The sequence below is a fragment of the Gossypium hirsutum genome, chromosome A12, assembly GCF_007990345.1.
Source record: "Gossypium hirsutum isolate 1008001.06 chromosome A12, Gossypium_hirsutum_v2.1, whole genome shotgun sequence".
NCBI classification, from domain to species: Eukaryota; Viridiplantae; Streptophyta; class Magnoliopsida; order Malvales; family Malvaceae; genus Gossypium; species Gossypium hirsutum.
Genome location: NC_053435.1, coordinates 8123760 through 8267938, shown reverse-complemented (window position 1 = coordinate 8267938; position 144179 = coordinate 8123760). Strand labels below are relative to the sequence as shown.

The 144179-nt window shown below is 34.6% G+C and overlaps 6 protein-coding genes, 1 long non-coding RNA gene and 2 other non-coding genes across 15 annotated transcripts; 4 read left to right on the top strand and 5 right to left on the bottom strand.

The window, feature by feature from the left end:
* Positions 1–25189: 25189 nt before the first annotated feature.
* On the bottom strand, positions 25190–25295 carry LOC121211791 (small nucleolar RNA R71). The gene has a single exon (XR_005907009.1). It is a non-coding gene; the product is annotated as a small nucleolar RNA R71 (small nucleolar RNA).
* Positions 25296–37689: 12394 nt separating this feature from the next.
* LOC121211591 (small nucleolar RNA R71) lies at positions 37690–37796 on the top strand. Its single transcript, XR_005906811.1, has one exon. It is a non-coding gene; the product is annotated as a small nucleolar RNA R71 (small nucleolar RNA).
* Positions 37797–41458: 3662 nt separating this feature from the next.
* Positions 41459–48986, top strand: LOC107928272 (uncharacterized). 6 transcript variants are annotated; one of them, XM_041082616.1, is made up of 14 exons: positions 41459–41739; positions 41967–42569; positions 42726–42803; positions 43193–43436; positions 44066–44395; positions 44959–45195; positions 45496–45630; positions 45950–46132; positions 46491–46876; positions 46960–47163; positions 47274–47366; positions 47462–47569; positions 47688–48044; positions 48816–48986. In XM_041082616.1, the coding sequence occupies exons 2-14, from the start codon at positions 42063–42065 to the stop codon at positions 48843–48845; spliced, it is 2892 nt and encodes a 963-aa protein (XP_040938550.1). In that variant the 5' UTR covers positions 41459–41739; positions 41967–42062; the 3' UTR covers positions 48846–48986. The 6 variants fall into 6 exon arrangements, with proteins under 6 accessions (XP_040938550.1, XP_016714968.1, XP_016714961.1 ...); XM_016859479.2 differs by having other exon boundaries at positions 46467–46876; XM_016859472.2 differs by having other exon boundaries at positions 45923–46132.
* Positions 48987–49205: 219 nt separating this feature from the next.
* LOC107928262 (leucine-rich repeat receptor-like serine/threonine-protein kinase BAM3) lies at positions 49206–53514 on the bottom strand. The gene is made up of 2 exons (XM_016859453.2): positions 49967–53514; positions 49206–49750 (listed from the first exon to the last, which is right to left on the bottom strand). The coding sequence occupies exons 1-2, from the start codon at positions 52530–52532 to the stop codon at positions 49365–49367; spliced, it is 2952 nt and encodes a 983-aa protein (XP_016714942.2). The 5' UTR covers positions 52533–53514; the 3' UTR covers positions 49206–49364.
* A 6953-nt stretch (positions 53515–60467) lies between these two features.
* Positions 60468–65793, bottom strand: LOC107928254 (MACPF domain-containing protein At4g24290). 2 transcript variants are annotated; one of them, XM_016859442.2, is made up of 8 exons: positions 65383–65793; positions 64619–64905; positions 64096–64334; positions 63541–63742; positions 62829–62897; positions 62546–62732; positions 61912–62078; positions 60468–61471 (listed from the first exon to the last, which is right to left on the bottom strand). In XM_016859442.2, the coding sequence occupies exons 2-8, from the start codon at positions 64877–64879 to the stop codon at positions 60785–60787; spliced, it is 1812 nt and encodes a 603-aa protein (XP_016714931.1). In that variant the 5' UTR covers positions 64880–64905; positions 65383–65793; the 3' UTR covers positions 60468–60784. The 2 variants fall into 2 exon arrangements, with proteins under 2 accessions (XP_016714931.1, XP_040938549.1); XM_041082615.1 differs by having other exon boundaries at positions 64619–65105; positions 65383–65737.
* Positions 65794–67323: 1530 nt separating this feature from the next.
* Positions 67324–71359, bottom strand: LOC107928244 (phosphoribosylamine--glycine ligase). The gene is made up of 4 exons (XM_016859431.2): positions 70523–71359; positions 69869–70239; positions 69068–69598; positions 67324–67904 (listed from the first exon to the last, which is right to left on the bottom strand). Exons 1-4 carry the CDS (start codon positions 70791–70793, stop codon positions 67488–67490), a joined length of 1590 nt encoding a protein of 529 aa, XP_016714920.2. The 5' UTR covers positions 70794–71359; the 3' UTR covers positions 67324–67487.
* A 923-nt stretch (positions 71360–72282) lies between these two features.
* On the bottom strand, positions 72283–73854 carry LOC107939212 (uncharacterized). The gene is made up of 3 exons (XR_001695085.2): positions 73630–73854; positions 73414–73519; positions 72283–72588 (listed from the first exon to the last, which is right to left on the bottom strand). It is a non-coding gene; the product is annotated as an uncharacterized lncRNA (long non-coding RNA).
* A 9102-nt stretch (positions 73855–82956) lies between these two features.
* LOC107920759 (B3 domain-containing protein At3g25182) lies at positions 82957–84210 on the top strand. Its single transcript, XM_016850609.1, has 2 exons — positions 82957–83649; positions 84151–84210. The coding sequence occupies exons 1-2, from the start codon at positions 82957–82959 to the stop codon at positions 84208–84210; spliced, it is 753 nt and encodes a 250-aa protein (XP_016706098.1).
* Positions 84211–93823: 9613 nt separating this feature from the next.
* LOC107920750 (B3 domain-containing protein At3g25182) lies at positions 93824–95076 on the top strand. Its single transcript, XM_016850597.2, has 2 exons — positions 93824–94516; positions 95017–95076. Exons 1-2 carry the CDS (start codon positions 93824–93826, stop codon positions 95074–95076), a joined length of 753 nt encoding a protein of 250 aa, XP_016706086.2.
* Positions 95077–144179: the final 49103 nt, after the last annotated feature.

Sequence of the window (144179 nt, the reverse complement as noted above, 5' to 3'; positions counted from 1 at the left end):
ATAAAATTTTCAGAATTTTTGGTTTATCCAATAAGTACAATTTATTCTTTAAATTTTCCCCTGATCTGCTGTCTAACAGTTCTGACCCTCCTTCACTAAAAACTAATTATATCCTCTTACAGAACTCAAATGATATTCTCGTTTATTTATATTGAAAATAGACTCATTCAGGATTCTAAACATATAAACTTAAGCCCCTAATTATTTTTATCCAATTTTTTATGATTTTCCAAAGTCAGAACAGGGGAACCCAAAATCATTCTGACCTTGTCTCACAAAAGTTCTTGTATCTCATGATTTATAATTCCATTGCTTACATAATTTCTTTTATAAGAAACTAGACTCAATAAGATTTAATTTCATATTTTATTCATCCTCTAATTCAATTTCTAAAATTTTTGGTGATTTTTCAAAGTTAATTTACTGCTGCTGCCCAAAACAGTTTTAGTGCAAAATGTTGATTTCCATTTTACCCCAAATTTCTCAATTCATACAATTCAGTCCTTGCTCAATTAACCCCTAAATTAAGATAATTTTCTCAATTATTACTTTTTCTAGACATTATAAGTTATTTCATAACTATTTAAATTCAGAATTTCAACATGAAACTCTAACTTCAAACTCTTTTACAATTAGGTCCCAAACATTCACTTTCTATTCAATTCTTTCAATAAAATCAGCATATAAACAATTTAAAGCTCTAATTCCATTCTAAATCATCATATGCTTCCAGAACATATTCATAGCAACTTTCAATTTCATTCATAGAATCAAAAACTAATGAATTCAACAAGTGGATCTAGTTGTAAAAGTCACAAAAACACAAAAATTTCAAGGAGAAAGCAAGAATTAAACTTACATGAAGCTAGAGTATGAAAACTAGCTTGATCCCTCCTCCATGGCTATTTTTTAGCTGATGAATATGAAGAGAAATGAAGAGAATTCTAGACATTCCAATTTAGTCCAATTTTTATTTAGCCAATTTTGGCAATTTTCCAATTTTGCCCTTATTTCACCCATTTCCTGATTTTTCTCAGCTATTGCCGCCCAAAATATCTCTTTTGGGCTTATTTTCACTTTAGGTCCTTCCTCATTTGACAATTGAGCTATTTAATCCTTTTAACAACTTTTACACCCTTTTCAATTTAGTCCTTTTTATTTAATTAACTACCCAAACGTCAAAATTTTCTGACTAAATTTTATTACTATCTCACCAACACTCCATAAATATTTCTAAAAATATTTATGGCTCGATTTATGAAGTCGAGGTCTGATACCACATCCTCGACCCAATTTACCTAATTAATTCTTTTAAATTACCAAATTCACTAATTCAAAAATGCTTTTATATTCACATTCGATTCATAGGTATTAATTTATTAAATTATTAACTCACCCGTCAGATTTGGTGATCTCAAATCTCTATTCCCGATACCACTGAAAATTAGGCTGTTATAGTATATGATTTTGGTATGGCATGGCTTTACTAGCAACAATGGAATTCATAGCTTGATTAAGGAGATAACGATATCCTCTCATTGACATTGTGTAGATTGATAAATATGGAACGTGGTCACGGTTTGCTTATTCTCGAACGAGAAACTTATCACCGTCATTTGTTGATAGTGATAATATTAATCATTAAGAAGACACAATGGTGATAATGAGATAAAATATGATTGTATTAAGTGAATGAATTTAACTCAAAGGAATCAAGGATATCCTATGATGGTAACACACATATGACGAAGTCATTGGACAAAGTAGTTGGATGAATTGCTTTCGTAAAGAGTACACAATAAGGATTTTTCAATCATGGTACTTCTAGTAGATTGACTCTATGATTATATAAATTACAAATTATCGGAACGATGCTTTTGGACATAATTCCAACTACTAAAGCCTAATTGTATATGTCTAATTACTCTCTCTACTAGCTCAACAAAAACTCGATCAAACTGCATTTGAATCAGAAGGAAATTCTACGACTTCGAAAATAATTTCATTGAGTTAATTTATTCGATGAGGAACTAAATTAGGCAGTCGTAAGAATTATTTAACTAGAGAACTTGATTAAAAATTTTTCTTGAAAAATTAATTTGGAAAATCTTAGTGATTTTTGAGAAAATTAATTTTGATCATGTAAAATTAAATTAATCAAATTGAAATTAATATAATATCTTTGGAAATTAATTTTCAAATTAGACAATTGGCCCAATGGGCAATTGAATATAAAAATTGGACTTGCGAGCAAAAATTGAAACTGAAAACCTAAAATCGAGACTAAGACTGAAAAATTGGTCGAATCAAGCCTGGTAAGTTAAACCAGGCTGACAGTCCAATTGGTGGCAGGATCGGACTAGTCAGGCCATCACTGGCCTAGATCGAACCGGTAACAGTTGAAGTAGCTCGAGGTGTCGTGAGGGTGTCGCACCTGCGATGGCATCACTGGACACGATGGTGTTGACGACGGCGATGGCGACATTCTAGTGGCCGGTAGGTGGTCCTCTGATGGTTGAGTGGAGGAATCACACTCTTATTAGGACTCTACTAGATAATTTGATTTCAAATTAATTATTCCAAAAATAATATTATTTTAATAAATTTAATTTAATACTTATTTTGATAGTATTTTATTAATTTGATATTAAAGTTATTATCTTAATATTAAAATTATTTTAATATTTATCTTGTAGATAAATATTATATTAATTTAATAAGACTTAATATTAAATTTAATCTAATATTTATCTTGATAAGTATTATATCAATTTAATATTATAGTGATTAAGTTTAATTATAGTTGAACTTTCTAAACTCTCCCTATATAAAGTGAGTTATGAGTTATTATTTTTCACACACTTAATTAAAGAAAAAGTTGTGGAGAGAAAATTATCTAAAGAAATTATTTTAGAAAATTTCTAGAGATATTGTTTTATTTACAACTTGACCCCAAAGTTTTGAAAAATTGTGAAATTACCCTACTGGTAATTTTGTGAAAATTTTTCTGATTCGAAACAAGCCCACACTTAGCAAACGTGAGCTTGAGGATAGCGGAGAAGACTACTCGTTTGAAGCATTCATCCTAGATGAATCAATAAGGTACAATTTTGATTAAGTGTTTATTACTTTAGATATCATAACCAAGTTCTTATTTTTGGAAAAAAAATAACTCTATTTTTTCCTTAAATCTATTTTTTCGTTATGTATTCCAAACTCGTTTTGCCAACAATTGGTATCATAAGCCAGGTTGTGCTCTATCTATAAGTATAAACAAACAATCAAAATAGATTTCTCTTCTTCTTGAATGATTTGATTACATAGAAATTGGCATTCTTTAGATCTTATGCATGTTTTGAATTGTATATGGGAATGGATGCGTTATTATATATTTGTTATATAATTGTTATTTTTTGTCAATATTGTGGTTCTTAAAAAATAGATCATACTCCACATAGGACTCTTTTTTTTAATACATAGAATTCTTGTAAGCCAAAAATAGACATAGGACTTAGAAGTAATTTTTCCAAAATGAGCCCATGACGAGGAGAAGATGAAGCGATGACAGTTGAAGACCTAAGGAATATCTTGTGGTGAAAAACTGTGTAATTTTTGTTTTTCATTTATTTTCTAGAAATAAAACCTTGAAAACCTTTGCTGACAATTTTATTTTAATTACTCATCTCCTTATATATCTATTTTATAATTGTTTATAACATTTATTTTATGTAATGTTATAATTGTGATATATATGTATGAGATGATTCACAGTTGATCGATAAAAGATAAGAAATGTGGTAATATGAAAATACATGTGTTGTATTGTTCTATTAACTTCTTTAAGTTATTTGATTGTTGTGAGTGGTAATGGGAAGGTGTATGTCTAGGATTGGCTCTGGTAAGGAAAGACTTGATTTTTAAGCAGTCAAATAAGACTCACCTCCCTTTCCTAGGACCCTACCTGGTGCACGGTTCATATTCACTTCTTTGATCAAATAAGAATCAAAATTGTTTGTTTTTATGATTGATTGATTCTTATGAATGAATGAATGAATGTGAATATTATTAAATTGTCATCACATCTCATGCATATATTGGAAGCATGTCATATAGATTAGGTAAGAATGTCACTAGGACTATTGTATGATCATTCTTGAAAACTAGTATAAAAACCTTGCATGTTTTTAAAATATTAAGTGGGATAAGGTCCCTAAACAAGACCTATGGCCTTTATTGATGGTCTCTAAACGATAGTATGATAAAGTTTAAAGTTGGTTCCTACCTTGGTCGCACCCCAAGGTAAACTTTATCATGTGGGTCATTGGATGAGATTTTCTTTTAAGGACAACTAGCCATGTATGACTGTTAGTGAGATTGTCCCAAGAGATGACTCACAATGAAAGCATGTTCATGATAGGCATTGAGTCAATGGTTACACACTTAAGATTTTTTCTTATTAAATAGTTTCCCAAGAAATAATATTTAAGCTAGAGATGATGGCCAAACATTAAATGGCCATTGGTTCGTGTGGAGTCTTGAGAATTAAGATTACAAATTGATTGGATATAATTCATGTTCTTGTTAGTTAATCATGGGACCCTAAGTCGACATGATTGATGGGTGCGAGAATGATTATAGCAGTGAAAAAATGTTTTTCAAGGTTTTAATACAAGACACATGCATCATACTGCATTCTTGATATATTGCTGAAATGGAAATATTTGCTTAATAAAAAGATGGTAATTAGTGAATCTTTATTAGTTTTTAGTTCAAATATGTCTCATACTCTTCTTACTAGCATTCTTACTGAGAACAAATTGAATGGGGATAACTTTCAAGAATGGAAACAAAACTTGCTGATTGTTCTCAGCTATGAGAAACACAAATTCTTCTTTCAAACTCAACCTAAAACGAGAAATTGCTGGAGAAATTTTGACTCGATTGCTCTCTGTTATATGTTAGCGAGCATGAGTAGTGTGCTACAAAAGCAACACGAGAATTTTCGTACTGCCAAAGATATCATGACAAATTTGGAGGATTTACTCGGAGGCCAAGTCACATTGGCTCAACAATCTATTATTTAAAATTTGATGAATTCTCAGCAAAAACCTGGCACTCTGGTCAAAAAACATATGTTTAAAATTATGGGATTGTTTGTAGAAGCGAAGGACAATGGGGTTGAACTAGACATGAACATTCAGACCGAAATAGTGTTCAAATTCTTGATCAAATAGTTCACTGGCTTTAGGGCCGCTTACAACTTGGGGAACAAAACACTTACCTTAACTTAAATCATGAAGGAATTACAGCCCTATGAGTTGATGTTGAATGGTGGTAAGTAGGTTTAGGAGAAAATTGAGGTAAACTTAGTTATGGGCCTTTCATCCTCTAAGGGGAAACAAAAGGCTAAGGGAAAGAAGAAACCTACTAAGTCTTTGGTTCCACCTTGTGGGGATAGGAAGAAGATTAAGAAGTCAAAAGTCTTTAATAGATCAAATGTTTCTTCTGTAACAGGAAAGGACACTTTAGATCAAACTGTGAGAAGTATTTGGATTACCTAATCAAAAAAGGCAAATGTATAGAACTCTTTTTGGTTGAAGCTTGCTTAGTGGAAGAATCAATTTAAAATTGGGTTATTGATTCTGGAGCCACTAACCATGTGTTTGTTTCCTTACAGGGGTTTAGTGAAATAAGAAGTCTGTGTGACAAGAGCCTCTCGTTGTATACTAGAGATAGGATCTATGTTTCAGCCAAAGCAGTGAAAGAAGTTATTTTACATTTTGATAATTTTAAGAAGATTGTTTTAAATGACATGTTTTATGTACCTTATTTTAAGAGGAACTTAATTTCTGTAACATGTTTATTTGATGACGGTTACTATGTGACATTCAATAAAGGGATTGTTATTCACAGAAATGATTCTTTAATTTGTAATAGATGGATGGAAAAGAATCTTTAATTTATCAAACCAAATAACTACTCAATGCTTCAAACTGAAATGGTGAATAAGAAGCTTAAAAATTCTCACTCTAATGATAGGTACCTCTGGCACTTAAGACTTGGTCATATTAATCAAGAAAGAATCACTAGATTTGTGAAAGATGGTCCCTTAAGTATGCTTAAGGAAGTTAGTCTTTCATAATGTGAATCTTACTTGGAAGGTCAAATGATTAAAAGAGGTCTTTTAATGCGAAAGGTACAAGGGCCAACCAACCTTTAAAACTTGTGCACACTAATGTTTATGGTCCCATGAGCATCAATGCCCAAGGAGGTTACTATTATTATGTGACTTTCATCGACGACTATTCTCAATATAGATATCAATATCTAATGCACCTCAAAAGCGAAACCTTCAATAAATTTCAAGTGTTTTGTGCAGAAGTGGAAAAGCAATTAGGTTTATCTATAAAGAGTCTTCAGTCTAATCGAGGTGGAGAATACCTGTTCGACGAGTTCTTAAGATACCTCATAGAGAATGAGATTTTATCCTAGTTGACTACGCTGAGCAGTTCATAGTAGAATGACACAACTGAAAGAAGGAATAGAACCTTGCTTGACATGGTTCATTCAATGTTAAGCTATTCACAACTCCCTAATTCCTTTTGGGATATGCGATACAAATGGCTTGTTGTATTCTGAATGATGTGTCAACCAAGTCTGCTTGTAAGACACCATATGAATTGTGGTATGGAAAGAAACCCACTCTAAATCATTTTAGAATATAGGGTTGCCCAACATACATTCTGGATAACGATGCAAAGAAGTTAGATGCATGGATAGAATTATGCATGTTTATAGGATATTCGAAAGGAACAAAGGATGGATTATTCTACAATTCAAAACATAATACAATTAATGTAACACCCCTAACCCGTATCCGTCGCTAGAACAGGGTTACGGAGCATTATAGAAATAAATAGATTGAATACAAACATTTCATAATATTTAATATTCATGTAAGATATTATTCATAAAGTCCCTTATATAAGCCATTGAGGCACAAAACATACATTAGAAACAAGTCGGGACTAAATCAAAAAATTAGAGAATTTTTTGCAAAATTTCAAAATTTTTCCAAGGTGCAACGAACACACGCAGGTGTGGTCAGGCCATGTGGCTCACATGGCCAAGTGACACGCTCATGTCCCAGGCCGTGTGTGCATTAAAAATAGGGCCAATGGCCATGTCCCAGCCCGTGTCCAAATTAGGGTGGTTACTAACTTGGGTGACACGGCCAAGCCACACGCCCGTGTGTGTGCTAGGCCGTGTGAACATTTTAATTTACATTAATTAGGAGCAGGGGCTACATGGCCAAGTCACACGCCCGTATGCCAGATCGTATGCCTCACACGGCTGAGACACACGCTCGTGTCTCTGCCCGTGTGAAAATACTTGAGCATTCTATTTTGCAATTTTAAAGATGCAGGGGGCATACGCTTGATCCACACGCCCATGTGCATGGCCGTGCGTCACACACAGTTGAGACACACGCCTGTGTCTCTACCTTGTGTGGACAAAATAAGGTCATTTCCAAGCCTTATTTCTCACTCAAAATTGTCTTCCACCTACTTTAACACTTAAACACAATCCCAAGCCAATATAAATCATTCAATTCAATCCAAAATTAAGTTTTATGCAAGACATATCAACACATATGTTCAAGTATCTATACTTACCAAAATACCGTATGTACAAATAGGCATATTCTATCAATTTTACCATCATAAACCAATATGCCTATATGATTTTCATCAATTATCCTTTTCAATCATACATCAAGCATATTAAAACCATTTTACATATCAAAACATACCATTTACAAGCCATATCAATGGCTAATTCTGACCAAACACATACATACCATCCATGATCACTTTAGCCTATACATGTCATTATAACCAAAATTTATTTACTATATATACCAAAATAAGCTGATGGATAGTGTGATGATATCTTCACCAAGCCTCCAACCCAACGAGCTTTTGAATTACTATAAAACAGAGGAAATAGAACAGAGTAAGCATTTAATGCTTAGTAAGTTCGTATAACACAAATTAACTTACCATTTAATTTAAGGTAAATATACATAATATATTCAAAGCAAGTTGGCCAATAGCTTATATACATATCCTCCTAAAAATGTTAGTTATTTATTTCACTTGAATATCAATAAATAAGTATGAACTTATCATTAATCAAATTTCCTTATTCATGTACTTTCCATATCATGTATTCAAACTTCATATACAAGTCATGTTCATGTAGTCAAATATATGTCAACAATCTTTCATCACAAACTCATATTGTCATTTATCATAACTTTACCCGTTCAACCACTTATAATATCGATGGATACCTGGTTAGAACACACAAAGTGTACATACTATATTCCATCAATTCATATTCCGGAATGCTCATTGAGCATTTAAACATGAAGTTCTTCCAAGCCAAATAACGGGAAAGCTTATTCGGGCTTAATAACAAAAAGATCATAAGAGCTTAAATCAGAAAGCTCATGCAAGCTTAACGGGTAACTCTGAAGAGTTATTATCAGGAAGCTCATGAAAGAGCTTTTAATCAGGAAGTTCCAGATAGCCATATATCGGGACACTCATAAGAGTTGCGGTGTGTCTGCAACACATGCAGGATCACTACCAATCAGAATGCTGATAGGAGCATATAAACAGGAAGCTTGGAAGAACCATATATCAGAAAGCTCAAGAGAGCTTATATCGAGATGCTCATGTGAGCTATATCAGGACGCTCTTGCGAGCTATGGTGTGTTCGCAACATATGTAGAACCACAACCACTTCGGAAACCCTATATCCATCTAATTTCATTTGTTCAAACGAGATTTATTGCTTGTCAGATATGTGATTTATTTTCATAATTAACCATTTTACAAATCACATACATATAAATCAAGCATATCACATAAATATACAATTTAGTTACACGAACTTACCTCGATAATTGTTCGTGTACGCAAAATCTACTAATCCGACACTTTTTCTTTTCCATGATCTAACTCTATTTTTGATCTATCCAGATCTATACGAATGAATTTAACATCAATTCAGTTCCTTTTCACATATTAGGTAAAATTACCATTTTGCCCCTATAATTTTAATTAATGACGATTTCATCCCTAAGCTTTGAAAATGAAATTCATGCAATTTAACCCTTATTCCAAGCCTAACAAATTTTTACATATAACATTTGCAGCCCATGTAATTCATAAAATTTAGAATTTTTCCATGAATTTACATCTTTACAATTTAGTCCCTAAATCACAATTTCATGAAAATTCACTTTACAAAAATTGTTTATCTATCAACAACCTTTCATTTTCTACCATAAATTTCATAATTCAAGCATATTCATCAAAACCCTAATACTTTATTAGCTTTGCAAATTAATCCCCGAGATAGCTAAATTAAGCTATTACGATCTTGAAAAAATAAAATTACTAAAAACGAGACTTGAATATTCACTTAATTTGGCCAAATAAGTTTTCTCTTTCTTTAATTCTCCATGGCTAGGGTTTCTATATTTTATTTGGGAAAGATGATAATAAATTATGATATTTTTATTATTTAATCCATTTATCATCTTGTCATATTTTCTTTCCAATTTAGTCTTTTTCTTTATTTAATTTTCCATGAATGAATCATCAAACTTATCTACTAACTCCTCTTAATGGTCTATTTTCCATATAAGAACCTCTAATTTTGAATTTCATAGCTATTTGATCCTTTTAGCTACTAAAATTCAACTTTTGCATTTATACAATTTGGTCCTTTTCTCAATTAATCATGAATCGCTAAAATTTTCTTAACAAAATTTTTATACGATATTCCCATCATAATGGAGACGTAAAATAATATTAAAATAAATTTTCTTTCGGATTCAGATTTGTGGTTCCGAAACCACTGTTCTGATTTCACTGAAAACGGGCTGTTACAATTAAAGTTTCTACTCATGCTACTTTCCTTGAGGAAATCTACATGGATAACTTTAAGCCTCGAAGTAAAGTTGCAATACCGCGAAAATTACTACAGTAAGAAAGTAAGATATTATCATTGATAAAGTAAGGAAATAAAGTGACAAAAAGGGAAATTTTGAGTTATGTCAACATTGGGAAGTATATTATGATATATTAATTCAAGAAAAGACTAAATTGCAAAGTTAAGAAAAGTTTTGTGGCCCAAGAGTAAATACTCAAAAGTTGAGGGGTTAAAGTGTAAATATAAAAAAGTTAAAGGACCAATAATACAAATATTTTGAGGGTGGAATAATATAGAAACTAAGGAAAATGGATAAATTAGGACCAAATTGAATAGGTGAAGAATTATTAGGGACTAAATTATAATTTTACCAAATTAAGTGATGACTCAAGGATGGAATTTGAAAAGATCATAAAGGGCAAAATGGTTAGTTAGAAAGAGAGAGAACTCTAGAAGGCAATGATGATATTAGAGATATTTTGATGATATTTTATAATTATTTAATTAGATAAATATTATTTTATTAATATTTTAATGAGATATTTTATTATTTATTATTATTATTTTATTTAGTATATAAGGAAAGAAAGATGAATAATTCTCGTCATCTTTCCATGCACCCACGTGACAAGAGAAGAGAAGAAAGAAATTTTCTTTTCTTTACAATTTGGTCCTTTTATCAAAAATTCACCATTTTCACTTAAAAATGAAAAGAATTTCCATAGCTACCAAGAGAGTAAAATCAAGTTAGATTCAAGGAAATAGAAGCTGGAGAAGAGAAAAAATCAAGTTAAAGATTGAAATCAATAGAACAAGGTAAGAACAACAAGATTTTAATATATTTTTAAGTTTGATATTATTGAAAAAACATGAAAATGATGTTAAAGTAGAGTTTTCTTATATAAGTTTCTATGTTCTTGATGTGTTAGTGAAGGGAAATATTGTAGAGAAAGGAAAGGAGGGTGTTATAAACTTGGTTATCAACATTTTGCATTAAAACAGTTTTGGACAACAACAGTAATCTGACTTTGAAAATTCACCAAAAATTTTAGAAATTGAATTAGAGGTTAATTAAAGTATTAAATTAAATTCTATTTAGTCTAGTTTTACATATAAGAAACGATGTAAGCAAAAGAGTTTCATATTGTGAGATACATGAATTTTAGTGAGACAAGGTCAGATTGATTTTGGATTCCCCTGTTTACTTTGGAAAATCATCATAAATTGTAAAAAAAATAATTAGGGGTTTAAATTTATATTTTTAAATTATTAATGAGCCTATTTTCAAGAGAAACAAATGGATACATCATCCAAACTCCGTACTAAGAGATAATTAATTTTTAGTAAAGAAAGGTCGAAGTTGTCAAACAACATAATAGGGATAAATTTGTAGATTTTACTATACTTATTGGCTAAATTAAAAATTCTAAAATTTTTATTGTAGAAATATATTTGAGTCTAGTTTCAAAAAAATCAAGCGGAGCTTAATTTAGAATTTTGTAGCTCAAGATATAAATAATTTAGTGACTATGACTCAAAGTAATAATGGAATTATAGATAATGTTACATATAAGTATGTTATATACATTAGGGATGTGGAATGGAGAGAAGGAGGAGGAATATATATATATTAATATTCATCTAGCATGGGTTTACATTAAAAATAGCTAATTTGCATGTATTAAGCTTAGGGCTAAATTGAATAAAAGTAAAATTTTAAGGGAAATTTTGTAAAAATGTCAAAATGACCAAATTGCATGAAATGAATTGTTTTATTGTCTCAATTAATATACTGAAAGAAATTAATCAAGTGGGTTTAGAGCTTTAATTTTGTTGTATGATGATATTATAAAGTGATTTTGTTAAATATTGATGTTAGGATCAAATTGTGAACATGGTTAAAATATTATGGTTTGGTATTAAATTTCTATTTTATTAAGGGTTTTGTATTAAATTTCTATTTTATTAGGGGTTTTATGATATCCTAGAATATTTGGATAAATTATTAATTGAGAAAAATTAGTTGATTTGATAGATTAATTAGTTAAGGGACTAAATTGTAAAAGTTGTAAAAGCTGGGGTAAGTGTGTAAATTCAAAAAATTGAAGGGTATAAATTGTGAAATGAATTGGAACTGAAATATATGCTAATTAATGAGTAATTTTATATTTAAGATCAAGATTTTGTAGATACTCGTGGAAAAAGGAAAAATAGCGGAATACTCCTTGAACTCCTGCAATTATTACAATTCAATCAATGTAAGTTCGTATGGTTAAACTATAATGTTTATTTATTAAATTAATGAATGATATTATGTATTTATTCATATCTATTTCTGAAAATAAAATTATTGTTAAATTATGAAATTGAACTAAATGTTCAAAATGAGTGGAACATGGGATTAAGTACAATTGTTCTGTGGCAAAGGATGAATTGACAGATAAGACCATAATTGAGTTATGGCACTATGAATGTAAGGCCATGGTTGGACCATGGCAGCATTTATATGTCAAACCATATCTGGGCTATGGCATTTTGATGATAAGACCATAACTGGGTTATGGCACTACGAATGTAAATGATGAATTGACTGAAAATGTAAAGGATGAATTGATGGCAAATTACACAAGTAAACCGAGATTCAACATTTGTTGCGAACTTTCGTGTTTACTTTCTATTTAGTTCTCATGAGCTTCTATTAACTCATATGAGTTTCTGTTCAACCCTTATGGGTTTCCTTTCAACCCTTATGGGTTTCCGTTTAGCTCTCATGAGCTTTTATTCAGCCTTGAGGCTTCTAAAAATGATTTACTCATATCCGTAAGTCGTTCCTCGAATGGTTAGTTATCGGGAGTTGTCTTGGATGATATATGAAGAAACAGTAAAAGATTATATGTATTATGAAATGTATATAAATTAATATATTAATATGTGATACATGAAAATTATGTAAGTTGAGACGAGTATAAATTCAAGTGTGACATGTTGAGATTATAAGGTTATTGATGTTGAAATTATATGAAATATGTTCAAGTACGCGAACAAGTATTGTTGTTTGATGCCTAGGCAAATGCCAAATTATTGGTTGAATGGTAATATGTTTAATTATAAGGTGCATTAAAATGGTAAGTGCTCAAATAGAAATATCCTTGTGCTCATGAAAGAGTGGTAAGGTTTAAGTTATGCAATTCTTATAAAATGAGTTATCATGTGATTAATTCAAAAAAAGGGTCTATGTTTAAATGCATTAGCTTGTAGCTATGGTTGAATGATATGCTTCTAACTAGTGTGTTATGCATATGGAATGAGTGTGGAAGGTAAAGAAACGCAAATGAAAATAAAGAAATTTTGGAAGAGTTAAAGTTGTTTGGAATTCCTACTATGCTAGGAATAATATATATAGTGATAGTGTAGATTTATTCACTTAGTAAGCTATTAAATATAACTTCATGAGTATTGTGGTATCAATATTGGATTATTCTTGATATGTTTAAATTTCATATTTGAAAAGAAGTATTATGATTAAAGTTATACGAGCTTACTAATCATTCATTGCTTATGAATGTGTTTTCCTTTACTTTTCAGATTATTGGAAGCTCGATTGGGTTGGAAGCTTGTCGGAGTTGTATCACACTATCCATCAGTTCTATCAGTACTTTCAAATGTTTTGATTTTGGTTATAATGGCGTGCATAGATTAACATAGAATTAAGTGAGAAATATGGCTTGTAAAATGGTCAATTTTTGTCCACATGGGCAGAGACACGGACATGTGTCTCAACCGTGTGTGACACACGGTCAGATGACACGGCTGTGCATCCCCTGTATCTTAAATTTGCACAAAAAATGCTCACACGACCTAGCACACGGGCGTGTGACTTGGCCGTGTGACCAAAGTCAGCAAAACTCACACGGGCACGGACACAGGCTACGACACAGCCGTGTGACCCCTGCAGTGTTGAAAATTTTAAATATTTTTTGAAAAATTTTTTGAGTCTTTGATTTAGTCCCTATTTGTTTCTAATATGTAATTTGGGCCTTGAGGGCTCACTTAAGGGACAATATGTATGATTTTGATTGGTTTCTAATATGAATACTAGATGAAATAAAATGTCTGATAATTAATTTGTAAACTCTGGTAATGCTTCGTAATCCTGTTTCAGCGACGGATTTGGGTTAGGGGTGTTACAAAAGTGGTACTTGAGGAACTTTTTGGAGTTGTAAAACAATGACCAAGTTCAATTCTCGATAAAGTTGCACAAATACTTACAAACAATCAACAGTATAGGGGAATCCATCTTACTGGGAGAGTTTCTAAGAAACCAGACTTCTTCATCTATAACGGTAGTATTTATAATATAAAATCCAATCATGAGGATGATGATCCACTCACTTACGATGAGGCTATGTAGGACATTTATTCTAAGCTTTAAAAACATGCCATGGATGCTGAGATGGATTCTATGAAATCCATTACGGTGTAGGAACTTATAGACTTACCGGTTGGGATTAAACCTATATGGTGTAAGTAGATCTACAAGAAGAAAAGAAATGTGGAAAGGAAAGTGGAAACACATAAAGCTATACTTGTAGGGAAAGGCTACACACAAAAAGAAGGCATCGATTACGATGAGCCTTTCTCTCCGATTGCCATGCTCAAGTCTATCTGCATACTCTTATCCATTGTCATTGCACTCAATTATGAGATCTGGCAAATGGATGTCAAGACAACTTTCTTGAATGACTATCTTGATGAGACCATTAACATGGCTCAACCTATAAACGAATACAACATGAACAGCCTCGCGTACAAACATCTCACGATCAATCCAATTACGGTGCATCTAGACTCTGCATAAAGACATGTGGCAGATAGCACATGCAGATATACATATTTTGAAGAGTCTCACAAATAGACTTATAACAATTTAACTTGGCAGAATCATACATACACAATGTTGTTGGAAAAACGAGTTTAGAAAACGTAATGAAAAATAAGTTTAGGGAAAACCTAGAGTTTTAAACTTTTTTTTCCAAAAACAAGTACTTGGTTATGATATCTAAAGTAATAAACACTTAATCAAAATTGTACATTTTTTATTTGTTTAGGATGAATGCTTCGACCGAGTATTCTTTTTCACTATCCTCAAGCTCATGTTTGTCAAGTGTGGGCTCGCTTCAAATCAAAAAAATTTCCACAAAATTACCAATAGGGAAATTTTGCAATTTCTCTAAAATTTTAGGGTCAAGTTGTAAATAAGAAAAATATCTCTAGAAATATTCTGAAACAATTTCTTTAGAGAATCTTCTCTCTAAACTTTCTTTTGAATTCAGGTCTGTGTAAAATAATGACCTAAGGCTCTCTTTATATAAGGAGAGTATAAAGAGTTCAACTAAGATCGAACTTAATCATTTTAATATTAAATTAATATAATATTTATCAAGATAAGTATTACATTTAATTTGATATTAAATCTATTAAATTAATAAAATATTTATCTACAAAGTAAATATTAAATTAAATTTAATATTAAGATAATCACTTTAATATTAAATTTAAAAAATTACTATCAAGATAAGTATTAAATTAAATTAAATATTAATTTATTAAAATAATATTATTTTTGGAATATTTAATCTAAAAACAAATTATTTGGTAGAGTCTTAGTAGGAGTGGAATTCTCAACTACCGAAAAACCACCACCGCCAACCATCCATCGACCACCGAAATGCTGTCGTCACAGTTGCCAACACCGCAATGCCCAGTGGTACAGGCGCGACACTCTCATGACACCCTGAGCCGGTTCATCTACTACCAATTCGGTTTGATCCGGCCACCGATAGGACTGTCGACCTGGTTTCACATACTGGACCCGGTTTGACCAGTTTGGTTTTGGTTCCAATTTTCGATCTCAAGTCCAGTTTTCAAGTTCACTTACCCATTGGGCGAATTGTCTTACTTGAAAATTAATTTCCAAAAATATCATAATTATTCTAATTAATTTGATTAGTTTAATATTGCTTGATCAAAATTAATTTTTCCAAAAATCACTAAGATTTTTCAAAAAAAATTTTCAAGAAAATTCTTTAATCAAATTTTCTAGTTGAACGATTCTTACGACCACCCAGTTTAATTCCACATTGAATAAATCGGCTCAATTAAATTATTTCCAAAATCGTAGAATTTTCTTCTGATTCAAATACAGTCCGGTCGAGATTTTGTTAAGCCAGCGGAGGGACCGATCAAACATATACAATTAGGCTCCAGTAATTGCAATTATGTCCAGAAGCATGGTTCCGATAATTCAAAATTTACTTAATCATTGAGTCAGTCCACAAGAAATACCATGATTGAAAACTCATTATTGTATACTCTTTATGAAACCAATTCATCTCACTGTTTTGTCCAATGACGTTGTCATGTGTGTGTTACCCTTATATGATATCCTTGATTTTTTTGAGTTAAATTTTTTCACTCAATACAATCCTAGTTTATCTCATTGTCATTATTGTGTCTTCTTAATGATTAATATGATCACTATCAACAAATGACTGTGATAAATTGCTTGTTCGAGAATGAGCAACCTATGGTCACGTTCTATAATTATCAATCCACACAATGCCAATGAGAGCATATCCTTAACTCTTTAACTAAAGTATGAATTCCATTGTTGTTAGTAAAGTCATGTCATACACAAATCGTGTACCCAACATACTGGCTATGGACTTGATCATCATTAAAGCATAAGCCTTTACTTATATCAAAACACATGAGTCACATACACATGGTTTGTGACTAACTTAGGATTTAGGTAAATCACACCATGAATTTCACAAGTGAATTAATTCACAAATAGATTTAAAATTAATTCAACTTGGGTCCAATCCAATGTATCATTTTTTTAATGAGTACATCTATATCTCTACCCATGGAGTCAACTACTCTGCTAGCTAAGACTAGCCATCTCCACAATTGGAATTGTAGACAACATAACAATCATTCTAAGTATTTGAATCAAATGCTCATTTTGATTCTGTTAAGGGATTATGAACTCGTTTAGATTATCTATTGAAGTAAGTTCTTTTTCTCACAATGTAAACGTTTTTATAGTGCCACTTATCATTAGTTTGAACTTAGACAATTAATGAGCTAATATTTGCTTGTCAAAATTTGGTTATGTATGCAAAACATGAAAAACATAAATACAAAATATATAACAGTGAAATGTGAAATTAACTTTATTTATTCATCATTCAAATACATAGAAAACAATTACATGTTTACTATAATATGGGTACATTTCCCAACAAAAGCATCTGCGATCTATTTCAAGAACTGTAAGTGGCAACCAGTCACACGAACATATAAATGGTGAACTATCACGCGAATAACAACCCGTTGCTTATCACACTAATAGTCCGATAACGGACAATTTATTTATAAATTCAAACCTAGTACATCCAGATGGTTAACAAACATATCAAAATCTACAGCACGTAAAAACATATATGCACAAGATCAAACAATCCATTCGTCTTCAATCATGCCATAACATTAATTGGTTATACATTTACCATATCGGTACCAGTTTAATATGTCATATTTTATCTATTGAAGCAAGCTCAAATACCCAAGGTGTGTATGCATATACATGATTCAGCTAACTAAAACACAACAAAACTATTAACCATTACACCTATTTATATGCCACTTATAATCGACCAAAATGGTCAAAAGATAACTAAAATGATGGGTGGATAGTGTGAGCTCTGCAGATGATACGATGGACTTGTTCTGCAAAATGTCAACTATAGAAATAGAAATTGAAACAAAGTAAGCATTAAATAAGTTTAGTGGGTTTATATGAAATTTACTTAACCTACCTTGATATTCAAATAATCTTAGCAATTAAAACATATTGAAATTAAGCATGAAAATCCTTTGGCATCCTATTACTTTTATAGGTACATCATTAGTACGTTCTTATCATGAACTTATATCATATTCATACAGAACATAACAGTCTATCATATAGCATATACCAATTCAATCTTGCTTCAATTGTAACATGAATAATTCCATTCATATCAATCTTTCAATCATTTACTACTACATAATGTTATTTTTGTTTCTATCTTTCACCCGAAGGCTACAATAATTTAAACTTAATTACACGAAACGGATTTACTTACATATAGAGATGTATTTGAGTTGCTAACACTAGCTTCAGATCAGGATTGCTAACACTAGCTTAGTTCAATGCTGCTAATACTAGCTTCAAAGAATCCGCAACAAATGCAAGACCTCAAGCCATCGAATTAATTCCTGATCACAACACCCATTTATTCATACAGACTGATATACTCAGGCCGCTAACACTAGATTCAGATCAAGGTTACTAACACTAGCTTAGTTCGATGCTGCTAACACTAGCTTCAGAGAATCCATAACATATTTTGGATCTAAAGCCATCAAATTACCCTTGATAACGACGCTCGTTCTCCCTTTTGGGAGTTTAATAGCAAGACATTTACATCTCAATTGTTTACTAAATTCACACAACTTGATATCAAATTTGTATCTTTTTTTTTTCTATAACTGTATACACTTTTCATAATTCAAATAGCAATTCATATACCCATTAAACATTATAACATCATCCTATACATATCATTTATTCATATCATAATTCCCAATTCATTCCATACTGCATATCTATTTGTATTTATAAAAAATATCAAAATTTCCATTTTAACTTTTTAGATGCCATAAATCATTAAAATTTTACATGTATGTAATTTAACAAATATAATCATACAATTCAAACATAATATAAAATAACATAGTAAGTTTTATATAAACTTACTTGGAAATACGATAATAAACTAGGCGTTAGGGATTACTCCAAAATTTCTCTTTTTTCTTGATTATCTACCAATTGATTCAAATATCAATCTATAATGATTCATTAAAATTTATCAATTTAACACTAAAAGCTTTAATATTCAACAATGGCAACATCTCAAATCTTTAACAGTTTTGAAAATCAACGTACGGGTTACCTAAATTAAGTTACAACGATTTGAAAAATATAAAATTTATGAAAAATAGGTTAATTTAAACTTACCATGCTTACCATGCATGAATGGAAAGCTTGGTCGAATTCCTTCCCTTCAACAATTGGTATGAACTCACCTCGGTGATGATTCGAGCCGTTTATATTGCCCGATCGTTAAAATGGAGAAGTATCGTTCTTGAACAGAGTATTGGTTGAATTCAGTTAAGTAAGGCTTTAAACAAAGGGGTATGTAATAGTTTGAGATAATTAAGGAATATGGTTTGGTTTAACAAAGGAACTTGGGTGGTTTGAAAAATGGTAATATAGATGGTTCAAATGGCTTTAAGGTCAAGAAAGAAGTAGTACTAAAATAGAGTACTAACCCAAATCTTATAGGACACTTAAAGGTCGATAGAAAGATAGATAAATTGTGACTCACTATCTATATGGAGATAGGAACCAGTCGGTATAAGGGTGAACGCCACACTCTATTTAAGAGTGATAAGTTCAGAAAGAATAGGATGATGCCACTAGCAAACTAGATAAGTCATGTTGAGTCTAAAACAAAATAGGAGAGTTGAAAAACTCACAAAATGTTATAAACATTAATCAAAGGATCAAAAGTCCCCTAAACAAGGTGATTACAAAATATTTATAGTGCTACATGAGACCTAGCTGAAAAGTCACTTGAATTCAACTTTAATGTATGGTTATGAGCTAAAATAAAACTCTTGAAATCTCTAAGCCTAAGTAACAGCAACTATTAACATGATTTAATGTTCCAATTCAGCTGAATAAATGAGCTAAAAACTTAAGCTGGAAGAGTTCAACGTTTTGAGTAGCCAAATGACTTCAATTCTTTCATTAAATCAGCCTTAGGCAGCTGAATAGACACCAACAACATGTATAATGCTCTCCTTTAATTGTTGTCTATTGCTATTCTTGAACAACTCCTTGGAGAAGAGGAATAGGTTCCTGAAATTTAATGGTGCATAATGCTCTTCTTTAAATGTTGTAACAGCCCCTTGAATGTAACCGATTCCAACTGAATAGTCACATTTAACACTTTGTAGCAGCTCCCTTAGACTTAACTTATTCCAGCGGAAAAGTCACCTATAAGCATTAACAAACACATTAAAAACACATTTAAACACACTATACTTGATAAACACTTTTAACTCTTAACTTAATTTAATAAACTATAAATAAATATATTTAAAACATGTAATAGGCTGGACATATTAAAATTATGTATGACCTAACACTTAATTAAAATGGCCAGAATTTAGACATATTTATTTAGACTAAACTATATTAACTAACTTAATTAAATAGCTAGCAGCTTTAGAACGCATGAACTAATTGAGCTAAACCAAATTAACTAATTTGGCTAAGCAAGTAATTATTCCAGCAACTAAAACAAAATAAATTTAAAATAAATTCAAAACAAGCAAACAAGCTTATTGAGCTGGAAATGAGCTGAATTGAGCTCAACGAGCTGTGATTAAGCTTCATTTTGCACTTGGGCCCCTCGAGCTTAGGCCACTCTCGATGACGTCGAGTTGTGTCGAAACATGATGCAACCAGGTTCGCATCAACAATGGTGATTTCGGTGAAAAGAAAAGAAATATCAAGAAGATGACCACTTTTGGTCATGAATTAATGTTTTAATATTTTAATTCTAAAGCTTAACTTAATACCAAATGAAATTTCCATTTAAAAACATGCACAAACTGTCTACTATTAAAATAAATAGCCTAATGGTCATTTTAGGCCTTAACTAAATTTTATTTAACCCTAATAAAACCAATAGAAATCAATTTTTACAGTTTTTATGATTTAGTCCTTATGCACTAATTATCCATCCAATCACTAAAAATTTTAGACCAAAAATCAATATAATACTATTTACTAACTCGTCCATTGGAATACCGAGTTTCAAAATCATCGTTTTCAGTACTACTAAAAACGGGCTGTTACAAACTCAACATCCAATCTGTAGCCCTCAACTAAAAAATGTTTGTATAGTCCCCTTTTAATTTTGATATATGGCGTGTACCCAAGTTTTGGAATCAGACTTATATCAATATGGTTATATTGAATTTAGGATTGGCAACGTAGCTTAATTTTAGTGTATATCTTCTTAAATACATATATATATATGAAATTGAAATAAGTGGATGGAAATGGTTTAAATGATTTGGTACGTGGAATGTCACATGTGTTAAAGTTGCGATAATGAATTATTTGTTAAAGTTGGGATAATGAAATTTTGTAATGTATATGTATCTATGATGCTAAAGGCTAGAATTAAGTATATGGGAATGGTATTCTTTAATGAAATGGTACAATGTGGCATTGGTTGTTCGTATAGGTAATGCAATTTGGTACCATTTGGACTATTTGGAGACAGACGGTCACGTCATGATGTTGAGCCCTTTAACTTCCTGACAAGATTAAGTCAGTGACCTCCAAACTCGTGACTGATACATGACATTCATGACAGGTTTTAAATATTTATATTGAATCGTTCTTGAAATTAACTATTATCACAATGAAGGCAAGTGTACCTATCGAACAGTAGTATAGCTTTAGCAAGACAGGATTATCGAACCCAAAGGAACTAAAAGTACTAGTAATGACTGTCTTTTTTATTATCTAGCCTAAGAATAATAGGGTTTGTTTTAACTAAATAATTAACTAAACTAAGAATTTACAGAAAATAGAATTGGGGAATTACTTTTGGAAAAATGATGCAATTAAGACAATACCTAAAGAAAAATCCACCTAGACTTCACTTGTTATTTGACTCTGAATCGGACAATTTATTCATTTGACTTGATCCGTAAAAATCCCTAAGTTATATTATTATCTCTCTCGAGACTAACAACTTCTAACCCTAAGTTGAATAATTGAAATCTCTTTCTAATTAACTCCTAGGGTTGCATTAACTCGATCTATGGATCCCCTTATTAGGTTTCACCCTAATCCGGCAAAATCTTGTCACCCTATCTCTAGGCGCGCAATCAACTTCGCTTAATTATGACAAATTTACTATTAGACAGAGTCTATTCCTCCTCTGAATAAGAGCTTAACTTGAATCATTATCCTGGAATATCAAAACAAGAATTAAGAACACATAATTAAGAACAAGTCAAATATTTATCATACAATTCAGATAATAATAACAAGATCCATCTTAGGTTTCATTCCCCTTAGGTATTTAGGGGTTTTAGTTCATACTAATGAAAGAACATATCTCAAAAGAATAAAAATAACAAAACATAAGAAACCTAAAACTTCTAAGGGAATTTGAAGGGAGATCTTCAATCTTGATGGTGAATCTGGCTTTTGAGATGGATCAATCGGCTTTCCTTGAGCAATTCTTTGCTTCCTCCTGTGCGTCCCCCCTTTTCCTCCTCCTTTAGGTTGTATTTATAGGCTTTGGAATGCCTAAGAACCCTCAAAAGTGGCCTTTTCCGAATAGGACCCTGCTTAGGCTTGCCAGGGACACACCCGTGTGACACGCACGTGTGCGATTACTTCAGGCCGTGGTCAAGCCTATTAAATAGGCATGGGCGTGTGGTCTACCCGTGTGAGTCATGCTTCGATTCTGCCAAATTGACACGGCCGTGTGGTCTGCCCATATGAGGAAATCCAGGCCGTGTTGATTTCGTACGTTGGCCCATTTTCTCCGTTTTTGGCCCATTTCTCGTTCCTTTCACTCTCCTATGCTCACCTAAGTATAAAACATGAAATTAAGGCATTAGGAGCATCGAATTCACCAAATCTAAGGAAAAATCATCCATAAAATGTGCTAAGCATGGGATAGAAATATGTATAAATTACGGTTTAACAAATACCCCCACACTTAAGTATTTGCTTGTCCTCAAGCAAAATCCTCAACTCATAATCAAAATAAATTCTTCTTAACTTATAATTTCTATCGATAATATCTCAAAATAATCCATAGGTAATCATACATTGAAAATTCAACTGAAAGAACATTGATAAACCGTAAATTATACATATTTTTACCCCATGTTTAATGCATTTTATAGATGATTTCTCATTAGAATTGGTGAATTCGATGCTCCTAATGCTTTAATTTCATGTTTTGTACTCAGGAGAGCACAAAGAGTCAAAAGGAGCCAAAAACGAGCCAAAAAGGGACAAAATAGACCAAATCGAGAAGATGACACGGCCTAAGCCTTGCCACACGGGCAACTCACACGCCCGTGTCTTTCGAGGGTCTCGACCAAGGCTTTCACGATTCACACGGCCTGGCTATTGACCCACACGGCCGTGTGCAATTCAACGGATCGAACACAGCCTGGCAATCACGTCACACGGCCGTGTCACACGGGCGTGTCCCTGCTAAGCCCAAGTTAAGTCCAATTTAGAAAAAAACCACTTTGGAGGGTTTCTAGGCATTCCAAAGCCTATAAATACACACTAGAGGAGGAGAAAAGGGGAGAGAGAGAAGAAGGGTAAGGAATTACACCAAGGAAGCCGATTGATCCATCTCAGAAGCCAGATTCATCACCAAGACTGAAGATCTCTCCTTAATTTCCCTTCAGGAGTTTTAGGTTTTCTTTATTTTTTGTATTCTTTATTCTTCTGAGATGTTTTCTTATTTAGTTATGAACTAAATTCCCTAAATACCTAAGGGGGATGAAACCTAAGATGAATCTTGTTATTATTTTCTGAATTGTATGATAAATATTTAACTTGTTCTTAATTATATGTTCTTAATTCTTGTTTTGATATCCCAGGATATTATTCAAGACATGCTCTTATTCAGAGGAGGAATAGACCCTGTCTAAGAGTACATTTTCCATAATTAAGCGGAGTTGATTGCGCGCCTAGAAATAGGGTGACAAGATTTTGTCAGATTAGGGTGAAACCTAATAAGGGGATCCATAGATCGAGTTAATGCAACCTTAGAGCGTTAATTAGAGAAAAGTCTCGGTTATTCAATCTAGGGATTAGACGTTATTATTCTTGAATAGGGATAATAACATAACTTAGGGATCTTTACGGAACAAGTTAAATGAATAAATCGTCCGATTTGGAGCCAGAATAACAAGTAAAGTCTAGGTGGATTTTTCCTTAGGTATTGTCTCAAGTCAATCGATTTTCCCAAAAGCAATTCCCCAATTCTTTTCTCTGTGCGTTTTTAGTTTAAATAATTAGTTAATTAAAAGAAACCATTTTATTCTTAGGCTAGATAATAAAAAGATAGTTATTACTAGTACTTTTGGTTTCCTTGGGTACGATATTCCGATCTTGTCATTACTATACTATTGTTCGATAGGTGCGCTTGCCTTTTCATTGTGATAATAGTTAGTCTAGGTTTGATCTTCATTATAAATATTTATTACTTGTTATGAATCACTGCGATCAAGTTTTTGGCGCCGTTGCTGGGGAACTGAAATATTAGGACACTAAATTTTTATTACTTTAGCCATTTATTTTTCTTGCAATTTTGTTTTATTTTATTATTTATTAATTTACTTTTTTCTCTCTCTTGGCAAGTTTTTATAGTTTATGACTAGAAGAAACCCGTCCGGACTATTACTCTTTGACGAAAAAATCGATCGTACAATTCACATAAATCAAAGAGAAATAAGGCGTAGTTTACACTACACGGAGAACAAGCAAGAAGACTATACTCAAACCCCAACTGACGAGATGGCTGAAAACCCAGGCGATCAGCTGCCTCCTGCAATTGCAGCTAATCAAAATCCTACTCCACGTACTATGTATGATTATACTAAACCTTCTTTAACAGGAACTGAGTCTAGTATAGTTAGACCTGCTATTGCTTCGAATAATTTCGAACTAAAACCGAACACAATCTAGATGATACAGCAGTTTGTTCACTTTAATGGTTTGCAGGATGAGGACCCAATACGCACTTGGGAAATTTTCTTGAATTTTGCGATACATTCAAAATCAATGGCGTTTCTGATGATGCCATTCGCCTTCGGTTATTTCCCTTTTCACTGAGAAACAAAGCTAAACAGTGTTTGAACTCCTTACCACGAGGGTCTATCACTACTTGGGAACAAATGACCGAGAAATTTTTACTAAAATATTTTTCGCTGGCTAAAATGGCTAAATTGCATAATGATATTTCTTCTTTTGTGCAGATGGATTTAGAAACACTTTACGATGCATGGGAGAGATATAAGGACTTACTGAGAAGGTGCCCTCACCATGGGTTACCGCTTTGCTGCAAGTACAAATATTCCACAATGGTCTGAATCCCTCGACTCGGCAAATGGTTGACGCAGCTGCTGGCGGAACCATCAACAATAAAACACAGAAGATGCCTATGAATTTATAGAGGAGATGTCACTGAATAACTATCAGTGGCAAGTTATGAGGACAAGGCCAATGAAAACAGCCGGCGTCTAGAACATCGATTCAGTCACCATGCTCTCAAATCAGGTAGAACTTCTCAATAAAAAGATTGATGGTTTACTTGGTTCTACGCAAGTACATCCAGTAATGAGGTGTGACTCAAGCGGAGGAGGTGCGCATACAGAATATCAATCCTTCAATCCCACAACCGAAGAGGAACAAGTCAACTATATGGGCAATAATAACTTTAGATCTCAAAATAACCCATACAGTAATACTTATAATGCAGGTTGGAGGAACCACCCAAATTTCTCCTGGAGTGGTCAAGGAAATCAAAAGCCACAAAATCCTCAGGGTTTTCAATAGCCACCTTATCAAAAAGAGAAGAAACCGAACCTCGAGGAGATGCTCTCAAAGTTTATATCAATGTCAGAAACTTGTTTCCAAAATACCGAGACAGCACTTAAGAATCAACAAGCATCGATCCAAGGACTCAAAACTCAGATAGGACAGCTATCCAAACTAATCTCCGAACGACCACAAGGTATCCTACCAAGTAATATTGAACCTAATCCGAGGGAACACCTCAATGCAATTAGCACTCAAGATACGGAAGGATTCATTACACCTGAGCCAGAAATATAGCAAGGCAACGCGATGAACAAAGGACGAGAATAATGATCCCAAATAGGTAAGTACAAATCAAGAACCTCGTGTGCCATATCCTAAAGCGATGACGAAAGACAGAACAGAAGAACAATTCGGTAAGTTTGCCAAACTCTTAAAGAAATTACATATTAACTTACCCTTTATTAAAGTTCTTTCGCAGATGCCCAACTCAGCAAAATTCTTAAAGGAACTTCTGAGCAATAAAAGGAAATTAGACGCTACATCACATGTGGAAATCAATGCAGTCTGCTCAGCTATTCTAAAGAATGAGCTACCTAACAAATTGAAAGATTCAGGGAGTTTTACAATTCCTTGCTTAATTGGTAGTCTATCTGTGAATAATGCTTCAGCTGATCTAGAGGCAAGTATAAATGTTATGCTATATAAAATGTTTAAACGACTAGGTCTCGGTAAACTCAAACAGACTAGGATGAGCATACAATTGGCTGACAAAACAGTTAGACTTCCTAAGGGTATTATTGAAGACGTTCTCCTTAAAATTGATAAATTTATTTACCCAATATACTTCGTTGTCTTAGATATGGATGAGGATAATGAGGTACCTTTAATTTTAGGACGACCATTTTTAGCAACTGCCAGAACTATTATTAATGTAGGCACAGGAGAGCTAACACTTCGTATAGGTGACGACGCAGTAACACTCCAAGCACACGACTCAGTCAAAACCTTTAAGACTCAAGATAATGCTATAAAACCAGTCGATAATAAAACTAATATCCAATCATCCTCGTAGGAACTTCCTCGAACCAAGACAACAGAGACTGTGCGCTACTATCATGAAGAGAACAAAGACATCCATGAAGAACGAAGACTACGGATAGAGGAGCTAGACAAATGGCGAGAACACAAACCGAGAACACATGATAAACCGAAACTACGCAAAAACAAGCCCGATACCTGTCCTAATCAACTTAAGGTTGGCGATACAGTCTTACTAGATGCTGTTGACCCTCACATTGTCACTACCACACCGAATGAGGAAATCCCTCTTACGGTACTTAGTATTTTTCCATTCCGTACAGTGGAGGTGAGTCATCCCAAGTTCGGCACTTTTAAGGTAAACAACACCCGTTTAAAACCTTATTTTACAATTGACAGCAGAAACAAGGAGTATGAACTCCTCGAACCACCATGATCATTCAACGGAGAGGTAAGTCGAGCTTAGACTATAAATAAGCGCTTCTCGGGAGGCAACCCAAGCACTAACATATTTTGATTTCTTTATTTTTATTTTCTAACACTTTGGATCCTTAACTTAATCTTTGAATTGCAAAGTTTTTCAGCACACACGGCCAGGCACACAGGCGTGCCTAAAGCCGTGGCCAAACAAGGGAAGAGACACGGCCGTGCGAAACGGTCGTGTTGAAGCAGGACATGATTTCCCCAAAACACAGGGTGCGATAAATCCCCACGGCCATGCAACATGGCTGTGGGTGCACTCGATAGGAAAAACACAAGCGTGGGGATGGAAACCCACAGGCGTGCCAGGGACAAGGCTCAATTTCGTTTCTTCGACACGGGCGGGCGGCACGCCCATGCCTTTCAGCCGTGTACAACAATCCACGGGCGTGCTACCATAACACACGGGCATAAGAGAAGTGAATAAATCTAGGCACGGTCGTGCGATATGGCCGTGTACCACACACGCCCAAGATACACGGGCGTGGGAGAATAGCCAATCACAACCTAAAATTGCAAAATTCGAAACACACGGGCTCACCCTTATAAGTACACGGGCGTAGCCCTAGGCCATGTGGCCCTCCCCTATATAAGCAAATCACTGTTCATTTTCTTCTTCCCTTCTCCACTCCCTGATCCCTATTCTCAGCCACCACTACCCTCTCGTCCAGTTCATGTGGCAGCTTCATATGCTAACATCTCTGAGCACCTCACCCGATTCGAGCTTCAGTATTTTCAAACAATTTGACAACATTGATGCTACTCTACGGTAGAGTTGTCAGTACCTTTCCATCTCATCGCCAGTCCCGCCTCGCGAACCATCCAGCGATGAATATGTTTAGAGATATTTATTTATTACTTTCTGTTTTTACTTATTATTGAAACTATTTCTATTATTTTTATTAAATTTTAGAATTTTTTTATTCTTTATTTCAGTTATTTCTTTCCGAATCCTTATACTTCCTAATATCTCCTAAAAAGTTCCTGATTTTATCACTGTTATATAAAACTCCTAAACTCCTCATTACATAGGAACTACAACTCCACCGGGGAAGGTTCTCCACGACTGCCATGTCTTGCTCGACCACGACCATAGCTACCACTAGATATAATATTCCTTTGGCATAGGACTTATGGCCTAATGAACCTCTACGACTACCGGAGTATCCTCCTCCACTCTCAAACCGATCACTTTCCAAAACTCTAAGTTCGAGGAATTCATCATATAGGAAGTTTCACTTCTCTTCCTATCTTATTTTTATTCTCTAATATCTATCTTTGTACATTGAGGGCAAAGTACATCTTAAGTGTGGGGGGTATTTATTAATGATTGCCTTGTTCTCTTGAAAAACTCTCATATCATATTTAGAATAAATTTTAATTGATTTATGATTTTAATTGATATATCTTGAATTAAAACATAGGGATTTATGCATTGGTTATTTAAACTTTAAGAAATTAAAGAATCAAGTATGATAAGTTGATTTTTAAGAAATTAAAATTATAGGCTGTTTCCCCAAGTCTATGTATTACTTTGAATTAGAATTCACGAGTCTAAACATCAAAAAGCCATAATTTTTGTGAGATTTTTTAGCCTTTTGAGCATCTATTCATCCTTTCATGCTCACTTTTATTATTGCTTTGAGTGCGTCAGTATTGAACTGTAATTCTAGAACTTGCTTGATTATGCATGTCGAGACCACACCATTTGATTTGATATATCAAAATGATTAAGGCACTTACGATTAACCCGCTCATGCCATGAAAAGCCTACCTCCACGATTAACCCCTAGTAAACCCCCTTGAGCCCAACAAACCAATTCCTGTATTACCCTTAATATTAACCTTTAACCTATTATTGTTGAAATCCCCTAAATTAATCCCTATTTTTGTCTAGATTTGAGTTGAATGGATTGTCTAGCTATGTTTTGTTCTTGATATTTAGTCTATATTATTTAACTTGTTCTTAAAAAAAAACTATGTATACATAATAGTAATTCCATATTCTGAGAAGAAGCTCTGTTGTATGCAAGTGAAGGTTAACTCTTTTTCTAGTTAGGCAACTTTTCAATTCAATCTCGATTCTAACCCTTTCTTTCAGCTTGTGACCATACCCCCTAATCAAGCCTCATTACAACCCTCTAAAGACCTTTTGATTGATGTATCATCTTAAAATTAAAGTGGTGGAGATTTGATTTTCATGCAAGCCTATGGTAATAACTTTCCATTATTGACTATTTAGTGCTTCCTTTATTGTCTTTAAAACACCTCGAGTGATTTGAGTGAAAACACCTCGAGTGATTTGAGTGAATCTTTAGTGAGGATGTAAAACTCTGTGATATTCTTAATTAAAGGTAATTACTTAGATGAGGGAAGACACTTATATTTTCAGGATAAAATACTCATCTTGGAATGATTGAAACTTTTATGTTCTTTTAGTTAAATTCTCAATGTATGATCACCTATGGATTAATTTGAGATATCATTGATAGAAATTATAAGTTGAAAACGATTTATTCTGATTATAAGTTGAGAATTCTGCTTGAGGACAAGCAAATGCTTAAGTGTGGGGGTATTTGATAAACCGTAAATTATACATATTTTTACCCCATGTTTAATGCATTTTATAAATGATTTCTCATTAGAATTGGTGAATTCCATGCTCCTAGCTTTAATTTCATGTTTTGTACTCAGGAGAGCACCAAAAGTCAAAAGGAGCCAAAAACGAGCCAAAAAGGGACAAAACAGACCAAATCGAGAAGATGAGACGACCTAAGCCTTGCCACATGGGCAGCTCACACGCCCGTGTCTTTCGAGGGTGTCGACCAAGGCTTTCACGATTCACACGGCCTGGCCATTGACCCACACGGCCGTGTACAATTTAACGGATCGAACACAGCCTGGCAATCACGTCACATGGCCGTGTCACGCGGGCGTGTCCCTGCTAAGCCCAAGTTAAGTCTAATTCGGAAAAGGCCACTTTGGAGGGTTTCTAGGTATTCCAAAGCCTATAAATATGCACTAGAGGAGGAGAAAAGGGGAGACAGAGAAAAAGGGTAAGGAATTACCCCAAGGAAGCCGATTGATCCATCTCAGAAGCCGGATTCATCATCAAGACTAAGGATCTCTCTTTAATTTCCTTTCAGGAGTTTTGGGTTTTCTTCATGTTTTTGTATTCTTTATTCTTCTAAAATGTTTTCTTATCTTATTTAGTTATGAGCAAAATCCCCTAAGTACCTAAGGGGGATGAAACCTAAGACGAATCTTGTTATTATTTTCTGAATCGTATGATAAATATTTAACTTGTTCTTAATTATGTGTTCTTAATTCTTGTTTTGATATCCCAGGATATTGATTCAAGACATGCTCTTATTCAGAGGAGGAATAGACCTTGTCTAAGAGTACATTTGCCATAATTAAGCGGAGTTGATTGCGCGCCTAGAAATAGGGTGACAAGATTTTGCCGGATTAGGGTGAAACCTAATAAGGGGATCCATAGATCGAGTTAATGCAACCCTAGAGCGTTAATTAGAGAATAGTCTTGGTTATTCAATCTAGGGATTAGACGTTATTAGTCTTGAATAGGAATAATAATATAACTTAGGGATCTCTACGGAACAAGTTAAATGAATAAATCGTCCGATTTGGAGCCAGAATAACAAGTAAAAAGTCTAGGTGGATTTTTCCTTAGGTATTGTCTCAAGTCAATCGATTTTCCCAAAAGCAATTCCCCAATTCTTTTTCTCTGTGCGTTTTTAGTTTAAATAATTAGTTAATTAAAAGAAACCCTTTTATTCTTAGGCTAGATAATAAAAAGATAGTTATTACTAGTACTTTTGGTTCTCTTGGGTACGATATCCCGGTCTTGCCATTAGTATACTATTGTTTGATAGGTACGCTTGCATTTTCGTCGTGATAATAGTTAGTCTAGGTTTGATCTTCATTATAAATATTTATTACTTGTTACGAATCACTGCGATCAAACATCAAAGTTTTCAAACATTCCAAGTTGAGCATTTTATCATGAAAACATAGGCGTCTCCCCTCATCTAAGTAATTACTTTGATTCAAAATATCACAGAGTTTCACATCCTTACTAAAGATTCACTCAAATCACTTGATGTGTTTAAGGACAATAAATGAAGCACTCAATAGTCAATAATGAAAAGTCATTACCATAGACTTGCATGAAAATCAAATCTCCACCACTATAAATTGAGATGAAACATCAATAAAAAGGTCTTTAGAGGGTTGTAACGTGGCTTTGGTTAGAGGGTGTGGTTACAAGCTGAAAGAAAGGGTTAGAATCAAGATTGAATTAAAAAATTGTCTATGTAATAACCCGAATTTTACGATTATCGGAAAAGTATATTTTCCAGTCTCCGTTACTAAAAAATGGATCCCTAAATATTTATCAAAAATATTTAAAAAGTTAATTGAGTGGTTAATTAGAGTTTAATTAAGTGAATTTAGCTTAATTAAGGATAATTGGATAAAAGGATTAAATTGAATAAAGTGTGAAAGTTTAATTATAGATTAAAAGAAAATAAAAAGGACCAAAATGGCAATTATGCCATTTAGCATAAGTGAGGCGGCATAAAAGTAAAAATCTAAGATTTTTACTTAAATTTTAATTATAATATATATATTTACTAGTAATAAATGATATTAAATTAATTTATTATAATTATATTATAAGATATTTATATGATAAATAAATTAGTACAAAGACAAATGTATAGTAAATAAAATATACAAATGTATGGATAAAAATACATACATTTGTAATACATGTATTAGATATTAAATAAATATTTATTATTTTATAAAAGATATTTATTAATTAAATAATTATATTATAAGATTTTATATGATAAATATATTAAATAATGACAAATGTATGGTTATAAATGAATACAAATGTACTAATAATATACACATAAATAAATAAATAATACTTATTATTTAAGTATAAATACATATGTGTATATATATATAAAAAAGAAATAAAGAAAGAAAAAAAGATAGAAATGAAGAAACAAAGCAAATGAAACAGAGAGTAGGGGAAGAAAAGAAAGGAAAAGAGAAAAGAAAGAAGAAAAGGGAAAATTAAAGGTGTGAAGCTTGAAAGTTTAATAGGTAAGTCAATTTAGCCCTTTTTTACTTAATTTTGATGTTTTAGAAGCTTTGGAATAAGATTTTGATGAAATTAAGTTGATATTTTGAAAGTTATTAGATTTCTAGATAATGTTCATGTTGAGTAAAATGATGAAATAAGGGTTAAATTGATAGAAATTCAAGTTAGAAATGAAATAAGGATTGAATTGTAAAGTAAATCATAAGTTTTATGTTGAAGGGCTAATTTGAGGAAATTTCGAAACTAGTTAAATAAGCTGAAAATTTAGTAGTTAAATTTGAGTTGGGATGGAACTTGAATAGAAATAGAGTATGAATTAAGTTAGTAAAGTGAATGAATTAGTTAGGACCTAATTGAAAAAGGCGTAGAAGTTGCTAAAAGGATTAAATAGCTCAATTGTCAAATGAGGAAGGACCTAAAGTGCAAATAAGTCCAAAGGAGATATTCGGAGTGGCAATACCTGAGAAAAATCAGGAAAAGGGTGAAATAAGGGCAAAATTGGAAAATTGCCAAAATTAGCTAAATAAAAATGGGACTAAATTGGAATATCTAGAATTCTCTTCATTTTTCTTTATTTTCAATAGTTGAAAAACAGCCATGGAAGAGGGTTCAAGCTGGTTTTCATTCTCTAGCTACATGTAAGTTTAATTCTTGCTTTCTCCTTGAAATTTCTATGTTTTTGGACTTTTACAATTGGGTCCAACTTACTTTTTCATTAGTTTTTGACTTCATGGCTAATTTTTAAAGTTATTATGGATGAGTGCTGGAAGCATATGATGAATAAACATAGAATTGAAGCTTTAATTTTGATATATGATAATTTTATCAAGTAAAATTAATGGAAATTGATTTTAGGACCTAATTGTGAAAATGTTTGGAATTAAAGTCTAGTGCTGGAATTATGACTTCCAAAAGTTGTAAAGTAGCTTAAAGTGATAGAATAAAGTGTTAATTGAGAAAAATCAGCTAGGGACGAAATTGTTATTTATTAAAGCTTAAGGGGAAAATGGTAATAAACAGCTTGCACTAAAACAATATTGGACAGCAGCAGTAGACTAACTTTGAAAAATCACCATAAATTATAGGAATCTAATTAGGAGATGAAAAAAATATAAATTAAATTTTATTGAGTCTAGTTTCTTATAGAAGAAACGGTGTAAGCAATGGATTTGTAAATCATGAGATATAATGAATTTTGTGAGACAAGGTCAGAATGAATTCGGGTTCCCCTATTCTGACTTTGGAAAATCATAAAAAATTGGATAAAAATAATTAGGGACTTAAATTTATATTCTTAGAATCCTGAATGAATCTATTTTCAATATAAATAAACAATAATATCATTCAAATTCTATACGAGGAGATAATTAATTTTTAGTGAAAAAGGGTCAGAGCTATCAGACAGCAGAACAGGGGTAACTTTAAAGAATAAACTGTACTTATTGGCTAAACCAAAAATTCTGAAAATTTTATGTTAAGAATATATATGAGTCTAATTTTAGGAAAAATTATCAGATCTTAATTTGGAGTTTTATATCTCCACATATAAATAATTTATTGACTATGACATAGATGGACAGCTTGAATATTCATAAAAGTAAATAATAAAAATTATAGATGATGTTACTTACAAGTGTGTTATATACATTAAGAATATGGAATGGAGAGGAGGAGGAAAATATATATGAATATCCAACTAGCATGGCTAATTTGCATGTTTTAGGCTTAAGGACTAAATTGAATAAAAGTAAAACTTTAGGGGACAATTTTGTAAAAATGTCAAAAATGACCAAATTGAAGCGAATGAATTGTTTTATTATCTAAATTAGTAAATTGAATGAAATTTTCAATTTAAGATCGAGTGAAAATCAGGAAAATGGTAAATTACCAAAATGCCCCTAAATCTTGATATTTCTGCAATTTCGCTAGGTAAGTTCGTGTAACTTGAATTATATTATTAAATGCTTGAAATGTATGTTTATGATATGAATATGATTTGAATGATCATTATATGAAAATTGATAAAACATTGATATATTTGATAAAAAAAGGAAGAAATCCCGATTGAATGAAAGGAAAATGGATCTCTGAAAAGGAATTGACGATAAAAAGGATCTAGCCCGGATGGGTGATCCTATCCTGATATAGCCCTTCCGAAGAATATGTGGAAAATGGATTTAGCCCGGACGGGTAATCCGAATTAGGGTCTGAATTTAGCCTGGACTGTAATTCAAATCCAAGCTCATTAGAGTAATTGTCGTTGCAGGGGATTTAGCCTGGACTGGTAATCCCACTGTAAGGATGAGGCTCGTGGGAGTGTGCTCTCTGAAATGAAATGTGTAAGACCATGGTTGAAAGATACCATGGCAACCTGATATGAAATGTGTAAGACCATGGTTGAAAGATATCATGGTAACCTGATATGAAATGTGTAAGACCATGGTTGAAAGATACCATGGAAACATGATATGAAATGTGTAAGACCATGGTTGAAAGAAACCATGGCAACGTGACATGAAATGAATAAAACCATGGTTGAAAGATACATTGCAACATGACGGGAAAATGAATAAGACCATGGTTGAAAGATACCATGGCAACATGATAGAAAACGAGTAAAACCATAGGTGAAAGATACTATGGCATCATGTCGAAGATAAATAAGATCGTGGAAGAGAGACGCCAAGATATCTGTTGAACAACTAATATTCAGGTAATATGTACCAGATGACAAATGGTTATATGAATTGGTTATACAAAATGGTTGTGTGAAATGTTTACAGGAATTGGTCATACGGAAATATATGTACAAAATAGTTGTATGAAATAATTAAGAAGATAGATAAATGAAATAAGTATAGGTACATGGAATTTAATTTATGTTAAGTTTAATACGAACTATTGCCGAAATAAATATACATAAGATATAAGGAAATGATGGTGCATGAAATATTGATATAATGAAATGAATGATATATGCTTATGAAGAAACAGTAAGAGAATAGTATATTTTGTGACATGTACATATATAAATATCTTTGATATGTTGATACAAGGAAATTATGTAAGTTGAGACTATTATTAAACTCAAGTGTGATATGTTGAGAAAATAGGTATATCAATGTTGAATTTATATGAAATATGTGCAAGTATACTAACAATGTTATTGTTTGACACTTAGACAAGTGCCAAGCTATTGATCGAATGGTAACATGTTTAATTATAAGGAGCATTGAAATGGTAAGTACTTAGATGAAAATTATAATTTGAGATTTTGCGAAAATTTTTCTATGATCCCGATTTTATTCCAGTTGGTTTCTAATGTATGTTTTGGGCTTCGAGGGCCCAATAGAGAGACGTTATGATTATTTTCAAAATATGAATAATAAATGACTCAGAATTATCTAAAAATTTTCAGTAAACTCCAGTAATGTCTCGTACCCTATTCCGGCAATGGATACAGGTAGGGGGTTTCGAGCATCTAATGAAACTTTATCTCCAACCTTAAGTTGATTTGGTGAGGTTTCGAGCATGTCATGGTGTGGTTTCGGTTTATCGTGTTTTCTAGGTTTAAATGTCAGCCATTCATCTAAGTCCTCGATTTGTAGCCTTCGTTCTTCATAGATAGATCCTTTGTTGTGGATTGAACATGGCTCATGTGTGTCATTCGAACTTTTTTCTTGTAAAATAGGTTGCACTGTATGATCAGTCTGAGTAGAACAATTTGTACAATCACCTTTAATTTTTAATGTGTTGTTCGGGTTGCGAGCTTGAAGGGTGATTCTTTCGTCTCCTACACGAAGTGTGAGTTCACCTGTGCCAACATCAATAATTGTTCTAGAAGTTGCTAAAAAGGGCCTTCCCAAAATTAAAGAAACATTACTATCCTCTTCTATGTCTAAAACAACAAAATCAACTGGGACTATATATTTGTTAATTTTAACAAGTACGTCTTCAATAATACCCCTAGGAAATCTGACAGTTTTATCTGCTAATTGAATGTTCATCCTAGTTTGTTTGGGTTTCCCTAGACCTAGTTGCTTAAACAATTTGTAAGGCATAACATTGATACTAGCCCCTAAATCAGCCAACGCATTATTAACATCTAAGCTACCAATTAAACAAGGAATTGTAAAACTCCCTGGATCTGTTAGTTTGTTGGGTAGCTTATTTTGAAGAATGGCTGAGCAAACCGCGTTCAGCTTCACATGCGACATTTCATCTAACTTTCGTTTATTTCCTAAAAGCTCCTTTAAAAATTTGACTGCGTTCGGCATCTGCGAAAGTGCTTCAATAAATGGTAAGTTAATATGTAATTTCTTTAAAAGTTTAAGGAATTTATCAAATTGTTCGTCTGAGTGGTCTTTCCTTATCGCATTGGGGTATGGCACATGAGATTTATATTCTGGATTTACCAATTTTGTTCGTTTTGGCCTACCTCATTCTTACTTTCGCTTACCACCAGTTCTAGCCTTGGTTTTGCCACTAACCCTTCCTCATCTTGAATGGCAATGGCGTTGGGTTGCTCCCTTGGGTTAGATTTAGTGTTGCTTGGCAGGCTACCTTGTGGTCGTTCGGAAATTAACTTAGCGAGTTGTCCAATCTGAGTTTCGAGCCCCTGGATTGATGCTTGTTGATTTTTGAGTGCCGTTTCGGTATTCTGAAAATGAGTCTCTAACACCGAGATGAATTTGGTTAGCATCTCCTCAAGGTTTGGCTTTTTCTCTTACTAGTATGGTGGTTGCTGAAAGCCTGGAGAGGGTGGTGGTTTCTGATTTCCTTGGCCTCCCCATGAAAAATTTGGGTGGTTCCTCCAACCTGCATTGTAAGTTTTGCTATAAGGATTGTTTTGAGATCGAGGATTATTACCCATGTAATTTAACTGCTCGTTCTCCATGTTGTAGCCATAAGGTGGGTATTTTGAACTGTTCGATCCACCTCCACTTACTTCGCACTGCATTACTAGGTTAACCTATGAAAAACTAAGAAAACCATCAATTTTCTTATTCAAGAGTTCTACCTGATTAGAGAGCATGGTTACCTAATTGACGTTATAAACACCAGCTATTTTCGTTGGCTTTGTACTCATAACTTGTCACTGATAGTTATTCAGTGACATCTCTCTATAAATTCATAGGCATCTTCAGGTGTTTTATTATAGATGGTTCTGCCAGCAGCTGCGTTAGCCATTTGTCGAGTTGAAAGATTCAGGCCATTATGAAAGGTTTGAACCTGTAGCCAGAGTGGTAACCCATGGTGAGGGCATCTTCGCAACAGGTCTTTGTATCTCTCCCATGCATCGTAGAGTGGTTCTAAATCCAACTGCACAAAAGAAGAGATATCATTACGTAATTTAGCCGTTTTAGCCGACGGAAAATATTTTAATAGAAACTTTTCGGTCATTTGTTCCCAAGTAGTAATTGACCCTCGTGGTAACGAGTTCAACCACTGTTTAGCTTTGTTTCTCAAAGAAAAAGAGAATAACCGAAGGCGAATGGCGTCATCAGAAACACCATTAATTTTAAATGTATCGCATAATTCCAAAAAGTTTGCTAAGTGAGCATTGGGATCTTTGTCATGCAAACCATCAAACTGAACAAATTGTTGCATCATTTGAATTGTGTTAGGTTTCAATTCAAAAGTATTTGCAGCTACAGCAGGTCTAACTATGCTTGATTCAGTTCCTGTTAAAAAAGGTTTAGCATAATCATACATAGTGCGCGGAGTAGGATTTTGATTAACAGCAATCGCAGGAGGTAGTGGATTTTCTTGGTTTTCAGCCATCTCCTTGGTGGTGGTTGAAGTATCTTCCTCTTGCTCTTCTGTGTAACATAAGCTTCGCCTTATTTCTCTTCAGTTTCTGCAAACTATGCGATCGATCTCAGTATCAAACAGTAATGGTCAACTAGAAAAACCTGTCAGAAGAAAATAATTGAAGAGTTAGAAAAGAAAATAAAAATTTAAATTGCAATAAAAGTAAAATGGCTAAAGTAATAAAAATCGAGTGTTCTTAATATCTTATTTCCCCTACAACGGTGCCAAAAACTTGATACGTGATATTCGTGGCAGGTTTTAAATATTTATATTGAATCGTTCTTGAAACTAACTATTATCACGATGAAGGCAAGTGCACCTATCGAACAGTAGTATAGCTTTAGCAAGACCTGATTATCGAACCCAAAGGAACTAAAAGTACTAGTAAGGACTGTCTTTTTATTATCTAGCCTAAGAATAATGGGGTTTGTTTTAACTAACTAATTAACTAAACTAAGAATTCACAGAAAATAGAATTGGGGAATTACTTTTGGAAAAACGATTCAATTAAGACAATACCTAAGGAAAAATCCACTTAGACTTCACTTGTTATTTGACTATGAATCGGACGATTTTTTCATTTGACTTGATCCATAGAAATCTCTAAGTTATATTATTATCTCTCTCGAGACTAACATTAAATAATTGAAATCTCTTTCTAATTAACTCCTAGGGCTACATTAACTCGATCTATGGATCCTCTTATTAGGTTTCACCCTAATCCAGCAAAATCTTGTCACCCTATCTCTAGGCGCGTAATCAACTCCGCTTAATTATGACAAATGTACTATTAGACAGGGTCTATTCCTCCTCTGAATAAGAGCTTAACTTGAATCAATATCCTGGAATATCAAAACAAGAATTAAGAACACATAATTAATAACAAGTTAAATACTTATCATACAATTCAAATAATAATAACAAGATCCGTCTTAGGTTTCATTCCCCTTAGGTAATTAGGGGTTTTAGTTCATACTAATGAAAGAAAACATCTCAAAAGAATAAAAGTAACAAAACATAAGAAAACCCAAAACTCCTGAGGGAATTTGAAGGGAGATCTTCAGTATTGATGGTGAATCCGGCTTCTAAGATAGATCAATCGGCTTTCCTCGAGCAATTCCTTGCTTCCTCCTGTGCGTCTGCCCTTTTCCTTCTCCTTTAGGGTGTATTTATAGGCATCGGAATGCCTAAGAGCCCTCAAAAGTGGCCTTTTCCGAATAGGACTTTGCTTGGGCTTGACAGGGACACGCCCGTATGACACGCCCGTGTGCGATTACTTCAGGCCGTGGTCAAGCCTGTTAAATAGGCACGGGCATGTGGTCTACCCGTGTGAGTCGTGCTTCGATTCTGCCAAATTGACACGACCGTCTGCTCTGTCCATGTGAGGAAGTCCAGGTCGTGTTAATTTCGTATGTTGGCCCATTTTCTTCATTTTTGGCCCGTTTCTCGTTCCTTTCACTCTCCTATGCTCACCTAAGTATAAAACATAAAATTAAGGCATTAGGAACATCGAAATCACCAAATCTAAGGAAAAATCATCCATAAAATGTGCTAAGCATAGGATAGAAATATGTATAAACTACGGTTTATCAGTGACAAGGATCCTCCAAAGTCGTGAAATCAACTCGATATTTTGAAATTTTTACAGTTTGGTCCTTATTTGACCCCGAGTCACTTTAAAAAATTTCGTAAGCTCGTAAAGGACCCAAAAAATAAAGGTATAACATATTGTGAATGAGTATTATGATTAATAGCATGTTTATAAGGTTAAATTGAATCGTAACCATGAATGTGACATCTCATAGCTCGAACTCAGCGCCCGAGTCGGGTATGGGGTGTTACATGTACTTGGCAACTCATTCTGTTGTATGCATATATGTTAGTTTCATGTTACTATGGCCTTGATATTGGATGTTATGTTATTGATGTTTTTGTGGTATGCGTATGCTTAGTTTTTAATCTATCGTTGGTCATTGTTTGCTTTGATGTATGAATGTGTTTTACTGTGAGTTGCCATGATGTTTGGTTAGGAAAATTTGATGCTATGACGTGTTTTGAGCATGATTTTTGCATGGTTTTATAAGAACTTTTGAGTATGTTATATATTTACTTGAGAAATAAGTGTTTTGGAATGATTCTGCAATGTTTTAAACTTGAATTTTTCGTCCTTTACTTCAAAGTTTCAATATATTCCTTTTTGGTATCGAAATATTGAACTCAATTTTAGCTATATAGGTTCCAAATATTGGTACATGGCTTGGATATAGTTGAACATCCAAGTCAATGGCTCAAAATCTTTAGTACCTCCCAAATGTATTGAAATCTCTACTCTAGATTTGGGCCAAGGCACCGTTTTGATCCCTTTCGACTTTGATTAAAGCCATCTAATCGTCTTAAACTTGATTTATTGAATTTTTGTAATTATTTTAATGAATGATATTTTGAGAGTTTTAAGTTTTGAGTGTTGTTCTTTTGTTGTGGTAACATTTTCTATCCGTACCAATCATCAATGTGGGTAGGAGAAGTTACACTGGCGGTTCAATCGTCGATTTGGTTTATGAAAATCTTTAAAAAAATACCATATAACACCATTATACATTTAAATACTACATACACAAATAAACTATATACAATATGGAAATAAATAATTTATTTATTAAAATATTACAAATAAATTAAAAAGTAAAGTCTCATGTGCATATTTGACAATCAAAATTTTAAGTTCATAATTGCACAAAATCAAAATTTACAAATCAAATTATTGGATCAAATTTGAAATTTCCCCTAATGTCACTATTTTTTTCCCACTTCACCCTTTCTCCAATTCGTGGGTAGACTTGATCATGGGTCGAGCCAGGTTGGGTACAGGTTAGGCCAATGCAGAATTTTAGGCCCGAGCTCTATCTAAAAAATAGGCCTAAAATTTTATCTAAGCTCAACCTATATTAAAAATATTAAAACCGGACCTAACTCAACTCGACTATAATATCTTTTTTAAATTAATTTTTATATAAAAAATTTAAAATATATAATATACAAGTGACACGAATCAAGCCAAGCTTAAGCTAAAAAATTATACTCAAAGCCTACTCTGTTTAAAAGACGAATCTTACTTTTTACCCAAATATATTTTTTACTCTATATTTCTACTCAAATCCCATTTTTTTCTTTTTTTAGACAGTACTTCAAGCCTAAAATACTCGCTTGAGTCACGATGAATTCCACTTTGGGTATAGAAGTTGTCACTAAAAGCCGTAGGTTTTTTGTCTATTGGTATAGAAATAATAGCTCTGAAAGTGTCGCTAAAGGCTTATGCAGATTTATTGGTTTCTTCCACTTTTAGCGGCGCCGTTAATCGATGATCGTCACGGTTATAAGCTGAACTCTACTCTCGCTTACCCTAAAAGTTTGGGGCAGACGATTTCTCCCAAAATATTAGCCCATTCCTCCCACCTCAGTTCGACTTGAATTTCATAAGACGAAGGTAACTACTCTCTCAATTCAATCTAAACCTAAATAATCACTGTGATCGCTCGGTTATTTAGTTTAAGGACAATATTAGCGAGAAACTAGAGCTATCGAAAGATTTGGGTTTCTGTTTGTGTTTTTTTTTACAGTTTTAATATTTTAGAATAATTTAATTTTTAATCAAATTTTGCTCTAGTTTAATATTTTCCTATTATCTTGTTGATTGTATTGTTGGTTTTCTAGTTTACAACCATGAGCTGGAATTTGAAGTAATCTGCTTTCTGTAACGATCTTTTGCGTAAAAGAGAGTTTCTGAAGCTTTTAATTTGTTGAAAGAGAATGAGGACCAAGCGAAAACGAGCATGCAAGAAATCCCCAGCCAGAAAATCAGCTGCAGTGGCCAGAAATGGAAAAGCAACGAACCAAAGTGAAAAGGCAGTGAACCAAAACAAGGAAGCATTTTTAACTTCTATTAACAAAATTAACAAAGAAGACTCTGTGTCTGCAGACTCTAACGATTTGGAAGTAATTGATAAGTGTGATTCTGACCCTGATGATGCCAAGAGAAATTCATCATCATCGTCCACTTCTAGTGACAGCGATGAGTCATTTAGTGCTGAAGATAGTAGCTCTGGTGACTCTCAATCAATTGATAGGAGATCTAGGAAATCAACTAAAGGACATGGTAATGGAAAGCAGAAAGCAAGTAAATTGCCAAAGAAAGGGAGGAAAGATGATGTTAAGTCATCTAAGTTATTGCGGTCTTCTGGTAAAAGGCAAGACGAATTTAAGATGCCTCAGCAGGATCCTCGCTACAATAAGAAAGAACTGGAAGCTGCATTGGAGGTATGCTGACAATCCTTATCAGTACCAAACTTCAGGCATTTGAGAAGGAAATAAAATGTAGTTACAAATTGCTAATGGAACAATGCCTGTTGTTACTGATCTGCTTTTGAGGTTTTATGCATTTTGTACTTACTGTCATTTTTCTCAACTTATTAGGTGATAAAGAAAATTATGAAGATGGATGAGGCTCAACCATTCAATGTTCCTGTAGATCCTGTTGCTTCAGGGAAACCTGTAAGTATATGATACCTTGAAAGTTGTGAATGTAATGCCAAATTATCTTTAATAACCCCATGCTATGTGTTGAATGATTCTCCTAGGGTCAGCAATTGAATCTAGCCTAAGTTGAAGGCCTGCTTGCTTGTCTTGTCTCTTTATATTTTTTGTTTGATATTCCCTTAGCTAGCATTAAAAATGATATACAAGTTACTGACTCACATTATTCACTCATGTTGCCTTAAGTATAAAATAAAAGATTCACTTGTATGGTTATCATTTTTGTTGGCACAGTGCACCTTTGAATGCATGTCCACTCTGATCAATGATATTGATTAATCTCACTAACTTCCTTTCTCTCCTCCCTCCTCCCTCCTCCCTTTTCGGTTTTTGTTTACTGGAAACAGGATTACTATGCTGTAATAGATACTCCAATGGATTTTGGTATGATATGTAGTAATTTAGAAAGTAGCATAAAGTACTTGAACTCAGAAGACGTGTTTAATGATGTACAATACATTTGGGAGAACTGCTGCAAGTGCAACAAGAAAGGAGAGTATATAGTATATCTAATGAAACGAGTGAAGAAAAAGTTCATGAAGTATTGGACAGCTGCTGGCTTGAGCATCAAACAATCAAGACAGATTAATGGTATGGGTCCTTTATTATTAATTGTTTCTTACATTCGGATGGTTTTCTCTAAAATTTATCAAGCCCTTTATGCTAGAGATGCAAAACTATTACACAAGCTTCAGATGCTTCATGAAAAGAGATTTCCTGTTATATCGGCTACTTCATTTTTTTTGATATTTTACCTTTCTTGATCAACTAACTAGTTCAGTCAGTGTCCAAATAAGTAGCAATCCCGATATACATATTGAGTTAATTTCATGGCTTACTGACATCGAGAAAGTTCCAAAAAATGTGTACATATATATAATTAGGGGAGCTCAAGTAGATACCATCTAGAAAGTTCCAAAAAATATATTCATCTATTACAATAAGACATTAAACTTCTCATTAGTGAATTATGAAATGATAGCAGACTAGCAATAAAATGTAATGCAAATTGCAAGGTGCTTATTCAATTGGTAGGTTAATGTTGAGAAATGAAGGTTTATTTATATGCACAATGTTGAGACATCTAATTCAAATGCCATGCTGTATGAATAGAGTAATAAATCTGAGATTTGTCTTGGATTCTCAAATCCAATTACAAATGCATTTTGACGATTTTGTTTTGGCATTTATGGATTCGTATTTCAATTTTATTTATTCAGTGGGAACTTCGTACAAACCATCTACCACAGACTATGCTACAAGGCATAGTGGGCTTGAGCCCTTCTATCAGGTAAGCAGTGCAGTAGGAGGTGCCAGTCAGATGCAGCAGGATCAATTGGGTTTTAGTCAGCCATATGGATACATGCCTCCATTCAGCTATAGCCAACCTCATCAATTACCACAAACTACACCAAGCACTTCATGGCCACAGTTCTCCCATTTGCCCCCAGTGAGTTATCATCAACATTGTCAGTCACAGCATCCACAGCCTAGCACCAACCAGTCCCAATTCTCCCAATTACAAGCTTGCACAGGCTGTAACAATGCAGGTAATATATTCATCATTTCTGTCAATCTTTTCTTGGATAAGTGTTTTAACTTTTTATTGTCTATCTTCCCTCTCGGCCTGCTCAATACTAATCTTTTTTCAATTTCTAACCATGCCCCTTCAAAAAGTGCTAAGTTTGAATTGCTTACCTTTTATTTAAAAAATCATTAAGGCAAAAATTGGAAACTGAACAGTTCTTCATGTAGTCCAATAAATGCTTTCTTTCAATCTTTGTATGTAGCGAAAAAAGATAATAAAATTGTGAAGAAGCGATTATGTTATTGTGTTTTGAGTTCGCAGAAATGGTTAGCATAATATATAATGAAACCATTTATCATGCCTCAAATCTGCTAATGGTTTTCTGTTTTGATGTTATACTTGTAATTGACTTGGTTTATTTTTTTTAAGTATACCAATCTTGCATGTGGAACACACTAACTCATGTTAATATTTTTGAAAGAATCTAAATTGTACTCTTTTTATCTTAATTGATCAGCCGTCAGTATCTGACAACTACCATCTAGCTATTTTCATTTCTCTTTGACACCAATAATGAATTTGTAGGATATTCGCATTTGCAACCACATAAAGAAATTGCCCCAAAACACAAAAAGCATGAACCTTTATCAAAACACAAAAAGAATGCAGCTATGGCTCCTGCTGCTTCAATATGTGGTGGTGCACCCAGTGATTCTCATGCACAACAGCCGCAGTTAAGCAACAAGCAACCGTATTTTCTGCGGCAGCGGCAGAGCATCAGCCCACTACAACCCTCTCAAGTGCATGGTGCTGCAGATGGTGGTAAGCAAGCACAGCAGTTCAATAATCTTTGTACCGCTTTTTAACTTATAGTCAGTACATGCTCAAATGGTTATTTATTTTGTTCTGTGAGAATCCATTATTACAGCAGGTTCTGAGTTAGGAAGCATGCATTGTTTTTGCATTACCCTGACATTTAGTCCTCTTTGTTCATTTGTTTATATACTTTATTTCCATTTATTTAGTTTTCATTTGTGACAAATACTGTATAGTTTTTTCCATTTCTATTTATCTCCTTTGCCATTTTCACTGTACTATGTTCATATTTTCATCTTCCTGCAGACATAGCCCCAAAACACAAAAAACATGCATCTATGTCGAAACACAGAAAGAACTCGTCTATGAATCCTGTTGCCTCCATTCATGGTGGGCCACCTGGCCATTCCCAGACACAATTGCAAGCTGTTGTAAATGGTGGTAAGTGAATACAGTAATTCAGAACTTCTAATCCTGAATGATCTTGTAATTAGGACACTACATTCTCAGTGATTCTCTATTTTGTTTATTTTAATAATCCATCCTTCTAGGTCAGAGTTCAGAAGCATGCTTCATTTCTGCATTACTTGAAATATTAGATTCTTCATTTATTTGTCTCTTTACACTCAAGTTTTTCCCCCCAAAGGATTTGCGGTACATGTTTCAATGACATGTAAAGTCCATGGTAGAGGAACTTCAACCATTATTTATTCACGTTCTTTTACTTCGCTAGTAAAATTGCACTTGCCGCCTCAAGCAGATTATACAAGATCCAGTGGTTATGTTCCCTTATATCCTGTGGATTCCATGGCTGTACTTGGCCAATCACATCCCCAACAGTCCCCGTTGAGCCGTAGTGAATCTAGTGAACCTCAGCAACTGCATCCAAAGGCAAGCCATTGCCAGCCTCAGTCATCCCAGCTGCAAGATAATTTAGATATTGGTACCATCTATATGCTATTTCTCTGTCACTCTATGAACCATCTACTTCCCCTGTATTTATATAACACTATATGGTTGGCTTTATCTTCTATCCAGTTTGACAATTTAACCATCTGCACCTGCATAAAAGCAGTAATGAAAATAAATAAATGCTAAACATGATCGTCAATATTAGTCTTTATTGACTTGTTAAGTTGCATTCGCTATTATGATGCTTATGTAATGTCAAATTCTATTTTCCTCTGTGCAAGTGCATTGATGTTTTCAGTCTTGATATAAATTTTTATATTAGCTTTTCATTTTGGATGGTGCGTCTGTTTCCCCCCTCTTTGCAGAATATTCACACATGTCACTTACAGATTCTGCCTTGAGGGGTATTAGATGTGCACTTGAGTATTCTGCCCGCCCCACAACCAACAAATCTAACAAAGCAAATCAGGACCAAGTGGCCTCTGTCAATCTCCAGCCTGATCAGACTCCACAGAGCCCGGAGCATCCACAGCGCATAACAAAGAAGAAGAGAGGAAGAGGTCCCACTCGCTGCCGCTTCTTGAATGACTTGGCAGATGGTGAGCGGATTTTTGTTCATTTCAACAAGTTTGGACAGCCTGTTGGTCCTGAGTCATCCAAGCTAAGCAGCTTCCTGGGCACTATAGCACGGAATGGACACAAGGCACCCCTTAATTTTGTTCACTGGAGAGCAATGCCAGATTCTTACAAAGAGGAAATGTGGGAATATGTTCAGGCATGATAAAACGTTTACTTATTCCTTTTGTGTCATATTGCTTTCCTTTTGTAGTGACATTTTGCCTCTTCCATGTGCTATAGACAAAGTTTGCCCTTGATCCAAGTGGCAAGTCCTGGGTCATGCAGTCTATTGCTACAAAATGGAGGAATTGGAAGGCAGATCTAAAGGCAACATATTATGATTCTCTTAAAACAGATGAAGAGCGCTTGAAGGTACTTGACCCAAGGGTTGTTCCTGACCAATGGCCAAGTCTTATCTCATATTGGAGCTCTGATGACACAAAGGTATTTACGAAGCAGTGATTGTAAATTCAAGTTCCTTTATTGTGGTGTAAATTTTGTTGGTACTTAACTTTAAAAATGTGAAAAATGTTATCTGTATTTTCCATTGGTAGAAACATTGTGCTACGAATAGGGCTAACCGTTTAAAACAGAGGAGTGGACATTCTTCAGGGACTAAGAGTTATGCAAGGATACTTGAGGAGGAGGTAATTTCTTGTGTTTCTGAAATAATAGTTACATGCGTGTTGCATAGTTTGTTTTGGAAGGCGTATTGAAAGAAATTTTGCTGTTGTTCAAATAGCGAAACAAAAGGCCTGATGGGAAGGAGCCAACTAGAGCTGAGCTTTATATCTTAACACATACACGCAAGAATGGACAGCCTGTTGATGAGACTGCAGCAGAATTAATTGTATGTAGATTTAACTCGACTGTACTTTTTTTAGATGTGGGGTTATATGTAAATATATGTGCATCTACCCTCTATCTGATAAATTTTGCAAGCTAAACAATTGGGTTTCTCTTTGCAGTCAAAGATCCGTGAACAGGAAGCTAAGAAAGAGACTACCTCACAATGTAGTGATGAGTCAAATGACACTTTGTGTCGAGTTATGGGAGAAGAAAACCATAACCGTGTGCGACCTTATAGAATGCGTTCCACTTGTACTGATCTTTTTGGTCCGATATCTAGCCGTGATGACCTGGTGAGAATGGCTTCTGAGGCCAAAAAGTCGGCAGATGAAGAGGTGCGCAAGATGGTAGTGAAAATGGAGGCTATGGAGGAAAAATATGCACGTATGGAAAACCATATAGCTAGGATGACTTCAAGCATGGAGAAGTTTCTCAAGAAGGTTGGTGGATCTTCAAATACTTTGGGTCTCGAACAGGTAATCTTCTGGTCTACATTTGTTCAGTGGTAGTTGATTTCTGTTTTATGTCTACTGTTATGCTGTTTGCATTTCAGTTTCATGATAATCCCAAATGTCCCTAGCACTCAAAGCTGCTACACGACGTGGATCTGTGTGTTAGTTTTTTTTTTTTCTAATTCTTTTGAAGGTTTCTTTTTCTCCTTATTTGTCCTGTACATATTTAATAGGAATGACCTTCTATTGCGTATGTTAACTAATTAGCTTAGAATTGGAAATGCACCGAGTTCTAATGAAAACACTAATTTGTTGGTGCTGTAGTTATAGTCTGCAGAGTATCTATGGTTAATTGATAGAAAATTAAATTTCAAAAAACCTAGGGACCATATCTCAATTCTTGAAAACAAAAATTGTTGTAGAATAGCACACTATTGGAAGTAGCTTTTCATGCATATGTAGTTTGATTTGTAAATTCATTTTAGTATTATTAACACATATAACGTGGAAGTTTCGATATATGACATAGAAAAACTGTTTATTTTTTGAGATTCTACTGTCCTGTTTCTTGCCTTCCATGGATACTATGACCTATTACTAGTCCGTTCAGTTTTGCTTTTGTTAACTTGTCAATGACCCAAGGAAAACTAGTTTTTGTCATCGCATATTGGCCCTTTGAAATCTTTGCACAATGATGGTTTGTCAGTCTGGTTATTTATCAAGGCTTAGATTATGCAAATGCAGTTCTGCCAATATCTTGAATAAAGCTTCTTTCTTTTCTCTTTTTTTTATCAGGCTGCAGAACCAGAAGAGGATGATGCTTAATGGACTTCTTCACCCACCTTTATGTTGAACTGATTCTATTTGTAAGTATTTTTAATTTTGCATGTTGAACCTGTGGAACTTGAATCGTTGAAGGAATGCCCCTTCATTATTAATATCATTGGAACTGAAATTATTGTAAAATTGCAACAAATCTGTTTGTCTGAATGATTATGGAAGTTGTTAGGCAAAATGTACGAGCATGCATACATAACATATAATACAAAAAAAGGGGGGGGCGGGGGGGGGTGTTCAAAGCATTACATAAATGGCGCTGTTTTTAGGGTGTGACGCTTCCTCTAGCTATAGGCCACCCCTTAGAAAGGACAACCTTTTATATTGTGTCTAATTCTGTATGTCGTGTCACCAAATCTTTTATCCTTAAATCTAAAGTTGAAAGCTTATGAGACAAATATCTATAATATACATTTTGCAAATGGAAAACTATAACAAACAATTAAAACGCCATAAAACCCTAAATTTGAAAGAAAAGAAGGTTTCAAGTTCATTGAACTCAAATACCTAACTTTTCTGATTTTCTTCAAGATTTTTCTGTTGATACTGAATGAATGAAGATGAAGATTGGTACTTGAGAGAATGTCGAGGGAACTCCGATAGCATTTGAACCACCTCTCGCATGGTGGGACGTTCGATGCTATTTTCTTGTACACATAGCATTGCAATGAACAATAAGAGTATTGCTTCATCTTTGGGCACACTTGTTAGCCTTGGATCAACAATTCCAATAACTTCTCTTCGACATTTTGTCACTCCTTTTACCCATTGGACAATATCTACACCTTCACTGAATCCACCCACTGGCCTTCGGCCAGTGATCAACTCTACAAGTACCACTCCAAAACTATACACATCACTTTTCTCGTCCACTCTCAGTGTGTATGCATATTCTACAACAGAACAAAAGTAACATTAATATTTGGGGAAAAAAAGTATCTAATGTTCCAAATTATGTTGGTATCTCATCGTAAATCAACTGATAATAGATTAATACAAAAATTTCATAGGAACAAGCTACCAACTTAGATGAATACAAATTTCACAGTTTGACAAGCCAACAAGAGAATAAATTGTAAATATGGAGAAAACTTTTGTTGTATGCATACCAGGAGCAATGTAGCCATAGGAGCCTGCAATAGCTGACATGCACTCTGATGCAGCCCCATCGATCAAAAACTTGGCCAATCCAAAATCAGCAACGTGTGCTTCAAAGGTTGAATTGAGCAAAATGTTGTTTGATTTTACGTCTCGATGAACAATTAATGGTGAGCAATCATGGTGAAGATAGCACAGGCCTTTTGCTGCTTCGGCTGCAATTTTGCACCTCAAGTTCCATCCCAAGAATGCACCTTTTTTCCCATGTAAAACTTCTCCAAGGCTTCCATTGCTCATGTATTCATAAACCAAGAGATTGGTTTCTTTGTTGGAGCAAAATGCTAGCAACCTGACAATGTTTCTATGTCTAATGTTTCCAATTGTCTGGATTTCTGCTCTGAAACCGTGATCATGGTTACTAGTGCCAAAGCCAAGAAGTTTTTTTACTGCAATTTCTGTACCATTAGGCATTTTTCCATGATAAACAATCCCTGCACCTCCTCTTCCAATCACATTTCCATCTTTAATACATTCAAGGATGTCAGCAGCTGTAAATTCCAGCTTTTGGAATGTTGTCATCTTCCAAGAATCCGTACCATTTTTCTTGAATGGCTTGGCCTTGATTATGGCGGCAGTGGCAAATATTAGAGAGCATATTAACAGGCCTAGTGTGAAGATTAACTTAAAGTTCCTAGGGGCCTTTCTGGGGGTCCTTGTAATGGCAGAGAAATTGCAAGGATTTTTCAGGAGAGAACCACAAAGTCGAGGATTCCCTGCAAAAGATGAAGCGTTAAAGACGGCAAATTGACCGGATTCTGGCAGCTTCCCAGAGAAATCGTTGAAAGAAAAATCAGCAACCGTAAGGCTTTTCATTGAACCAATGCTTCTTGGTATGGCTTGACTAAAATGGTTCCTCGATACATTCAAGTAACTCAGGATGTGGACATTGGAAATCTCAGGTGGAATTGAGCCTGAAAGGTTATTCCGGCTCATATCAAGGTACGTTAGATGGACACAATTTCCAATTACTGGTGGAATAATCCCAGAAAGTAAATTTCTACTAAGATCAAGCTTCAGTACTTGCCTGAGTTCACCTAGAGAAGCTGATATTGGACCTGAGAACTGATTTCCACCGAGTAGAAGGATTTCAAGAGAAGTGAAGTTGGAAAATGAATATGGCAGTGGACCAGAAAGGAGATTGTTTGACAAATTAAGCTGGCCTAGCTTAACAGGTTTCAAGGAGCTATTCCTATTTTCTGATAATATTCCCGTAAGGTAATTGTTCTGCAACTCTACTAAGTTTAGCTCAGGCAGGTAGATGAATCCTTTTGGAATACTACCATTCAAGTAATTCTGCCCCAGCCTTACTCTACTGAGACTATAACATCTCTCCAGGCCTTCAGGAATGGTCCCAAAAAGGAAATTTTTCATGAGAACTAATACCCTTAACTGATTTGAAGCACACAAGTCTCGTGGGATCGTACCGGTTAGCTTGTTGGAGGACAAATCGAGCAATTGCAGCTTCCCATTTTGACCAAGATTCTCGGGTATCACACCAGTAAAGTTGTTCATCCAAAGGCCCAGAGTTTCCAAATTAGGCAAGTCGGCTACATAGTCTGGAATAGACCCATGTAATCTGTTCATAAAGAGATTGAAAAGCCTAAGCTGCTTAAGATTGACCAACTCAGATGGGATTTCTCCAGTGAGTGCATTGTGGGAGAGATCAAGATTCACCAAGTTTGTCAAGTTGCCTAACTGCTTAGGAATTGGACCGGAGAGTTGATTGAGATGCAGATACAGAGTATCAAGCAACTGCAGGTTTCCCAACTCCTGAGGAATTGGACCATCCAGTTCACAACTTGAGAGATCCATGTGAACTAAATTTACCAAATTACCCAACTCCAAAGGGATACTGCCTTCGAAAACATTGTAATACCCCAAGTAAATCTCTCTCAGCTTTATGAGCTTGCCTAACTCACCAGGGATTTTTCCCTCAAGATCATTTCCGGCTAACGAAAGATACTCCAATCCCACTAGTGTTCCATAGCTTGGTGGAATTTTGCCATAGAAATAATTTCCACCAAGGTCCAAGTACTTGAGCCTCTTCAAGCCAACAATCCCAAGTGGCAGTAAAGCAGTGAAGTTATTATTATAAGCATCAAGTACTTCCAGATTGCTGATACTTGCATACTTCCAATCCAGGTGACCATTGAACTGGTTGTTTGAAATGTTAAGAAATCGAAGGTCACTTAAATTTGCCATCTCAATGCTGCCAGTAAAGTTGTTACCTGCAAGAGAGAGGTTGGTTAGCCTATCAAGTCTCGAAATCTGAGGTGAAACAGAGCCGCACATATTCATATCTGTCAAGTTCAATGAAACAACTCGCCCCCAGGCGCATTCTATTCCAGCCCAAGAACAAACGGAACTTGGGTTTGAAGAAATCCACGAGCTTAAGAGAGGTTCAGGGAACTGAAACCCTTTCTTGAGCTTGACCAAGACATGAAAGTCATTAACTAATGAAGTTGAACAAGTGGTGCTTAGAAGAGAGAAGAGTGTCAAAACAACGAGAGGGACCATGTTTTCTACGCAAATAGTATGTTCCAAGATGAGTGAGTTTGAAGAAGCTAAGGCCAAAAGATTTTAAACGTTCAAAGGATAAAAGATTTTCTAGGAAAGGAGGGAAAAGTGAAGTGAATCTGAGAAACTTTAAGCCTGTATAGGCTTACGGAATCCAACATTTTCTTACAAAGAGTCTTCATATACAAGAAAGAATGTGAGCCTCTCCTTTTTGGCTCTTCTCTTTTCTCTCAAAGAAGTCAAAGCTGTTAGCCATGGTTTTTTAAACCATGAATTCATGGAAATTGGAATGAAAATTTAAAATTGGATTACAGACTTTTAAAGCTGAGAGTTAAGAGTAGGGGAGGGAAAAAAAAGTAAAGCTGATGCTCTCTTCCTTTATTCATATGACAAAAATGCCCTTTAGCTTTAATCAAAGAAAGGTCTTTATTGCTTTGAATGAGAGATGGATGATGATGATGGAATTGCAGTTTCATTCAATTTTAAAAATGGCTCAATTGTTCTGTTGCTTTTCATCAATTGATGGCCATGTAGTCCCATTTTTGTTTTCTTCTAATAAGTCTTTTTATATAATTATCAATGGAAACATGTGGGGATATATAGTAACTAATGCTTCCTATAATTATCATGTTATTGTATTTTTTGGTCTCAAAACTTTGAGAACGATTAGGCTCTTTTAGGCTCAAAAGTATATTGAGTTTAAAACATTCAATTTCTTACTGTACTATCTTTTGATTCTTTGGATTGGTTGAACATCTGGGGATCTTGCTAGTTTCTACATAAAACATCAGAACCTATATATAATTAGCTCCTCTGATTAGGACATGTTAATTAATTCTCACCAATCTCAGAAGAAATGGTGCTTGAATATTCTTCTAAACTATGGTATATTTGACTTTAGATAGTATAAATATATCCCTAGAACACCATGTTTTAGAGGTCCATGCAAATGTAGCACACAAAAAAAAAAAAAAAAGGTAAAAGAATATGAGAAATCAATGGATAGACTTCTGAGAAATGCCGATATGTATATGTATATGTATATGTATATGTATATGTATATGTATATGTATATGTATATGTATATGTATATGTACGTATGTATGTTTGTATGTCCAAACAAAAGTAAAGAAACTTGCAGCGTGAGAAGCAAATTGTGATGAGTTTGATGACGCCTGTCATGACAACCTGACAGCACCATAAATCTCTTCAACCATAGGTTGGACCAGAAATGGATATAAAGTGAAAACGCAGACATAGTCTTCATTTTGTGAGTATCTGAATACTAGAGGTAGTGAGATGTTTCAGTTTTTGAGTTGGAAACATGTGCCTGCAGCAGCAAAGAACTGTGAGTAAAAAGATGGTGATTATTAGTATATCATTACAATGTTTGTTGAAAGATCTGTGTATGAAATTATAATTATTGAATGGATAGGTTGCAGGGATGGAGGGTTATTCCCATATCTCTCTATCTCATCTCCTTGCTTGCACTGCAGTGCTGGGACCAACTATTAAGTTACTGCACCAATATTGTGTTTCAGCTTTAATGGAAGATGAAGATGAAGTATTTGAAGAGTGGACTTAAAAGTAAAAGCAGCAGGGATATCTATCTGCTTTTTTATTTTCCACCTCAAAAGAAAAATCCATGCCATATATGTCCCTTTTTCATGAAAAGAGGGCTCTATTACTGCTCTCTCTTTTTCTTGGAAAGAAAAATCCATAGCTGATGCCAACCCCATACATGGGAAATTTTGTGATAACATGAAACGAGCTTCATTCTCATTCTTTTCCATCTCATGTGCCCATCCTTCACAGCTACCTGCTTTGTGAATGGGAAAAAGCGATTTGAGCAAGGTGGGTGCTCTTTTGAGGTGTCTCTATCTATCTACCTTCTTCATGCCAGCTCTGGGCCCATTTAAAGCTTCACCCTCCCAATGGCTGAAGAAGATATGCGCGCGCGCACACACACACACATATAATATATATGTCCATTAAGTAAAAAAGTAGTGCTCATTCATATAAAATAATAATGATGATGATATTTAGTCATTGATGAAATTTTATCGTCTGAAATAACACTGTTTTTCGTCAACTATATAATTGTTTTACCTTTTTTTTCTTTGTTTTGTAATAGTAACCATTGCTGTAATGACATTAACTTTGGAGAATCTTATCTGACAGCAAAAATCCAAGAGGGAACATATCTCAACTTGGCTTTTGTCTGAATCTTTCATGTAAAGAATATATCAAAATCAAGCAGCCCCACTTGGCATTACAAATGCTTAGCTTCCCTTTATTGTAATGATGACGGAATTATTGTTAAATGTCCCACTTATGATCCTCAAAAAGGAAAACAAAAAAAAAAAAAACTGATTATTTGTTGGTTTTTGACAAGCTCCTCCTGATCCTCAAACATGGGGCCATTGTAATCACATTTGCTGCTATTATCTGGTGGAAATCTTGTTCAAATTTCAGTTTTCATAAGACATATAATAACAATTGATGCGCGCGCGCGCACACACACATACATGGAACTAATATATGTGGTTGGAAAGAGACAACTGGCTTTTGATTCATTTACTTCATGAGTTGGGATAATCAACTAATCACTGGGTTATTGCAATGTGACAAGGAATTACTGGGAGATGGAATTAATGCTGTTTGGTAGCCATGAAAATGAATATGAAGCTTCAGTAAGCTAAATGGAAAGACATATTATTGGCTCTCAAATTCGCACTCCTCCAAAGTTCTATCACATCTTCACAAGTCCCATTTATTAGTAGCATTAATGCACAATTCAAGAGCAAAGAAAAAGGGTAATTTAAACGTAATGACTTGGGTTCAAATATCTAGAGGTGAACTTGAGGGTGCCAAAAGTTTGGGAGAACCTATGAGTATTCAAAGAGGCTAATTTTGGCTTACTCTTACTATGACACGGCTCGGGTTAGGTCAGTTGATGACAAAAAGATTAGAAGATTGATGAGAATCAACTCATTCACACCCACACCCGTAGAAATGAATCTGCCGCTAAAGGATAAAGGGGAAAAGTGAGTTTAAAAGATGCCAATTCTAAAGCAAAAAAAGAAAAAAAAGGAAGGGAGGAAGAGGGACAGTGAACATGGATCACACTCTTGGGGGGTAATTAAATGGCAGTAGAAAAACTTAGTCTTTTAATTATGAATTTGAGGCACAGACAAGGCTTGCTCTTAGGTATTGGACGCTTTACATTTCAATACCTTGGGCGAGCAGATGGTAAAAAACACACCCCACGGTTACAACCCGGCTCGGTCCGTCAGGGTTGGGTTTTATTTTTTTTGAAAATTTAGATTTAGGGTGGATCAAATCGGGTGAAATTAGAAAAATAATAGGATCAGGGTCTAGTTTAAGGTAAATCTGGTCCCCCTGCCCTGCTTTGTTCAAATTATTTTACAAAAATACCCTTAATGTATATATTAAGTTTTTCCTTTCATAAAAAAATATTAAGTTTTAAGTCTATACTAAAAAAATTATTCTTATTTACTTCAAAATAAAAAATAAAATAATTAAATTAAATTCGGGCTAATATGGTTTTTTATTAATTTTTTTGATTTAGTCATTAAATTTTGAAATTAAATATTTTAATCACTTTAAATTAATGTGGACTTTTTTTTATTGGTTTAATAATCAAATTAACCCTCTAATGTTTACACATTCTATAAATTTGATCCTAAATATAAAAAAATTAAAAAAAATTAGCCCTTAATGTTTATAAAATTTGTCATTTTAGTTCTAATTCTAAAAAAATTAATAAATTTGACCCCCAACATTTACAAAATCTAGCAATTTACTCCTAACTCTAAAAATTTTTAAAATATATATATATTTTTTAAATTTCATTTTTAGCTCTTTATAACACATCGACTAACCCATGTGAGATATTTAAAAAAAAAAGAGTACACTCTTTCAAGTCACTTGCAATAATTTTTTTAACTATGATTTAGGCTCCATACTGACCAACCAATTGATTTGGAACCTATTTGAAATAATTGACTACATTACTACTCAATCAGATAACATTTTTAATGTCTTTATTTTATTTTGGATCTTAAATTTTTTTTATGATTTATCCCAACTATTTAAAGTTCTTTTGCAAGTGACTTGAAAAATAGTGCTTTTTTTCTTATTTTAATATATCACATGAGTTAGTCATAAGAATGACAAAAAAAACTCGAATCTAACCTGATAGGGTCAAGTTTTTTTGTTGAAGTTAGGGGTCGGGGTAGAGCAGGTTAATTTTTGAAAACAGTCAGTCGAGTTTAGAATGAAACCATCCATCCCTCTTCGAGATATTTATGAAATTACTCTTTTTATATGTTAAATATTAAATAAATTAAAAATCCCTAAAATTTATCACTACTAGTCTCATTCTACTACCTCTATACTAGTCCCCTTTCACCATTGTAAGGTGATTTTCTCCATTTTCTATCTTCTTAATTTAATAATTTATTAAAGATATTTTTGTTCCTTCTTTTTTCTTTTGTGTTTTAATCATAGTATATGTGTAAATATACATTAGCACATAACTCCAGAGATAAATCATTAAGCAAATCTAATAAGAAATTGTGCCAAAACTTTTCATTTTAAAAGAAAATAATAATTAATCACAATTTTACAAAAAAAATATAAAAAAATTAAACTTGAGTCGGATTGGAGTCAAGTATACTATTAATTTTTGGGTTCAGGTTCGGATTCAGAGTGGGTTAAATTTTTTAAAGTTTGGGTCGGGCCAATGAGTTATAAAGGGTTAAAAATGATTTTTTTAAAGAATAATTTTAAAATTTCTAGAGCTAAGATTAAATTGACAGATTTTTTAAATATTGAGGGCCAAATTTATTAAATTTTTTAGAATTAGAACTAAAATGAAAAATTTTATCGAAAATATTAATAGTTGAGTCACCAAAATTTAATGAAAAGTATAGTTAGGTGACCATTTTTATAGTTTACCCATAAAATAATTTCAGCATGTTTCACGTCATTATTTAACAAAAAAAATTTTAACGTAAAAATTAATTTAATTTATCTATCTTTTTTAATAAAGTGATCAAAATTCAATATACTTCTAAGTACATACACTTCTCTAATTCTTTTTAATCCGAATATATGAATTGTGTATAAATTTTAATCCGGATCATATTGGATTCTTAATCCTTCTGTGTATTCTACTTGCATTTTATATTTGTATTTGTAAAATATTCTTTCTTTAAGAAAAAAAAAAAGTGAATTGCAGCTGGCTTGTGTTTACTGTATAAAAGGTTTGAAAGGAAGTGTGTTTGGTTGGCGTGGTCATTGTTGGGAAGGGGGAAAAAACAAGACAAAAGCCAAAATTATGCTTCTAATAATAAAGCAATGGTGTTATAGTGTCCCTCACGATACAACTGTCTCTCCCTTGATTCATCATCCATAATTGTATGAATAATAAAATTTTGTACAAACATTTGAAAACCTAACCTTCATCATTTATATCCCCTCTAACTTTTATCAAATTACTCTAAAATAAATAAAAAATTTAATGTTTTTTAACTTCGCTAATGTGATGTATGTATAAATTATTATCTAGATGACACGTTAATATTTAATTAAAATTTTAATTTTTTAAAAAATTAAAAATTATTAAAATTATTAAAATAGTATAAAAATATTAAAAAATATTTTTTCAATTTTAAAATATTAATTAACCACATGACAATTCACATATATGCTATATCGGCAAAGTTAACAAATGTTAATTTTTCTATCTATTTTGAGATGATTTGATAAAATATATAAGTTTAAGGGCTAAAAGAAAAAAAAAATTAAAATGACTTTTTTATTAAGTTAGAGGGAAAAAAATAATTATGCCAAACCATATATGTATGTGTGCGCCATTTGACATTATGGCATTGACCTTTGCGAATGGCACGCGGCATTGGTGGAAATCCAAGTCGTATTCCATTAGGATTCTCCATTCCTTGTCTTCTTTCTTTATTTGTTTTTAGATGACGACATATTAAGCATTTGACACATATAACAGATTTTCAACTATCAATCCTCCCAACTCCCCTATCCATACAAATTACAATAATAACAGTAGAAGTTCATACAAGTCCTAATATTATATCTTAGTACTTTGAAAACTGATCCCCAAGCAAAAAATAGTTACTTTGGTTGAAATTTTACTGTTAAATAATATTTAAGAGTAAGATAAATTTGTATTTTTAATATATTTATTTTTGGTTAATTATCAAATAAAATGCTATCAAATTTAGATTTTTCTTATTAGGAATAAAGTTAGTGTATTGAATTTAAACTCTTGTAAAAAGGAGCAAAATTGGAACAAAAAATAAAGAGGAGGGCCTGATTGAAAGATTGAAGATTCAAAAATAACTAGATAAAAATTGAAAAGTTGAAGATTTTTTTAAAAAATGGCTAGATAAAGATTGAAGAATTTTTTATATTGTTACAATTCTGTAATTAGTTTAAATTCTAGTTTAAATTTGATTTTAAATTTTGAATTATTTAGTGATTATATTTAGTGATAATAGTTAGGATTATTTAGTGATAATATTTAGGAAAAAGTTAGCTAAATTTTAGTACTAAAAGTGTGTATAAATACCTAGTGACTATAACTAATTGAAAACACTTTTTCCCGCTATATTCTAGCCATTTCAATTTTTTTTTTTACTTTCAACTTGTTGGTTTAATTGATTTCCAAGGCTTTTCCCCTTTCCATCACTTACAATTTCACAAATCTATTTTCACATGATTAACTAAACCCTTTTTAGCTTTAGCCCGAAACTTGCTCTAATAAAACAATAGTGAGATACGAGCCTACTCAAAAAAACCTCTAAACTTAGTATTTTCTATCTCTCTAGTATATGGGATAGTACAAATTCGTCCTTTAAAGTTGATTCAACTTCTATTCAAAAAAATACACGTTGGGTTGGGGTTGTTTAGCGTATAGTTAGGAAGACGAATCGGTCGTATTGTATTTGAATTCCTGCTAACAAATTGACATGTCTAGGTGGGAAAAGCCAGTTGGATTCCGTCAAAGGAGATAGAGTTCGAATTTAAATGACTCATGCGGTTGAGGCCGTTGATTCGAGTTGGGCTTTTCAGATCACAAGGCTGTTGAAATCTTAAATTGCAAACACATACACATGTATCGCAGTTAGAAATTTGGCAAAAGTTAGTTTACAGGTCGTATTAGGATTGATTACATAAGGAAAAGTTGGTGATCGAGATGTTCTTGATCGTTATAACCAGTTTATTGCTTGGAAGGAAAAGTCTATTTGAAGGATCAATTCAAGATTAGAGTACACCGAGCCTAAGGCTAAGCTTAAAAAAATACTTTGTTTATTCTATTTATTTTATTTTCTTAAATTTATTTATTTTTTACATTTTTGAATCTATTTTATTTTATTTTTTATATTTTCTTCTTTTATTATCTTAACCAATTTAAACCCCCATTTTTATTAACATCGATTCAGGTCACAAAAAAGGCGAAATTAGATAACCAATCCCTGTAGATTCAACCCTATTGCTCTATACTGCTAATTACTATTATTTTGTCGATTTCGACACCCATCGATACTTATTATGAAATTATAATCCTATTAATTATCATAATGTCCTTTAACTATATCTAAAACCTTGAATCTTATTTATAAACACAATATCTTCGAAGTCTAACGTATGAATTTATTACATATGTTCTAGTTTTTAGAAGAAGATACTTCAATGGGAAAACATGAAGCCAATGTGAAACATATAAAGGCAGATTAAGTGGCTGTTTGTGGTGTGAAAAAGGATATTAGATTACATGCAGATCAAGAATGACATGCATCATAGGACTCCTCGTAACCTAACCTAAACACTTTTCAGTTATACATGTATCCAATGTATATTCACACACTGATGTAAAGATTCAAAATGCATATATGATAAAACATAAAAAAGCACATATATACCCGAATCGAGAGTCCGTGTAACACCTTACTAGATACATCAACTTGAGGAACCGATATTAGAAACAAGAAAAAAAAATTACATTATAAGATACAAATCCTCAACGCACACCCAATCATCGTATCACCTTCAACCATCCCTTCTAGTTCTATCCCTGTAAACATGACCGCTTATGTTTCATCAATTCTCTCTTCTTTTTTCGTATTCATATTTGTTTATACGTGGTGTGCGAGGAAAAACAAGGTGATAAGAGGTGAGAGAAAAATCTGCTACTGCTCCTCTAAGCCATCTTCATCAGGTAATATTGCAGTCAATAAAGAATACTGAACCCGAAGACGGATCCTTCCCTTCTCAACAACTAATCTTGCCCCCGAAACAACCCAATATCCAGGAGTTTCTTCTGGCCCTCTTGTCAGCTCTGTTGTATCGACAAATTTCAAAAGCTTGGGAACTTGGACAGGTACAGGCGGGCCTCCAGGATAAACAGCAGAGTTTATATTCACATCAGCTGGCCTTGGAGCTGGCCTCTGAACGGTTGTGAAGTGATGACTAATTAGTGTTGATATGAGTCCTGACTTAGCTGCCAACCCAGGTGATCCATCCCATTCTGGCTGCTTAAGAGACATAGCTCCCAAGACAGTTGAAAAGCGTAGCCGTAAAAAGAGAATATTTTTAAAACCATGATTCTCAACCTGCAGTTGTGCTCCAGTTACTATGGAAAGATCCTCTTCAGCCTCGACAGGAGCAGTGCATACATGAGAGTAGTTCTTCCAATAAACTTTCTCATAGTATTTACGATCACGAGACATTTGGCTGAAGTTCTCATTTGGATCATCTACAAGTTGGAAGATTTTTGGAAGAGAGGAAAGATGCTGCAAGTGGATGGCCAAGCGATTACTCCTTTTACCTTCTAGATATAGTCGGAGGCCGGTCACTGGCCTCTTACCCACATCAACCTGTTATGAAACTAGATATCAGCTATGGTTCCTTCCTTTCAACATGAACAAGGTATAAGACATTGCCAAAAAAAGGCCACAGCTTAAACGATGCAAGAATTAATGTTAGTTCTCAACATTACACCCACAATATGGAACAAAGTTGAATTATTCTCTTTACTATACCTAAAGAAGATGAAGTATCATTGATATGAGTTCCCTTGAAGCATCCTATATATATGTATGTAATTATAGATAAATCTTGTCTCATTACAAAATGTTATAACCTTTTAAACATACAATGCTGAAGAGACTCTAGTGATCATCTATAAATTCAACAGCAGCACATCAACATGTTTTGTAAGTTTAAGAACTACTCAATACATGCATGGGTGAAACCTACATGGTCAAACACTCAGACGCATCAAACAAAAAATTTCCAACGTTAGAAAATGCTTTACCGGAGTAGTGTTCACAAAAAGCTTGGGCCCCATGAAACTGAATTGCAAAGATGAAGTGCTTTGTTGCTTTCGTTGTGGGCCAAGAGGAAGCTCACTGAAAACTGGCGCCCACTGTCTTGGAAGTTGAAATTCCAAAAACTGGTGGAGTTCTTCAATCGGTGGTTTATCTGTAAGAGTAACAGCTTATGGATGAAACATGCATAGAGACTGTTTGCCATAAAAGAAAGAAATATCATTTGCACTTTGTAGCAGTGGGCAAATGAAGGAAATAACAAATGATCTTGTTTCATGGCAACATCAAATAAAATGCGACCTGACTTCTGGGTTCAAGCACCGCTAGTTAAGGATTCCATGACAATAAAAGTGATCTAAGATCACATCCTATTAATGCAATGTTGTATTTACTGAAAACTTATGGTCATTTAACAATTCAAATTCAACCAAAATCAGCTCAGAACTCATGACTTTGATTCTTATAACATAATAATAAGATGGTTAGTGAAGCAAAAATAAAAATAAAAATAAAAACCTGAAACATACTCCTTCCAGAAAATAAATGTATTCCATTAATGAAAGAAACAATATAGATGTAAAAGTAGAAAACCAAAGTGCAATAGATATAGATCTTGCTTACATCGCAAATACAGATTTATGGCATGGCTCAGAAATCCACTACCAGGGACTCCATTCAACAGAGAAGTAATTGGGATAAAGGACATTGAAATCACATCAGGCTCTGACTGAACTGTTTGTAACCAATCATTATGAGATAGGTTTCTATTATCACTTCCACCTCTCCTTTTGTAAATGCTTAGAATATCCTACAATTTTTAACATCATCGATATTGGGGAAAAAATTAACCTTTACACTTTTTAACTGTTCACTAACCACACTATATGAAAATCAGAACACAAACCTCTTTATGCGGATATGAACTTGATGGACTATTATGGGCAAACCTTAGCCGTTGCTCCCTGATTTCAAACTGGAATAGAGATGATTAGATAAGATACCTTATAAAGCATCACAAATAATGCCAATAATTCCACTCATAATTAACTACTGGCACAAAAATTAAACCCAATAACAAACTAAAAAGATAACTTCCACTATTAAAGATGGAAGCAGATCAGAACACACGGACAGAGAGATATAACTCTACTAACCTACGGCAAGCAATTAAAGCATAGTGTGTCAAAGTAATATCAAACAAAAACAAAACTACTAACATAATTGAAAGACAAAAAAACACCATTCTCATCAAACAGTGGTAAAGCAAAAACAGATTCAACTCCAAGTCCTGGTCCAAACCCTAAACATTTAAAACAATAGCAGACTTTCTCTGATAACCATTTAACTGGTATCTCACAAGCAGTCATGAAATACCAATATGATGCTGGACTATAACTTAGCATATTAAGAGAGAAAAAGAAATCTCCCTTCTGAACTAAAAACAAATTTAGAAGCCAACATGCAACAATTCATAACAATTTCCAAAATAACATCCTGCTTGAAAGGTATCTCATGGAACCCATAAATTGAGTTCATTCCATCAAAACAGTAGACATGATTCATCAAGATATACAACTACAGATTTGAAGTGTATTATTGATAGTTCTATTGCAAACCTTGTCGCTCTGGAAAACTTGCTCAGACACAGTTCCATAATGTTCATTGGCATCTAAAAACCTCTTATCAGCCATATCCTTCAGCCTTTTCTGGATATCAGCAGGTTGAAGAGTTGAGGAATGCTGCTGTTTTATGTAAATAACATCCTTCCCTCCCATCTTCACACCAACAACAATGTGGGTGCCATAAGTGCCAATAAACCTGGGATGCCACCAAAATTATATAGCAGACCTCAAATACCATACAGCAGAAAGTAAAGAACATAAAATAAAGCAGGGCGTGGAAATCAGAAGATTTATACCAACTAACATAATAGCATTCTAGTTATTTTCATCAAGCATATACAAGCTGAACCGGAACCAAAAAGTTTGGAACTTGATCATTACATTATTTTCCATGTGATAGAAAAATTCAATGAAAAGGGAGAGAAATAAGCATAGGCTGAATTGCTGACACCCAATTTATCAAATGAAGGAAACAACACTACTAGATGCCAGGGTCTTATTTAAGAACTCTGGCGCCAGAGATCAAAGATCAAATGTGTAGAAATTCACCTTGCTAACGCTGCAGGTTCCCATGTAGATGGGACTGCTTTCTTGACATGATCACGTAGCACCATTTGAGATTTCTCCAGTGCAACTGAGTAGAGGGTGATGAACACCCCATCAAAAGCAAGTGTCTTAGTATTGGCAGCATCTCTTTGCCAACAACCAGAGAATTCAAACATGGAATTGAAGAGGCCTGAAGGTATTTTTCCAGTCCAAGATATTTCTTGGTTGAACTGCTCTGACATCTGGAGAAAATAAAAGAAATGAAATGAAAAAAAGCAGACTCTCATTACAAACACTGAAAAAACAGAATCAAACTGCAAACATGACTGCCATTTCTTATACATCGTCCACAATAGTTGACTAATGCCACAACCATTGAAATACTAATTTGATGATAGAAATAGATTATATCAGCTACTACGCAGGTATCTAGTGGTTTTCCAGTTTGAATGGGTTAGTACGCAAAGAAAAACACATAGAAGCTGAATAAACTGATAGGAAAGCGTCGGACAAAGAATAAAATTACCTGTTGGAAGGAGAGAACATCAGACCTGAATCGTGTGCGCTCCCCTTTATCACATTTTATTGACTTGGACATGTTGGGTACTGAAATTCCACCAGGCAAAACAATCTCACGGCCTCCATCTTCATCGATCTCAATAAGACATGGATCTTTAGAATCCACTTTACAGTATTTCAGCCTAATATCTGTACCGATATCATATCCACATCCAATGGACGCTATAGCAATCTCAGCCGCCTTTGGAGCAGGAACCCTTAGCGCCATTGCTCAGTGCATTACTCTTTTCAACCCTATACATGTTTTGTTTATTCAAACCAAACTTCAGTCCAAGTAAAGCAACATTCTTTCAATCATTTCCGTAAATGAACCTAATCCAAATTTTGGAAACAGCTCAACTCGTCAAAACCGAACAAAAACTAGCATACACACTTATCTTTTTTCTCTTTTTTCTTTTTAAGCATTTTTTACCAAAACTGAGCAGATCAGAAACCTATACAAGCGTAAATATTCAAATTAATATCAAATGGAGGCAAATTTCATACTCGTTTTCCACAAACAAGCAGAAATAGACATCAATTTAGCTCAAATTAACGACAAAATGAACCAATTTTCACAAACTGACAACACTGAAAACCCAAATATAGTTCAAATTGGACAAGTATCCTCAAATTCAAGGAAAAAAAATTAGATCCCACAACTGCAAATGGACTAAAAAACAAAAATGGAAAAAGAATGTTACAACAAATTAGACCTAAAAAAAATCATACGTTTTAGGCAGTGCAGATAGTTGGGGCAGATAGGGAAGCAGAAGAAACGAATGGAAACGACGGTCATGCCATATGAAGCCGAAAATGCCAATCCCTTGGTTCTATTTCGAGGTGGATGGAAACTGCGAGAGTTTCACGTTGGAAAATTCCAACAACATACCCTAAAACCAGAAAGAAAATAAATAATAGAAGAGGGGTTGCTTGATAGAGAAAAGAAAAGAAAAAGAAAAGAATAGTTAAAAAGAGAGAGGCTAAGGGGGGAAAGAGTTGAGAGAGATAGAAGTAAAAATGGGGTTTGACTGAAATAGTGAGATTAGAGATTCTATTGATAATGTGACTTTCTCTTTCTCTTTCTCTCACACCTTTTTTTAACTGTGCTTTCAACATTGGCGTTCTTTAAACTTCACAGACCTCACCTGGTATCTCAGTTGCCAATCTACTTTCATTAAGCATTTTTGAAGTATTAAATTTATTTTCGTCATTTATTCAATTGGTTGTAAACCCTTATAATTGATTCGATTGGTGTCAATTTTAAAAAGAGATATTACTCTAATGATGTGCTATTTTGATTTTTTTTTAATTTAATTACTTTAAAATTTTAGTTAAATTTTATATTTTTTAACAGATTATTAATGTGACACATTAACCCTGATTGATATTTAACATTTTTTTCTTTTAACTTTTAACTAAAATTCGAAACCTCTCTAGAGAGAAAAAGTTTTGAAATAATTATAGAGACGTTCCTAAACTTTAGTTAAAAGTAGTCAAAATATATCGCGTGTTAATCACTTAATGTGCTAATGTGCTATATTAGCAATCCATTTAAAGAAAATGAAAATTTAACTGTTGCAAGTAATTCACACAATTATTTTATTTAGATTAACTAAATTGAAAAAAGAAATTAAAGTGGCCAAAATAAAACAGATCTTATTTTAAAGTGACCATAAGTATGGTTTACCCTAAAAAAAATATATGGAAATTAAACATAATATAATATTTAATCTTTTAACTTCATCATTTTATTAAAATCTCATTTTGGTTTTATATAATTACATTTGTTTCATAATACCTTTTTACTTATCTTGTGATTGTATCTTTAAATTTATAAAGAAGATGTCTCCACTTACACCTATATACAATTGAAATTGTTTTACACATTTTTTTTAACTTTTTTATATGACCAAAAGTTTTTACACAACAATCTATATAAATGAGCATGAAATATGATTTTGAGAAGGGTGAAAACCACTCTAATTTTACATCGATTTGAGCAGATGCCTCTTCATAATTTTACATCGATTTGAGCAGATGCCTCTTCATTTATAATATATCTTTATTATCATTTAATCTTTCTAAATCGTAAATCAATTATGTACCAACTTAATTAAAAAATTACTAAATAACCAAAATTTTAAAACAAAAAACATATATTTGAAGGGTTATATAAGTAATTTAATTTAGTTTTAAAAAATAAAATAAAAAATAACTCATAAAAATTTGAATTTAAGTGTATGGCAACACAATAAAAATCTAATTAGTAAAATTATTTATATATTTTATTAAATTATCGATAAATAGTACTTATGAAAAAATCATTGGTTAAATATTATTTTAATCCGAAGAACTAAGATTAATAAATTATATGATCAAGAACAACTTGATCCGTCTTTATTGCACTAAACTTAGAAGAATGATTAAATTGAAGCCTTCAATAAAATAAAATAAAAGTAAGCTGTTGAGTTATTAGATCTTATATTGGTATTTCATTTATGTCGACCTGCTTTAATATTTGCTTCTTTTTTTGTGTTTTTTGTTTTTTTACACACATACATATTCCTCTTTTGCCAAATCCTTTATGTTCTCTCTTATTATATATCTATACAACAAGATTGTTAATTTACAACTAAACAAAATCTAAGGACAGTACCATATATATATATATGAAGAAAATATAATCTGGAAATTCAGAATAAGGGTGAGTCAGACAAGTTTCGTTTACCTCTGTTTCATGGGTGACTTCAATTTTCAGTTAGTGTAAGAGCCAGTTATAAAGCATCCAACATTATAAGATGTCAAGTAGTCCAGAGTATTATAATGTGAAATAACTAGGCATTTCTAGCAAATTCACTCTGAGGAAGTGCTCTCCATCCGATATCCCGCCGGTAGAATCCTCCAGGCCACTTGATTTCTTCAACTGCATCATATGCTCTATCCCGTGCTTCTTTAAGATCTCTACCCTTAGCAGTAACCCCAAGAACACGGCCTCCCGTGGCAACGAAATTTCCATCCAAATCACGTGCAGTTCCAGCATGGAATATCTTCACACAAGGAGCCACATTTTCAGCTTCTTCGAGGCTCTGAATCACAGTCCCTTTCTCATAGGAGCCAGGGTAACCTTGGCTTGCCATTACTACCACCATGGCAGACCCAGGGGACCAGTTTAGTGACACCCCTTTCAGCTCTCCTCTACAAGCTGCTAGCAGAACTTTCGCAAGATCAGACTCCAAACGAATCATCAGAACCTGTGTGGAAAACCCATCAAAACAATTTATGAATCTAAGATCAATTTATGCCCCAACTAACAATATTCTGCATGCCATAAGTAAAAATTAGCCGAGGATAATAACAGTCTAATGGAAAGCTTATACTTATCATATGTGATGTAAGCGCAATCTAATGTCCAATATCAACTTCTTCATCCTTTAGGCCTTCTGTCACATGGTCAGTTTGCAAAACTAGAGACTTTCAAATTCCAACCATCATTTTGTTTCTAACCTTGTTCACTAGGATAAGAAAAGAAATACTACTAGTTATTTCGTATCATATGACTTTCAGGCCCTTCAAAATAACTCCAATGCACAAACACTGACTAAATGAAACCTGTAATTTCAGATAACTCCAAAATTTTAATCTACCAATTACTTCAAAGCTATCAGTTAGATAATTAATCTCAAAAATGTATTCCACAACTGTAATAAATGAGAGTTCGGAACAAGATTGTTTGTAAGCAAAGTAGTTATACATAAAGGAATACAGTGTTAGAACTGCCAGGTTGTTCCTAGGGTTCTAAAGGAACATGTCATAAAATTATCCAACGGTGATTCCCAGGTATCTGGTTTTCTACATGATGGTTGATATGTGCACCACTAAAGTGCATCAGACTACTGACCACTATCCCAAGGACTGGATCCCAGCAATAATATCATAGAAGAACTGAACAAGCAAAGGTATGAGAGAAGAGAAAGTGAAGCAAGGCAAATAAATAGCATAGCGGATGAGTACAAATTCTTATGCCTTTCCCTTGTAACGTTTCCTGTCTTATCTTTTCCTTAATTCCAAGGTAACACAATTACCCACACGTCATTGTTAATAACACAAAATTGTTAACCTAATATGGAGAAACAGATATCAGAACTAACATATAAAGAAATAAACCTCCCAGCATTACATTGAGGAGCTTACTGCTAAAGTGCTAATCAAGTTCTCACTTAACGTAACAAAAAGGGCTGCACTAAATCCTTAAGTTAACAGAATGCAGTTACAGATACCGTGAACACACAAAATTCATATAATTGACATAGTGTTCCAAGGTGTTTATAATGCCTGGTCGAAGGTTTAAAAATATTAAAAGCTTAACTTTAAAACTAAATCAAGCATATAAACCAACCAATAGCCTGTAACTGACCTGACACTCTGGATCTCCAAAGCGGACGTTGTACTCAATTAGTTTAGGTAATCCAGACTTCTTCTCGATCATTAGTCCAGCATATAAGACACCAACAAATTTGCATCCCTCTGCTGACATACCCTTCACTGTTGGGAGAATAATGGATTCCATGACCAAAGATTGAAGTTCTTCCGTTAAGACTGGTGCAGGAGAATATGCTCCCATCCCACCAGTATTAGGACCTGTATCACCATCTCCGACCCGTTTATGGTCCTGAGCAGATTCCAGTGGTATGGCATTCTCTCCATCCACCAAGGCAAAGAATGATGCTTCTTCTCCTTCAAGAAATTCCTCAACAATGACACGGCAACCAGCAGAACCAAAAATACCCTCAACAAGCATTGAATCAACAGCCTCATATGCCTCCTCTAGTGCCATGGCAACAATAACTCCTTTTCCAGCAGCCAGGCCATCTGCTTTGATAACGATAGGTGCTCCTTGTTCTTTAATATATTGCTTTGCAGCTGATGCATCTGAAAATGTTTGATACTGCACCAAAAATTTAAACATAAACATAAGCAAAAAACAGGATAAAAAATCACAACGTTATGATGCGGTAAGAATCAAGAACATTTGCTCAGCTTAATAAGGCCTTTTCTATTCTCGCACAACCAAACTAAAGGTGATAACACTATGCAATTAATACGGTAGCAAACAAGTTCACCATGTAAAGTCTACGCGACAATATGTACTCACAAAAGAATAGAGGAAAAAATGTCAGCAAATTAAAATTTAGCAAGAATGTATTGTGGAACAAACCTTAGCAGTAGGAATTCCATATTTGTCACATATGCTTTTCATGAAGTTCTTAGAACCTTCCAAAGCAGCAGCCTCAGCTGAAGGGCCGAAAGTTGGAATTCCGACCTTTACCAAATCATTGGCAAGACCTGAAACAAGGGGAGCCTCTGGTCCTACAACAACTAACCCAACACCCCATTTGCGGCAGAAAGAAATTACAGCTGAGCTATCAGAAATGTCAAGCTCAGGAATACAAGTTGCATTCCCAGAGCTGGAAATACCAGCATTGCCTGGTGCACAGAAGACGGCATCACAAGAAGGAGAGCGCTGCAATGCATAGCAAAGTGCATGTTCTCTTCCTCCTCCACCAATAACTAGCACAACCAGTCTCTCTGTAGCAGTGGCAAATAACAAGATTTTGAGAAATTTTACTCAATTCAACCCCTTTTCTTCATTTCCCAGTAGTCAGTCACATTGGTAAAGTAATGCAAACATGTGCGAACAGTACATCAAATCTCACCAAATCACAATTTAATAATAGAAGGTCAAAAGAAAAAGCTATTCACGGAAATAATCCATAACTTTTCCTTGAGTAAATAAAACGAAAATTCGAACTAAAAGCAAGAAAAATGGAGAAATGTGTAATAGATAAAAATAGAGCAGTTGTTATCCTACCGGAAGCGCCGTTACTGCCGAGGCCATCAACCGGTGATTTCTGGGCAAAGCATCTGAAGGAAGTAGAGGAGCATGGTGAGGCGTTGATGTGGGGGCGACGCGAGGTTTGATGAATGGTGGAGAAACTGAGAGTCGGCACCGAGAAAGAAGTCCCAAGGAACAAATGTGATAATAAAAAAGAGTTGGATAATTGAGAATCGAAAAAGCCTTTGTTGTTGCTAACAAATCTTAGAGAAGGAGATAGATTGAAGGTCGCAAAAGCCATGGCCATGCTTTGCCTGCTATTCTATTGTATCGAAAGAAAAAAGAGATGACAGTAGTAGGGTTTAAGGGTTCTCTTTTCTTTTGCATTTTCCATTTATACAACACTTATTCCTATGGCCGGTAACACGTGAGGTGAGGGGATTCGTATCTCTTAGCCAAAATTCCTCGGTATGTTGCGTTTTTTTTTTACAGGTACTGATCATCTTGTGTCTAACCTAATGAGATAGGTTTGATGGTATTGTGTTCAAACATGCTTTGAGAACAGGTAATCAGTCTGCTCACATTTACCTCAATTGGCTTTTTCTACCAAATTCAAGAATGAAAAAATCGTGAATTGTTCAACTGATGGTTCCAACATTCTTACTTTTACAGGCTACAATAATTAAAAGTAGCCCAATTTGGTGAGATCGGGCCCTGTAAAATTAACACACTCAAAAATCAGTTGTTGAGAGGAGGTCAGACTCATTTTAGAAGACAACCTTCGAAGTGTCGTCTACTAGGTGCTCAATTTTATCTTCATATTTTATCTTCTAACTTCACGCAGAGCCTCAAAATGTTCGCACCTGATAAGATTTGATAAAGTAAAGGGGTCATTCATGTCATCTCTTCTTTGAAAAAGGGATCCGTCATGGCATACTCAGGCTTCTTTCGCAATAGAGTAGCCTAACTTTCAAAGCGTTTAGGGTGTGTTTGGTTCATTGAATCTTAGATTACATTTTGAAATAAAATTACGGATGAAATGTAAGATTGCTTATTTGATTCATTTGATTGGAATATACTATTCAAGTGTTTGGTTAACAAAATATAAGATTACCTAAAAATACATTGTAATATTGTCTTTGTTATAGAATTTTTGTTTTTACAAGTTCATTTAACATTTGTTAATATGGATTTTTTTTATAAAATTATAATAAATTCATTTTTATTACACCTTGATTCAATTGAATCACCCTTAAACCTAATTATGATAACTTATTTATATGGTTTATTAATGGTTTATTATAGAAGATTTGGTTGCTTTTAATATCAAAAGAGAAATGAAACTAAAATTTTCACAAAAGTAATTATCATATACATATAGATATAAATGTAACATCCCTTACTTGGAGTGAACCGATTTCTCACAAGCAAGGAATGCCACATTAATACATTAAGTTACTCAATTCGATCATAAATTTTGAAGCTTTGATTTAACATAGTTAGATTCCTTTGGAGTTATTCAAAATATTTCTAAGCTTTCCCTAAAATCTAGTTTCAATCGGGGGCCAATCAGGCCTATTCAAATCAAAACAGGACAAACAGAGTCAATGTCACGACACTGGGGTATGAGTGTCGCGACACCCAAAATAGATTACTCATTAGAGACTCCCATGCTCCAATGTTACGACACTACGGGTCGGATATTGCGACGTTGAGCTAATGTTGTGACATTGAGTATTGGATGGTCATGACACCTGAGGTAGATTGTCTAGAACATGTTTGAAACACTTAAAACAAAATCTAAACATTTTTAATTCATTCCACAACACTTCCTAAACATTATCACACATGGTTCCCCATCAAGACATCATATAATGCCACTTAAAACTAAATTAAACAAGTCCAAGTTTACAAAATTTGCATGAAGAATCAAATACTATCAAATGTTTCCATGAAAGTTCATCCAAAACATTGTTAACATGACCCTATGTACATGCCATCAATTATTGCCAAAAATCAAAACATACTCTCTTCCAAGCCTCAGTTTGTATTGAGATGAGTCAGAATTGATCTTCACTCTAAAGTTTCAAAACAATCTTCACCTATGCGTTAAAGAAACAACGCATTAAGTTCATGTAAGTATATCAAGAGTTAAACTTTGCATTTTAAATTAATCCATTACTATATATATATATACCTTACAAATCAATATCATCACACATGAATTCAATTCATTAATAATTATAATGAGGTACTAAGTTAACAACTTTTTGAGTTACTTACCATTATCATCATTGTAATCACTTACCTTAAAAATCTATTGCCCAATTGTAGACTCCATAGGATGCATAGGATAAAAGTCAATAGATTGCACTGAAGTGCCATTGTCAATTGCACGAGTGTGCTATTGTCACTTGCATCATAGTGCTACTAAAACATGCACCATAATGCCACTATCATTTGCGTGTATAAAAATTTTACTAATGGCATGCCACTTATATCCTCCTAGTTCTCATTTTATTTACTTGGGCATTTAAACTATACAATTTATTTACATTTTCTCAACAAATAAAACAATTCAAACTTTACTATTTTTACAATTTAGTCCTTATCCATATAAAATCAACAATCATCAAATTTCACTTGATGTCTATTTTCAACATTTTATATTTCACTTAAATACTTCATATCATCATCTATTTCACCCATCTAACTTTTACACTATTTGCAATTTAGTTCTTCTCACCAATTTCACTACACATACACTTTTCAATTCATAATAAGAATACAATTTCACATTCAAATAAATTCCATAAAATAAACAATCATTTTCATATACAGATAATTCTCATGTATGATACTAAACCAATTTATCAAGTTTTCCATTTAGGGTTTAATTAAACAAGTAAAATTATTGATATACTTACAATCTAATACTTGGATGAGTCATTCTCTTCTTCTTCACTCTTTTGCAACTCCCTTGCCTTTATCCCTAATCTGTGCTTCACTTCTTTTATCTTTCTCTTCAATAACCTAAAACGCATTCACAATATTTAATACCAAAACAACAATTACATACTATTCCCACGCATTTAGATGAAATAGACATGAAATCCTAAATAAAAAAAACTTCATCATCTTACCTTCCTTCTCAAATCCTTAACTTTTCTTTTCTCTTCCCACAAATATGTATTCTAGCTAACTTCACAAACGACTTAACTTGCCATGAAGTTGTTCTTGGGATTTCACTAAAAATCCATGGAGGAAATTGGAAGTTAAAGCTTGAAAGGGTTGGTAATGGAAGAAGGGACCAAAATGGAAGAAATTAAAAACTTGTTAAAAATGGAAGTGAGAGACGTGGGAGAGAAGGTAAAAAGATGATGATGGTTGACTTTCTTTTCTTTCTTTTTCTACATCTTTTCAATAAAAAATCTATCAAAATTCTTTTTTTGTACATTAAATTTATTACTAATATTTAATTAAAGAAAAATCTAACCACAATCATTTCAAACAAATGGTCCCAAATCACTTTCAATCTCATTCACGTTCCCATGTACTTTTCATTATTAAAATTCTCTTCTAGTCATTCCTCGTTTTTTTTTTATCCATCTAATCTAGTAATTTCTTATTTTTAATTTTTACACTATTGCCCAACATTTCTTATACTTTTACTATTTAGTCAATATCCTAAATTAATTTCTCTAAATTCAAAAGTCTTATAATATTCAATTACCTTCGTCACTGATTTAAAAAAAATATTTAATCTATTTAAAAAATTCTAACAAGTGCAAACTCAAAATAAAACTATTCTCATTTCAATGAGTGTTAGGAATGTTACAATAAATATTAATATTTAAAATGCAACGTTCTTCGATAAATACTAATGATTTTTGTTTCTTGTTTGCTTAAGTACATCCAATATGTAATCGCAACTTGAAAATTGGCTATTTGCTAAGTTTATGATCCAATGGTGTGTAAAAGTTTGTTTGCTTAGTTTTTTATTCTTTTTATTTACCTTTGAATTTTTTTTATGACATTTGGGAACATGATTCTTTGATTCACTAATGAATTTTTATTATTATAAAATTTGGGAGCCATTTGGCTTTAACTTGTTCTAGTTGTGCTATCTTATATAAGAAAGAAAGAAAGAAATACTCATGTTGTCATATGTTTTGCAAGGAAATAGTAGTGAAAATATTCACTTGAAAATATATCATCATCATCATTATCATATAATGTTTAATCCTTAAATTTACGTTATTTATTAAATTATCTCAAAATGGATGAAAAAGTTAATGTTTACTAATTTTGCTAATACGTAATACAAACCTTAAACTCTACTTATTTTATTAATAAGATATAAAGATGTTAATTATATTAAAAGGTAACTTTGTACAAAAACAATAAAAGTAGGACGAAATACAATTTACTTCTAAAATATATAGGGACTTCTTTAGAAACTTCCCTTTTCTTCCTCCATTCTCTTGCTCTGCTCTTCATATAAGTTGTTTTACATCTCTATCTTTTGCTACAAATTAGCAATTTTTTAAATGATGGCATTCCATTAAAAATCTGGAATAAAATTGATATAAAGTCAAATATTTTAAAAAAGTTAAATGCACAAAATGGTAAAATAAAATATTTAAAAAACATAGTGGAATTTTTTTATAAAAAAAAATTAAGTAATAAATAAATTAATTAAAAGATAAAAAAACAATTATTTAACAATAATAATCCAAACAATAGAATATACTACCTTTAATTCTCGTTTGTGTGATCTATGTGATGAAAATTTCTTCTTTGCCCACGTTGTGATCTATGTGATGAAAATTTCTTCTTTGCCCACGTTGTGATCTATGTGATGAAAATTTCTTCTTTGCCACGTACTTTGCATTATATATGAAAAAAATCTGCAAAAAAAAGCACGAGTGAAAATTTTGTTAATATAGGAGCATGTAAACTAATTCGGAATATTGAAAAATTTAAGCAAACATTGCAAACTCCAATATTTTCACTTAGTTGTACGTGTTAAGTAGAGTTGATTATGGGTTGCGTTGGATTGATGTTAAATTTTAGGTTATTTTTTAAGCCTGGGTTTAGTCTAAGGGATGGACCTAAAATTTTGATCAAGCTCAACCCAAATAAAAAAAATAAAATTGAGTCCAACTTATATTAATTTTTTTTATATAAAAATAAATTTTAAAAATATAATATGTCAAATATATTAAAAACATTAAACTAAATGCTTCTCAACAAATTGAAAATTCACTAAAATAATTACAACTTAGCAAGCAGATGCCTCTAAATAGAGTAAAGTTAACAAGAAAAACAAGAGTTATACAATATCCAAACAATAACAACAAAAATAGTAGCAATATAATAGCAAAATGACAGCAAAACAACAATAAATAGTAGCATGAAAAAAATTTAGACAGATTCGGACTAGCCGAGCCTAGGCTAAAAAACCTTACCCGAGACCCGACCTTTTTAGAAAGCAAGCCTTATTTTATATTTAAGTCTATTTTTTGAGTTTATATTTTTGTTCAAATTCTTTTACTTTTCGAGTAAACGGTTGTACCTAACCGAATGATACAATTCAAGATAATTCTAATGGAAAAGTCGAATTTTATTCTCTCTATTCGGAATGAGATTTGCAATATTTAGAGTGAAAAATAGGATTAATTGGAACCTAGAAGAATTTGCATTAATTAGTATTTTGACTACATTAATGTATAGAAATAGGTAATATATAAAACTGATTGTTGTAAAGTACGATAAAATGAGCAATACATTACATAATTGATTAGTCAACATCATAAAATTTAGAGAAATTAATATAATATATGAATATGGAAATGATTATAGTCAAATATATGGACTTGATTAACTAACAACACAAATTATGGAGAAATTAGTACAAATTACGAAATAATGGAAGGTAATTATTTAAGAGAAAATGTCAATTTTTTTAATATTTATGGGATTATATTTTTTTCTAAAATTTTGTGGGATTGGGTCGATTTTTGAAATGTAGACGCATTTTCAATATACTTTATAAGAAAACACATTGAGCTAGACGCATTTTCTCATTCTCTCCCTTAAACTAATTTAGGGTTTTTCTTTTATGTTTTTTAAGAGGCATATTAGGGTCCATTGGATAAATGTTTAGGATTTAGGCCATTTTAATAATGTTCTTGTTTAAGGGTTAAAACCCTCAAGTTTTTGAATTTAACAATTCAACTCTAAATCTTAACACCAATAAATTTTTTATTAAATTTGCTGGAGTAATATTTTAATTTTTTTTGTTAAATATATGGTGATCATGTAAGAAAAAAAAATTCCAATAGACGTAAATTTATTAGATAATTTATGTAGCTAAAGTGGAATTTTAAAAAAAAGTTTATTCCAGCACATCATGCAAAAGAAAATTTTTTGTTAGAACAATATTTTGTTTAAAAATTCACATAAATTTTTTTATCAAAGTAATCAACAATATTAACTATTTGAAGTAAACATTATAATAAAAAAATAAAAATAGGACCAAAAAAATCAGTCTATGTATCAATATTATAACTTTACTTTTATGTACACATTATAACTTTACTTTTATGTACACATTCTCTAGTTATAATTGTATTCGATTGAATTGCACAATTGATTGATTAATTGATTGAATTCTTAATTATGTTCGTGTTTGAGGTAGACATTGCGAAAGGGGGGTTGACAATAAGAATAAGTAAATATGCTGCAAAAGCTACTCGCGTGCCTTGAAAATATTATCTGGGAATCCTTGGATATCTAAAGGATTCTCGCGTGAGGAAAACTTTTCACAATATGCAAACCTTTTGCCTCAGAAGCATGGCTTGCAAAAATATCATTTGAAGGATTCGGGTGAGGAAAACTTAGCTTTACAATTAAGATTTACATGAGAAGAAAGGAAAAAATCATCAGCCTGGTCGGACCGAATGTGTGCTAGACTAGATGGGCGTCAGTGTGAGACAAATTTATTCTTCGTATAAGTTGTGGTTCCGACTCTTCATCCTCTTCTTCATCTTCGTCGATTGTGAGACGGGTTTTTTCTTCGTGTTCATCTTCATCTCTGTCATCCGTTGTTGAGTGAGGTGTGCTCCTATATTGCCATCGTTTCTCCTCTGTTCTAGGAATAAGTGCTTGCAAAGATGATCCACCTTGGTAGAACAATGATGCCCGAGGTGTTTGTGACACTAACGACGTATAAATGTATGGTGTCCCAAACACTGGTGGCATAAAATATGGTGGAAATGTCGTTGGTGGCACAAATATCATCGACGGATACATCAACGACAGCGGATACATCATCGTCGGTGGATACGTTGAAGTCATCAGACTGTAATATGCTAGGGACGGAGGTGGTGCAAAAAACCTTATACCTGCAGAAGGCATTGAAACAATGAACAAATGTGGTGCAAATAACATACATGAACCAAAATAAGTCGAGCCATACTGACTAGGAGAAGGTGCGGACAGTGGTGTCTCTTGTTGTGTTGGTGCTGATGATAGACCTGCTTCAGCACCTGCTCTAGACCTTGGATTCCTAGGTAGTCGTTGTGGCCTCCTCAAATGAAGTTGCCTACGCCTCGCCTCCTCCAATAGTAGATATGGCTTTTCATGGTGTCTAAACCATGACATGTACAATGGATTGACAACTAATTCACGAGCAATAATGCTTTCGTGATTAGGCAAAAAGTCAAACCTATGCTCCCAAATGTTGATATATTGCTTGTGGAATTTAGCCTAGTCTTTCTAGGTTCTCCCCTACAAGTCGATCTTGTGCAGGTCTCCAATGTCTTGGGGTGGCGGTGAAATCATTTCCCTAAACCTAAACTGCTGCATAACTCGATCAAATTCATGCATCTCCATCGTAGCATAAACTACCAATGGCACCTTCACGTGCCAGATGTTGGGATTCACTAAGAATTCGGATGGGATGCATGCTTGAATTATCAAATTGGAGTATGACGTCCATTCAAACTATAGTACAAAATAATAATTTCAATTATATACTTACTAATAAATTTTAAATCCTTACATCAATATTATATAATTAAAATTTCAGAAATGCTAACATTAACTTTCTATCGTTGATGTAATTAGAGTCGTATATCTTGAAGCTCTTCCGGTAGTCCCACATAACTCGGCCCATGGTTCCACCTATTGAAATAATATGTTAACTTTAAAATTTTAAATTTTAAAAAAATTATTATAGTAAATATATTATCTAATAAATTTTACCTTGTTACGAGTAGAAATGTATACGGGTAGTCAACTCGAGGACGTAAAAATGGCAACCGATACCACGTCCATGATTGCAGTAGGAGCATACAATCACCAATTTTAATTTTCTGTGATTGCGTCACTTGACACATCTCTCGGTACAATGTTGCCAACACAGTTAATTCCTAACTGAGTTGGCCTGAAACACCCCCTAACCCTTATCCGTCACCGGAACAGGGGTACAGAGTATTACTGGACTTTTCAGATCAAATATAAACATTACATAATCATTTAACATACACATCATAATTTAATCATATTGTCCCTCTTTTGAGCCCTCGAGGCCTAAAATTTGAGTTAGAAACAAATCGAGACCAAATCGTGTACTGTAGAAATTTTTCGTGAAATTTTAAAAATTTTCCTAGATACAGGGCACACACACCAGTGTGGTCAAGAGACACGCCTGTGTGACTATAGGACACGCTCTTGCCTCAAGTCGTATCTGACCATGTGTAACTCTCTGACTTAGGCTACACAGCCAGCTATACGCCCATGTGCTAGGCCGTGTGCCTCACACGGCTGAGACACACGCCTGTGTCTCTGTCCGTGTAAAATTACCTGAGCATTCTGTTTTGAAATTTTAAAGTTACAGGGGACACACGGCCAAACCACACACCCATGTGTTAGCCGTATGTCTCACACGGTCCAGTCACACGCCCGTGTGTTTGGACGTGTGGACTCAAAATGAACCTTAAACATCAAGTTTACTATTCCCTGCAATCTTAGACATCAAGTAATTCAAAAACCAATCTTCAACCAATTCAATCACAACCAAATACATCTAAATCATGTCCTCTCCAATGAATACTCATATGTATTTCACATATATTATCCAAACAATCCATTAAAACACCATTTCAATCTACTGCAAATTTTCATACCATTTCAACCCAAATCTTGCCTATTTCATACTTTCTTATACATAAACATTCCATATTTTTTTTACTCAATAATGGTAGAACACTACCACAATGAAGTAAATAACATACAAAAACACACCTACCCCCAATCAATCAAACAACCCTGAATATCAAAAAGCACTTACAAAATAGAGCCCCTCCAAACACCAAACAAACCGAAATCCCCTAAAAAAGGATCACTCTTTGATCAAAAGGAACAACAACCAAACATTGAAACACCATATAGACTCATACAATAGCAAACCCATATTCTCAAACATCCTAAAAAAAATAGACCCAATTCACCACCAAGCCTTAAACAAACATTGCCTACTCATTCCAGCAGTTGCTAGTGTTTCTGCCATTTCATTACTGTTCAGATTAGCTATTAAAAACGATATCTTTCCAACACAGGCAATCCTCCTTTCTAAGTCTGCAAATATAGCTTGTTTTGACCATGGTTTCTTTTTTTTTTTGTCTAAAATCCATTTATAAACCACCCTTGAGCCCATTTCGACAATTAATGAACCTCCCTTCCAACCTATCTCAATAAAAATGTCCAACGCATGCGTCACATGGACTCGAGAATAATGCTCTAACACTACTTTCCTTGTCCCTCATCACGCCTCCATAGCCTGAAGCACTCTCAGAAGCAGTTCCACTAACGTTAAATTTTAGCCACCCATGTGAAGGATAACACCAACCTCTTGAGCCAGATTTAGAAAGACTGCACTTATACGGACAAAACCACCATAATCTCTCTTGAATTATGCACTCGTTGAAAGCAGCTCTTACCCATAATAATGCCCTCATCTTGGAATGAAAGATTAGCGTAGCCATCGACAACACTTTATTTTCAAACACTATCTCATTCCTCGCAAGCCAAATAGACCAACAAGACGCCGCAATTGCAATCAGCCACAGACTCTTGCAAGAACCAACAAACTTCACTTTGAAACATGACGAGTAAAATTCTTCGAAGTTGTTCACCACTTTCCATCCAACGTCCCATTAATTAAAAATCCTCTTCCAAAACCTATCAATAAAATTACACTTAAAAAACAAATGGTCCGCCCTCTCCAGCTCCCTATTACACCAAGGACACACATTCAATATGGCTTGTATTTTCACCCCTCTCTTTATTAAGAAATCCTTTGTAGGAACTCTGTCTATAGCTAGCAACCAAAGAAAGTTACACACCTTAGGAGGGACTTTTAATTTCCATATTCTATTAAAGGCAAAAATGGAATCATCCCCTTCTCCCTCAAGCAGTAGTTTAGATAATTGCTTCACCGAGAACTCATCTTTAACATCGTGCGCCCATAATAGCTGATCCTCCACCTCGGGACCAAGACCTCGCAACTTACCCTTTCAATGAGATGACAAAGAATCTCCAATTCTCGATCCAATAGAGGTCGTACAAATAACTCTTCCCATTTAACATTACAAAAACCATTATTGAACGAGTAATAAAAAATCGAACCTCTTTTATTTTAGCTAAACGAAAAAGTCTAGGAAAATCCTGTTTTAAAGTACCATTACCACTCCATTTATCCACCAAAAACAACATAGCCTTTCTATTCCCTATCTTCCAACTAAAATCTTTATCTCCCATCCAAGTAGCCACTCTAGCATCTAACAAATTCTCCACTATCCCTCTCCAGACCGTTGACATTTTTTTTCATTTTGCTCGCACTAAATCGCCATTGTTTCACATTTGTGCCATACTTAGCTAAAATCACTTTTCTTCACAATGCCTTTCTATCAACTGCAACACGCCATCTCCATTTTTGCTAACAGGGCTTTGTTTTTTATCGCAAGATTAACCACTCCGGCTCTACCTTTTTTAGTTGGCTTGCATATCTATTTCCAACTAACTTTCGCCATTTTCCGTTTTCCATCAAAGCTACCACACATGAAGCTTCTCGTTATTTTATCTCTTTTTTTTAATAACTGACACCGGTGCCTGAAAAAGTGACATGAAGTAAATGGGCAAAGTCGATAACATTGCATTTATCAATACAATCCTAGTAGCCCATGACATAGCTCTACACTTCCAACCCGACAATTTCTTTCTAAATCTCTCAACTACAACCGCTCAATAAGCAACTCTCCTCGGATCCGCTCCTAACGGTATACCCAAATAACAGATAGGCAACACCCCTATCTTACATTTGCATAAAGCTGCCATGCAATACAGAAATTCTTCATTCACACCAAACCCCACAGTGCATGATTTTTTGAAGTTTATACTCAAACCCGAAAATCTCTCAAAACAACGAAGAATACATTCCATATTAAATGTCAACATAACAATATATTCATTTATATAGGTAACTAATATCATCTTATAACATCATTTACATTCTTTTTGTCCGGTTTTCGCTTGTTTTTCACTACTTTCACTCCGCTATGCTCACCTAAGTATAGAAACATGAATTTAAAGGATCAGGAGCATCAAGTTCACTAATTTGTACAATTAATCATCCAAAAACGCATTAAGAGTGGGATTAAAATATGTTACTTTTATAGCTTATCAATCTAGTTTAAACATATTTTCAATTTAATCACTATTCGAGCACTAATGATTCTACACAAATTCAATTTAATTATTTAATTAATCTAAATTTAACTCAAATCAAGTTCAATTGAATTATTTCTATTTAGCCCAATTAGTATCCATAGGCTTCTACCGAGACTACACACATAGTAAATGGCTAGTAGTCGAACGGATTTAACCGTTATTGTTTGGGTTAGGAGTAAAATTTCAACTAAAATTGACCAACTAGAAAAATACAAGGACTAAGTCTAAAATTTTGGTAAAGTACAGGGACTAATTGAGAAATTTAACCGAGTAAATATTAAGTCAAACTGAATTAGTTCAAAATTATTACGTTGAAGATAAGGCTAAGTCTTCCTTTATTACAAATTTCAGCTTATACAAAACTATTTAATCTTGTAAATATCTTGCTTTTTTTTTTTAAATCTACACTAGTAAATTTATCTTAGTTAGTGTATAAGTGGGATTTTTATTTTATTTTATTTGGGTTTTCCAAATTTATTATAAGTTGAAAAACGATCTGAGAATCCTCGTAGGTATAGGAAAACTTAATTTTCAAACTCCAAAAGAAATAGGAATTCTCATGTTGATGAGAATTGATATGATCTAAGTCGGTTTATTTCACTTTTTATAGAGCTTCTGCTTCTTCTTCTCTGCCCTTTTCACTGCATTGTACGTAGTCAAGAAAAGAAGAAACGATGGGTTTAAAGGAAAATGATGAAGATCGGAGTCCCTTCCAGTGCTTGCTAGATGCGGCTGCCTTGGTAGAGAGGTTGGACGAAGAAACGATGAGACTGAAACTGAAACAAGGGTTGAACAAAATTGACGACAACAACTCGTCTGGCGTTGATACCCGACCCACAAACTATACAACTGTGAGAATATTTGGAACTGATGTTATAATTGCTGCCATCGACGAAGACGTGATTACGAACCAGCCTCCAGCTGGTTCTTCAAAGAAACGAAAAGAAAGGGTTGAGTCAAGTAGAGCAAAGCAGCCGATGCCGAAACAGAAAAGGAAAAAGCTCAAGCACGAGGCTACTTTTGGGGCTCAACCCTGTTTGCCCCAAAGGTTCAAAGAGATGATCAAATGCATGGATGGAAGCGAGGAGAAACTAATTATACAAAAGGCACTCTACAAAACTGATTTGAGCAAGCACCACGGACGTCTCTCCATACCCATGAATCAAGTCGAGGTCGAGTTTCTTACAGATGAAGAGCTGAAACAAAGCAGCAAGGAGGGGATAGAAGCATTGGTGATTGAGCCATGTTTGAAAACCAGGGACATGAGTTTGAGAATATGGGACATGCCAAAGCCAACAGGCGGTTTCAGCTCCCTCTATGTCTTAGTAACTGGGTGGAAATCAGTGGTAGAAGGTAATGACTTGAAGGTAGGTGATGTGATTCAAGTGTGGTCATTTCGGGTCAATTCCAAATTGTGTTTTGCACTCGTAATTGTTCCTTGAACAAGGAAGACGAAGCTAGATTTCAGATTGGACTGGAGTTGTCCCAAATTCAAGGCGGCTGTAATTTTATTTGCCATTATTTCTTAATTTTTTGAATTTCTTGTATTGGAAACATCTATCAATCAATGCAACTCTTCTCTTTTTTTTCTTTATATTTTCAATCTAATTTACCTAGAAATATTCTGCCGCAGTTGTTTGTTGACAAAAAAAAATCAATAAAACAAAATATTTCTTTAACAATATTTGGCATGTAAAATGTGTTGATTTAGGGATGTATCGGCAGATGTCTCATTATTTTGTACAAGATACAATTAGGAGATGTATATACATATGTAATTCAATGGCACAACACAAAGATAATTCAATGTCCCTTTGTACACCGTCCCAATCGTTGGAGAATCAATTAGGTTGCTGAAATCTTGGCAGGCTGTTGATCTCTTCAGCTTTGGTACACCTGAAATGCCATTTTTCTGCAGCTATCAATAGATAACTAATAATATTTTTAACTTTCATGAAATTGAGGAACAGGAACTCCTACTCTTTATTTGGAACTTTTAGTATTTTTACACTTGAAAGTTCAAATCTGAAAACTAAACATAATGCATCTGAACAAGAGATTGAATATCGAAAGATGAACCATTTTTTTGTGGATCATTTCTCATGCATACACATCCAAACATCCGTAGTCAGGAAGGCACATATATAACCGATAGAAAAATGCCTATCATTGGATTTTCTTGCAATCGAGATATCAGGAAGCACTACAAAGCTCAATGGTACTTGAGTCCACCGGTCATAGCCGATACAATGCCATTGCTGCTTCAGCATCTTCAGCTTTTTTTTTTTGTCTTTTAGAGGTCAACGATTGTTGGCTTTTAAGACCCCATGGACTGGATCTATGGCTTGAGAGATGACTGTGCAATGGTGTCTTTTGTTTGGTAAAATTATATATATGGCCTTGTACTATTGCATTTTCTGTAGCATACTATGACGTTTTTAGGGGAAAATTAGGCGAATATGCCAATTTTCGAAAAAAAAAAATTAAGGAGTTGGGCCAATTAATTTTTAGAAAATTTTGGATACAAGCCGATTTCACAGAGAGACGTTGCCACGTAATCAAACCAAAATCCTAGATCGTCTTTTGCCTCATTGTCGTCGGTGGTTAGAAGCCATGACTTGGGCAAGTTGTTGACCGGTGGCCTTTGCAGCAACGTTTTTAAGAAACCATTGGTTTCACTATGTTTAACATGCGGTTGAGGATGTGTCGAAGATGATGATCTCGTTTCACCAAATCTTGAACACGTTGGTGATCAAGTTGTATTTCTTTTTAGTTGAACACTAACTATCCTACACCATCTCTACATGTATCAACTCAAATAAATTAGCTTTAATATATGCAAATTAATCTAAACATAACTCAAATTAAATTAATTTATCAAATCAATTTGCAATGATTCGAATTAAATAAACTTTAATATAAGCAAATTAATGTAAAAATTCCACCACATTTAACTTAGCCTCTCACAGTTAATTAATTTAAATTTAACTCAACAAGTTATCTTGAGCTACACCAAATTCAATTTAGTTATTTCTATTTAGCCCAATTATTATCGATATGCTTATACTAATTTACCTAAACCGTCAAATTAAAAGTTAGACTAATTTAAAATTAAGCTACCTGAATTCTAGTTACTCTTAGCTTAAAAACAACCCAAGTTAATCTAGTCGATTAATTCTAAACAAATTTTAGCTATTTAATTAATTTTAAGAATCTACGGATACATCAAATTTTAATCAAATTAACTGATGGAACAGAACTCCACCACTAACCAGTTAATCCGAAACAAGAATTAACCTTAAATCTAGTAGCCAGTCACAATAACATTAAAAATTGCAGCAACTGAACCGATTTTAATGGCCCCTTACTTGAAACGACTAACAACAACAATATATAGGAGTAATGATCGGCAATTGGCAGCATCTTAGAGCAGCAATTTTGGAGATAATTAACCGCAATAACTGAGGTGGTGAAGGCAGCAAAATTAATGAAATAGCAAGCAGAAATGGCAGCAACTTGAAGCACGACACAGCAGCAAAATTGAGGCGATAAGCAGCATATCGAATCAGTAAAATTGGAGCACCAAACGGAATCAAAGATGAAGCCAAAGAGCATTGAAGGAAAGCAGCTTACTGGATGGCATAAAGAGCTGCTATTTGGGTGAAATTACAGCAGAGGCTTCGATGTTTTGCAGTAGCAAATTTCCTAATTCTTACAATTCCATGAAGTTATTTTTAATAGCGAATTGCAATTTTTTTTTTAATTTCAATAAACAAAATCCTCAATTCATTTTAAACATTTTGAGTATAACATAACTAGCTTTAGAAACAATCTAAATATTTCATATAGCATTTCACAATAAACATCATTAACAATTTATTAATCTTCTAGAAGGCATCAATAAAAATTCATATGTTAAAATTACTCGAGTAACACATGATGGATATACATTCAGACACACAAGTGCCCAAGCAAACACTAAACGGTCGATGAAAATGGTGCAAGCGTCAATAATGACTGTATGGGGCCAAATCTGTTCGGTCCAAACAAAAACAAAAAGTAAATAAAGTCCATTTACAAAAAAAAAACATATTAGCCCAAATTACAAGGCCAAACCTAACCCAAATCTACTCAAGCCCAAACCAATACCAAACACTAAAAAGGCCTAAAACATAAAAAATAACAAAAACCCTAGTCTCCCTAATGCCATCCGTGCAGCAGCCTCCGCCTCGTCAGCGAGCTTGTCGCCTAAAGGCTGACACCTCGTCTACCCCTTTCACCTTAATGGCAAGGCGCGGCTCCCCAGCGCCATTGACCTTACAATGGATACCTGCAAAGAAAAAGAAACTAGACAGGTGACAAAAATAGCAGAAACAACGAAAAAAAAGAAAAAGAAAAAAATATATATATGTAGTCGGCTATAAAAGCCATAACATTGAGGAGTATTTTTTACGAGATTTTGAAATAACAGAGAACAAAGAAAACAAAAGGTAGCTTAATTTTCTTATTTTTTTAAAAAACATAATAAAGAAAAATATAAGACCCTTTTACCTGTCGTTTTGCCTTCTGCCCCCGTCGGAGACCATCTCTGGCCCCGAATATCTTAGAGCCCACTAGGTTTCTTCCAAGGTTCAATGAGCGCGCAAGGCTAAGAGTTGTGTTTTCTGTTTTTTATTTTTAAATTTAATTTTTCCCTTCTTTCTGATTTTTAGAAGGCTAATGCCTTCAGACTTGGCTTCTAAGGGATTAAATAGGGCTAAAAAGTGATTTTTTTGGTGGCTCCGGTGACCGAAGGCGACGACTGCCGTCGCCGATGACTGGTGGCCATGTTGGGGCGATGGCGACCCTATGACCTGACATAGAGACGCGTTCAGAGAAAAAAATAGAAAGAAGAGAACTTTTTCAAAAAAAAAAAGTAGGAGAGAAGTACGACCCAAAACAACATCGTTTTGAAGTACAACCCGAATCTCCCCTAGGATCCGCGTGTTTTTCATCGAGGGGATAATTTCCATTTTGGTCCCTCCGCTTTTTTGCATCTTTTTAATTTTGCCCTATTTCACCTTTATTTGTTTTATTTTTATCGTTTTATATTATTCTTGTACAATTTAGTCCCTTGACCCACTGTTGACCCTCTGAGGGAAGGACACTTGTAATATGGGTGGGATAATACCCCTTTCCGTCCCTTTTCATTTTCGCATTTCAATTTTGTCCTTTGTATCCCTTTTTTATTTAGGCATCAGATTTTTTTGGACTTCCAATTTAGTCATTTATTCCCCTTTCTTTATTTATTTTGCGATTTATGCTTTAAGTTTCGCTTAAATTTCAATTTAATCCCTTATTTGGTTAGCTTTGCCTATTTATTTACTACACCATTTATTAGCACTAAAAATTTATACATTTTATTTTATCAGTTTACGATATCACTTATTTATACATTTTATTTTTATTTTATCCTTGTTATTATTTTATTTATTCATATTAGTACTATGATAGTAATCATGACATGATTATCGCTATTACTACTATAGATTGATGCTTTTTTATTATCATTATAGTTGCATTGATATTACTCACTAGCATAGCATTTCTTCTGTTTTTATCTTCTTATGTTTCTTCATCTATTTATTTATTTATTCATTCGTTTATTTATCATTTTAACGTCATCATTTCATTTTTACCCACTACCATTTTACTCCATTTTGCCAATCACCATGCCATTTATCGTGTTAAAATATATTTATCCATTTTATTACTACGCCTAAACATATTAAGAAATATATTTTTTTCAAAAGTTACATTCGTTCTACCTAACATATTGGAAATATTTAAAACCGAGGCAATGTTCATTATTTTTGGGATTCAAGGAGTCGTGCTCCTAACTTACGGAGTATGGCATCTTCTTAGAACCAAAATAACCGAATATCCTATTTAAAATAAAAACAAGATTAAAGTAAGGATCAAATGGTGATTATTATTGTTTTTGAGGATTCAAAGCATCGTGTCCTAACTTACGGGGCATGACCTTTTCTTCTCCACTAATTCGAAATAAGACCTTTTCGTAAAATTTAATTTAGTTAGGTGATTTTAATTAAAAAGAACATCATACAAAGAGGGGTCATGTTTTAATTCGAAATATCAATTTTCGACATCAAAACATCAAGTAATCAACTAGGTACCAATTTTGGATCTTTGTCTTGCAAACCATCAAACTAAACAAATTGTTGTACTATCTGAATAGTGTTCAACTACAGTTCGAAATTATTTGCAGCAATAGTAGGTCTCACAATACTCGATTCAGCCCCAGTTAGAGTGGGTTTGGCATAATCGACCATAGTACGAGGAACAGGATTTGGATTTGTAGGATTTGCAGCAACCGCAGGAGGCAGCTGATTATTCTGATTATCACCCATCTCCTCAATAATAATAACATCCTCCTGATTGTCTACTATACTCTGTCGACTCTACCTTGCCTCTCTACGGTTTCTGCACGTTGTACTTTCAATTTCGATGTCAAACAGTAATGGTCCCGACGAGTTTCTTCTAGTAATAAACTAAAGGAACCTGCCATAAGCAAATAAAAGAAAAACTAGAAAAAAATAAACTAAAAACAAAAATAAAATGCAACCAAAATAAATGGATAAATTAATAAAAATAAAGTGTTCCTAATATTTTAGTCCCCAACAACGGTGCCAAAAACTCGATGGTCACTAAACTAACTATAATTACGACAAAGGCAACTGCACCTATTGAACAATAGTGTAGCTATGGTGAGTAAGGAATATCGTATCCACGAGGATTAAAAGTACTAGTAATTACCGTTTTCCTACTATTTAGCCGATAAATTGAAGTGATTGTTTTTAATCTAAATTTACTAATCTAATTTAACTACGAACGCAACAGATAATGAAATGGGAAAATAATCGAAGATAACCAATGAGAAAGACAATATCCAGGAAAGAATCCACCTAGACTTCACCTATTATTTTGAATCTAAATTAAACAATTTATTCACTTGTGTCTTGATCAGTAGAAATCCCTAAATTACGTTAATATCTCTTTTGAGACTTAGAACAACTTACAGTAGGTTGATTAATTGAAATCTCTTTCTAATTAAAACCTCTATTGTCGCATTAACTCGATCTATGGATTCCCCTATCAGATTTGACTCTAATCCGGTAGATTTATGTTGTCCTATTTTTAGAATTGCATGCAACTCCACTCAATTATGTTAGATTTACTCTTAAACAAGGACTTTTGCTCCACCAAAATAAGCACATTAAACATGAATTAATATCCTAAAGATATTAAAACACGAAATAGACATACATAAATGAGAACAAGAATCAAGTATTTATGACGTAAAAATAGAAATTAAATAATAAGATTCATCATAGGTTTTATCCTCCCTAGGTATCTAGGGAATTTAGATTGTCGAAACCATTTTTTTATTTTGAAAACAATGGGAATCGACCTTTTAAAAAAACAAATGTGGAGTTGCCAGCAACCTTTTTGTTTAGGTGTGATTGGATCACCTAATAAAACGTTTTAAATCAATTTGGTCTACACAAATTCAAAAACGGGTTCGGGTGCCGGTTACGTATGAGGAAGGATTAACACCCTCACTACGCCCAGAAATTGGTACCAGATTGATTAAGTGTTGCCCTCACATCTAAAATTTTTGAAAGGATTTTTGACGTTTGATTCCTTTTAAAACCTTTGAGTAGTTTAAATTGGTTATCAAAATTCTCTCGTTTCAAAGATATGCAGTACGATTGGACACGATCCTTTGTACCTTCAAAAATACGATTGATTTTTTACTTTCAAAAGCTCATATGTCAAAATTATAAAATGATATCCAAATATTTAGTCCGATGGAAAATCATACCCAGCATGATAGGGCATGATTCCCCGAATTCCCAAATATTGAATATTGCCTTATTTTAAAATCTTGGAATAATGAGGACAATTGGAAATTAGCTTAAAACACATTTATTTGTTTTAAAATTAGATGGAATACTTAATGTATTGCAAAGAAACATTTGTGTAAAAAGGATTAATAAACATGCACCCATAAAGTACAATTAACCACAATTAATAAATCCAACAATTGAATACAATTATTCTAAGTAAAATGTGACCAAATTTTTAAGCATGGATGGAGAGCAATAAATATAACACATAAAACAATGAATAAATAATATACTACAACAAAGATAGGGCACAAAACAATCACCAAAACATGCACAAAACAAAATGGAAATTAGAAGTCAATGTGGTATAAGACAATTTTAAAACAATGAAGAACTAATGAACCAATAATTTATACAACATATGAACTAATTAATTGATGAATTTAAAACTTATTTGTAAAAAAACAAATTAGAGATATGTACTTAATGATTAAAATATGTGTTATAAAATGAATATTTTAAGTCAAATAATATACAAAGTGTTAAAGAATATTGGTTTTAGATTGACAATTTACATATAATGAAAGATAATTTTATTTATATATAAAATATGAAAAGATAATAAAAATATATAATGAAACATAATCTTAGGAAATAAACCACACACATAATAAATCTACAAATCATAAATAAATTTAGAAATAATTATTTATAAAAATAACATGGAAATGCCTACAAGATTAAATTATTGCTATATATGTACAGATATATATAAAGAAACATTTAAATGAAATACTATCTAATATATTAAAAGAATACGATATAAAGGATTTCAGAACAATAATTTTATAAAAAAATGAATTTTAAAATGATGATTTAACCATTAAAATAATATATGTAAAAAAATATTTAAATGAGATATTATATAATAGTTAAAATAATATAATATAAATACAAATCTCAAGATAATGATTTTATAAAATAAGGTATTAAAATAATTTGACACAAATATAAAAAAAAACTAAATGGATTTTCAAAATTCATAATGAATAGAAGATTCAATTAAAAATAACATAAGTAAGAGTATATAAGAAATTTGAATCAATTACTATGTCAAATGTTAAAATTTTGTGATATCAAAACAAAAAAAAAACTTCGATATAATCATACAAAATAAAAAATTAACACATAAACAGAAATGTTAAATGAATTTTAAAATAATAAGTTATACAAATACAAACTTATAAATTAAGATCAAATTAAAATAAAGGGGAAACTTATAAATGAAATAAGTCACTTGAAATTAAAAAGGACCAGCATGCCACGCATGTGAATACTCAGGGATCAAATCTGGCAATATTCCTGATCCCGAAACGTAGCACTTAGGTGTGGATTAAACTGACTTCACTCGTAAAATACAAGGATAAATTAAAAACAAAGAAAAAAAACAAATAAAACCCAATTAAATCACAACGCAAAATGAAAGGACTTAAGGTGCAAATATCCCTCCATGCGTTGGTCGGGTCATCGGGTGAAGGCCACCATACGTCGTCGTTTCCAGTCCTTTATATGGACTGAATCAGCCGAATCAACATCTCCTTTCTATTTATTTTTCAAATCCCTAATCCCCCTTCCTAATCGCCTATTCATCTTCACTAGATGGTGCTCTTCGAGCCTGGAGGAATTTCAGCCCCAAAATCTTTCCTCAACTTTGATTTCAACGAAGAAAGGAGAAGAAATCCATGGCCTGTTCGCACGGTAAGGTTTTTCTTTACCTTCATTTCTCTTTTTTCAAAAACAAAAATAGATGCAACCATGAATCATTCAAGAAAATAAATCGAATAAAGGGAAAAAAACCAAAAAAACTTAAATCGGAAATCACTTCTAAATCTTGATTGATTTCTCTCTATTTGATTGGTATGCGTATAGTGTGCGTAAAAAATACAGAGTACAAGTGAGGGCCTTTTATAGCCTGAATTTACAGAGTAAATAATGAAAAAATAAGATATTTTCCTGCTGTCATTTTGCACATTCTACTATCGTGTATTGTTTTGCAGGTTCGGTTGTACGGAGAAGATGACCCTGGTGACGTGGAGGCCGCACGCGGGGATCTCACGTGGGAAGCCAACCCTCTGGCCATTCCAGTGTATTCCAGAAGCTTCTGGCGCTCTCAGGCTGCTGAGCTTCTTTTTGGGTCCTGTTGGGCCTCGGGTTTGGGCTATTTGTAAACTGGGTTAGGGATGTGGGTTTAGTATTTGGATTTTGAAAATTGTAAGTGGACTTTGTGGACTATTTTAGTCATGGACTTTATTTTAATTTATTTGGGTTTATTTATTTGACTTATTTATTATAAATAAATTAAATGGGCCCGGGAAAAATGGGTTAACTACATAGACCATAATCCTGAATAGAAACATCTCAAAGTTAGGATAACAACAAGACAAAAAGAAACTCAATAAAATATTGAAGGAAATTAAATGGAGATCTTTGATCTTGAAGGAGATCCGCTTCCGAGTTGATTCTGATGGCGTTCTTCGAGTGTTATCTTCAATCTTCTCTTAGTGCCCCCTTAGATCTTCTTCTAATTGGTATTTATAGACTTCAGAATGCTCAAAAAGCCTAAAAATTAGGTTTTTCCACGTATTTGGGAAGCATGGTGCGATATCGACACGAGCTGGCATATGGGCGGGTGGTCACCCCCTGTGGAAATGTCCAGGTTGTGTGGATCTTGAAAATAGCTCTTTTTGTCCGGTTTTCGCTTGTTTTTCACTACTTTCACTCCGCTATGCTCACCTAAGTATAGAAACATGAATTTAAAGGATCAGGAGCATCAAGTTCACTAATTTGTACAATTAATCATCCAAAAACGCATTAAGAGTGGGATTAAAATATGTTACTTTTATAGCTTATCAATCTAGTTTAAACATATTTTCAATTTAATCATTATTCGAGCACTAATGATTCTACACAAATTCAATTTAATTATTTAATTAATCTAAATTTAACTCAAATCAAGTTCAATTGAATTATTTCTATTTAGCCCAATTAGTATCCATAGGCTTCTACCGAGACTACACACATAGTAAATGGCTAGTAGTCGAACGGATTTAACCGTTATTGTTTGGGTTAGGAGTAAAATTTCAACTAAAATTGACCAACTAGAAAAATACAAGGACTAAGTCTAAAATTTTGGTAAAGTACAGGGACTAATTGAGAAATTTAACCGAGTAAATATTAAGTCAAACTGAATTAGTTCAAAATTATTACGTTGAAGATAAGGCTAAGTCTTCCTTTATTACAAATTTCAGCTTATACAAAACTATTTAATCTTGTAAATATCTTGCTTTTTTTTTTTAAATCTACACTAGTAAATTTATCTTAGTTAGTGTATAAGTGGGATTTTTATTTTATTTTATTTGGGTTTTCCAAATTTATTATAAGTTGAAAAACGATCTGAGAATCCTCGTAGGTATAGGAAAACTTAATTTTCAAACTCCAAAAGAAATAGGAATTCTCATGTTGATGAGAATTGATATGATCTAAGTCGGTTTATTTCACTTTTTATAGAGCTTCTGCTTCTTCTTCTCTGCCCTTTTCACTGCATTGTACGTAGTCAAGAAAAGAAGAAACGATGGGTTTAAAGGAAAATGATGAAGATCGGAGTCCCTTCCAGTGCTTGCTAGATGCGGCTGCCTTGGTAGAGAGGTTGGACGAAGAAACGATGAGACTGAAACTGAAACAAGGGTTGAACAAAATTGACGACAACAACTCGTCTGGCGTTGATACCCGACCCACAAACTATACAACTGTGAGAATATTTGGAACTGATGTTATAATTGCTGCCATCGACGAAGACGTGATTACGAACCAGCCTCCAGCTGGTTCTTCAAAGAAACGAAAAGAAAGGGTTGAGTCAAGTAGAGCAAAGCAGCCGATGCCGAAACAGAAAAGGAAAAAGCTCAAGCACGAGGCTACTTTTGGGGCTCAACCCTGTTTGCCCCAAAGGTTCAAAGAGATGATCAAATGCATGGATGGAAGCGAGGAGAAACTAATTATACAAAAGGCACTCTACAAAACTGATTTGAGCAAGCACCACGGACGTCTCTCCATACCCATGAATCAAGTCGAGGTCGAGTTTCTTACAGATGAAGAGCTGAAACAAAGCAGCAAGGAGGGGATAGAAGCATTGGTGATTGAGCCATGTTTGAAAACCAGGGACATGAGTTTGAGAATATGGGACATGCCAAAGCCAACAGGCGGTTTCAGCTCCCTCTATGTCTTAGTAACTGGGTGGAAATCAGTGGTAGAAGGTAATGACTTGAAGGTAGGTGATGTGATTCAAGTGTGGTCATTTCGGGTCAATTCCAAATTGTGTTTTGCACTCGTAATTGTTCCTTGAACAAGGAAGACGAAGCTAGATTTCAGATTGGACTGGAGTTGTCCCAAATTCAAGGCGGCTGTAATTTTATTTGCCATTATTTCTTAATTTTTTGAATTTCTTGTATTGGAAACATCTATCAATCAATGCAACTCTTCTCTTTTTTTCTTTATATTTTCAATCTAATTTACCTAGAAATATTCTGCCGCAGTTGTTTGTTGACAAAAAAAAATCAATAAAACAAAATATTTCTTTAACAATATTTGGCATGTAAAATGTGTTGATTTAGGGATGTATCGGCAGATGTCTCATTATTTTGTACAAGATACAATTAGGAGATGTATATACATATGTAATTCAATGGCACAACACAAAGATAATTCAATGTCCCTTTGTACACCGTCCCAATCGTTGGAGAATCAATTAGGTTGCTGAAATCTTGGCAGGCTGTTGATCTCTTCAGCTTTGGTACACCTGAAATGCCATTTTTCTGCAGCTATCAATAGATAACTAATAATATTTTTAACTTTCATGAAATTGAGGAACAGGAACTCCTACTCTTTATTTGGAACTTTTAGTATTTTTACACTTGAAAGTTCAAATCTGAAAACTAAACATAATGCATCTGAACAAGAGATTGAATATCGAAAGATGAACCATTTTTTTGTGGATCATTTCTCATGCATACACATCCAAACATCCGTAGTCAGGAAGGCACATATATAACCGATAGAAAAATGCCTATCATTGGATTTTCTTGCAATCGAGATATCAGGAAGCACTACAAAGCTCAATGGTACTTGAGTCCACCGGTCATAGCCGATACAATGCCATTGCTGCTTCAGCATCTTCAGCTTTTTTTTTTTGTCTTTTAGAGGTCAACGATTGTTGGCTTTTAAGACCCCATGGACTGGATCTATGGCTTGAGAGATGACTGTGCAATGGTGTCTTTTGTTTGGTAAAATTATATATATGGCCTTGTACTATTGCATTTTCTGTAGCATACTATGACGTTTTTAGGGGAAAATTAGGCGAATATGCCAATTTTCGAAAAAAAAAATTAAGGAGTTGGGCCAATTAATTTTTTAGAAAATTTTGGATACAAGCCGATTTCACAGAGAGACGTTGCCACGTAATCAAACCAAAATCCTAGATCGTCTTTTGCCTCATTGTCGTCGGTGGTTAGAAGCCATGACTTGGGCAAGTTGTTGACCGGTGGCCTTTGCAGCAACGTTTTTAAGAAACCATTGGTTTCACTATGTTTAACATGCGGTTGAGGATGTGTCGAAGATGATGATCTCGTTTCACCAAATCTTGAACACGTTGGTGATCAAGTTGTATTTCTTTTTAGTTGAACACTAACTATCCTACACCATCTCTACATGTATCAACTCAAATAAATTAGCTTTAATATATGCAAATTAATCTAAACATAACTCAAATTAAATTAATTTATCAAATCAATTTGCAATGATTCGAATTAAATAAACTTTAATATAAGCAAATTAATGTAAAAATTCCACCACATTTAACTTAGCCTCTCACAGTTAATTAATTTAAATTTAACTCAACAAGTTATCTTGAGCTACACCAAATTCAATTTAGTTATTTCTATTTAGCCCAATTATTATCGATATGCTTATACTAATTTACCTAAACCGTCAAATTAAAAGTTAGACTAATTTAAAATTAAGCTACCTGAATTCTAGTTACTCTTAGCTTAAAAACAACCCAAGTTAATCTAGTCGATTAATTCTAAACAAATTTTAGCTATTTAATTAATTTTAAGAATCTACGGATACATCAAATTTTAATCAAATTAACTGATGGAACAGAACTCCACCACTAACCAGTTAATCCGAAACAAGAATTAACCTTAAATCTAGTAGCCAGTCACAATAACATTAAAAATTGCAGCAACTGAACCGATTTTAATGGCCCCTTACTTGAAACGACTAACAACAACAATATATAGGAGTAATGATCGGCAATTGGCAGCATCTTAGAGCAGCAATTTTGGAGATAATTAACCGCAATAACTGAGGTGGTGAAGGCAGCAAAATTAATGAAATAGCAAGCAGAAATGGCAGCAACTTGAAGCACGACACAGCAGCAAAATTGAGGCGATAAGCAGCATATCGAATCAGTAAAATTGGAGCACCAAACGGAATCAAAGATGAAGCCAAAGAGCATTGAAGGAAAGCAGCTTACTGGATGGCATAAAGAGCTGCTATTTGGGTGAAATTACAGCAGAGGCTTCGATGTTTTGCAGTAGCAAATTTCCTAATTCTTACAATTCCATGAAGTTATTTTTAATAGCGAATTGCAATTTTTTTTTTTTAATTTCAATAAACAAAATCCTCAATTCATTTTAAACATTTTGAGTATAACATAACTAGCTTTAGAAACAATCTAAATATTTCATATAGCATTTCACAATAAATATCATTAACAATTTATTAATCTTCTAGAAGGCATCAATAAAAATTCATATGTTAAAATTACTCGAGTAACACATGATGGATATACATTCAGACACACAAGTGCCCAAGCAAACACTAAACGGTCGATGAAAATGGTGCAAGCGTCAATAATGACTGTATGGGGCCAAATCTGTTCGGTCCAAACAAAAACAAAAAGTAAATAAAGTCCATTTACAAAAAAAAAACATATTAGCCCAAATTACAAGGCCAAACCTAACCCAAATCTACTCAAGCCCAAACCAATACCAAACACTAAAAAGGCCTAAAACATAAAAAATAACAAAAACCCTAGTCTCCCTAATGCCATCCGTGCAGCAGCCTCCGCCTCGTCAGCGAGCTTGTCGCCTAAAGGCTGACACCTCGTCTACCCCTTTCACCTTAATGGCAAGGCGCGGCTCCCCAGCGCCATTGACCTTACAATGGATACCTGCAAAGAAAAAGAAACTAGACAGGTGACAAAAATAGCAGAAACAACGAAAAAAAAGAAAAAGAAAAAAATATATATATGTAGTCGGCTATAAAAGCCATAACATTGAGGAGTATTTTTTACGAGATTTTGAAATAACAGAGAACAAAGAAAACAAAAGGTAGCTTAATTTTCTTATTTTTTTAAAAAACATAATAAAGAAAAATATAAGACCCTTTTACCTGTCGTTTTGCCTTCTGCCCCCGTCGGAGACCATCTCTGGCCCCGAATATCTTAGAGCCCACTAGGTTTCTTCCAAGGTTCAATGAGCGCGCAAGGCTAAGAGTTGTGTTTTCTGTTTTTTATTTTTAAATTTAATTTTTCCCTTCTTTCTGATTTTTAGAAGGCTAATGCCTTCAGATTTGGCTTCTAAGGGATTAAATAGGGCTAAAAAGTGATTTTTTTGGTGGCTCCGGTGACCGAAGGCGACGACTGCCGTCGCCGATGACCGGTGGCCATGTTGGGGCGATGGCGACCCTATGACCTGACTTAGAGATGCGTTCAGAGAAAAAAATAGAAAGAAGAGAACTTTTTCAAAAAAAAAAAGTAGGAGAGAAGTACGACCCAAAACAACATCGTTTTGAAGTACAACCCGAATCTCCCCTAGGATCCGCGTGTTTTTCATCGAGGGGATAATTTCCATTTTGGTCCCTCCGCTTTTTTGCATCTTTTTAATTTTGCCCTATTTCACCTTTATTTGTTTTATTTTTATCGTTTATATTATTCTTGTACAATTTAGTCCCTTGACCCACTGTTGACCCTCTGAGGGAAGGACACTTGTAATATGGGTGGGATAATACCCCTTTCCGTCCCTTTTCATTTTCGCATTTCAATTTTGTCCTTTGTATCCCTTTTTTTATTTAGGCATCAGATTTTTTTGGACTTCCAATTTAGTCATTTATTCCCCTTTCTTTATTTATTTTGCGATTTATGCTTTAAGTTTCGCTTAAATTTCAATTTAATCCCTTATTTGGTTAGCTTTGCCTATTTATTTACTACACCATTTATTAGCACTTAAAATTTATACATTTTATTTTATCAGTTTACTATATCACTTATTTATACATTTTATTTTTATTTTATCCTTGTTATTATTTTATTTATTCATATTAGTACTATGATAGTAATCATGACATGATTATCGCTATTACTACTATAGATTGATGCTTTTTTATTATCATTATAGTTGCATTGATATTACTCACTAGCATAGCATTTCTTCTGTTTTTATCTTCTTATGTTTCTTCATCTATTTATTTATTTATTCATTCGTTTATTTATCATTTTAACGTCATCATTTCATTTTTACCCACTACCATTTTACTCCATTTTGCCAATCACCATGCCATTTATCGTGTTAAAATATATTTATCCATTTTATTACTACGCCTAAACATATTAAGAAATATATTTTTTTCAAAAGTTACATTCGTTCTACCTAACATATTGGAAATATTTAAAACCGAGGCAATGTTCATTATTTTTGGGATTCAAGGAGTCGTGCTCCTAACTTACGGAGTATGGCATCTTCTTAGAACCAAAATAACCGAATATCCTATTTAAAATAAAAACAAGATTAAAGTAAGGATCAAATGGTGATTATTATTGTTTTTGAGGATTCAAAGCATCGTGTCCTAACTTACGGGGCATGACCTTTTCTTCTCCACTAATTCGAAATAAGACCTTTTCGTAAAATTTAATTTAGTTAGGTGATTTTAATTAAAAAGAACATCATACAAAGAGGGGTCATGTTTTAATTCGAAATATCAATTTTCGACATCAAAACATCAAGTAATCAACTAGGTACCAATTTTGGATCTTTGTCTTGCAAACCATCAAACTAAACAAATTGTTGTACTATCTGAATAGTGTTCAACTACAGTTCGAAATTATTTGCAGCAATAGTAGGTCTCACAATACTCGATTCAGCCCCAGTTAGAGTGGGTTTGGCATAATCGACCATAGTACGAGGAACAGGATTTGGATTTGTAGGATTTGCAGCAACCGCAGGAGGCAGCTGATTATTCTGATTATCACCCATCTCCTCAATAATAATAACATCCTCCTGATTGTCTACTATACTCTGTCGACTCTACCTTGCCTCTCTACGGTTTCTGCACGTTGTACTTTCAATTTCGATGTCAAACAGTAATGGTCCCGACGAGTTTCTTCTAGTAATAAACTAAAGGAACCTGCCATAAGCAAATAAAAGAAAAACTAGAAAAAAAATAAACTAAAAACAAAAATAAAATGCAACCAAAATAAATGGATAAATTAATAAAAATAAAGTGTTCCTAATATTTTAGTCCCCAACAACGGTGCCAAAAACTCGATGGTCACTAAACTAACTATAATTACGACAAAGGCAACTGCACCTATTGAACAATAGTGTAGCTATGGTGAGTAAGGAATATCGTATCCACGAGGATTAAAAGTACTAGTAATTACCGTTTTCCTACTATTTAGCCGATAAATTGAAGTGATTGTTTTTAATCTAAATTTACTAATCTAATTTAACTACGAACGCAACAGATAATGAAATGGGAAAATAATCGAAGATAACCAATGAGAAAGACAATATCCAGGAAAGAATCCACCTAGACTTCACCTATTATTTGAATCTAAATTAAACAATTTATTCACTTGTGTCTTGATCAGTAGAAATCCCTAAATTACGTTAATATCTCTTTTGAGACTTAGAACAACTTACAGTAGGTTGATTAATTGAAATCTCTTTCTAATTAAAACCTCTATTGTCGCATTAACTCGATCTATGGATTCCCCTATCAGATTTGACTCTAATCCGGTAGATTTATGTTGTCCTATTTTTAGAATTGCATGCAACTCCACTCAATTATGTTAGATTTACTCTTAAACAAGGACTTTTGCTCCACCAAAATAAGCACATTAAACATGAATTAATATCCTAAAGATATTAAAACACGAAATAGACATACATAAATGAGAACAAGAATCAAGTATTTATGACGTAAAAATAGAAATTAAATAATAAGATTCATCATAGGTTTTATCCTCCCTAGGTATCTAGGGAATTTAGATTGTCGAAACCATTTTTTTATTTTGAAAACAATGGGAATCGACCTTTTAAAAAAACAAATGTGGAGTTGCCAGCAACCTTTTTGTTTAGGTGTGATTGGATCACCTAATAAAACGTTTTAAATCAATTTGGTCTACACAAATTCAAAAACGGGTTCGGGTGCCGGTTACGTATGAGGAAGGATTAACACCCTCACTACGCCCAGAAATTGGTACCAGATTGATTAAGTGTTGCCCTCACATCTAAAATTTTTGAAAGGATTTTTGACGTTTGATTCCTTTTAAAACCTTTGAGTAGTTTAAATTGGTTATCAAAATTCTCTCGTTTCAAAGATATGCAGTACGATTGGACACGATCCTTTGTACCTTCAAAAATACGATTGATTTTTTACTTTCAAAAGCTCATATGTCAAAATTATAAAATGATATCCAAATATTTAGTCCGATGGAAAATCATACCCAGCATGATAGGGCACGATTCCCCGAATTCCCAAATATTGAATATTGCCTTATTTTAAAATCTTGGAATAATGAGGACAATTGGAAATTAGCTTAAAACACATTTATTTGTTTTAAAATTAGATGGAATACTTAATGTATTGCAAAGAAACATTTGTGTAAAAAGGATTAATAAACATGCACCCATAAAGTACAATTAACCACAATTAATAAATCCAACAATTGAATACAATTATTCTAAGTAAAATGTGACCAAATTTTTAAGCATGGATGGAGAGCAATAAATATAACACATAAAACAATGAATAAATAATATACTACAACAAAGATAGGGCACAAAACAATCACCAAAACATGCACAAAACAAAATGGAAATTAGAAGTCAATGTGGTATAAGACAATTTTAAAACAATGAAGAACTAATGAACCAATAATTTATACAACATATGAACTAATTAATTGATGAATTTAAAACTTATTTGTAAAAAACAAATTAGAGATATGTACTTAATGATTAAAATATGTGTTATAAAATGAATATTTTTAAGTCAAATAATATACAAAGTGTTAAAGAATATTGGTTTTAGATTGACAATTTACATATAATGAAAGATAATTTTATTTATATATAAAATATGAAAAGATAATAAAAATATATAATGAAACATAATCTTAGGAAATAAACCACACACATAATAAATCTACAAATCATAAATAAATTTAGAAATAATTATTTATAAAAATAACATGGAAATGCCTACAAGATTAAATTATTGCTATATATGTACAGATATATATAAAGAAACATTTAAATGAAATACTATCTAATATATTAAAAGAATACGATATAAAGGATTTCAGAACAATAATTTTATAAAAAAATGAATTTTAAAATGATGATTTAACCATTAAAATAATATATGTAAAAAAATATTTAAATGAGACATTATATAATAGTTAAAATAATATAATATAAATACAAATCTCAAGATAATGATTTTATAAAATAAGGTATTAAAAATTGCAGCAACTGAACCGATTTTAATGGCCCCTTACTTGAAACGACTAACAACAACAATATATAGGAGTAATGATCGGCAATTGGCAGCATCTTAGAGCAGCAATTTTGGAGATAATTAACCGCAATAACTGAGGTGGTGAAGGCAGCAAAATTAATGAAATAGCAAGCAGAAATGGCAGCAACTTGAAGCACGACACAGCAGCAAAATTGAGGCGATAAGCAGCATATCGAATCAGTAAAATTGGAGCACCAAACGGAATCAAAGATGAAGCCAAAGAGCATTGAAGGAAAGCAGCTTACTAGATGGCATAAAGAGCTGCTATTTGGGTGAAATTACAGCAGAGGCTTCGATGTTTTGCAGTAGCAAATTTCCTAATTCGTACAATTCCATGAAGTTATTTTTAATAGCGAATTGCAATTTTTTTTTAATTTCAATAAACAAAATCCTCAATTCATTTTAAACATTTTGAGTATAACATAACTAGCTTTAGAAACAATCTAAATATTTCATATAGCATTTCACAATAAACATCATTAACAATTTATTAATCTTCTAGAAGGCATCAATAAAAATTCATATGTTAAAATTACTCGAGTAACACATGATGGAAATACATTCAGACACACAAGTGCCCAAGCAAACACTAAACGGTCGATGAAAATGGTGCAAGCGTCAATAATGACCGTATGGGGCCAAATCTGTTCGGTCCAAACAAAAACAAAAAGTGAATAAAGTCCATTTACAAAAAAAACACATATTAGCCCAAATTACAAGCCCAAATCTAACCCAAATCTACTCAGGCCCAAACCAATACCAAACCCTAAAAGGCCCAAAACATAAAAAATAACAAAAACCCTAGTCTCCCTAAGGCCATCCGCGCAGCAGCCTTCGCCTCGTTAGCGAGCTTGTCGCCTAAAGGCTGATGTCGAAACGATTTTTTAAAGGGATGTTTGAAAAATGGGGATTGACTTTTTGAAAAATGAAAACAGGAGTCACCACCAACCGTTTTAGGTGTGATTAGATCACCTTATAAAACGTTTTGGTCTACGAAAATTAAGAAAATAGGTTCGGGTGTCGATTACGTACGAGGAAGGATTAGCACCCTCGCAACGCCCAAAATTGGTACCAAATTGAATAGTTTTCTGTCTTAATGTCAAAAAATTGAAAGGATTTAAAAATAGGATCCCTTTTTTTGAAACCAGAATTATTTAAGTTGAAATATCGAGATTCCTTAGCTCCGAAAGAATACAAACATCACATCCAGCATGATAGGACACGATATTCTTAAACTCTCGTAACTGAAATCATCTCGTGATTTACAAAATCTATTTAAAAGGATACTTTAGGCATTTAGACAAACGAGAAATCGCAACCCAGCATGTTAGGTCACTATTTCCCGAATTCCTAAATAAGAAAAACATTGCCTCATTTTAGAAAAAACTTTTGGATAAAATATGACAATTAAATGAAATATATTTTTTTAAAATAATGATTTGAGTAAAATTTAAAAAAAATAATTTACTAAGAGTAAAAAAAATATTAAAAAAATGAAAGAGTTTGATATGATACTAAAAATATTAAAAAATTAAAATATATAAAAAAATCAGGGAAACATGGATTAAATCAAAATAAAAAGGGTTGAAAAACGAAGATGAACAAAGAATAAAATAAGAACAAACTGTAGAAAATAAGAACGTAAGAGGGAGAGAAATTTGAGTGAAAGCTCTCAAAAATTTTTACTGTTTCCAAAAACTCCAGTGTGTTTACAATGAAGGGAGAGGCCTCTGTTTATAGTTGAACCTCCTCAAATCCAACGGTACAGATCAATTACATCAATGGTTAAGATTAAAAGGCATCTACAAATTAAATCTCTAAGATTACAAAATCATATCTTCTAAGATTGCATATCATATCTAAGATTGCAATCATATCTAAGATTGTATCATATCTAAGATTGCATATCATATCTAAGATTGCATATCATTGAAGATTACATTTCCATATGAGTCAAGCTTGTAGATGAACCTTAAATCTTTTCAAGTAATGGGCCATTCCGATCGGGCCAAATTATATTTGTAATTTTGGACTGAACTTGGACTTCGTTTTTTTTAGGGTTTATTATTTTTGTTATTGGACTTATTTCTGGGCCCGAGAAAAATTGAGTGTCTACAGCTGCCCCTCTTTGCTCATTGCTATGTAACAGGAATAGAGCAAAGACTATAAAAGGACCAACTTTGCCCGGGCTCTCCGAGTCTTGAGTTCTTGATCCTTGATCTTCTTTAAATGGCCTCTTGACGGCTTCAACCTGCTTCACTGCAACTCAGGAAGGCGATATCTGCTATCTTTGATCTGCTCCCTATCTAATACAGAGACGCCAAATCTGTTATCTTCGATCTGCTCCCCATCTAATACAGAGACACCAAATCAGCTTCTTCAATCTGCTCCCCGTCTAATACAGAGATGCCAAATCTGTTATCTCCGATTTGCTCCCGTCTAATACAGAGATGCCAAATCTTTCATCTTGGATCTACTTCGATGTAAACACATGAAGGTTAGATCTGCTATGTCTTCAATCTGCTCCCCGTCTAATACAAAGATGCCAAATCATCTTGGATCTGTTTCAATGAAGGTCCAACCTGTTATGTCTTCGATCTGCTCCCCTTCTAATACAGAGATGCCAAATCATCTTGGATCTGCTTCAATGAAGGTCAGATCTGCTGTGTTTTCGATCTGCTTCCCATCTAATACAGAGATGCCAAATCATCTTGGATGTGCTTCAATGAAGGTCAGATCTGCTATGTCTTCGATTTGCTCTCCGTCGAATATGGAGATGCCAAATTTGTTTTTTCGATTTGTTCTTTGACAGTACAGAGATGCCAAATCATCTTAGATCTGCTTCAGCGTAAACACATGAAAGCCAAATCTGCTATGTCTTCGATCTACTCCTTGTAAACACAAGGATGCCAAATCATCTTGGATCTATTTCGATGTGAAGACATTCGAATGTTAGATCTGCTATGTCTTCGATCTGCTCTCCGTCGAATATGGAGATGCCAAATCTGTTTCTTCGATTTGTTCTCTAACAATACAGAGATGTTAAATCATCTTAGATCTGCTTCTGCTATGTCTTCGATCTGCTCCTTGTCAACGCAAAGATGCCAAATCATCTTGGATCTACTTCGATGTGAAAACATTCGAAGGTTAGATCTATTATGTCTTCGATCTGCTCTCCGTTGAATATGGAGATGCCAAATCTGTTTCTTTGATTTGTTCTCTGACAATACAGAGATGTTAAATCATCTTGGATTTGCTTCAGTGTAAACACCTGAAGGTCAAATCTGCTATGCTTTAGGCTGTTACCCTACTGCTTAGGGGGTTAAGGCGCATCAATCTTTATTGTCCCTTGAAGGACATAACCTGTATAATGTGTATGAGTTCATGCGTAATGATTAGTATGCTATGATCGAAGTGAGTCAAATGCTCCTAATTAAACCTGTTATAATGCAAAATGTTTATGAATATGACCCCTATTCCAGACGTCACCACTCATTCTTTCGTCGAAGTTTATCCTTATTTCTCTCGAAGTATCATTCCTACTCAGCCTGTGGGTTTGTACCATTCTTCAAATGCTATGACCCACCAAAAATGTCTGTAAGATAATCCTCTCTTAGGATCGAATCGTTTGATTTGTCCAATCAGCATTTTGGACTAAAGAAAGAATTTCCTTGAGTTCTTTCAAACCTCACTTACGTGAATTCTTCGAACAATTGTTCTGTTTTAGTTTCTTGTATTATCTAGAAATTTCCAGAGTAATGAGCAAAACTTCATTTGTGAAAATTATTTAGTTCATCTATCATTATTTTAATGCAACATACTTTAAGAATAATGGAAGATGAATTTAATCTTGAGAATAATTAGATTTGAATAAATTTTTCAAAATACAAAGGAAATTAATCTGAAAGCCTATCTTTGAGAAAAAAAAGAATCAAAAGATAGAAAACAGGACAAAAGTTAGATGCCCTAGATATCGCCACTTGAGCGTTTATATGCCAGCTCCATGAAGACTTTTTTGAATTCAACATGTGTTTAAAAGATCCAAAGTACTTTGTTGATGCCCCGATATGCAACGCGCTTCACTCTTCGTTGAATCAGATATAGCAAGATTTCCGTGTGTTCTTCAAAATTTGAGCTGCCCTTTCAGGTTTTCAACTCAAAACCTCTTTGGTCACAAGGCGCCCTTTGCGTGTTTTCACCTTGGCCGCTCTATTTTTTTTTCGAAAACTCAAGGCGCCTTTTGTGGGTTTTCACCCTGAATTCTTCTCTCCTTTAGACAAAGTACTTTTTGACTGAGTCTAAATTCACTGGATTGGGCAAACTCTTCCCATCCATTTCTGTTAAGATCAATGCACCCCCAGAGAAGGCCTTCTTCACGATATACGACCCTTCCCAATTTGGCATCCATTTTCCTCTAAAGTCCTTCTGAATAGGGAAGATCTTTTTCAGCACAAGATCCCCCTCATGGAATTCTCTTGGTCGCACTTTCTTGTCGTAAGCTCGCATCATTCGCTTCTAATACATCTGACCATGACGAATGGCCTTTAGCCTCTTTTCCTCAATCAAGTTCAACTGATCATATCGCGATTGTATCCATTCAGCTTCATTCAACTTTATCTCTGACAAGACTCGAAGAGATGGTATTTCCACTTCAATGGGTAACACTACTTCCATCCCATAAACCAATGAGAAAGGAGTTGCCCCGGTAGAAGTTCTGACAGACGTTCGGTAAGCTAAGAGTGCAAATGGTAACTTCTCATGCCAGTCTCTGTAGGTTTCAGTCATTTTTCCCACTATCTTTTTGATGTTTTTGTTAGCAGCTTCCACTGCCCCATTCATCTTTGGGCGATATGGCGAAGTGTTATGATGCTTAATCCTGAACTGACTACAAACTTCTGCTATCGTTTTGTTGTTCAAGTTCAGTGCATTGTCTGATATGATCCTTTCAAGCATCCCATACCGAAAAATAATCTCTTTATTCAAGAATCGACTTACAGCCGACTTAGTAACATTTGCATAAGAAGCAGCCTCTACCCACTTCGTGAAGTAATCAATGACCACAAAAATAAAGCGATGCCTATTTGAAGCTTTTGATGATATTGGCCCAATGACATCCATGCCCCACATAGAAAAAGGTCATGGAGAAGTCATAACGTGTAGAGGTGAAGGTAGTACATGAATCTTGTCTCCATAAATCTGACATTTATGGTATTTTTTGGCGTAGTTGATACAATCCCCTTCCAAAGTAGACCAATAATATCCAAACCTCATGATTTGTCTAGCCATCGTGAAACCATTAGCGTGCGTCCCACAAACACCCTCATGAACTTCTTCTAAGATTAACTTAACTTCCACGGCGTCAACACATCTCAACAGTACTTGGTCCTTTCTTCTTTTGTACAAGATGTCCCCATCCAAAACGTAGTGGCAGGCTAATCTCCCTAAAGTTCGCTTATCATTTTCAGTTGCCTGTCCTGGGTATTTACGATCTCTCACATATCGCAATATATCCTGATACCAAGGGTTATCATCATTTTCTTCTTCCTCAATGTTACAACAGTGAGCTGGAGCCTCGAAGATACTCATCTGAATGGGTCTCATCTCCTCCTCTTTATTCACTTTAATCATTGAAGCCAGGGTTGCTAGAGCATCTTCCATTTGGTTTTCGTCTCGTGCGATATAATTGAAAGTGATGTCATCGAACTCCTCAAGTAACCCAAAAACTACCTTTCGGTAATTGATCAATTTAGGATCCCTTGTCTCCCATTCATCTTTAAGCTGGTAAATTACCAACGTGGAGTCTCCATAAACTTTCAAGGTTCTTATTCTTCGCTCTATAGCCGCTCGGAGTCCCATGATGCACGCTTCATACTCGGCCACATTGTTTGTGCAATCAAAATCCAACTTGCACGTGAATGATAATAATCACCATTTGGGGATACCAAGACTGCCCCAATTCCATTTCCCACTGCATTGGATGCCCCATCAAAGCTCAACTTCCAAGGATAATCCTCTGTAGCTACTACACACTTCAACTCCTCATTTGGGAAATCAAAATTCAATGGCTCATAGTCTTCTAGAGCTCTACTAGCCAGAAATTCCGCTATCGCACTTCCTTTTATAGCCTTCTGGCTCACATAAACTATGTCAAACTCTGAAAGCAGAATTTGCCACCTCGCCATTCTTCCATTCAAAGCTGTTGACTCTATCATATACTTCAGAGGATCAAGTTTTGAAATAAGCCAAGCAGTATGATACAACATATATTGCCTCAACCTTCGAGTCATCCAGATTAAAGCATAGCACAATTTCTCAATTGGCGAATATCTCATCTCACACTCTGTGAATTCCTTGCTGAAGTAGTATATCGCTTTCTCCTTTTTTCCTGACTCTTCATGTTGGCTAAGCACACATCCCATAGAATTGCTAAACACTGATAAGTACAGAATTAATGGTCTACCTGGATTAGATGGGGATAACACAAGAGTATTTAACAAGTATTGCTTAACCTTAACGAAAGCACTCTAGCATTCCTCATCCCAAGTACCTTGGTTGTGTTTTCTAAGGAGGCGAAATATAGGGTCACATTTCTCAGTTAATTGTGAAATAAACCGAGCAATATAATTCAACCTTCTAAGAAAACCCCGAACTTCTTTCTGAGTACGCAGTGAAGAAAAATTTTGTATGGCTCTAACTTTGTCTGAATCAACTTCTATTCTTTTTTCACTGACCACAAAACCTAGTAACTTCCCCGACCTGGCTCCAAAAGTGCATTTTGTCGGATTAAGTTTTAACTGAAACTTCCTCAATCTCAAGAATAGTTTCTTTAAAACCTCAATATGTTCCTCTTCTGTTCGAGATTTGGCAATCATATCATCAACATACACCTCAATTTCCTTGTGCATCATATCGTGAAATAAGGTCACCATAGCCCTTTGGTATGTTGCCCTTGCATTCTTTAGCCCAAAGGGCATTACCTTGTAACAGAAAGTCCCCCACAAGGTTATGAAGGTGGTTTTGTCCATGTCTTCAGGATGTATCTTTATCTGATTGTACCCTGAAAAACCATCCATGAAGGAGAACAATGAATATCCCGCTGTGTTGTCTACCAAAGTGTCTATGTGAGGCAGAGGGAAATTATCTTTTGGGCTAGCTTTGTTCAGATCCCTGTAATCAACACACATTCGTACCCTCCCATCCTTTTTAGGAACTGGTACAATGTTAGCTACTCATTTAGAATACTTCACCTCTTGTAAGAATCCTATATCGAACTGTTTGTTAACTTCATCCTTTATTTTTAATACGATATCTGGTCTCATTCTTCGCAAATTCTGTTGAACTGGTTTACAATCCTGTCTTATTGGAAGACGATGCACCACAATATCAGTATTTAACCCTGGCATATCTTGATAGGACCATGCGAAGATATCCTTAAACTCACGTAACAACTCAATCAGTCATTGCCTTATATCATCAGCAATATGCGTGCCAATTTTCACCTCTTTCCCTTCCTCTAAGGCTATATTCTCTACTGCCTCTTTCTCATGTGGCATGATTTGTTTCTCCTCCTATTTCACCATCCTCAAAAAGATCTAAAGACACATCACAATCCTGGACATCTTAAAAATCCTGTGATTCCTCTAAACACATGTCTTGCTCACGAGAGAAATCAGGATTTGTAATATAAATGCTCATGTCATTGATATCTAGGGATCTGTGAAGTATAAAGAATATACAAAGAATGAATGAATTTAAGAATGATTATTTATGTGCTATAAATGAAAGAATAAGAATTTCCAAAATTTAACGGAATATTGGTTGATAAAAATGAAACAATACTCGTTCAAATTGATAAAAGTTATGCTTTATTAAAAAATAATAGATGATTGTAAGCCCATTTCACAAATGAAATCCTATTACTCCTAGGCTCTAGAGTAACAAGAATGTTTCGAGAATTACTCTGAAAAATTCCTAAAGACTATAGGAAGTTCTTCCACAGTCCAATTGTTCAGAGAACTTCCCGGTTCGTAAGGGCGAATGCCCTCAAGTTTTCCTTGCTCCGATCCTTTGTCATGTATTGCTCTCTTCCTCCCTATTAATTTTAACTAATTAGGGCCTTTCTATAAACTTGAATGCATATGATACAATGAGATGCTACGAAATGCAAATGCATGAATACAAAAAGATGTCGATTCTGATTCAATTTCATTTTAGAAAACGTTATTTAAGGAACAAAAATCTTTTCATAAAACGGATTACAAATACACTTTTGCCCGTAGGCCTAGAGTCTTAACCCTATCTAATAACAATGTTAACTCTTGTCCTCTGTCTGACGATGACTCATACATTATACTCAGCATTCTAGCTTGTACTGCCAAATCCTGCAAGTGTTCAGCAACCTCTCGAATCTGAACTAAGGTTTCTCCCATGAGATAATCCCTATTTCCAACTTGATCCTGAAGATGGTGAAGTTCTCCCTTCCACTGTTCTTCTCTTGCCTTGAGCTGCTCAATCCGTAGCTTACAGCCTTATAGTGCTGCTTTTAACCTTCCAATATCGTGCTTCATTTCCTCAATCTTATTCAAGCTTGCCTTTAACTCGATTGTAAGGTTACGACTTCGGTGATGATGAAGAGATCGTCCAAGTTTAGCCACCTTAGTTTTTAATCCTTGATTTTCCTTCTCTAGGGCCTGATTACGCGACTGCATCTCTTGGAACTTCTTCTCCCAATACTCGGCTTTGGCTCTTTCTTCCTGAATCTCTTGCTGCCACTGCTCTGGAGATCTCCTTAATTCGACCCTTTTCAATGTTACTTGGGCCTTTTTGTAGTACGTCTTTAAATCATCTCGATCTTCCTCGATCTTTCTCTTTTCCTTTTTCACCTTCTCGACTTCCATCTTTTGAACATTGACGTCGAGACTTAGGCATATTTTTTCCTCTTCGAGCTTCTCAATCCTCTTTTTGATCTCTGAATTCTTTCTCTCGAACTCTTGCTTCATAACCTCCAACTCTGATGGAATCACTCGTAAGCTCTCTTGTAATGATCGAGCCACTCCTAAAATTGGCCTAGGGACATTATCGTTGACTCTCCTACTAAACCACCCTTTATACTCAAGGATTGACGTCGAGCCTTCGGTCAAGATCTTCATACAAAAAGGCTTCTTCCAAGCCTCAGAAATCTCTCGCATCTTCTTCTTATAGTGATCTCCTTTGTAAGAGAAATCACTTTGAGCTAGACCCTGTGTAACCGGTATGAACTGCCTCGCTCTATATTGCCTTAGAACAAGCAATGGTGCATATCCAACAACTCCCCAAATTCCTAGCAAAGGGACCCAATCAAAACTGCCACAGCGGTAAATGACTTCACTTGGAACCAACCAAGGAGCCTTCCACATAACATCTTCCTCTCGAAGATTTTGAAGAATGTCTATCCACCTCTCTTCTGGAATGTCATCTCTCCACGGCATGTCTACTGCTTCTTTTAAGGGAGAATAACCCTGAAAGAATACTCGGCAAGGAACCTTATCAAGTTTCCAAAAATGACTGTGGAACCAAGCCAACAACAACTGTGCATATCCAATGAATCTACCTTCGTCGGCTCTCTGACATGCACTCAAAGATCTAAATGTCTAAGCTAGGATTGCTGGTACCGGTGTATTCTGCTTACCAACGCGATCGAACAAATCGCAACTGCCTCATCTATGTGCCCCAACGCCTTTGGGAAAATCACCATGCCGTAAATACTCAAAGCCAGGACGTCGACCCTTTTTCTTTACATCTAGATGTGTCGATATCAAATCCCTCAAAACAGCCCATGGAACGCACTTACTATCACCCTTTTACTGTATACGAGCTACAGCCCACTGCTCAATCATCCCAGTAATCATCACCAACTTCTTTGCAAAAGTTGGAAGACTAACAGGCCTAACATAAGCCTTATGACCTTGAATCCTCGGGCAACGCAGTAAAGTCGTATACTCCTCCAAAGTAGGTGCAAGATCAACATCACCAAATGTAAAGCAACTATAAGCAGGGTTCCAGAACTGTACCATAGCTCGAAACAAGTGCCTATCTACTTTGACGTCTAGCAAATAGGGAAGGTCTCCATAATTCTAATAGAAAAGCTGCTTAGCCTCGTCATCCTATTGGGCCCAAATGTTTCTCAGCTCCTGAAACTCATTCTGCGTCGAATTAATATGGGTGAAGTCCCATAACTCTGACGTATATCCCTCGGTGACACTATCTCCTTTCTCTAACTGGGTTTTCTCTGACCAGGTACAAACAGAAGTATTGTCCTCCACTCTATCAAGGTATTCATTCCTCGTTACAAAACATTCTAATCTATAAATCAAGTCGTGAATCGACACCTTTAAATGCCAAATGACATGCAATGACAGCAAAATAAAAATAGGTCAGTATCATAAAAAAATGATAAACAAGTACTTACAAGGGTAGCTTACTAAAGGCTATCACTATCTTTCCTAAACTCTTTAAAGTTCACTATATGAGTTTTAGCTCTAAAGCCAGGGTACCTGAACTAGCAGATTCCTTGGTCTTCACCAATTATAGGCTCATATAGACCAAGTTCAGTTTAGGGGGACACATTTCCCTCTGGCCATACGGAGATGAAAATCTCACGAAGACATAGGTACAGTATCCCGGAAGCAATTCACTAGCTCATACGAAGGTGAAAACCTTACGAAAGCGTAGCTTCTCACTCCCACTTAAGGGTGTGACCACAACGGTCATGCAAATGCAATGTACAACAATAAGGTAACAAACATATGCAGCAAACACATGTAAAAAAGATCCAATTTTAAATTTTCCAAACTTCCGACATTAAGACAGAAAATACTCAATTTCTTGGCTTGACTCTCTTAAGTCCCCAGCGGAGTCGCCAAGCTGTCGAAACCATTTTTTAAAGGGATGTTTGAAAAATGGGGATTGACTTTTTGAAAAACAAAAATAGGAGTCGCCACCAACCTTTTTAGGTGTGATTGGATCACCTTATAAAACGTTTTGGTCTACGAAAATTAAAAAACCAGGTTCGGGAGTCGGTTACGTACGAGGAAGGATTAGCACCCTCGCAACGCCCAAAATTGGTACCAAATTGAATAGTTCTTCTGTCTTAATGTCAAAAATTTGAAAGGATTTAAAAATAGTATCCCTTTTTTTGAAATCGAAATTATTTACGTTGAAAAATCGAGATTTATTAGCTCCGAAAGAATACAAACATCACATCCAGCATGATAGGACACGATATTCTTAAACTCTCGTAACTGAAATCATCTCGTGATTTACAAAATCCATTTAGAAGGATACTTTAGGCATTTAGACAAACGGGAAATCACAACCCAGCATGTTAGGGCACTATTTCCCGAATTCCTAAATACGAAAAACATTGCCTCATTTTAGAAAAAACTTTTGGATAAAATATGACAATTAAATGAAATATATATTTTTAAAATAATGATTTGAGTAAAATTTTAAAAAAAATTACTAAGAGTAAAAAAAATTATTAAAAAATGAAAGAGTTTGATATGATACTAAAATTATTAAAAAATTAAAAAATATAAAAAAAATCAGGGAAATATGGATTAAATCAAAATAAAAAAGGGTTGAAAAATGAAGATGAACAAAGAATAAAATAAGAACAAACCGTATAAAATAAGAACGTAAGCGGGAGAGAAATTTGAGTGAAAGCTCTCAAAAATTTTACTTTTCCCAAAACTCCAGTGTGTTTACAATGAAGGGAGAGGCCTCTATTTATAGTTGAACCTCCTCAAATCCAACGGTACAGATCAATTACATCAACGGTAAAGATTAAAAGGTATCTACCAATTAAATCTCTAATATTACAAAATCATATCTTCTAAGATTGCATATCATATCTAAGATTGCAATCATATCTAAGATTGTATCATATCTAAGATTGCATATCATATCTAAGATTGCATATCATTGAAGATTATATTTCCATATGAGTCAAGCTTGTAGCTGGACCTTAAATCTTTTCAAGTAATGGGCCATTCCGATCGGGCCAAATTATATTTGTAATTCTGGACTGAACTTGGACTTCGTTTTTTTTTGGGTTTATTATTTTTGTTTTTGGACTTATTTCTGGGCCCGGACAAAATTGAGTGTCTACAACTGACACCTCGTCTGCCCCTTTCACCGAAATGGCAAGGCGCGGCTCCCCAGCGCCATTGACCTTACAATGGATACCTGCAAAGAAAAAGAAATGAGACAGGTGACATAAATAGCAGAAACAACGAAAAAAAGAAAAAGAAAAATATATATAGATGTAATCGGCGATAAAAGCCATAACATTGAGGAGTATTTTTTACGAGATTTTGAAATAACAGAGAACAAAGAAAACAAAAGGTAGCTTAATTTTCTTATTTTTTATTTTTTTTAAAAAAACATAATAAAGAAAAATATAAGACCCTTTTACCTGTCGTTTCGCCTTCTGCCCCTGTCGGAGACCATCTCTGGCCCCGAATATCTTAGAGCCCACTAGGTTTCTGCCAAGGTTCAATGAGCGCGCAAGGCTAAGAGTTGTGTTTGCTTTTTTTTCTTTTTAAATTTAATTTTTCCCTTCTTTCTGATTTTTAGAAGGCATTAGCCTTCAAATTTGGCTTCTAAGGGATTAAATAGGGCTAAAAAGTGATTTTTTTGGTGGCTCCGGTGACCGAAGGAGACGACTGCCGTCACCGATGACCGGTGGCCATGTCGGGGCGATGACGACCCTATGACCTAACTTAAAGACGCGTTCAGAGAAAAAAACCAGAAAGAAGAGAACTTTTTCAAAAAAAATGTAGGAGAGAAGTACAACCCAAAACAACATCGTTTTGAAGTACGACCCGAATCTCCCCTAGGATCCTCGTATTTTACATCGAGGGGATAATTTCCATTTTGGTCCCTCTGCTTTTTTGCATCTTTCTAATTTTTTTTTTAAATTTAATTTTTCCCTTCGTTCTGATTTTTAGAAGGCATTAGCCTTCAGATTTGGCTCTTAAAGGATTAAATAGGGCTAAAAAGTGATTTTTTTGTAACTCCGGCCACCAAAGGCGACGACTGCCATCGCCGATGACCAGTGGGCATGTCGGGGCGACGACGACCCTATGACATGACTTAGAGACGCGTTCAGAGAAAATAATGGAAAGAAGAGAACTTAAAAGAAAACGTAGGAGAGAAGTACGACCCAAAACAATGCCATTTTGAAGTACAACCCGAATCTCCCCTAGGATCCGCGTGTTTTGCATCGAGGGGATAATTTCCATTTTGGTCCCTCCGCTTTTTTGCATCTTTCTAATTTTGTCCTATTTCACCTTTATTTGTTTTATTTTTATCCTTTTTGTCGAAACCATTTTTTTTATTTTTGAAAAAAAAAAGGGATCGACTTTTTAAGACGAGCTATGGAGTCACCACCAATCTTTTTGTTTAGGTGTGATCAGACCACCTAATAAAACATTTTATTAAATCAATTTTGGTCTATGTAAAACAAAATGAGTTCGAGAGTCGGTTCCGTGCAAGGAAGGGTTAGTACCCTCGCTACGCCCAAATTTGGTACCTAATTGATTAAGTATTGTCCTTATGTCTAAGGTTTAAAAATATTTTGAAATATAATTCCTTTTAGAAACATTCGAATGGTTCAAGTTGGTCATCAAAATTCTCTTGTTTCAAAGGACTACATTATCACATCCAGCACGATAGGACACGATCCTTTATATCTTCGAAACCACGATCAATTCTTAACTTCCAAAAGCTCATACGTTGAAAATTACAAAAGGATGTCCAATTATTTAGTCCAACGACAAGTCGAAACCTAGCACGGTAGGGCACGACTGCTCGAATTATTGAACATTACCTTGTTTTAGAATTTAGGAAATACGGATGAAATTTCAAAGGAATATTTGATTATTTTGGACAAATGGAAAACCGAAACCCAGCACCGTAGGGCACGATTCCTCAAATTACCAAACATCAAACATTGCATTTGTTTGAAAAGCTCTTGAATAAAATGCAATAATTAAAGGAAATACATTTTTTATTTAAGATGGTGATTTGTTAATAAAGCCATTACGCCAATATAATATAGAATACAAATGCTAAATGATAATTCACGGAAATTGCACAACATGCTAACTTTCAATGCTAATATAAAGGATTAAGAGGAAATGTAATAGCGACATAACTAATATCTCAAATAGTACAAAAACAATGTCGAGGCTAACATAAAAAGAATGATAAAATATTGAAATTCCAATCAAAAAAGAAAGAGTAGAGTAAATAACGGTTCGAATATATATATATATAAAATAAAAGTGAAAAAATAAAATGAGACTTTATCTAAAGGAAATCAAATATATATATAATATAAAGTATGTAAAATTAATGATATATAAAAATAGATAATTATCAAGACAACTAAAAAATATGATGAAGTTTACAATGGACAATATATATATACATATATATATGTATATATATATATAAAACATTAAAAAACTTGAGTAAATAGCAAAAAAATTTAAAAAAAAAGAATAATGTGATAAATTTTTTAAAAAGAATAATATATACACTTACATGATAATATAATAACATAATCTAAAATAAATAATACCCATAAATAAATAATAGAACAATATAAAAATATAAAATATGACAAACTTTAAATTACAATTAAAAAAATATTAAAACTATATAATAACATAAGAGATAATATTTAATGAATCAAAAGATATATAATAATAAAAGGAACAAAATGATTTTAAATGAACAATACATAAAATATTAAGATAAATAAATAAATAACAAATATAGAAAAAAGGGATTAAAATCCAATGAACTAGAGATTAAATCGGAAGAAAAATAAAATCAGGAAGAAAAAACAAAGGAATATGCGTACAAGGACCAAAATATAATGCGCGTAAAAGCGTGGGGGCCAATTGGGAAATTAATCCCTGCCCCCAAAACGCAACGCTTTGATACGGATCCAAATGAATCAAAGGCCAAATACCTGGGGCGAAATTAAAAAAAATATGAAAGAAAAGAACAGGATTAAATTAAATAAAGGTGAAAAAACAGAGGGACTAGGGGTGTAAATACCCCCAAAACAATGAAAGCACACGGATCCCCTGGTTAGCGGGTCTGGTCGGTCTGGTTCGGGTCAAAACGATGCCGTTTAGCAGTTGGGATGCTAATTCAAAATGACGCCGTTTCTTGTTGTTATAAAAACCTAAATTATTTTTAAAACTCTCATTTCAACCCTAACTCTAGAAAAAAAACTAAAGATTTCCCCTTTTCTCTCCTTCCTCCCTTCTTCTTCGGCCAATAGGGTCGTCGTCCAACCACCATGGCCATCGGCCTCCGGCGTTGGTAACCGCTGTATACGGTGGCCGGAGTAATAAAAAGAGGTATTTTTAACCGTTTGGCTCTCCCCCAACCCTGATTGAAAACCCAAAATTCTAGAAAAAGCCTTTTAAAAGTAAAATAAAACAAACAACCCCTCGGTTCCCTTCCCCGATCTCAAAAAGGTAACCTTTTTTATGTTTTCTTTGAATATCTATACATGTATGTGCTATATTCGAAAATAAACTTGCAAAGGAAATGGAAAACAGAACAAAAGACCACCTTGATTCCCTTTTTTTCCTATTCGATTCCTATCTTTTTGATAATACTCTAGAACGACATATTTTATGTGCTAATTGCATGCTTATTTTGAGTATGATCCTACTAATTTGGAAAATAAACTTGCAAAGGAAATGGAAAACAGAACAAAAGACCACCTTGATTCCCTTTTTTTCCTATTCGATTCCTATCTTTTTGATAATACTCTAGAACGACATATTTTATGTGCTAATTGCATGCTTATTTTGTGGTCTTTTATCTTTTAAGGACTAAATTGGGGGCAAGAGGAAATTTAAAGGAAAAAATTGTGAATTTGAAGATATAATGGGCCAACATGCAAAGAAAGAGAGAAGTGGTGCCAAAGTTGCAAACATGGAAGACCCAAGGACTAAAATGAAAAAGTAGAGATTTTATAGCACAAGACTCTATTTTAATTTCAATTATATTAGGATAATTATTAAGGATTTTTATTTAGATTTAATTCTAGGATTTATTTTCTTTATCTTTATTTATCTTTATTTATTTGTATTTATCTTTTAGAATTTCATTAGGAATAGACTAGGTTTTCTATTACTATAAATAGGGGATGGAGTGGCACATATTTGATATCTCTTTTTCTGAAAACACTCCCTCTCCCAAAAACTCTGTCTTTTTGTTCTCTCCACATTTCCTTCAATAAAAATCCCATTTATATTATATTTATTTCTTTCCCAAAAATCATGAGCCACTAAATCAATCTAGCCAAAGGTTCTCAAAATTCCCCAAAAAGGTTTATGAGGCTTAGAATCCACGCTTAGCCTTCTCAACAAGGTATTCATCGCTTCTCTGTATTACGGGGCTGACGCTTCCGTCCATGTCCCTTAATAGGTGATATTTTCAACTTGTGCAAGGAACAGCCGCTTTGTACGTTTTTGGAAGATTGCACAGTCGATTCGTTGGCTTTCTGTGTCAGAGGTTGGCGAATCCAAGAGACAAAATGGCGTGGTATTCGCCGTTGGGAAGTGATGATCTAGCAGGAGATAGTCCCACAAAAGCGATTATTGGCTAGAGTCAGGCTCTGCCAAATTTTAAGTCTAAATCCTTGGAACTGGTGGTCGTAGGCGTCCTCTTCCACTATAACTGGCTTATCCTGCTCGAGAAGGGTTACTTAAAAGTCAAGGATTGAACCCAAGGCGGAGCGAGACAACTGGAGGCTGGAATCTCGCCACATAAGAAACTTCATTTATTTTCAAACTTTGTTTATTATTTTCCATTTTAATTTTGCAATCTATTTAATTTCACAATTTCAATTTAAATTCTGTTTTTATTTTGTCCAGATTCTTAACTCTATTTTTTTATTTTTCAGGAACACAGGTTTACTTGGCCAAGAAATTGTCCAGGATTTCAAGAAACGAGCATTCGTACAATCCGATCCCTGAGGATTTGACCTACTTCCCCTTTACTATTATTTTTACTATTATTTTCACTATTTTATAGGGGATAGGATGTTTTTGGTGCTTTCAACGACGCATCACTTTTTTGTGTATTGATTTCCTTGTATGTGTGTGTAATAAAAAAAAGGAGAGAGTTACAATCAAAAAATAAAAAGGGCTTTATAGCCAAAACAGGAAAAAAAACCAAAAAATAAAATCTTTTGTCCCTTTTTCCTTCGTTTTGCTGTTGTGTTTGTCCCTTTTTGCAGGTACGGAGGCGTTTGCTGGCACATACGGAGGTACGGAGAGGGCACGTGGCGAGGGCGTGGCGAGCGGTGGTGGTGCTGGAGGCTGGGGCTGCGGCGTGCCTAGGAAGCCCTAGGGTTCTGAGTGTTAACATTTTTGGGCTTGTTCGACCGTGTAACTTAGGGCTAGGTTCATTTCATTTGGGCTTGTATTGGGTTTAGGTTTAATTGGGTATTATGTAGTTGGGCTCGGGTTATGATTTTGGGCTGTGTAAATTGGACAGTGGACATTTTATTTTTGTTTATCTTATGGATTTAGGCCGGGACTAAATTGGCCCATTACAGTTTCCCCTCTTTGCTCATTGTCGTGTAATGAGAATAGAGCAAAGACTCTAAAAGGGCCAATTTTTCTAGGTCTCTAAATCTCGACTTCTTTGGCGCTCCTCTTCTTCAAGTAGCCCTACTGCAACTTCAGGAAAGTGATACTTGTAGCTTTGATTCACTCCAATGTAATTTCAGGGAGAAGAGATTTATAGCTTCGATTTACTCTGCTGAAACTTAAAGGAGATAAGAATTGGTAATTTTGACCCGCTCTACTGTAACTTCAGAGAGATAAGGATTGTGGCTTTGATCTGCTCCACTGCAACTTCAGGGAGATAAGATCTGCCATCTTCAGTCTGCTCCACTGCAACTTCAGGGAGATAAGACTTGCTATCTTAGATTTAATCTGACCTACTGCAACTTCAGAGGTATAGGATTCATGATTTTAATCAGCTCAAACTGTAACTTCAGGGAGATAGGATTTGGTAATGATCTACTCTACTGCAACTTCAGAGAGGTATGATCTGTTTATTTATAGCTTTAATATGTTGCACTGCATCTTCAGGGAAATAAGATTCACTAACTTCATGTCTGCTCCACTGCAACTTCAGGGAGATAGGACTTTAACTTCAGCCTACTCCACTGCTACTTCATGGAGATAAGGTTTGCTATGATCTACTCTACTACAACTTCAGAGAAATAAGATCTATTTATTTATAGCTTCATCTGTTCCACTGTAACTTCAGTGAAATAAGATTCGCTATCTTCAGTCTGCTCCACTACAACTTCAGGGAGACAAGACCTGTCATTTTCATTTTGCTCCGCTGCATCTTCAGGGAGATAAGACTTGTATCTTGAGCCTGCTCCACTGCAACTTCAGGGAGATAAGGCTAGTGGCTTAAATCTGCTCCATTGCCAATACATGGAGATAAGATTCGCCATATTCGATCTACTCCACTACTACTTAGGGAGATAAGATCTATAATTTTCAGTCTGCTCTACTGCAACTTTAGGAAAACAAGACTTATATATTGAGCCTGCTCTACAGTAACTTCAGGGAGATAAGGCTGGTGGCTAAAATCTGTTCCCCTGCTACCTCGGAAAGATAAGATTCACCATCTTCAACCTGCTCCACTGCTACCTCATGGAGATAAGATCTGCGAATTCACCGATGTTGCTATACCGTGCGCTAGGGACATGATCTGTAGAATCAGTTTCATGTATCTATGCTTATGCCAAATAATTAGGATGCTATGAATGATATATGAATGCAGAAATGAGAAAGATCCTTTTTTAAATGCTTAAGGTGTAATCACACGTTGTTCATCAGGACATTATCGCTGATGTATTATGCTGCCATCTTGTTCGGTTGGTATTTATGATAGGAAACCCAAAGAAACAATCACATTCTGCTCAGCAAGCTTGCCCCACTGTAATTTCAGAGTCCCTTACACTATAACTCCTAGGACATAAAGGTTGTACTTCCCACTACAATTTCAGGGGAATAACATTTGTTTTCTTCTATCCATCCTACTACAACTCAAAAGTATAGGATTCGCATCATCTTCAATCAATTTGATCTATTATACAATTTCCTAGGTGTAATAACCAGATGTATGTGCTTGATATCTGCATGAATGCAGAGTATCATTTTATTTTCCTGAGAATGATCCCCTTTTACACTTGGGTTGACATTGCTCGTCATTTGTCGAGATTGTATCATCGATGAAATTTCTTTTCAACCAATATCTTTGACTGAAAATCCAAGGAGATAATCTCCATTTGGGCTTAGATATTTCCAACCCTTAGGCTTGGTGAGTTTTAAACAATAGTCCCGTTTCAGGTTCTTGTATTATTTAGAAACTTTCAAAGTAATATGCGAAACTCGTTTTATGAAAGTATTACTAGTCCACTAATAGTTATTTCAATGCGAAACGCTTGAAAAAGATCATAATCATGGACAAGAAAGGAATTAATTGAGAGCATAGCTCGAAACAAACAAATTAATCAAAGGTAGCAAATGCAATTAAGAAGGAAATTTATTAGATGTGTTTTGAAAGAATAGGGTAATCAAAGATAGCAAATTCAAAAAAGGGTAAAATGGAAAACTAGGTGCCCTAGATATCGCAGCTTGAGCTTCTCTGTCCAAACTTCTTAAAGACCATTTTGAGCTCAACATGTGTTTAGGGGATCCGGAGTACTTTGTCGATGTCCCGAGATGTATCATACTTCTTCATTGTTAATTCAGGCATAGCAAGACTACTGTGTGCCCCACTTTGATCCAAATTTGAGCCGCCCTTTGCGGGTTTTCAACTCAAATCCCCTTTGGTCTCAAGGCGCCTTATGCGGGTTTTTGCCTTGGCCTCTCCTTTTTCTTTCTTCTCTTTTTTTATTTTCTTTGAATGTTTTTATTATTTTTTTCTCTTTTTTATTATTTTATTTTTTAAGGTCTAAAGACGCCTTTTGCGAGTTTTCACCTTGGCCTCTCCCCTTTTAGATAGAATACTTTCTTGACTGAATTTTGAATTCCCTAGGTGGGGCAAACCCTTTCAGTCAATATCAATGCTCCTCCAGAACAGGTCTTCTTTACTACCTAAGGTCCTTCCTAGTTTTGAAATCCTTTTGTATAGGAAGGATCTTCTTCAATATCAAGTTCCCCTCGGGATAAACCTCTGTAGCATAAGCCCGCATCATCTGACTGTGACGGATATCCTTCAAATTTGATTAATCATATTGAGATGGGATTCATTCTACCTCATCCAACTTCGGCTTTAACAAGGCTTGGAGAAAAAGAATCTCACTTTCAAAAACCGTTTCTATCCCATAAACCAATATGTTACCCCGGTGGAAGTCCGGGCCAACGTCCGATAAGCATAGAGGGTAAATAGTAACTTCTTTATGCCAACCTCGGTCGCCTTTCACTATGATCTTTGTTTTATTTTTTTATTCTTCTTTGTACTTTTTTTGTATATTTTTGGCTGCCTTTGTCGTATTGTGACAGACTGCAAGCTTTGGACATTGTGCAGTTGTATGTTCTTTTTTGACATTCTCTGTTGGCACCTGATTTTTGTTTTCTTTTTTTTTGGAGTTGGATCACTGTTGACTTTGTAACATTGGTATATGAAGTGACCTTCACCCTCTTCGTTAAGTAATCGACGACTGCCAAGATGAATCGATGTATGAGAATGGCCTTATAACACCCATGCCCCACATAGAGAAAGTTTGTGAAGAAATGAATGAGGCACATGAATTTTGTCTCCCTAAATATGGCCTAACTGATACAATCCCCTTCCATGGTAGATCAATAGTACCTGAACCTCATGATTAGCGTGGCTACTGTGAAACCATCAACATGTGTCCTTTTGACACCTGTATAGACATTTTTTACGTCCAAAAATCTCAGTATCCCAGGGATATCTTGTCATGGTTATGTGAAAACATTTTTGAATTCCTGGAATAACTCAATGACGATTCGCTTTGTCTTTACAGTGACTCAGGCTCTGATCTTTGCCTTTTGCTTACCATGTCCACTGACTCTTCGTTGAATAAGCTCTTATTCTACCATACTTAACAAATCAAGAAATAAGTTATGATCTCTGTCATCTTCAAAGTCCGGAGATCTGCTTAAACACATATCTCACCCCAAAATGGAGCCAGTTACAGTGTTGCTCACGTCATTGATATCTGAGGGGCTATTGTAAGTACGAAGGCAAGCTCCAAATGATTCTGAGGATGATTATTTGTATGGTATGATCATGAATGAAAAATGAAAGAATATTCGAAAGAAAATTCAAAGAACAATAGAATCTATAAATAGAAAGAATAAAATAATATTTGTTCAAAAAGGTGCATTTTATTGAAATAAAGATTCTGGACACAAGCCTATTTCACAAAAGGATTCCTATTGCTTCTAGGCTTAAAGCAACAAGCGTGTTTTGAATATTACTCTAGATTAGTTCTAAAAATACATGAATTTCTTCCACAGTCTTATTGTTCAAAATATTCCCAAGTATGCAAGGGTTTGGAAACTTTTACTCCCCGGTTCCCTTTTCGAATATGTCATTCAGATTCCCCGATATTCCTTCCAGGCTTTTTACTTATTCAAGGCATCACAACTATCTTGCCCCTACTTTCAAATATTGCATTTACTTCATTGTCAGAGCAATTAGGTTCTAAAGAATCGTCAAACTTCACAATTCTCATTTCAATGAACCTTTCGACCAACTTTTTAAATGTAGCACAGTTTTCAATTGAGTGCCCGTTATTCCCATGTGGTGCTCGCATTGAGCATTCTCATTATACCATTTTGGGAATGGAGGTTGCACAGGTTCCGAATAGAATGGAGACACTACATGCACATCAAAAAGATTCTGATACAATTCCTTATATGACATCGGAATGGGTGTAAACCAGAGCCTTTCTGTATGTGACCTCGAGTTGGATTCTTTCCTTGAAGAGTCCAGATAACTAATAGTTACAGCCCCCGACTGGTCTACATTGACAAATTTGGAAGGCATGCTCATGATGTTCACTTCATTTTCCTTGTTCCTCGGGGTTGACCTTTTAACACTTTCTCTCGCATCTATTTGCCCACTTCTTACCGCATTTTCGATCATCTCACCAGACATTACTATATCTGAAAAGCTCAGAGTAGCACTTCCCAACATATAATTAATGAACAGGGCTTTCAGAGTATTGATGAAAAGCATCGTGGTCTCCTTGTCCAGAAGAGGCGGCTGGACTCGTGTTGATACCTCTCTCCATGTTTAGGCATATTGCCTGAAGCTTTCATGTTTTTTCTTTTCCATATTCTGCAAGGTAATTCTATCAGGTGTCATGTCTGTTACATGGCTGTACTGCTTCATAAAATCTTGTGTTAAGTCCTTCCATGAATTGATTCTAGCACGACTCAATTGATTGTACCATTTAGCTGCTGATTCGATCAGACTATCTTGGAAGTAATGGATTAATAGTTGATCGTTATTAACATATCCTGTCATCCTTCGACAGAACATTGTGATGTGAGCTTCATGACAACTAGTCCCATTGTGCTTTTCAAACTCTGGAACCTTAAATTTTGGCGGGAATACTAGATCAGGGACCAAACTCAGATCCTTAGCGTCAACCCCATAATAGTAGTCAACATTCTCCATTGCCTTAACTTTTTCCTCCAACCACCTATACCAGTCCTCGAGTTGTTTTGGCAATTCCATCTTTACCTTTTCCATTTCGTCCAAATTAGGAACTACAGGAGTGGTTGGATTGCCCCCCGGATTGAAGCCTGAGCCTATCGGGTAATTCACTGGTGCAGAGGTATCGACTTGATATTGCTGAGATCTGATAGCAATGGGTACACCCTGTAGACATGTTTGAGCATTTGTCGGGGTGAAACCCAGAAGGTGGAGAAACTCCTCATTGTTCTCCCCAGCATTTATCATGAAACTTTTTCCTTTTTCAAGCCCTTTAGTTAGCAATTGGGACAACTGATTCATTATGTTCCTTTGAGACTCTAGCACCTGGTCTCTCATATCCTACCGAATCTTCGCCAATTTCTCTTGCATTTGTATTTGTAGCTTGTCTTGCATCTCTCTCTGAACTTGTTCGAGTTTTTCTAGCATTTGATCCATATCTTTAATCTTTTTCCATGTACCGTAAAGATGCTTAGTCTTTTGAACTTCATCGGTTCCCAAATTAACTGAAATAATTTTACCTAATTAAGGTCCCTTTTGTGGAAGTTTGATGAAAATGAAGCAATGCAATGTAGATGCATGGAATGAATGCAAAAGAAAGAAATACGTTGATTTTGAATTCAATTCCATTAGAACAACTTTTCTCGAAAACAAATTCCTTCACATAAAACGGATTACATACACGGCATTGTTTTCATATTCCAGGCAAAGACACCAATCCTTTTTCTTCGTAAAAGTCAAATCTCGCAAGCTTTCTATAAATGCCTCCATTAGCTCCTTTTTACTTGATCCAGACTGCGACTTATTATCCTCGCGATGTTGGTTAACTCCTTTAAGCAAGCCGGGATGTGACAGCTCTCAAACAATCTTTATCGACTTGAATCCTCAGGTAAAGTATTGTTTTCCTCAACGGACCATCAGCCTTTTTCCGTTGTGTTTACTTGAACCATATTCAGACAACCATATTATAATCCACTTTATCAAGAAATTTGTTTTCTTATGACAAACTGTTCTGTTTAGCAATCAAATATGAATCAACACTCTATTTCTATGATGATGTAATGAAATGCAGCCATAAACAAACAAAAACAAAACACGTTAGTACAGAAATGAATAACAAATAAAGTACCTATTCGGGTGACCACTAAACCTAAGGTGGACTCTCACGGTTCACTATATGTGGCTCGGTTCTAGAGAAAAGGTACTCGAACCAGCAAATTCCTCAATCCTCACCCATTATAGGCTCATATGGATCGAGTTCAATTCAGGGGAATATATTTCCCTATGACCATGCGGAGATGAAAATCTCACGAAATTATAGGTACGGATGTATCCCGGAAGTAATCCACTAGCCCATGCAGAGATGAAAACCTCACGAAGGCGTAGTTTCTCACTCCCACTTAGAAGGTGTGACCATAACGGTCATGCAATGCAATGCAAAAGTACACTTCAAGACTTTAACAACAATCATACAAACGAATGCAACAAAGAATCGTGATTTTCAAATCAAATTTTCAATTTTAGACAAAAGGACAGAAAAGAATCAATTTTATGGCTTGAGTCTCTTGTTCAGTCCCCAGTGGATTCGCTAAGCTGTCGAAACTATTTTTTTTAAAAAGGGGATCAACTTTTTAAAACGAGCTATGGAGTCGCCACCAATCTTTTTGTTTAGGTGTGATCAGACCACCTAATAAAACATTTTATTAAATTGATTTTGGTCTACGTAAAACAAAATGGGTTCGAGAGTCGGTTACGTGCAAAGAAGGATTAGCACCCTCGCTACACCCAAAATTGGTACCTAATTGATTAAGTATTGTCCTTATGTCTAAGGTTTAAAAATATTTTGAAATATAATTCCTTTTAAAAACATTCGAATGGTTCAAGTTGGTCGTCAAAATTCTCTTGTTTCAAAGGACTACATTATCACATCCAGCACAATAGGACACGATACTTTATACCTTTGAAACCACGATCAATTCTTAACTTCCAAAAGCTCATACGTTGAAAATTACAAAAGGATGTCCAATTATTTAGTCCAACGACAAGTCGAAACCCAACATGGAAGGGCACGACTGCTCGAAGTATTGAACATTACCTTGTTTTAGAATTTAGGAAATACGGATGAAATTTAAAAGGAATATTTGATTATTTTGAACAAACGAAAAATCGAAACCCAGTACCGTAGGGCACGATTCCTCGAATTACCAAACATCAAACATTGCATTTGTTTGAAAAACTCTTGAATAAAATGCAATAATTAAAGGAAATACATTTTTTATTTAAGATGGTGATTTGTTAATAAAGCCATTACGCCAATATAATATAGAATACAAATGCTAAATGATAATTCACGGAAATTGCACAACATGCTAACTTTCAATGCTAATATAAACGATTAAGAGGAAATGTAATAGCGACATAACTAATATCTCAAATAGTACAAAAACAACGTCGAGGCTAACATAAAAAGAATGATAAAATATTGAAATTCCAGTCAAAAAAGAAAAAAGTAGAGTAAATAACGGTCGAATATATATATAAATATATAAAATAAAAGTGAGGAAATAAAATGAGACTTTATATAAAGGAAATCAAATATATATAATATAAAGTATGTAAAATTAATGATATATAAAAATAGATAATTACCAAGACAACTAAAAAATATGATGAAGTTTACAATGGACAATATATACATATATACATACACGATAAAACATTAAAAAAACTTGAGTAAATAGCAAAAAAATTTTAAAAAAATGAATAATGTGGTAAATTTAAAAAAAAGAATAATATATACACTTACATGATAATATAATAACATATATCTAAAATAAATAATACCCATAAATAAATAATAGAACGACATAAAAATATAAAATATGACAAATTTTAAATTACAATTAAAAAAATATTAAAACTATATAATATACATAAGAGATAATATTTAATGAATCAAAAGATATATAATAATAAAAGGAACAAAATTATTTTAAATGAACAATACATAAATATTAAGATAAATAAATAAATAACAAATATAGAAAAAAGGGATTAAAATCCAATGAACTAGAGATTAAATCGGAAGAAAAATAAAATCAGGAAGAAAAAACAAAGGAATATGCGTACAAGGACCAAAATATAATGCGCGTAAAAGCGCGGGGGCCAATTGGGAAATTAATCCCTACCCCCAAAACGCAGCGCTTTGATACATATCCAAATGAATCAAAGGCCAAAGAACAGAACAGGATTAAATTAAATAAAGGTGAAAAAACAGAGGGACTAGGGGTGTAAATACCCCCAAAACAATGAAAGCACGTGGATCCCCTGGTTAGCAGGTCGGGTCGGTCCGGTTCGGGTCAAAACGACGCTGTTTAGTACCTGGGATGCTAATTCAAAACGACGCCGTTTCTTGTTGTTATAAAAACCTAAATTTTTTTTAAAACTCTCATTTCAACCCTAACTCTAGAAAAAAAAACTAAATATTTCCCCTTTTCTCTCCTTTCTCCCTTCTTCTCCGGCCAATAGGCCCGTCGTCCAACCACCATGGCCACCGGCCTCCGGCGTTGGTAACCGCTGTATATGGTGGCCGGAGTAATGAAAAGAGGTCTTTTTAATCGATTGGCTCTCCCCTAACCCTGATTTAAAACCTAAAATTCTAGAAAAAGCCTTTTAAAAGTAAAATAAAACAAACAACCCCTCGGTTCCCTTCCTCGATCTCAAAAAGGTAACCTTTTTTTATGTTTTCTTTGAATATATATACATGTATGTGCTATATTCAAAAATAAACTTGCAAAGGAAATGGAAAACAGAACAAAAGACCACCTTGATTCCTTTTTTTCCTATTCGATTCCTATCTTTTTTGTGTATTGATTTCCTTGTATGCATGTGTAAAGAAAAAATAGGAGAAAGCTAGAATCAAAAAATAAAAAGGGCTTTATAGCCGAATCAGGAAAAAAAACCAAAAAAATACAAGCTTTTGTCCATTTTTCCTTCATTTTGCTGTTGTGTTTGTCCCTTTTTGCAGGTGCGGAGGCGTTTGTTGGCATGTACTGAGGTACAGAGAGGGTATGTGGTGAGGGCGTGGCGAGCGGTGGTGGTGCTGGAGGTTGGGGCTGCGGCGCGCCTAGGAAGCCCTAGGGTTCTGAGTGTTTAACATTTTTGGGCTTGTTGGGCCGTGTAACTTAGGGCTAGGTTTATTTCATTTAGGCTTGTCTTGGGTTTGGGTTTAATTGGGTATTATGTAGTTAGGCTCAGGTTATGATTTTGGGTTGTGTAAATTGGACAGTGGACATTTTATTTTTGTTTATCTTATAGTTTTGGGCTCGGGCTAAATTGGCCCATTACACTTTTATTTTATTCTTGTACAATTTAGTCCTTTGACCCACTATTGACCCTCTGAGGGAAGGACACTTGTAATATGAGGGGGATAATACCCCTTTCGATCCCTTTTCATTTTTGCATTTCAATTTTGTCCTTTATATCCTTTTTTTAATTTAGGCATCAGATTTTTTTGGACTTCCAATTTTGTCCTTTATTCCCCTTTCTTTATTTATTTTGCGATTATGCTTTAAGTTTCGCTTAAATTTCAATTTAATCCCTTATTTGGTTAGCTTTGCCTCTTTATTTACTACATCATTTATTAGCACTTAAAATTTATACATTTTATTTTATCAGTTTACTATATCACTTATTTATACATTTTATTTTTATTTTATCCTTGTTATTATTTTATTTATTCATATTAGTACTATGATAGTAATCATGACATGATTATCGCTATTACTACTATAAATTGATGCTTTTTTATTATCATTATAGTTGCATTGATATTACACACTAGCATAGCATTTCTTCTGTTTTTATCTTCTTATGTTTCTTCATCTATTTATTTATTTATTCATTCATTTATTTATCATTTTAACGTCATCATTTCATTTTTACCCACTACCATTTTACTCCATTTTGCCAATCACCATGCCATTTATCGTGTTAAAATATATTTATCCATTTTATTACTATTCCTAAACATATTAAAAAATATATCGTTTTAAAAAGTTACATTTGTTCTACCTAACATATTGGAAATATTTAAAACCAAGGCAATGTTTGTTATTTTTGGGATTCAAGGAGTCGTGCTCCTAACTTACGGAGTATGACATCTTCTTAGACCCAAAATAACCGAATATCCTATTTAAAATAAAAACAAGATTAAAGTAAGGATGAAATGGTGATTATTCTTGTTTTTGAGGATTCAAAGCATCGTGTCCTAACTTACGGGGCATGACCTTTTCTTCTCCACTAACTCGAAATAAGACATTTTCGTAAAATTTAAGTTAGTTAGGTGATTTTAATTAAAAATAACATTATACAAAGAGAGGTAATGTTTTAATTCGAAATATCAATTTTCGACATCAAAACATCAAGTAATCAACTAGGTACCAATATTGGATCTTTGTCTTGCAAACCATCAAACTAAACAAATTGTTGTACTATCTAAATAGTGTTCAACTATAGTTCAAAATTAGTTGTAGTAATAGTAGGTCTCACAATACTCGATTCAGCCCCAGTTAGAGTGGGCTTGGCATAATCGACCATAGTACGTGGAACGGAATTTGGATTTGCAGGATTTGCAGCAACCGCAGGAGGTAGCTGATTATTCTGATTATCACCTATCTCCTCAATAATAATAACATCCTCCTGATTGTCTACTATACTCTGTTGACTCTGCCTTGCTTCTCTACGATTTCTGCACGCTGTACTCTCAATTTTGATGTCAAATAGTAATGGTCCCGACGGGTTTCTTCTAGTCATAAACTAAAGGAACCTGCCATAAACAAATAAAAGAAAAACTAGAAAACAAAAACAAAACTAAAAAAAATGCAACAAAAATAAATAGCTAAATTAATAAAAATAAACTGTTCCTAATATTTTAGTCTCCGGCAACGGTGCCAAAAACTCGATGGTCACTAAACTAACTATAATTAAGACAAAGGCAAGTGCACCTATTGAACAATAGTGTAGCTATGGTTAGTAAGGAATATCGTATCCATGAGGATTAAAAGTAGTAGTAATTACCATTGTAATAGGCCCATTTTTCTGGGCCCATAAAAAAACAAAAACCAAAAATAAAATTTATTTATAAAACCAAATAAATAATAAGACCAAATTGTTTATAGGGCCAAAGTCCATTTACAAAATCCAAAACTAAAAGGAAAAATAAAAAATACAAAAAAGTCCATTAAACTAAAATAACCCATGACCCAATTGAATAAGCCCTAAAACCTGAGGCCCAATACACCCAAAAAGAATCTTAGCAGTCTGAGAATGCTAGAAGCTTCTGGAGTAAGCCAGAAGGGCAGCAAAAGGTCAGCCTCTCACGAGAGCTCCCCACGCTCGGCCTCCACGTCACCAGGGTCATCTCCTCCGTACGGCCATTCCTGCAAAAGAATACACGAGAAGAAATAACAGAATATGCAAATGACAGCAGGAAAATATTTTTATTTTTCGCTATTCTCTGAAAATTCAGGCTATAAAAAGCCTCACTTCTACTCCATGTATTTTTACGCACTCTATGCAAATCTAATACCAAGAATCAAGGAATCAGAAGGTGATTTCAATTTTTTTTATATTCTGTCTTCGATATTTTTTCCCTCTTTTGCATACATCTTGTTTTTTAGTTTTTTTTTAAAAGAAAAACGAGAAAGTTACCTTCATGAATGCATCGGTGAGATCCCTTGTCTTCTCCGTCGAAATCGGGGTTAGAAATGCGGATACGCAAGAGAGAATGGTCTTTGAGTGTTAATTCTGATGGAAATAAAGGTTGCTTCTATACCTCTCACCAATTTTAATGGTGAACTGGTGACGGAATGGCCTTAGAAATTGAAGGTTGCTGAGTTGAAACCCTAAACAATTGGGTATTTGACTTGTGGTTTGAAGAGATGGCTAATTGCCATTCAATTTTCCTTTAATTTTGGGCATACAACGAAATGGCACCGTTTCAAGGGGGATAACCCGCGGGTCAACCCGATCAAAGACCCAGATCCGCGCTTTTGTGTGTAAAATGGGTTATTTATGCAGCAGGTCCTTCCCCTTTTGTTTCGTGTTCCAATTAGTCCCTGCTTGTGTCATGGGTTGCGCGTCGGTGCTCGCAACCATGACAAACTGGTGCGATCCATCGTATTCGAGGGAGGTCATTTAGCCCAACCAAACTGGCCCAACCAAACTGGCCCGGTGATTTGATAGATTAAAAGCCCATCTCAAGAGCCTGATAGAAATGGGAAGTGTTCTAGAAGATATAATTATGGAATCTTAGAGTTTTATTTGTATATAGCTGGTTATGTAAGCTTAGAGTTCTAATTGTATTCAGCTTTTAATTATAGCTATTGATATACTGTGAGGCTCAACTATAAATAGAGACCTCTTTGCTCATTGTAGATTCATTGAGTTATTAATAAGAATTTTGAGAGTATTCACTCAAACTTTTCTCTCAAGTGTTCTTGCTTCTGTTCATCTTTCAAGGCTCGTTCTTACTTCGTTCTTCTGTTGTTCTTCGTGAAAATCTTAAGGGAATTCTATTGAATCCTTTATTGTTGCGAGTGAAGTTGACTTGGGCGTTTTTGCTGCTGAATCTTTTTTTCGTTACAAGTTAGGCTGACTTAGGCGTTTTGAGCAGAGAAACTGCCTAAGGCTGCACGGATAGCGTGGGAAAACTCTAAGTCCGTGACAGTTGGTATCCGAGCTAAGGTTCGAAGCCACCGTTGAAAGATGTCAAAAGAAGTTGAGGGAGTGGAGACCCGTGGGAGGGCTAGGAAAGCCAGTCGCTCAAGGGACATATTGTCAGCTTTAGAGGATCGCGTCGTCACTCTCGAGAGTTCAATGGGGGATATCAAGGAGAGGGTTGAAGATGTTGATGACAGGCTCCATGATGGGCTGCAGTCCATGCAGGAGCAGCTTAAAGAGTATGTGACGGATAATATGAAACAGTTGACTGGTAGAGATGATGCCATTGAGGCTATGGTGGTGGCCTTGAAGGGAGAGATTGCGGAGCTCAAGGGTGAACTCACAATCTACAAGGTTGCCTTGGGCAATGGTGGGTTAGCGGCTGCCGCACCCAAGCCCAATATTGATGTTCCCAAGCCCAAAGAGTTTAAGGGAATAAGGTCCGCAAGAGATGTGGACAACTTTTTGTGGGGAATCGAGCAATACTTCTGTGCCAAAGGCATCACGGAGGATGTCACTAAGGTAACTACTGCTGCGATGTATCTATCTGACGTTGCTTTGTTGTGGTGGCGTCGTAGGTCCACTGATGTGAGACGTGGTGGGTCTGAAATCGAAACATGGGAGGAGTTTCGATGTGAGTTCAAAGCACAGTTTTACCCAGAGTATGCCGAGGATGAGGCTCGGGCAAGGTTGCGTCGACTTGCGCAACAAGGCACTGTGAGGGAGTATGTACAGGAGTTTAGCGAGCTTATGCTCCAAATTTCAGATATGGGGGAGAAAGAGGCATTCTTTTCCTTTATGGACGGATTAAAACCGTGGGCGAAGCAAGAGTTGCAGCGCCGAGGAGTTCAAGAGCTCACCAAGGCTATGTCAGTAGCAGAATCACTTGCTGAATTTGGTGGGAGGAAAGACAATTCCAATTCTTCTAAACCCAGATTAAAGGGTAATAGTGGGGGAGATAAAGAAAGGCCCACTAGGAACGGCGATGGTAAGAAACCTTGGGACAAGAGAAAGAGTGGGCCTATAAGGTGCTTCCACTGTGAGGGTCCACATATGATCAAGGACTGTCCAAAGAAGGCCGCTCTCAAGGCTATGGAAGCAAAGGGGGAGTCCGATGTGGAGGATAACAACCTTGGATCGATACTAGGGGGTGTCGAAGATAGAATGAGCCATGGTTTGATGTTTGTAGACATCATTGTGGCCGGCAGAAAATTGAATGCGCTCGTCGACACAGGCGCTTCTGATTTATTCATGTCTGAGGAGGCTGCTTGTAAACTAGGCCTCAAGATAGATAATGAAGGGGGTCGGATCAAAACAGTGAACTCGGAAAGTATTCCAATCAAGGGGGTTGCAAAGGGAGTGGATCTTCAGCTCGGCAATTGGTCAGGGAAGGTATCCATTAAGGTAATACCACTTGATGACTATGATTTTGTGGTGGGACTAAGCTTCTTTGATCAGGTTAAAGCTCTTATTGCCCCTTCGAGCAATTACATGGTGATTTTAGATGCGAAACATCAATGCATGGTGAAAGTGACAAGGAAGAGAAGCTTTGAGGGAAAAACACTATCAGCATTTCAGTTTGCTAAAGGTGTACGGAGAAATGAAGTCTCATATTTAGCCACCTTGAAGATCGAAGAGACCGCTGAGTTTGTTAGTGAGACCCCGAAAGAAGTGAGACAATTGCTAGAATCATTTCGAGATGTAATGCCTGCTCAGTTGCCAAAAAGTTTGCCACCCAAGAGGGAGGTGGACCACAAAATAGAGTTAGTATCCAATGTGGTGCTGCCAGCAAGGGCCCCCTATCGTATGTCTCCGCCAGAATTAGAAGAGTTGCGGAATCAATTGAAGGAACTTTTGGATGCGGGATTCATTAGACCATCTAAATCCCCATATGGTGCGCCAGTGTTGTTCCAAAAGAAACACGATGGGTCCTTAAGAATGTGCATCGATTATCGAGCTCTAAACAAGATCACCGTGAAGAATAGGTATCCTATTCCTCTTATCGTAGATTTGTTCGACCAGCTTGGTAGTGCAAGATGGTTTACCAAGTTAGATTTGAGATCGGGGTATCATCAAGTTCGGATAGTCGAGGGGGACGAACCAAAGACAGCTTGTGTGACACGGTACGGTTCGTATGAGTTCCTTGTGATGCCTTTTGGACTGACGAATGCTCCAGCTACATTCTGCACCCTAATGAATAAGGTACTTTAACCCTTTCTTGATCGTTTTGTGGTTGTTTACCTTGACGATATTGTGGTCTATAGCAAGTCGCTTGAAGAGCACGTAAGACACTTGAGGGAGGTGTTCCAGACTTTGAGGGAAAATGAGCTGTTCGTCAAGGAGGAGAAATGCTCATTTGCCCAACAAAAGGTGTCATTCTTAGGCCACATTGTGGGAGGCGGTAAGATCCGAATGGATAAAAATAAGATTCGAGCCATTTCAGAGTGGGAGCCTCCAACCAAAGTAACAGAGTTGAGATCTTTCCTTGGATTGGCAAATTACTATCGCCGCTTTGTCGAAGGCTACTCCAAAATTACCACTCCCTTAACGGACATGTTGAAGAAGGGGAAGGTATGGGATTGGAATCCAGAATGTGAGAAGGCCTTCAACCAATTGAAGCAAGAAATGACGAGGGAGCCCGTACTTGACTTGCCAGATTTTACGAAGCCTTACGAGGTACGTAAAGATGCATCAGATTATGCTATTGGGGGAGTACTGATGCAAGATGGACACCCAATTGCTTTCGAGAGTCGAAAGCTTAACGAGACGGAACGTAGATATACGGTCCAAGAGAAAGAGATGACTGCGGTAGTACACTGCTTGCGCACATGGAGACATTATTTATTGGGTTCCAGGTTCGTGGTCCTTACCGACAATGTTTCCAATAGTTACATTCTAACCCAGAAAAAGTTGTCTCCCAAGCAGGCTCATTGGCAGGTTTTACTAGCAGAGTTTGATTTCACAATGGAATATAAACCAGGAAGTGCCAACAATGTTGCTGATGCACTTAGTCGAAAGATGGAATTCGCAGCAATCAGTCAACCTGATGGCTCTTTGTTGGAACGCATTCGAGAGGGATTGTCCCATGATCCTACGGCCAAAAATTTGATTGAGCTTGCCAAGGAGGGAAAAACAAGAAGATTTTGGCTTGATGGGGAGCTAGTATACACTCATGAACACCGCCTCTATGTGCCCCATTATGGGAAACTCCGTAAGGAAGTCATGAAGGAATGTCATGACTCGAAATGGGCAGGCCATCCAGGGATGCATCGCACTTTGGCCCTTCTGGAGGATCGCTATTATTGGCCTCACATGGGTGCTGATGTGGAAACCTATGTGAAAACTTGTCTAGTGTGCCAACAAGACAAGGTTGAGTTAAAGACTCCAGCCGGCTTGCTTCAACCCCTGCCAGTCCCAGAAAGGCCATGGGAGAGTTTATCCATGGATTTTATTATTGGTTTGCCTAAGTCTGACGGGTTTGCTAGTATTCTTGTTGTGGTGGACAGGTTTTCAAAGTATGCGACTTTTATTCCGGCGACCAAAGAGTGCCCTGCTGAGGAAGCAGCTCGGTTATTCCTTAGACACGTGGTGAAATATTGGGGAGTGCCACTATCTATTATCAGCGATCGAGATGGTCGATTTACTGGTCGGTTCTGGACAGAGTTGTTCAAGTCAATGGGCTCAGATTTGAACTTCTCCACGAGCATGCATCCACAAACCGATGGGCAAACTGAACGAGTAAATGTACTGTTGGAGACGTATCTTCGGCACTATGTGAGTGCCACACAAAGGGATTGGCCAAAGTTGCTGGATGTGGCCCAATTTTCATATAACTTGCAGCAAAGTGGGACCACGAATCAAAGTCCATTTGAAATAGTGACGGGTCAACAGCCACTCACACCCAACGCTGTTGTGACCCATTACACAGGACCAAATCCGGCAGCCTATAGATTCGCAAAAGATTGGCAAGAGAAGAATGACTTGGCTAGAGCTTGTTTACACAAGGCAAGTAAGCGTAGCAAGAAGTGGGCCGATCAGAACCGAAGGGATGTACAATTTCAAGTGGGTGACTCAGTCCTTGCTAAACTACACTTGATTTTACGATATATTGGTTTGCACAAGGGTCTTGTGCGAAGGTATGAAGGGCCGTTTAAAGTTGTGAAGAGAGTGGGCAAGGTGGCCTACAAGCTGGAGTTGCCACCAAAACTTAAAGTACACCCAGTCTTCCATGTAAGCATGCTTAAGCCGTTTCATGAGGATCAAGAAGATCCGAATCGAGGCAAGTCTGAACGAGCACCGATGGGGGTAAAAGTCTCGTATGATCGTGAAGTAGAAAACATTGAGGCAGATCGGGTAATTAGACGAAAGTACCACCGACCACAGCATGAGTACTTAGTTCGATGGAAGGGACTTCCTGATAGCGAAGCAAGTTGGGAACCTGCGGAGGCATTGTGGCAGTTCCAAGGGAAGATTGACCAGTTCCATAAGGAGGATGCGACGAGGGCGTCGCTAGAACAAGTGGGGGAGAATGTCATGGGTTGCGCATCGGTGCTCGCAACCATGACAAACTGGTGCGATCCATCGTATTCGAGGGAGGTCATTTAGCCCAACCAAACTGGCCCAACCAAACTGGCCCGGTGATTTGAGAGATTAAAAGCCCATCTCAAGAGCCTGATAGAAATGGCAAGTGTTCTAGAAGATATAATTATGGAATCTTAGAGTTCTATTTGTATATAGCTGGTTATGTAAGCTTAGAGTTCTAATTGTATTCAGCTTTTAATTATAGCTATTGATATACTGTGAGGCTCAACTATAAATAGAGACCTCTTTGCTCATTGTAGATTCATTGAGTTATTAATAAGAATTTTGAGAGTATTCACTCAAACTTTTCTCTCAAGTGTTCTTGCTTCTGTTCATCTTTCAAGGCTCGTTCTTACTTCGTTCTTTTGTTATTCTTCGTGAAAATCTTAAGGGAATTCTATTGAATCCTTTATTGTTGCGAGTGAAGTTGACTTGGGCGTTTTTGCTGCTGAATCTTTTTTTCGTTACAAGTTAGGCTGACTTAGGCGTTTTGAGCAGAGAAACTGCCTAAGGCCGCACGGATAGCGTGGGAAAACTCTAAGTCCGTGACACTTGCGTCTCACCTGTTTTTTTAAATTTCTCTTAAAACTTGCGCGTTTTTGCAATTGGGTCTGCCCTGCAACACTACGTTTTGTGGCCTGGACTATTTCAATTCTAGTCCCTATATGTTCGCGCGCATTACACATTAATCATATTTGTGATTACTTTATTTGTAAATTGACCCTTTTGTTTTAATTAAGCTTTTTATTTTTTTTTAGTCACTGCATATTTACTTTCTATTACATGCCGGATTATATGTTTGGATATTTTTAATGATTTCGGCTCTTTTATTCTATCATTTTGTTAATTTGTATATTATTTGCAATCAAGTTCATTTTAATTTATGTATGTTATTAATTTTATGTTATTTTGTAATTTCTTTTGAATTTATTTACATATTTTAATGTTTGTATTTCTTGAAATTCATTTATTTTATGTGCCATTTAAGTTATCATTAAGCATATATTTAGTATTTATATTTAATCTACATACGTTATTAAAGCCATGTTATTTTTAAATATATAGCTTTTTAAATTTGTACCTAATTGTTTTTTAGTTTGTATAGTATATGATAAAATTAAGTTAATTTTCTAATTCATATTTTTTATTTCATGTTATTTTAACATTCAATTATTTCTAAAATTTCTTCACATGTATATAACCCATATTAAATTATTTTACTATAGTCTACGTTATCGATTTCATATTAATATTTCTTTTATGTATATACATTTTTCTTTAAAATTATTTATGCGTATAATGCGTTTCTTTTAAGAATTATATTAAATCATACAATTTATTTATTGTACACGCTCTCATATTATCCTTATGTATGTATTATTTATATGTTCCATCAATCCAAATCAATTTGTTACATGTAAAATTATGTTATATATTATTTGTTTTAAATTTCCCTTTATAAATATAGTTTTATAAATATGCATCACTAAATTTATGTATTTTGCAAATATAGTTTTTTACCGTTTTGTGTATATGATTATATTTTTTTAAAAATTCGTTACATGTATAATTTATATATTTATTTAATTTTTTCATACATTATTAATTTCATGCCATTTTTTTACAAATAATTATTTCTAAATTTATTTATATATACATGTTTTATGTATTTGCTATGTACATGATATCCTATCATGTGTTTTATGTTTCTTTTATATATTATATGTTATTTAAGCTACCATGCATATTGTCAATTTTTAAAATTTGTGTTTAAAATATTTTGCATATTATTCGATTCAAATGTTTTATTCTACAGTATTTATTTCAAATAATTATATATCCCTAGCTTTCATACAATCTTGTCAACTTATGTCATGTGTTAATTAACTCATTATTATTTTGAAAATGTCCTATACTATATTGACTTCTAATTCCATTTTATTTTGTACATATTTTGTGGATCATTTTATATTGTGCCATGTTAATTATTGTTGCATATTATTTTTGTATTGATTGTTCACCATCCATGATTAAGAATTTGGTTACATTTTACTTAGAATAGTTGTACATAATTGTTGGATTTATTAATTGTGACTTGTTGTATCCTATTATTTCATGTTCATTAATCCTTTCCTATGCAAATGTTTCGATACAATGCATTAAGTGTTCCATCTATTTCAAAGCAAATAAATAGGTTTTGAGCGAATTTCCAATTTTCTTTATTATAAAAAAATTCTGAAATAAGGCAATATCCAATATTTGGGAATTTGGGAAATCGTGCTCAATAGTGCTGGGTATGATTTTTTCGGTGAACTAAATATTTGGATAACCTTTTGTAATTTTAGTGTACGAGTTTTCAAATGTCAAAAATCAATCGTATTTTTAAAGATATAAAGGATCATATCCAATCGTGCTGGCTATGATGCCGCATATCTTTGAAGCGAGAGAATTTTGACCGCTAATTTGAACTATTCAAACATCTTAAAAAGAATCATACTTTGAAAAATCTTTTCTTTAAAAAACCTTTTGGTATAAGGATAACATCAAATCAATTTGGTACCAATTTTTGGGCGTAATGAGGGTGCTAACCCTTCCTCATGCGTAACCGACTCCCGAACCCATTTTTTTATTTTACGTGAACCAAAATTATTTTAATGAAATAAAATGTTTTAGTAGGTGGCCCAATCACACCTAAATCAAGAGATTGGTGGCGACTCCACATTTTTGTTTTCAAAAGTTGATCCCCATTGTTTTCAAATAAAAGGGGTTTCGACAGCTTTGCAAATCCACTGGGGATTGAACAAAGAGAGTCTGGCCATAAAATTAATTGTTTGATGTCCTTTTGTCAAAGAATTGAAAATTTGTTTTGAAGATCATGATTCTTTTAATTGCATTTGTTGGCATGATTATAATGGTACGAGTTTGATAGAATAATATGGCATTGGATTGCATGACCGCTGTGGTTATACCTGTTAAGTGGGAGTAAGAAACTATGCTTTTGTGAGGTTTTCACCTCCGTATGGCTAGTGGATTGCTTCCGGAATACATCCGTACCTATGATTTTGTGAGATTTTCATCTCCGCATGGTCATAGGGAAATGTATTCCCCTAAACCGAACTCGATCTATATGAGCCTATAATGGGTGAAGATTGAGGAATCTGCTGGTTCGGGTACCTTTACTCTAGAACAGAGCTACATATAGTGAACCTTAAGAGCTATCCTTAGGTAGAGCCGCGTCAGACTTTAGTCATTGCCCATATGTGTGTTATTATTATCTTTGTTGTTATTGTAACACCCCGAACCCGAGACCGACACCGGAGTCGAACACGAGGTGTTAACAGACTTTAAACCCCTTATAAAAATATTTCTCAGACACTGCCAATCTGCGTACTAGTCGCTTTAAAAATCATATATTGAGTTTCACAACTCTAAAATCAGTTTCGTGATTTTTCCCTGAAACTAGACTCATATTCCCATCTACATATTTTTTTCTAGAATTTTTGGTCGGGCCAATTAGTACAGTTTATTAGTCAAAGTCTCCCATGTTACAGGGATCGACTACCCTGACCTTTGCGCATTACGACTTGGATATCTCCTTGTACAGGGCTCCAATACTGATGACGTTTGTTTCTATAGAAACTAGACTCAGAGAGGAATCTATCCATATATGGTATGACTCCTAATTATCTCTGGTTAATTTGTAATGAATTTCCAAAGTCGGAACAGGAAATCCAGAAACCGTTCTGGCCCTGTCTCACGAGAACCTGAATATCTCTTAACATACTATCCGTATGATTGTTTCGTTACTTTCCTATGAAAGTAGATTCATCAAGGTTTGTTTACATAATTTATTCACTATTTAATTCCCTTCCTACTATTTTTAGTGATTTTCCAAATCTACATCACTGCTGCTGTCAGCATCTGCCTTTAAGGTAGACTTTACCTATTTCATGGTTTCCATGATTCAACTAGCCCTTTTTGCATAAATAGCACAATTTATGAAAGTGATTAACCATCCCCATGGCCAATCCTTGTCAAGCATATCCACACCAAATGATTATAACAATATACTCAAACACATATAAGCCATTTTCGCATGGCTATCCAAAATTTATACATGTCCAAAGGGTCCACGACCCACCACAAACGGGTAGTCCTATACATGCCATTTCGAAGTTCAACCAAAATTGTACCAAAAGGGGGCTTTGATAGTGTGGGCGACTTTGACCTCAAGATCCCGAGTCCGATAGCTGGAGAACCAAATCTATAAAACAGAGGAGCAATGAACGGAGTAAGCAATTTATGCTTAGTAAGTTTTGAGCAAGGAATTCCAGTACAACAAAAGTATAGCATTCATATAGCTAAACGGATAATTTCATATGCACAAATTTACGATATCGTACTTGCTTCACATTATCAACCCTTATGTACATACACAAAAGATCAACTCAGCCAAAGGCCGGCAGCTCGTTTATCAACTGAGCGAATACTTATTTGTAAGGGCTCAACTAAATTCAAGCACATACGAAACATACCTCAATGTTGGGATGTTTCGAGAGTATTAACTGGAATTTTACAGCAAGTTCATTCATTCCCAAATCACGTACCTTCGGAATTTAACCGGATATAGCTCCTCGTTCAAATGCCTTCGGGACATAGCCCGGTTATAGTAATTCGCACAAATGCCTTCGGGACTTAACCCGGATTTAGTAACTCGCACAAATGCCTTCGGGACTTAACCCGGATTTAGTAACTCGCACAAATGCCTTCGGGACTTAACCCGGATTTAGTAACTCGTACAAATGCCTTCGGGCTTAGCCCGGAATTAGTATCTCGCACAAATGCCTTCGGATCTTAGTCCGGATATTGTCACTTAGCACAAGCCTTCGGACTTAGCCCGGACAGCATTCAAATAACCATGCACATTTAACAATAAATCATGGCCCATTCGTATTTCATTTTCGTTAGCAAAACTCAAACACAAGACATTTATCATTCTTGCAAATTCGGCTCAATAGCCACACAAAGAGCATGATTTTAATTTGCTCAAAACATGATCTAATCACATCATAATTTAAGCTCTTTTACTCAAGAACTTACCTCGGGTGTTGTCGAACGATTCCGGTAGCTATTCGACCACTTTTTCCTTCCCTTTATCGGATTTAGTTCCCCTTTGCTCTTGAGCTTAATTAAACAAATAAATTGATTTAATCATTTGAGCATCGAAAAGAGGAACACAAGGCACTTAACCCATATTTATACATTAGACATTAAAGTCACATATGTACGGAATCATGAATCAAACTCAACATTTTAGCTAATTTTTCCCCCTTGGCCGAATATGCATGTCTATTTTGGGGCCGATTTCAACACTTAATACATTCTACAAGTATGGTCACTTGTATTGACTAAACACCCTTTTGTTTCAAGTTCAAAACTTGGCTAATACACACATATACACACTAGTAAAGCATCCTCTCCCTTTCCATCAATTTAACACATGCATTGCTCATTAACATGCAAAAGTTATATTCGGCCTTAGCACACAACTTGCTAGCCGATTCTTCTCCATTTAGCAACCAATGCACATATGTGCTCACTCAAAAATGCTAAAAAGGAGGTTCATGAATCATCAAGCCACCATCACATGCATCATTAACAAGCTTCATATTTAGCATGCAATGGCATTAACACAAACTCCACCTAGGCCGAATCTTAACTCATCCTCATGCCTCATCACCACAACATCAAACATCAACCAAGAATGATGCATCCATGGCCGAGTGTCATTTCCATCACATAGCAAGATTTAGACCATGGGCTAGGTAGAACTCAAGCTAACAACTAAAACATGCATGCATCTCATGGAACATCATCAAACATACCTTAGCCTAGCTACATGCATGGCCGAACCTATTCAACCTTTCTTCTTCTTTCCTCCTTAAAATTTTTGGCCAATGATGAACCAAAGGATGAGCATTTTTTTTTCTTTGTTTTTTTTCCTTCTAGTTTCGGCTAAATGAAGATGAGAAAGGATGAACAAAAATTTTCTCCTTTCTTTTCTTTAGCTCACGGCAATGGGGGGGGAAACAACTACACACATTTTTTTTTTGTATTCATCATACTCCTTTTCATTATTTTATGCCCATGCCCCTTATTTTATTTTTTTCCTACATACCTCACTAGGCCAACATGTTCCCAACATGTTTCCACCCATAGCATGGCCAACCACTAGCTCAAATTTTGGGTAATTTGACATGCAAACCCATCATTTTCACAACATGCATTAATAGACCATTTTAAATTAGCCTATCATATTTTCACCATGTCTCATATCAATCCCTATTTAATAATTTCTCATGCAATTGGCAAAATTGGAGAATGAAACTTCCACATACTCATGTACACACATAATAAGCATAGAATATGGAAATCAATTATTTTTATGACTCGGTTTTGTGGTCCCGAAACCACTTCCCGACTAGGGTCAATTTTGGGCTGTCACAACTCTCCCCCACTTAAGAAATTTTCGTCCCCGAAAATCTTACCGGTAAATAGGTTTGGGTATCGTTCTTTCATCGAGCTCTCGGTTTCCCAAGTAGCTTCCTCGATCCCGTGGTTGAGCCATAACACCTTCACTAACGGAACCCTTTTGTTTCGCAACTCCTTCACTTCACGAGCTAGGATACGCATCGGCTCTTCTTCATAACTCATATCGGCTTGAATTTCAACCTCTGATGGGCTAATTATGTGCGATGGATCAGATCGATAGCGTCGAAGCATCGAAACATGAAAGACATCGTGAATCTTTTCAAGCTCAGGGGGCAAAATCAATCTATACGCAACCGGACCAACTCGTTTGGAGATTTCGTACGGCCCAATGAATCTCGGGCTCAACTTGCCCTTACGGCCAAACCTGAGTACCTTTTTCCAAGGCGAAACTTTAAGGAACACTTTATCTCCCA

Excerpts from the sequence above, each read along its gene's own strand:
- LOC107928254 (XM_016859442.2), bottom strand. The coding sequence starts at position 64,879 with ATGGCGCTAAGGGTTCCTGCTCCAAAGGCGGCTGAGATTGCTATAGCG. Across the intron at positions 62,079-62,545 it reads CATAAATCTGTATTTGCGAT|ATAAACCACCGATTGAAGAA; the intron begins GTAAGCAAGATC and ends TTACTCTTACAG. Across the intron at positions 61,472-61,911 it reads TTTTTGTGAACACTACTCCG|GTTGATGTGGGTAAGAGGCC; the intron begins GTAAAGCATTTT and ends GTTTCATAACAG.
- LOC107928262 (XM_016859453.2), bottom strand. The coding sequence starts at position 52,532 with ATGGTCCCTCTCGTTGTTTTGACACTCTTCTCTCTTCTAAGCACCACT. Across the intron at positions 49,751-49,966 it reads CTATGGCTACATTGCTCCTG|AATATGCATACACACTGAGA; the intron begins GTATGCATACAA and ends GTTCTGTTGTAG.
- LOC107928272 (XM_016859464.2), top strand. The coding sequence starts at position 42,063 with ATGAGGACCAAGCGAAAACGAGCATGCAAGAAATCCCCAGCCAGAAAA. Across the intron at positions 42,804-43,192 it reads CTGTTGCTTCAGGGAAACCT|GATTACTATGCTGTAATAGA; the intron begins GTAAGTATATGA and ends TACTGGAAACAG. Across the intron at positions 46,133-46,466 it reads GCAAGATAATTTAGATATTG|AATATTCACACATGTCACTT; the intron begins GTACCATCTATA and ends CCCTCTTTGCAG.
- LOC107920750 (XM_016850597.2), top strand. The coding sequence starts at position 93,824 with ATGGGTTTAAAGGAAAATGATGAAGATCGGAGTCCCTTCCAGTGCTTG. Across the intron at positions 94,517-95,016 it reads TAGAAGGTAATGACTTGAAG|GCTGTTGATCTCTTCAGCTT; the intron begins GTAGGTGATGTG and ends AAATCTTGGCAG.
- LOC107920759 (XM_016850609.1), top strand. The coding sequence starts at position 82,957 with ATGGGTTTAAAGGAAAATGATGAAGATCGGAGTCCCTTCCAGTGCTTG. Across the intron at positions 83,650-84,150 it reads TAGAAGGTAATGACTTGAAG|GCTGTTGATCTCTTCAGCTT; the intron begins GTAGGTGATGTG and ends AAATCTTGGCAG.
- LOC107928244 (XM_016859431.2), bottom strand. The coding sequence starts at position 70,793 with ATGGCCATGGCTTTTGCGACCTTCAATCTATCTCCTTCTCTAAGATTT. Across the intron at positions 69,599-69,868 it reads ATGGAATTCCTACTGCTAAG|TATCAAACATTTTCAGATGC; the intron begins GTTTGTTCCACA and ends TTTTTGGTGCAG. Across the intron at positions 67,905-69,067 it reads TTGGAGATCCAGAGTGTCAG|GTTCTGATGATTCGTTTGGA; the intron begins GTCAGTTACAGG and ends TTTTCCACACAG.